This window comes from Agelaius phoeniceus, chromosome 5, assembly GCF_051311805.1.
Source record: "Agelaius phoeniceus isolate bAgePho1 chromosome 5, bAgePho1.hap1, whole genome shotgun sequence".
NCBI classification, from domain to species: Eukaryota; Metazoa; Chordata; class Aves; order Passeriformes; family Icteridae; genus Agelaius; species Agelaius phoeniceus.
The window spans coordinates 31,497,018-31,641,196 of NC_135269.1; the positions used below are offsets into that span (position 1 = coordinate 31,497,018).

The following is a 144,179-nucleotide window of genomic DNA, read 5'->3' on the forward strand; positions in this document are numbered from 1 at the left end:
GACTGTGATTATTTCTTTCCCAACCTCAAATTTCTGGGGACAAACAAAAAGACTGAATTACAAGATTTTGAGGCTGTGATGTGTTTTTTTTACTTTTACATGCATTTATATATGGCAATAAGACCACAGATTCATAGCCTCTGAAATTATTATTCTGATACTTATACAAACAAAACCCAATCATCACAGTTTAGAAAACTCTAACAAAAATATTTTAAAGCCCTGCTAGACAGCCTTGTCTGATACCTGTGAGAAGTGTTTATTATAGTTTGTTAGGAACTAACAGCAGCATTGTTGTTCACAACAATCTTAATTCTGGCATGTGCTAAAAGGAGGGCACTCTCCCTGTGTCACAGTCATGTCATTTAGGAATTTTTATTATGTTCTCTTTTTTTATGGTGCCATTGCATTTGGCAGACTCAGGTTTTTCAACTCATTTACTTCCTTCTGTCTCTACCCTTGTAAAAATGACTGTTCCCTACAAAATGGAAGACGCAACAGGAGAAACTGAGTGGGTGCCTCTATGCAGCTGTATTAGCACAAGCTCCCTGCTCACACTTGAGTTCAATTTCTACCATTGTGCATATGTTTATGCATTGAATCAAACCATGTTAGCTGACCAGCTCAAGTACTTGGTGAAGTACTCACATTATTTGCAAACCTCCAGGTGAGTAAACAATGGAAAACTGAAAGCAGGCCCTATGAACTGCTGAGGTATTCCAGGGTGTCCAGAGTAGGGCAACAAAGCTAGTGAATGGGCTGGAACATAAATTCTATGAGGAGCAGTTGAGAGAGATGGACTTGTTGAGCCTGGAGAAAACAAGGCTAAGGGAAACCTTATCACTCTCTACAACTGCCCAAAAGGAAGTCCCACAACTACCTAAAAGAAAGATAGCAAGGTGGCGGCTGGCCTCTTCTCCCAGGAAACTAGTGATAGGACAAAGGGAAACAGCTGCACATTAGGAAAAAATTCTTTGCTGAAGAAGATCCAGGCTGCACATTAGGAAAAAATTCTTTGCTGAAACACTGGTTTAAGCATTGGAACAGGCTCTCTAGGGAAGTGGTGGAGTCACCATACCTGGAGGTAATAAAAAAATGAGTAGACATGGAATTTGTGATGTGGTTTAGTGGGCATGGTGGTACTCAGTCAAAGGTTAGACTTGATGATCTTCAGGGTCTTTTCCAACCTTAATGATTTTATGATAAGTCTGGCACTAGGACAGGTTGAAATGTACAGCTGCAATTGGGGGAGTGTAGCAGAGAGATGGGAATGATTGAGAACCTAGAAGTAGGAGAGTGACAACTCTCAAAGCAGTGGGGACAAGACAAGATATGGTGGGGATTAGGAAACTCATCTGAGGAGTTGAAGAAGGATTGATGAGGTAGAATGTGGAGTTGAGAGAAAGACTGTAAGCAGAAGACAGTTGAAAGGAAGAGATATGTAGATTGGAAGAAACCCAGAAAGAAGTTGAGTTTTCTGTGCCAGAAAAATGTGACTGGGAAGAGAATCAAGTGTGGGAAATAGATAGGAATGGTTCTGGCTTCAAGTAAGAGAACACACAAAAAAAAGAAAAGAGAACAGGCTTTGAATGAATGGGCAGAAACATATGTATTCACAAGACATATATTTTCTGAAAGCCTTCAGTGGAGCTGGCATGGCCTGAGTCTCACTCAGCTTAATCCTAGCAGTGTTTAGAATAATAATATTCAGGTTTAATCTTGCAAGTTTCCTTTAATCAGAATTTCTAAAAGTCAATAACAAATCAGATCTATAACTCTCTGTTTGTTATTAATAAATGACTGTATCATGAAGTTCTTTTAAAAAATCTATTTAATATGTTTAAACAGAAACTGTAAAAACAGAATGTTGCACAATCTGCTTTGCTATACTCTTGGCCAGAGTTAAATAAAATCTCATAATGAAATGGTTCAGTTCTAGCAACAGAACTATGGTGGCTACACAGTAAATGCTAGTATGCATCCTAAAGGTTTCCCTTAGTTTTGCTGCAAAATGCATGGCTCCATGTGAACAGCATGGTAACAGAGGTAAAAGTAAATATTGATTTAATCTCTCAGATGGCCAAAGAGTCATAACTGCTTTTACACTTTTCTGTCCCTGAAGTCATATCCAGGGTGGAACAGCCAAGGATGATTATATTATTCATTACACTTCTAATAGGAGTAACTTCCTTCTCCTCTCCTGTATAGAAAGGTTATATGTAATATTTTTGTCATTATTGTCTTAGGAGGAAGGAAATGAAGTAATTCCCTACACTGGCAACATCAGGAATCTTAATCTAGCCTTTCCAAAAGAAAGTTCAGGACAGAAGCTGCTAAAAATCACCTCTTATATCTGTGCATAAAAGACTGGTTTTGTTCCTATCTAATCATAAAGGTAGATTTGGGGTTTTAAAATTATGACTATGATCTTAAAAAATAAATTGATGAACTGGCATTGTGTTTTTGTTTTTTTTTTAGTGTTGTATCTGTTCAGTTTACAAATAATAAATGTTCTTGTAATTCTGCCAAACTTGCATACTCATTCTGAAATGTCACTCTGTGGGCTTTCTCATGTATGTATCAAAGACCTGGCACAAAATGACTCGAAGTTAGTAGGAATATATCCATTGAACAGGCTTAAGACTAGACTTAGAGGTTCCAGAGGCAAAATTTTAATCTAAATACCAGTATTTTCAGTGACTTATATCGGTTTTAACAATCCCAGAATTTCACAGTGTACATGAATTTACATTTTTGTCACAATAGACAAGATAAATATCAAATATGAGTGTGCCCATTTCCCTGATCCAATTAGATCTCAAGGAGCTGTTCAAGTGTCCAGAACACAGAAAAATGGTCTGACTTACAAAACAGATGACAGCGTGCTGGTGTGACACATGAGCTAGCTGTAAATGAGAATCAGAACATAGCCACAGCCACAAGATCCAGTGAAAGCCACTGTACTTTGTATGTCGGAGATTTAAGTCCCCTGAGCATCGTGCCAGAATGATGCTGTTATCCTCAGAGCTGCCTCACACTGCACTACAGCCTGGGGTGCCATCCAACCCAAAGCCCCCGTGTAGAAATCCTTGTAATTGTAGAAAAATTGCATGTGGAAGGCAGAGGAAATGACAAAATGTTAATATATGTGATTTTATCTTCAAATTTCCATCAGTGAATTCACAAACCAGATACTTAACTTGCACAGCAACACTTATTAATAACACATAAAAACCAGCTTTGACATTGAAATAAGCATTAGTTTCTAATATGTGGAAATCAGATGCAGAGAGTAAGTGTGCTGTTTTTACAGCCTAATTTTAATTACAAATCTCTCTAACACCATTTTCCAGGACTCTGTATTGCCAATGCAATTACCAAAATCCTAAAAATGGTTCGGTAAAACAACATAACTATTGTCAGCATAATCCTATGGTAACATTGGGGAATACAGAACTGAAATTTTAGAACAAGGTTTTATCCTTAATCAGAAAAAAAACCCCTCAGTGAACACTTTGAAGTGTTACATCTCATTAGTTAAATTTACAGCATCACTTTTTGTTAATTACATTTTCAATATTCTCCACCTCTCTCAGTCTGTGATGAAATCACAAGTAGAGATGGGTCTCCAGCTATATCATCAACCTAAAAACCAAACCCAGATCACTAGCAAGATTGCTCATACAATTAGCAGGGTGTAAAATTACTTTTCACAAGGACTAAGCCCTCCTCTTACAGCCCTTTTTCTCTCCCAACTATATCAGAAGTCCCACTTCCAATCTACAAAGCTCCTACCTCTCAGGTCTACCCCAGGCTCTATGCACTAGCACCCCAGTCCCCTTCCTCTCAAGCTGCTTCCTTAAAATCCCCATGCCACTTTCTTTCTTTCTTTTCAGAGGAACAAGGCAAATAAATTCCTTCTGAGGTTAGCAGGACTACTGCAACAACATCAGAAAAAAAAACCCCTTTTTTGACTGATTGAAATTTAAGAAAACTTATATTTTGTTACAATTTAGAATTCATGGGTATTTTTTTAAAAAATACTGTCTTCTATTGTCCATTTTGTTCTGCTTCCAAAAAAAATTTAATTGAATGCTGTTAAGATTTTTGAAGTATTTTAATGCTCATTAGTTTCCTTCTTTTAGCACCCTCTAACACCTTGCATTCCAGTCATAAAAGTACCAGGAAGATAGCTTATCTGAAAACTAAAATATTTTTCATTTCTGGCATTACATTGCAAACTAGCATTGTAGAAGATTACACTACCTTTGGGGTAAACGATCAAGCTAATTAAACTAAAATATTTGAAACCTTTCCCATTGACATCTTGATGGCAAACTGGTCTCTAACGTGAATCTCCAGTTCTAAAAACAAGAGGCTAAAGCAAGCTGTTTTATTATACAGAAAAAAAAAAAAAAAGGAAAATATCAGTAAATGTAAGATTTATATTCTCTCTTCACCACACAAGAAGATCCAATCCAAAATATTTGTGAGTGGAAGTGGCCAAAACCAAGCAGTCATCCAGATACACACACTATAAACAAGCAGGTAATGATCTTGTACACGGGTTTATCATTTAATGGTTCCACACATCAACCAGAGACACTGTACAGCCAACAGTGTTTTAAATGCAACCAGTTCATGCCTTCTTCTTCAATCACTGGAGTGTCATTCAGCTGAAGCCTCATTCATCAGGAAAGACAGAGGAATCATCCTTCAGGAGCAGGGGAACGTACCCTATAGCTCCTTCATGTGAGGGAAAAGTGGAAAGAAGAAATTTTTTTGCAAACTCTTCTCTCAAGCATGATTTGTTGTTGAAAAGTAGCTTCAGCAGCAATAGGCTCTGATCAAATGTGGTCCAGCCACTGAAACTGGGAACGTAAAAGAATTAACAATTTTTATTTTTAACATAAAAAGAGAAGGGACAGATTCAATAGGCAATAAATTGAAATAATACTCAGGGGATTGTCATGTGCAATTGCAAAGGTAATGCATGACAAGAAATAAGAGAGGTCTGATGTTTCAACTCTGAGCTTTCAATTTTAGTAAACAGTCTCCCTTTTCTGAAGTACACTGTGGGATAGTTTCTGTGGCAAATAGGGAGTTAGCCTCCTCTGTGACAAAAAGACTTTGGCAGCTAAATACATCACATCCCAGACAAAAATGTGAAGATTTCATAATCATCTGAATTGCACAACTTCTGGTGTGCAATTTTCTCATAGCTTACCCTTTCATTGAAAGAAAATGTTCTTATTTTTTCTTTCCTAAAAATACAACATGTAGTGTAAACGACGGTAGTGCCAATCCCTTCACCCAGATTTATTCTAAAATGCTTTCTGCCAACTGTAGATACAGGGAAAATAACTGTGGTGTCTCACTGAATATAGCAGTTTTCGGGGTTGTAAGAGAATGTAGAAATTGGCAAAATTTACAGTTTTATAAAGCAGGTAGGAAAAACTGTAACTGAGAGCAAGGTACTTTTGAAAACTCTTGTTTAGTCCTCTCATCTTCTTTTAAAAAAACAGTCTCTCTCCACACTTCAAATACAATTTTCTACCACACTCACTGCAACAAATCAGATCTTTTTTGTTTCAGGTTCTTTTCTTTTGTAGTGGCTGCCATTAAGTATAGATAGATGGGGCCTTGGAAGAAAGCAGTTAACAATCTCAAATGCTCTACTAATACCCATTGTCACAAAGATCTAGGTAACAATGAAGACAAAGTCTGTATATGTTGGATACATACCTGCAGAAACTTCTGCTTTTATTGTTTCCTCCTCTGAGCTCCCCATCAGTTCCCACTATTTTCTAACTCCATGGTGATCTGAAAGTCAGTCCAGCATAAAATTAATTCCTTTAAATAAAAAACCCCTATGCATTTCTTTGTTGTTGTTTTGTGGAATCAGATGACTGCCAATGCTGACAAGAAATGCAATAGAGAGCTGGAGTGGACAAATAGAATCCTGGCAATGCCAGTAGAGATTAGCTTAAAAATTATGTTACAGCCTTATGCTCCTGCTTGAAGTCCTCAGAATTAGATTTCTGATACATTTTAACTTAAATACTCTATCATTTGTTCATTCCTGGGGCTATAAAGGGTTATTTAAGCAAGGACTCCAACTGGGCTGAAGAATAAATGTTAAAAATACAATAATATATAGTACAGTTTGATCAGCTGAAGAAAAAACTTCTTAGACCAATAGTACTAGGAAAGCATTAACATGCCTATGTGGATTTTATTTGGAACAGAAAAGACAAAGCTGCGCAGTTTACTTTTTAAAGAAAAATAATAGGAGTTAATAATTCTGTAAGAAACAGCAAGAAAACAAGCTGGTGTACTCTGTACCATATGTTCAATGACCAGTGAATCTCATCCCATACTGATAAAATTAGTCAAGGGTGATCAGCACTACTTACACAACTGTTTTTTGGTTATTGGAAACAAAGGTGAAAATTGCTGTTCTGAGGCATACCACAGTGCTTACTAGAGTAAATTCAGCAGGTAATTTCAAGTCAGTTATGGAAGACAAGAGAAGGTAAATAAAGTGAGGGTAAAGGTAGATATGATCAATCCATTTGAAATACGTACACTCTTTTTATGTACTTTGAACATATCCTGTTAATTATATTTAAATTATATTAGTGAGATTGAATGCAGTGAAACAAAAGGGCTATAACTGTGTTTTAAAGAGTCTCATGAAGGTTAAATGAATCCCTAGGGTCCAAGCAGCCTGTTTTATTCTGCTATTCTGACATTTATTAGCATATGACTGTGCCAAGACATAGGCAGGATGCTTCTGCAACAGAGTCTAACCAGATATACTAAAACATTTTAAAAATAATTGCCTGTATGCTCCACTTACACTCTTAAACAGATGCTGATGCAATAGATTGCACTACACAGAATTGTTAGCCTGTCTCTAGCCTGGATCTTAAAGGGAAGTTTGAGTCCAAAATGAAGAATTCTAGGAAAACTTTTAGGAGAAATAATTGTACTTACGAAACTGGAAAAAAATTTTGGTTTTACCTTCTGGAGGTATGTTCTATTTCAATTCATCTAAGCTATATTCATCATGATTTACTGACAAAGAACTCCATGAAAGTGACCACAATATGCTATAAAAAGTTGGCAGCAACAACAAAACAAAACAAAACAAAGTAGAATAATAATGATTGCAGTCAACTTCAAAAAGAATTACCTAAGAGTAAGGAAGCCTATTAAAAATATGCTAAAGAGGGTAGCTAAAAGAAGATAAAAAGCTGACTAGAAGAGTTAAATCCCTGCCAGCAGAATGAGCACAATTTAGAGACTACACTGAAGGTAAAAAGGATATGCATACTTCCTGTCATGAAAGATTTGAGAAAGGCTAAAGGAAGCCAGCATGGCTAAACAACAGTACAAGAAAGATTAGCAAATGCAAGAAGGCAAGTTTGAAAATGCTGAAGTGGTGTCCAAATATGGAAACTAGAGAGGATGAAACATTGGCAGGTTAAATATAAAACCAGAGTAAGGCAAACCAGAAGACCACTGGGAAAAAAATTGCAAAAAAAACAGTAAATATTTTTTCAAATATTTTAGGGACAGGAAACCTATCAGAGAGTCCAAAGAGCCAGCAGATATTCAAAGAATAAAAAAAGTACTGAGGGAAGACAGGGCCATAAAAAAAAAAAACAAAATTGAACCTTATTTTTTTGTTTACTGTGGATGCACATGAAGAGACTTTCAGACCAGAAAACTTCTTTACTGAGAACTCATTGAAGAGTTGACTGAAATTTAAGTTCTAGCTATGGAAAGAATATGTAAAAAAGAATGATAACAGTCAGGACCGAGTGTCATTCACCAAGGAACTCAAGAATAAAATAGTTCAGCCAGTAAATGTAATGTACAACCTTTAAATTAGAAATGTCTGAAATGTTCCAGCCTGTAGACTGGAAAGGAGCAGATGTGATATCACTTTTTGAAATGGGTTCCACGACAGAACCAATGAACTAATGACTAGTATGCTTGCCATTTTCACTGAACGAATTGGACTAGTGCCTTCGACACACCTGAAGGATGGGATGCCATCCAGAGGGACCTTGACAAACTTGAGAAATGGGTCCATGGAAATCTCATGAGGTCTAACAAGACCAAGTGCAATGAGCTACACCTGGGTTGGGGCAACCCGTGGTACCAATCCAGACTGGGGAATGAATAGATGGACAGCAGCTCTGCTGAGAAGGACTTGGGGGTGCAGGTGGATGAGAGGCTGGACGTGACCCAGCAATGGCACTCACAGCCCAGAGAGCCAAAGGTGTCCTGGGCTGCATCCAAAGCAGTGTGGGCAGCAGAGGAGGGAGGGGATTCTGCCCCTCTTCTCCTGTATGGTGAGACCCCACCTGCAAGGTTCCAGTTCTAGGGTCCCAGCACAGGAAGTCCCATTGACTTGTTAGAGCAAGTTCAGAGAAGGCCACCAAGATGATGAGAGGGATGGAGCACCTCTCCTATGATGAAAGGTTAAGGCAATTGTGATTGCTCAGCCTGGAAAAGAGAAAGCTTCCAAGGTGACCTAATTGTAGCCTAACAATACCTGGAGGGAGCCTACAAGAAGGGTAGAGAGAAACTTTTTGCATGGGGATGTAGTGAGGGCAAGAAGGGAATAGCTTCAACCTGAGAAAGAGTAGGTTTAGATTAGATGATATGATGAAATTTTTTACTGAGTGTGGTGAGGCACTGGAACAGACTGTCCCGAGAAATTGTACATTCCCCATGGGTGGAAGTGTTCCAGTCCAGGTTGGATGGTGCTCTGAGTAACCTGTTCTAGTGGGAATTGCCTGTGCCCATGGCAGAGGAGTTGGAACTAGATGATCTTACTGAGCTCCTCATTTCGTGTGACTACTACATTATTGAAGGAGAGTGAAAACAAGCATTAGCAATGAAGTGTAGAAGGAAAGCAGGAGACATAATGACTGGATGTTAAAATGGCAGACAAAATTCAGCAAAGACAAGACAAGACAAAAAAATGCTGATGGACCCCACAGGAATGAATTCAAGGATGCAGATGTTTCTGTGCTCAGTACTCAGCAGCTGTCGGGAAAAACAAACAATGTTTAAAAGTATTAAGAAGAAAACAGAAAGCATCAGTATGCTACTGAATAGACTGTACCATCTTCCTTTGACAAAAAAGAATCATCAAATAAAACTTGTAATTGGCTGGGTGAAAATAGACAAGATAATGCAGCTGAGCTAAGAAGTTTTATGCAGAAATTTTCAAAGAGCTAATAAAAGACAAAATAATCAAGAGGAACTAAAATAAATATCATCCCTGACACAGCAATTTAGGCACTGAGCCACAAATTCTTGGAAGTTCAGAGAGTATTCCAGGGAAGTAATACTGTAAGCTTTCTTTACTGTATTTGTTGCCCCTGGAGAAAAGAAGACTTAGGATGGACTTAATAGCAGTCTTCCTTCCTTCCGGTACCTAAGAAGAGGCTACTGAGAAGACAGAGATTGAACTAGAGATCTTCTGATCTGCCTTTCAACCTGAATGATTCTGTATTTCTATGATGAATTAGGTTTCAGAACTGCTAGAAACATGCCACTGGCTTTAGTCCAATCCAGTGCACTAGTTTTCATCTTATACAAATGTATGCAGTAGAAATACTTAAAAACTCATGGTCAAATTCAAGCTCAGTAGGAACTCACCATCTCTGTGAGGTAAATGTGTCACTTATATTTCCGGCTTCAAGAAACAAGATTCACGTTCTGAGTTTTATCTTCATGTTTTCAAGAAGAAATAATATTGAAGTTCTCACAAATAATAAATATTCAAATATCCTATTTGAGTCCTTTAAGAGAGATTTTGAAAGCAGTTTTTCCCAGACTCTCCAGCAAGATACTGAAATATGCTCAAGCTCACTATTTTATCTGAAAGGTAGAGGGAATTATTAGGGGGCTACTGCCTTAGAGAAGAATAATAGGTAGTGGTTGAGAATATGAAAATGGAAAATAATTTGCATGCAACTGAACAGAAAATAGTGCAGTACCACTCTAAAAAGAACAAGAAAAGGATGGAGTAAAAGTAACAAAACAATGACAATAAATCAGTTGTTTTAAAATGTAACTCAGGCATGTGTGGGTTTGATCTCGTGCAAAGGCAGACAAAAGGAAAAGTAAAGCATAGAAGCAAGTACTTACTGAAAGAAACCTTATGAAACACACAATTAACCTGATACACAAAGAATAGAGGAGGAATGGCTTTTGCTTCATTAGGTGCAACTGAAGCAGAAACAAATCATATAAGAGGTGGAACACATCAAAATATACATCAGAAAGAATCAGTATAAAGGAACAGCAGAAGTGTATGAGGTAAATCAAGTGTTATTTTTAAGCCATTGAGAAGTAGCAGGTGAAGAGAGCTGGATAAGAACAGAAAGGATTTAGCAGGGTGCTAGAAGACAAAGCAACATGGTTTTAAATGGAAGCCAAAAGAGGAGTGTTGTTATCCCTTGTTCGTATCCCTTAACTCCCAATCCTACAGAAAACTGGTTGTGCAGAAGCTGGGATGGGAAATAATCAGGACCTGTATAGAAACTGCAGACATGAGCCATATTAAGGATATGCCATTTTTATACTATTTCAGGATTTGTGTCAGTTTGTGAAGAAAGTGAATCCAGTCAGACTTGAAAAAAAGCACAGTAAATGAAATAATCTGGCTCAGGTTCTCCTGAATAATTATCTGTTCCAAGTAGCTTGGGCTGGTGAGTAGCTAGAATATGTTCATTACAGAAATTACTGCACTCACTGATGAGCCTTTTGGGCCTTTACTGGCTGAAATCTGGTGTCCCCAGGAATGACAAAAGCATAGGTCGGGTGTACTGTGGGAGGGGTGATGATGTCATTTGCATTTATATCTTAAAGAACATTCATACTGTCACATCATAGCAGAAACAGACACTTCTGCACACATAAAGGTTTCTACAGGAATGCCACACAAGAGTTATGCAGCAGTACTGCATCCAGAGTAACTTCAGCCCAATACAGGAATGACTCAATCAAAATCCAACAGTCTTTTACTCTTTGTGTAGACTGATGAATCCATCCATGAATATGTTTCAGTAACATGTGGCTTACTTCATGGGTGTATAGAAGTCTTTCATTCACATTTGTTTTATGGAAGTTGAAGATTTTCTGAATACGTCTTTGATACACATGAAACTTGCTATTAAGATGTGTCAAAATGAAAAATGAAAACATATTTTAGAATGACCTTTAAGGTCTCACTCAAATATAAAATATGCAGTACTGTAAACTGCAGAATTGTGTAAGCTTGTTTAGGAAAAAAAGGCTACTGGTCTTGTTAGCATCAGGCAAACACAGGATATGTTTAATACATTTGTATAACAATAAATATAATTATTCCATACATAGGGATAGAAAAATAGCATTATTCATATAGGTATTGAGGAGTGAAGCACGAGAGACATTCAGGAACCGAGCAGAAGCCAATCAAAATTATGTCTTAGAATTTATTTTCTGTTATATTCTGTGACATGGATTTCGTCACTTTCATCGCTTTGAGCTCAGCCAGTAAACAAGATTCAAAGGTACATGGAGTCTTATGCCTCTGAGCTTTTTATATCCACTGGCAAGTTCAAGAACTGATCAAAGTTTAAGCTCCCAACGTGGAATGAAATAAGAGCATCTAAAAACAGAGCCTCTGTTTTGTGGAGTGCTTTTTGCTTCCCAGGAAATGAAGGCACAAAGTATGCATTCCCACCAAACAACTTTATAAAACATAAGCCTCTAGGTATTCCCATAGACATCATCTACCACAGACTATTTAGTTTTCCTCCTTTTAGCTCTGGGCTAGTTCCATAGAAAGTATGAAGAGCCCATAAATCTCTCTTCAGGCATCTAAGCCGACCTGTACATTAACATGTAGTTTATCAAACAGTACATTGGCAGACTGAAGCTACTGGTGTCCCCACATCCACATTATATGTGCTTCAGGGCTCATCCCTCAGATTAGACCTGCTCTGATGCCTTGAACCGAACATCTTCATTATGTGCATGATTCACAGCTGCTCCAAGGACTGGTCCTGGTTTGTTTGGACCCCCACTAGAGGGTAGAGCACATGTGAAAGTTTCTGCAGAAAAGCTTCTGGATGAATTGCACACAGATAAAAATTAGTACATGTGCACAAAAGCTGCTCTAAGCCAGGTCAATGTGCATCAAGTGAGGCTGACCAAGAGTTAGTTTCAAAACTACACTACTGCCCTGAATCAACAAGTTCAAGCACATACAGCCTATCTCCAACATGGGACTGTCAACAGTCTTCTGATTTGAACATAAAACACATAAAATTGCACATAAAATAAAATGCTGGTAAAAAAATTAGCTCAGAGTTTCCTCTGTGCAAGTGAAACCAAATTCTACCTTCATCTTCAGAGCAGCAAAATTTGCCTTCATATGAGAAATGGACATACTCCATTGACAATGCCTTTCTGGAGGGTGGGAGCAAAACCCTGCTGAAAGGGCTGGTGTGGCTGCAATGCAGACATCTGCAGGGGAAGAGAAGGAGGGAGGGCTGATGGCCAGGAAACACATTGTCTTCCATGCTTCATGTTCTTTATTCTCTTGCTGGAAGTCCTCACTACTTCCACAACCCAACCTTCCTACCCCAGCACAAGGAGGACAGGGTGAAAGTGAGTGATCAGAGAAGTGCAGAATCATCCGTGCAAGCAGCAGGGTTATGGCTGACTGTTACTGGAACAAGAAAAAACACTTGGTCCTGTCTAAGGATGACAATATCTGGAAAATCACCAAATGTTGCAAGCCATTATACTCCTGCTTCTCCTAGCTTCAGGCACCTAGCCCTAAAACTACTACAAGGGTGTTGCCTGTTCTCCTTAACTTACTGTGTGATGAAATTCTGTGCTTTTTGGACTTCAAAAGTTGCCCTGCTGTGACTCTGCTGTGAAAACAAGGCATAGGCAAAATGAACCTAAGGCACAGCTGATCTTGGCCAAGCAGTGTTGACCTGGAAACCAGGAGGAGAATTTAAATGCTGTACAAGATAATGAAATGAAAGCTCCAAATGTCCAACTCAGGCAACTCAATTTGTATTAACAGACAACAAAAATTGTCTGACACACATCACTGCCACTGTCAAGGAAGAATGGTGGATGCTAAAGGCCAGAGGTATAATAAAACAATTGTAACTGGAAGACTTGATGGAATGAAAGCTAAGGAAGAGAAAGACAGCATGGTTATTGAGAAATTTTGATTCTCAGGTTGAGAAGCAGCATTAGAAAAACTTACAATTTATCTGTGATTTTTTTTTTTGTCAACTGCTCTAATGTTTTATTGACTTACAGCCTTACTTAGTAACAAAGAAAACACTAAAATATCATTCTTGGTATATTACTTTCTCTTTTCCCCAGTGCAATTAGCTTAGCACTTACAGATCTAACCCTGGCTAAAATGAAAAAAAAAAAAGGGGAAAAAGTGAGAATGTTGTTAGCAAAGTGCTTAACACTGGCCTCAACTATTTTTATATTCCTTGTTTAAATTTTAAAGCAGTAAGGGATTAAGAACAAACACATGCATTTCTCCTCTTGTTTCGCTTGTGTGTAAGTAATTTTAAAGGTCAAGCATGACTTTTTTGGTCCCCGAAAAAGTTCTCTGCATTTTGAAAGTCAAAAAACATAGGCCAGATCATCAGCAAATATAAACTAGCAAAGTTTATCATAGTCAACACAGCAGGACAATTTACACTGGTTGAGATTCTGGCTGCTGTTTTGTAGCATTCCAGGAGGAAAACATTACAATGTTTTTTAAAGAAATATAACCTGAAAGAGGAGAGACAGATTTCCCTGTTTGAGTCTCTGCCAGAGGGAATGAACTCATAAGGAACATAAATCAAGAGAATGAAAACAGGCAGTTGAAGTCTAGTTCTGGTGATGACAGGTATATTATTTTTTAGGTTTCCAGTAGAAAGCCAGGCTCTGCTCTCTACCGAGGCACAAAGAGCACCATAGCTTGAGGATTCCATTAATTCCAGTAAGTATATTGATTTAGTCATTAGAAAAGAATCACATATGCCTCTGACACAAAAGTTTTCTTAAAATATTTTACAAGGCCTCTGGGTGTTCCCTGGACAGAAGAAACAAGTCAGCAGCCCAAAAATTCCAAGAATTAAATCAGGAGTCTCCCAAAGCTGACTTTAGAATATGGCACTAAATATACTGTTTTCTTAATAATGTTTGCCAAGTGTTTCATCTGGGACATCAGAGAGGAGCTTTGCAAATTTTATTTTTTTTTTAACTATAATTCACTTCTCAGGTGTCTTTTTGCTGATTCCTGCCATGATGATGAAAAAAATGCAGAGTGATATCCCAGGTCTCTCCTTCCAAATATGCCGCTAGTGCAGATCCAAAGGATGCTTAGGACCTGATTCAAAAGGCAATCAAATCAATTATATACCTAATTAATAGAAAAAAACAAAACCAATACTATTGGCCTCATCCTGTTTCCACGGAAGTCAAGGAAGTAAATTTTCAATGGCAACAACATCAAAAAGTACTATTAAGTTTAAAATTCCTCATGAATAAAACACAGAATCTCAAAATCACACAATCATAGAATGTTAGAATGGCTTGAATTGGAAGGGACCTTGAAGATCATCAAGTTCCAACCCCGTGCTGTGGGCAGGGACATCTTCCACTTGACTAGGTTTCTCAAAGCTCCTAGCAGCTTGAAAGACTCTATGAATAAAAGTAGTAGCTCCCTATTAAAATTTTTTGCTATTAAAATCAGGCTTTTATTTTCTTTCCCAGTGTCTCACAAGGAGACATTTGATGCTCTAGGAGAAGGATTTTTGAACCTGCCTTTTTTTCTCTGTTCCCATGCTGTAATCACTGCAGAATTTAAAGAGCATATTCATGTGAGCATATTCACTTTATTTCCTAATTAGGAACAATTGGTATGTTCAGGTGATTATTTTTCTGAGTGTCTGAGAAGATATGATCCTTCTCAGACAGTCTGGTATCATGGGCTTAGGTTAAAACAAATATTTTCTTTCACCGTTTCTTTCCCATTTCAGTGCATGTAAATAATAGCTAGGCTACAGCCAGTTCTTAACTTATTTTTATAACAGACCAGTAATCCCAATTCAGCAATCTAATACAATAAACACTTCTGTGACTACTGTTAACAGAAGGTGAATAGCAATAGAGTAGTTACATAAGGATTAATCCCAATTAATAGGTGTTGAAAAGTTTAGGGACAAATACCAATCCTTCCTTCCTGGCTGATTAAGAGATTTCTAATCCCAAATATAAGAGCAAGCATGGCCAAACATTAAGCTGCTGTACACTCCACATATAAGGACTCTTTCCTACAACAAGCATGAGCAGGGTACTGGGATTTAGGCCACATGAATGTAAACCCTCAATAGAATTCTTTAAAGCATCAGTTTTCAGTATTTTGCATTTTAAAAGTTCAAAGAATTTCTACACCAGGATCAAAGTATGGGATTCAACCTCAAATATATGAATATCAACACACAAGCAAGGTTTAGAACACATCAATTGAATGAGCTTTTGCAATAGAGCACTCTTTCTGTGCTCAGGAGGCATTTCAGATTTCATGAAGACATGCAAAGCAATTAATTTCTTTTGGTGCATTTATCTTACCATATTCTGCTCTTTGACACCTGGTGTGGCAAAAATTCTTCCTCTGTGAAAATTTGTAAAATTATGGGGTTTAGCTTTGATTCCTGGGGATACTTGTTCTAAGGTGACAATTTTCCTATTCTCTGTTTTAACGCTGTTCAAAATCACTAATATATCTATGTAATAATTACTATACTTTAAACTTTTTGTTTGTAGTGAGTGATATATAATACTCTGACTGTATTAAAATGTTATATATACATACACAGGCAGGAGAACTTTGTTCTGAGTGAAGCATCTTTGTTCTATCTACTCCCTCAAGAAACATTAATACAAAGTGTCAGTATATAAGGAACATCCAGAATCACAAAGCTTGAGTTATCTCTTTAAACCATATGCAGAGATTACAGCTGTTCTGGGATGCATTTTCCAGCCTATGAAATACTAAACCCAAAGCCATCCTGCTTTTATTAAAATATTTTTAGAATGCAAAAGGACTAAGAATCTGAGGAAATGCCAAATCAATATTTAGTTTTGAATTTGTTAGTGAGGACATTTTACCTCTTTATGCATCTGGTACATGGTAAATGAAAAAGAGAAGCAGTAGATGGACATATAATTAGACATTCAGTACAATTAATTCATCAAAGACACAGAAGTGTGGTTTCAACAGACACAGTATATGTACCATTTATTAAATTTTGGAACTTTGATACAATACAGGGTAATGGTCACATTTGCTGTAGGGAATTTTCTATCTTTAATTTAAAAGGAGACGGTGAAGAATTTTCTGATTTGCAAATTAAGCAACATGACCAGGGAAAACCCCTAAACTCAATTCTTCAGCATACAAGCAGACCTGAACTTAAGATGCCAGTCTAATTTGAATAGCTAGCAGCCAAGGCCAGTTTCTACTACACATCAGAAAATGTGCTAGTGACTGCCACTGCCACCACCATTCCTGAAAGCCAAGTCCATCCTGTTTCCTTTTCTGTCCCATAATTAGAATTCTGTACTGGAGGCTGAAAATCAGAGACAATAAACCCATCTTTCTCCTTCACCTTCCACTTCCATTATCAAGGCTCTGAAAGCTTTAGGGCAGTTGCAGCTCTGCATGCACCCCTACAGAGCAGAACAGGTTCATTTCCAGGTTGCTCATGTTCAGCTAGCATTTTACCAGATTGTTAAAGTTTTCCAGGGGAATAACAATCCCAGAAAAGGAACTGCATTTGTTGCAGCTTCTAATTTAGACAAACTTAGAGAGAGTTTCATGAGACAAAGGAACATTTTTTCTAGGCTTAATTGTTGATTTGCAGCATCCCTAGAGAAGATATTAAAATGTTTAACACGAGTACAAGGAAAATGTACAATGAAAATGGGACATAGTAGGCAACCAGGCTGCTTTCATCTCCCTGCATAATTATTATAAATGTGCTTCCACACATCCTGTAGAAGTTCTGTGTGTCTGGCGACAGAGTGGAGCCTCCTTCCAGTATGCTAGTTCCCCTTGTATATAATTCCTTTTCTGCCAAGTAAGAAACCAAAAGACCTAAAGTGGTTACTGCATGCTCATGTGTGCATGGAATTCCAGAACTGAATACTGCCATTTGTCTCTTCCTAATTATCATGAATTCTTCCTTTATATATTCAATGGAGATTGGATTAACACAGCTATTCTGTTTAAAAATCAAACCTCAGCGTCGTCACTAGCAGTGCTCTAGTAGCTAAATTTATCGTATCTTATCTGGCTGAGGAATCTTTGCTGTGGTCCAGGATCATTAGTTAATGTCACAGCAGCCATTGAAATGGCAGAAGTTCATTATATTGTTATTGTTCATACCGCATAACACGATTCTAAACAGAAGGTCAAATTCTGATCATGTGACTATGTATATAAATAAAGAATATTTCCACTGAGTAAGATGAAATTGTTGGAATAGCTGGCCAAAGATCTAATTTATAATTGTGGCATTCACAGAAATAGCAATTAGAAATAAACACATGGACACACATACAGTGACAAGAATATATAACACTATCTTGCTATAAAATTCGATTTCTCTTAAAAAGCAAATGGGAAAAGATAAAGACTATGACAGCATTTTGCAATAGTTTACAAGAAAATCCAATATCAAGCCTAAATTTCTTGAAATAAAAACTTCATTTGACAGAAGGAACTTTCCAATAGGATGAATATATTTTACTGTAAGCCATTTAGTTTAGTTTTGCAGTTTTTTCACTACTCCCTTAATCCAAGAGAACTGGTAATTATGATTTAGAATTGAGCACAGTCCTTTTTAATCCTGCACTTTGGCCAATGATTATTGAAGGCTTTTCTAAAAATGAACAGAGGTGATACCCATTTCTAAATCTGCCCATAACATTTTACCCTGGATAAGAGATAGGATCAGCTTCCAGCATCTTCTTAGTTCTTCAGTTTCTAGTACCCTTCCACCCTCTCAGAACATTGAAATAGGCAGGACTGCTTGGGGATACCTGAACATGTCTGAAACATCCAAAGCCTGGCAGATGTCATGCCTCCCCAGACAAAGGACAAAGGGAAAGCACAGAGAGAAGGGGTTTAGAAGGCTGAAGATCTAGTTTATGTCACAGCACCAGCAAAGGATAAGCCTCCCTTAATATGAAATATGGACACATTCTTACATGTTTTGAAAGATTACTTCTTGTTGGCATTACTGTCTAGTAAAAGACAAGCTTAAGATATTCCCAGCTCTTTCCAACACAATTTATTTCATTTCTAGCTTACCTTTCCTGTATGATTAGGTATTTATCCTGATTCACTGCATAGCAACATATAACATGAAGAACTTAGAACACATACTGATCCTTACAGCAGCCAAGAGATGTGCCACTACCTTCTGCAGGCTAGGGAGAACACTCAGACTTTATTTCCTTTGTATCACTCGCTACATCCCACATCAAATCACATCAGGTGGTTTTATGGTAGAAAGAGCAACCAGAGGATTATAAAGGACATTGATGACAATGTTTGAGACAGAAATGCTTCTCATTGTAGAGGTGCATTACACAGCACTCTATAGAGGCTGTGTAAACTGGCTATTAGTAAAAACCAGATAGTAAAGAATTTCATGCACTAATATTCACCAGAAAGTTATGATTATTACCCTTCTGGCAGGAGAGCAAGAGATGGCATTCTTCTCCAGCTCTTGTCACCTATTATTCTTTCCTACCAGCACAACATATCATCCCCTCCATAGAATCATAGAAGCATTTAGGTTGGAAAAGAACTCTAAGATCATACCATTACTCCAGCACCACCATGTTCACCACTTAGCCATCACCCTGTGTCATATCCACATTTCTTTTAAGTACTTTCAGGGATGCTGACTCAATCCCTTCCCCAAACAGCCTTCTCCAGTGCTTGTTTTCTGCTTTGGTGCAGAAATATTTCTCATATCCAATCTAACCCTCCCCTGGCACAGCTTAAGGATATTTACTCTTGCTCTATCACTTGCTACCTGGGAGAAAAGATCAACATCCCCCTGGCTGTACCCTCCTTTCAGGGAACAATGGAGTCTCATCTGAGCCTCCTTTCCTCCAGGCTAAACACCCCCAGATCACTCAAATGCTCCAGACTTTAACATCTCTGCCCTTCTCTGAACTTGCTCCAGCACCTCAATGTCTTTATTTCTCCAAAACAAACCTTCTCTACAGGTGTTCAAAATTAATAAACTTTTCTTAAGACAGTATTAATAGAATTTTTCACCCATTATTAAAGGTGAGAACTCAGGAGAGCCTCACACCTTGGCACTTCTGTATTGCTGCAGGGTGTGTGTGTGGGGGGGGGAACAATTACCTTATCTACATTTTCCACAGCTACAAATATTTAAAAGCTTGGATGATCCTACTTTATTTCCTTTACTAAGTTTTTTGTCCACTGAAAAATTTTATTCCAAATGCTGAAAAAAACCCTGCTTTCCCTATTTGTGATTTTTGTCTTTTAGGATTGGACTTAGTATTTCATTTTATGAAGAAAAGAAATGTGTTGGGAAAGTAAATGTCTTAGAGAAGTTGAAGCTGGCAGCTCAAAGCTGTCTATTTGTCACTAGCTGCAGTATACAGCTGTAGAGCTACAGGATCACACACTGCCAAGGGAACAGCAACCAATTTCAGTGCCAGGGCTGGGAGGCAAGAAGTTGGCAAGGATACCCTCCTCCTTCTATACAAATGGATATACAGGGAAGCAGGGACAGCTAGGTCTAAGTCTGAGAAGAAGGAAGAGGAAAGGCCATTCAAGCACAGAGGGCCAAAGCTCCTGAGGAAAGGCTGACATTAGGAGCAGCAGAATTTGTTGAAAGAAATTTTTAGCTGCTGGCTCCCATCAGATTTAACCTTATCATTTCCAGTACCAGCCTGAAGTATGCTGTCTGCATCACTACATGAACTCCTTTCCTGTCTGACAGACAAAGCATGCCGTCATTCAGCCTCTTTTTAAGAGGGTAAGCTATGATAAAAGGTAGAAAATGGAATTTATTTAAGTCGTGGTGTGATTTTCCTGTAAAAAGGCACTAAAAATGTTACATTATTAGTCTAGAGAAAATATAAATGGATATATGTTAGATGTGTAACGAACAATTAAGCACCAAAAGCATACTAAGTGCACCTCTGTAAATTCTACAATAGTTAAAGAACACAAAGTAACTAAATTATATTGAAAGGCAGTTGGATTAAAATAGAAAGGTATATATTTTACAAGATGAATATTCAGCTTGTGAAATTGATAGCAATACAATAATTGAAGAATAACTTCACAAAATTTTAAGATGAAAATGAAGTGGATAACAAAAATAGTTTCATTGCATTTCCTCTCTTTTTCACTCATGCTTTCCTAATGCTTTCTGAAATAACCCTTTACTAAATCTATGACTACAGAAGAAAATATGGAAAGCTACCTTTCTGAAAACAGTTTTCAGAGAGCATTGCATGATGAGAGAAAAAGAAAGAAAGTCATTTAACACAGTCATCCAGAGCTGTAAACTCTGGGGAAAGGGTTGCGACATGATTTTTTCCTTATAACAATAATACTTAGAATTCATATTACTTCATAAATGAAAACAGACTGAACTACATTTACTTTTTTTTTAACCACTTTTTAAAATGAGCGAATTACTTATTAAAGGTATTAAATGAGTACATGTCACAGATCGAATGTGTTAAATGAGAGCTACCACTCTAACACAAAATCTTAAGAAAGATGAACAGGAAAATACATCATCCTTTCAACATACAGGTGGCATGTTTTCTATAAAATATGGTCATTAACCCCACATGAAATCCATCTGAGAAATGACTCAGGCTAATTCGTGTATCACAGCTCTACATTTTGCATTATTTTCAAACTGAAAGGTGGGAGAAAAATGTCATCTTCACATTTCTTGATGACGTATCCTGTCAGATCTCAGGGCTTTGCATGGATTAGCACTGCCAACTTAATGAAAATGAAAGTCAAACTAAAAGAGTTTAGTTCTGTATTTCCTTCTGCTGTAAGCTGAACCATCAGTTTGGGTGATTTAAACTATTGGACAAAAAATTAATTTCAAACATTTCTTATCACTCTTACCAGACCTCTGTTTTGAACAGTGTCTCTCTAGAGCAGCACTGAAAACACCTGAGTGACAATGACTCTTTGTAAATGTAAAAAATCCTTAACATTCTACCTTTCCTCTCTCTTTATCCTGCAAAGGATGTAGATTCACTGACTGGTCTCCCCATCCTACCTTCTTCAGCACTTTAGAAGCTTTAGCCAAGTGTTTCCTTGCAGTAATACAGGATGATGACCATTCCTCAGTCCACCATAACACCTTGTTGGTACAGCAAGACCTCATTCCTTCAGTGAGCTCCAAGAGCAGAGTACCTTAGTATGGGAGAAAATACTTCAGCATAAGGTAATTTCTGCATTCTTCCCTTTCTTCTTGTTAATAGAATGCTTTGATTGAATTTCCAAACCTCAAAACAGAGGAAATTCCAGAATTAAGGTTGGCTTTTACAGCACAGGTGCTGTGGTTGGGTATTTCCTGAACATCTGTTTTATCACCCTTTTTTTTTTTCTCAGTATAATTTGAAAATACTATTTATAGTGTTTGCACTAGAAGAGAAAGTCCAAACCACAGCTTTAGGCCTGGACACATTCTCTGGCCCCAGGGTAAGTGGCAGAGGATGGTTTGCATCTACACAGCAAAACTTTCTTCCTTCCCCAGAAACTGCCTGCTTGAAACAGGCCCTGGCTTGTACTCTTCCTCTGAGCTCAGGCCTGGAGATCACAATGCTGGCTGGACTGAACACATGCCAAAATGAGTGCTAAAAGTTAAGCTGCAGAGACCATTGCATGCCAGTACTTGAGCTCAGGCTTGGTCTCTGTTTCATTTATTAGTGACATATTGTCAGTAGGCTGAGGAGGAGGATCAAAAAGCAGTAGAGAAAGGAAAAAGCTATTTACGGTAAAGCATAGCTTCAGCCCAAGAACAAACAGGTATAAATTAACAATGAATATATTAGGCTTCAAATTAAAAGATGGTTTCCAACCATGAGATGAGTCAAATTCTAAAGCAACATTCCCATATATGAACAAGAGCAAGAAGGTTAACTCATTTTATGCTGGAAATGGATAAATGTTCAAATCAAAGACTGAATGATGCAGCTCTTCTTGATGGCATGAATCTCAGCCTAGGAAGTCCTTCTACTACTGCCTATGTTTTAATCCTTGCTACAGACCTAACACAACCAGAATTTACAAAATTAAGGAAAAGGGATGATCACAGACATGATATGGCTGTGAGGTCACTCTACATGATACTGTACCTCCCCCTTCCTCCAGACTAAATGCATTTTAAGGAAAAAAGATGTCAATATTTCATTGAAGAGGAAAGTCTCAGCTTTTTTCTGTAAACAGTGAATATTTACATCCAATACCACTTACACAGCATTTGTTTCCAAATGAACCCATTTTATTGTGAAACTCCCTAGGGCTGTAATTACTGTGACTAATATGATACAGACCAATGCAAATCAAGAGATGTAGGCAACAAATCTAGGAACAGAGATATTTATGTCTCATACATTTATCACTTCCAAATTACTGGAATCAAAATGTGAATATAACAAGGAGCTACATAATTATGGTACAAATTATAAACTGTTATTTTCTTTGAAAAAAGAATTGTACAAGCAAAGTAGCACCTTTTTTTGAGCTTGTATAGCCATAACACATTAGGCGTGATCTCATGAGAGGCAGAAAACATGAATTTTAGATGTAATAAGCAGAGGTTGTCCTGTCCTGTAATAAACATCTAGTTGCACCGAGGTTGTTCAAAGGGATATATCAGTTTGAACCTGCCTACCTCCAATGTTGCCTGGCTTGGTGATTGTAGTGCATAATTATCTTATTTTTCTCACAAATTGGAAAATGAAGGAAATGACAAGAAAGTGAAAAATCATGTGAATGTTGGGGAAATAATGGTTATTTAATACAGTAACTATAAGTCCTTGTGATTGCTGTAAGGCAGTGTGTTTTACACTCTCCTTGGATATGCTCCTTGGACGCTGTGGGCACATTAACTACAGCGCTCTGAAGAAATTGCTATCTGTAGAATACAATAACTGCTCTATTTTCATTCAACATCTCTGGGGACACCCCTCAGCAGATGACTGGTAAACTTCAGCTAGAGAATATTCTTCAGAGTTAGGGCTAATAACTGTGTCTGCTGATCAGAGATTTGAGCACTACTCTCCAAAACTCTAACCAAACCCAACACAAAAAACTCTGCAAGGAAGAGAAAATTGTCCTTGTGGGCTCAGTATACCATCATTTTAGAAAGAGAAAAATGGTGTTGATTGTACTCTGGTAAACTGAGCCATGCTGAACACTATTGAACATAACCACTAGCAACTACCACAGCATGGTGTACACAGCCCGAGGCTTGGAAAACAGCTGATCTGTCCATCCTCATGTATACTCCAGTCTCTTTTTAAATGCCAGGAATCAGAGTTGGATGGACAGCATTTATCCCTGTTACCTCCCCCCCAACAGAAGGAAACAGAGGCATGCCCTGATCTTTCAGTAGTGCACACATAAGTAATTCTTCAAAAGACTAGTGTTTTTTAGTGCAATCCCAGATTCCGATCCCTCTTGGCACACACGTGAAGAAAACTCTGAGAGTTCAGACCAAAAAATCTTTGAAATGCTGCTGTCCTCTGATCTTGGAACTTCAGTGGCTGCAAAATTTTACGTGAGTTTCAAGGAGCTTCACAGTTCTGCTAACATCTGTGAACATCGTGAGGGTCACTAGAAGCCAAAAGGGGATTGCCAAGGATCAGAAAACTTCAGCAGCATCAGCTTTTCCCAGGCTTTGTTCTTCAAGTTTCTTTTCTTAGCTGAGAATCTACCCATAACAGTGAGATCTTCAGAGGCTAAAACTGTAGCATACTGAAAGAATAGTAGAAATAAGATTTCATGTAAGTCAGATAATGGTTACTTTTTACTATCTACAACTATATTTTTACAGGCTCTGATTGAGTTTTAACAGCATCAGTGCAACTTCCTATTTTGGGCTTGTCTTCCTTGCCAAAAAATTTCTCTTAGTAAAACAGAGTATCCCTTGCATGCTAATTAAACTGTCATTTTACTGGAAAGTAAACCAGTAAAGACACCAATAGACAGAAGCACTTTTAAACTTCCAATAAAAGTCCATCATTCCTTTACTCCATCAGTATTTCAGACCAGGATCATACTCAAATAAACAAAGCCCACCTTCCTTCTACTGACAACAAAGACTATACTCTAGCTTTTTCTACCTGCTTGTCTCCAAATCTGCTTCTGGGCAAATAAATCTCACACACAATCATGGAACTCCAGCCTCCTTCACTGGCACTTCTTGAACAGATTTCTGATAGTTTGAAGCTCCCTGGCTCCACTCCAATGATGTACTGCTTGTTTCTCCTTTTTCCATTTAGATGGGTTTTGGAGAAGCATCGTAATGAGATACTGAGCTACAAATTCTGTCATTATAATAAATAATTGAATTTCAATCAATTTTTTTTCCTTTTGAGATATCTCTGTTCATCCAGAATATTGCATTTTCCCTCAGCTGGTGTTAAGATCTGACCGGTGAGAGATGTCCCTGCCTGAATTAAGGTACAAACATGCCAAAGTCATTAACACAGATTTGATTTATCAATGAACGTAAATTAGAGAGATAGAAAGAAACAGAAAAGAGGCATGGGGTGGGAGAAGAGAGAGACAGTTCAAGCAGAAAACAGTCACCACCCATGGATCCAATGAGTGTTTCTGTTTGTCCTTCTTCACCCTGGGCTTCTCTGTGGAGGGAGTTCTGAGGTCATTCAAAACTTCACTATTTGTATGTTTTAACAAACAAAGGAATACTCATTGGCTACAAAATTCTCTCATTCTATTGGTTAAATTATTTCCTCACTTCTACAGTTGTTTAGTCCTGTGCTCAGTCTTTTTTTCTGAGTAAGTGGGTTTCTTGGGTTGATGGGCTGTGAGTCAGTGATTGCTACCTCCCCCTGCCAAAATTAACTTTTACCCAGTCTGAGCTGATTTCAGCACGGCTGCTGAGTTGGCTTTCCTTGTGGTCTGTAAGTTCCGCATTCTTTACGACCATTATCAGTGATAGATTCTTCTCCCCCAGCCTGTTAAGCTCCCCCTAGGTCTGAGATAAACTCATCTTTTTCTTATCTCTAGTTTCCTGTGGTGGCTTAATTTACAGTCTAAATTCCAAGCATCCACAAAGGCATATTCAGGGGGGTTTCAGTGGCTGTTGGTGGTCAGAGATGCCATCTGTCCCATAACTTGGGGTGATCTTTGTTTGGCCAGTGATATGTGTATGAGAAGTTGCCTCTTTACACAGTTTTCCACAGAGGGAATTTTTGTCCGGATGCATTAACCAGGATCTCATCTCCACCAGGCCTGGAGTCAGTGCCATCCTGTTGTTTCGCTCTGTGCTTATCTCATGGCAAAGTCCTCCTGTGGCCCTAACAGTGTTTGAGACAGGCAACTGTGCTCTTTAAGACCTTACAGCTATCTACCAACCACTCTGCCAAATGAACTATGATTTTACCATATAATAACTTAATTATCCTTAAAATCTGAGTCTGCATTAATATATTATGAAGAATCAGTTGCATGGAAACCACTTCTTGTTAATCAATCTTTAGAGGCAGGTCATGTGAGTGAAAAAAATACACCTGAATCCTGTGCTCTTATGGTGCTCAATGAGATAAAAAGTGGCTCTGTGGTGGTGTGCACGTCCCTGTGGAGTGAGTATTGATTGAGTCATTTGTTCACTTACTGACCAGTGATATTAAATAGCAGCAGAAGTTCCCTGCCACTTGTATAGAGCACAAAAGATGTATGATGCTTAGAATAAACTAACAGTCCCTTTGGTAAAGTTGAACATAAGGCTCAATTAAAAATTCAAAATATGTGCTTTGACAGAATATTAAATATTGGTTTTGGTTGTGCTCTGAAATTAGAATGTACAAGTTCACAATCACAGAATAACACCTAGAACATTTTGTGGTATCAAAGATAAAAGACTGCTTAGGGAGATAGTTATCCCAATGTATTTCCTCAGTGTCAAAGAAATTAATGTAACTTTCTGTAAATCTTGCAAGGTTTGTCTTTTCTGTAGAAAGTCATTCCACTACAATCACATACTCCTGTAAATAAAACCTAAAGAAGTTTGAGGCCATCTTTTGAGTTTCTTGGCTCTACATACCTCAATTTTAAATATAATTTTTTCAATTCTGTGTGTCTGAAGTAGGTTAGGAATGTGTGTACTTAGTACTCTGTCCTTAAAATTAAGACTGGTGAGAGGGGATTTAACTGAGCTGATGCTACAGGCCAGGTCTTTGTGACAGCAAAGCGCCCACATGCTCAGTCTGTAACCGATTAGACGGGATTAGTGTGCTGTCTTTCTAATACTCACACACTGGTGTTTGCCTCCACAGCTTAAATGGTTTCATAGGAGAAATTTTTTCAATTTTCCAAGTTGACACAGAACACTTTTTAATCCAGCAATCTCAGCGGCCGAGGCTGGATGTCATCCTGCATATTCCCAAATTCCAGCTGTTCCAGCCAGCAGCCAAGCTAGCAACAGAATGAGTGCAGAGCTGAAGCTATGGAAAGCACAGCAGATATTCCATAAAATTACAAAATAAAAAAACATTTTAAGAGCCATTTAACAGCCATTTCTCAGCTGGTAAAGATGGTGAGGTTTTTCCATTCATGTTAGACTGGAAAGGCTTAATTTTCAGTTGCTGGTATTTCCATACAGGTCGAACAGTGTTCCTGGTGAGGACAATCCTGCTGAATGGGTGGAACTAAATCCTGTGAAGAGCTGGGATAACTAGCACTGTTTTCCATATCTTCCCTGTGAAGGAACAGGTTTGCACAAAACTATGACAGGGCCTGTGTGCACCCCCAAGCATTAAGAAATGCAAATAAGGTAGGCCATAGAAGACTAAATGTGGTTTGCAGTTGGCTTTGGAAAGCTACCAGTCAATGTACTAACCAGTCTACGGCTAATCACTTCTCACCCCTGGGAAATCAAAAGTTGGTACTATGTTGGAAACGGGCAAGACTAATAAAAACATGCTTACCTATGGGATACAGACACAAGATATTAATGAGTTTAAACTATTAAATTCTGAACTTCATAGAAAAGTCTTCCCAAACCAAACTGAGAACAGACAGTGTTAGCAGTAATACACTTGAAAATTGCAAACACAAAAGAAAGAGATGAAAAGGGCACTACTTCACTATAGTTGGGATTAAACACAAGGGCAGGTTCAAATAGTCAGATTGGGAAAGGAGAGAAAAGGTGTATGATGCCAGGGTGGTAAAGAAACTTAATTATGCCCAAGAGTGTTATTCACTCTGCACAGTTACCAATAATGCAACTGGATACAGGGCATCCACAAAATTTTTCCTGTCATGACTAATGGTGAACTGTGATAGAGTTCAACACAGAGAAAGACCAGAAGCGTTTTCCATAAGGCTGGTAACTGCTGCGAGAGACTGCTCTTTCACACTTTCCAGGCCTTCTCTGCAGGAGACTAAACTGGTCATCTGTTCTAAGGAGAAAATATGCCATAAAATTTTAATTTCCTGGCCCTATTTAGTTAAATGTGTAGACAGTGAAAGTGATTTGGTTGATCACTGCTAGATGATACACAAACCGCCCTTTCAGTGACTGAGGTCCTTGATTTCTTTTGTTGTTACAGGCTTCCTCCCTTTCACTGCTTACCTATTGCTTTAAAGGAAGAGACTATTTCTATATGCATATACAAGTCTGACAAATTCAGCTCAGTAACAATCATGAAATGCAAAAAAAAACTGACAAAAAGGGAATGAATCCATCAGTATTGTCATGCTGTAAAAGAAAATTATTGACCCATTTTCCTGTATTTGATGCAGAAGCAAAATGATATTAGATTTTTATCTGCAAAATTATATTAGATGTTTATCCAAATATATAGCAAAGTTGGGGATGAGTTCAAAACCTTTCTGTACCTGAACAGAAATCAAGACTTTACAAAAACTTATCATTAATTCCAGGCAAATATTAGACCGACTTTCTAATGAAATCTCTTATTGTACACTCTGATCATGCCTAATCTCCTTTAGGAAATGACCATTGACTGGGTCAGACTATTCTTCCTTCACTTTAATGTTCTTTAAATTTCCACCTGGTATGGCTGTTTCAGGAGATACTAGTTCCATAAACCGCTCTGCATTCCATTTAATTCACACCCAAAATTTAATTCGTATTAACCTTGGGAGCTGCGTTCTCTAAAGAGGACTAAAATTCTGTGGCTACTGCTGTGATGGATTGGCCAGAAGACTCCAAGCAGTAAGTCAAGTCGCTTTTCCACACCCAACACTAATGCATTATTTACACGGGATGATGCAAATTGTAACAGCATGTAAAAAGACCCGCAGGATCACCTTTGAAGAAGCGTTAGGAGGCACTGCTCAACAATTTTTTCTGTGTCTGGAGCAGGTTACAGGAGTTTCTAAGCTCCAGCTGAAATGCTTATCCCAGTGCTTAACTTGCATTCACCGAGTATGGGAAAGCAGCCCCGGAATGGCAATGACAAGCCCAGGGCTGCCACCTCGGCCGTGCGCGCCGCAGCAGCGGCTGCTCCGCTGGGAGCACCGGGCACCGGCTGGGAGCCCCGCCAGCCTCCGAGCCCGCTGCCCTCCCCGCCGCGGGCCGAGCCGGCGCCCGGCGGCGGGTTCAGCCGGGGGGCACCCCCCTTTTCCCCAGCGAGGGTGGGGGGACCCAACCCAAGGACTGGGCTCGGCGCCCGCAGCCCGGCTGACCTCAAATGCCGCGGCGGCGTGCAGCTTCCCTGCACGCTGCCAGAGCCCACTCGGGCAGGGCCGGCGACCCCCGCCCCGCTCCCCGCGGTCGGCTGGGATCGCCTGTCCGGGCACCGCGGACGCCCCGGCACCGGCCGGGAGGAGCCCTCTGCACCCAGCCCCGGGGCCGGTACCCAGCGCCCCCCGCCCCGCATGCCCACACCCCCTCCGCATCCCCGCCCGCCCGCGGCCCCGCTCCCCTCCGGCGCTGGCGAGGGGCAGGCTCGGCTTGTTCCTGCCTCCAACTTGCCCCGAGTTAACTCGGGTTTCCCCCGCCCCGCAGGGTCTGCCTGGGCTCCCGGTCCTCCGGGAGGGCGGGAGGGAGGGGAAAGGCGTGTCCTGCCTGGGCTGCCGCCGCCGCCGCGGTTGGAGGCAGATCGGAGATATAAAAGACCTGGCCGGGGGCCGGCGGTGGCTTCAGTGAGCGCGGACGCTCAGGCCGTGGGGAGGGGGCGCAGCGGGGCGCGCGGAGCGGCGGCGGGACGGGCGGAGGCAGCGCGGGGCTCGCCGTGGGCAACCCCAATGCGTGGACTATCGGCTGCTGCATTATGCTGGAGCTACAGTTCCGCTGAAGGGAGTTTGCACACGGCCGGCTGGGCTGGACTGCAGCGCTGCCGTTCCTTATGAAGAAGGCACAAGTGAGTGCGGCCCGGCGGCGGCGGGGGCACCCACCTGCCCGCGGGCGGGGCTGCCCCGCGGCTCCCGGCGGCGCGGGGCCGGGACCGGGGCTGGGGCGGCGGGCGCGGAGGGGGCGCGGGCCGGGGCAGCCGCCGGGCGGGCAGTGCGCGTCCGCGGGGGCGGCGGCTCCCAGGCTGTCCGAGAGGCGGCGGGGGGGGACCCGCCGGGGGATGGGAGCCGCTGCCGCCGGGGAACGGGTTGGGGGAGCGAGGTGAGGGGGAGAGAAAAAAAAAATACCGCCCGGTCTTGCCCTCGGCGTTCCGCAGCCCGTGGAAAAGTTGCAGCAAACGGCCGGACTAGCGGCCGAGCCTTGGGAGATCTCGGAAGGCACTGGGAAAAATTGCCGTAGTAAATCAGTTGTCTGTGTTTCCCTGACGAGTGCGAGAACATGAAATAATCGGGGGCAGCAGTGCAGTGGCTGCGTTCCCGGTGTCTCCCCGCACGCCGCTCCCGCGTGCGGCGCCGGGCGGGTGCTGTGGGAACCCCGGCATTTCGCCCTTCGTCCTCCCGCATCCCTCCGGGAAGTGCCGCTCAGTGCCGCTGCGGGGGCCCGTGCCATTATCTCTGCAGGTTCTGTAGAGATTTCAGACACTATGCTGTGCGTTTTTTAGAAGGAAGCAAGGGACAGACATGAGTGGAAAATTGTAACAAGAAGTGGCTCAAGGAAACTCTAACGGGAGAAAGTTAAAGGCTGGACTTCGCAAGGTGCCGATAGCCTCAATCCGGGCAGACCCCAGCGAGAGCCAGGACTGCTCCGGGAGAGAACAATGCGTGAACACGCACACCGCTGCCTCTGCGCTGGGGGCTTTTCCCTCCTCCTACATTGCTGCGTTAGAAGCGAGATACTTTATGCCCTCGTCTATTTCTTGGCAATTGCTGGGTCACCTACACACCAGTGAAGACACTTGAGAAGTCACTGGAAAAGATATAAAACATATTTTAAAAAAAGATCTTACCAAAGCATTTTGGGTAGTTAAATAATTTTTCAAGAGACGAGAGGAATTAGAAATACTCACATTCTGAAATATTTAAATCTCACCTGATCGAAGCACTGGAGAATGTACCCATGTTTAAGAACTTAAAACTTGGAGACTTAATTTTTGTGATTCTGAAGTACACTGGGGTTTTATCTTATCAGCTCTGAATTTTAGCAATGTGTATCCATTGCTGTTTTTCACATTAGATTACTATAGATGCCTTGAACAAAGATGTTTGAGACCCTGTATACACAATTCTTTAAATGTACTGAATAGATTATTAATTGTGAAGGGTCTCAAAGTCTGAGAGCCGTGTTTATGTGTTTACGAATGAAGATTTATGAGTGGAAGCAGTGAAGCATTTATTACATTTGAACTGTAAACTTATAAAAATCAACAGACTACTTTTGCAAATTCAGAGCAAAGCAGGAACAATCCATCTCTCCCAGTAAACTGGGAAAGACAGGCAGTCTTGGCATTCAGGACCATATGGCTTGACTCAGGGGCTCACAAGCTGTAGCCTGTGGAACAGCTTCTTGTCATGGTGGTGAAGCATCTGTCAGCCTTCAAGCAGTTATGCTTTCTGCTTTTTGGAGGCACTGACAGACTCCTAGTTCTCCAAAGGGTTGTTTCCTGTATTTTAAGGAGTAGCAAACAAATGTGATACCAAACCATTAATCATTCCAAGGGGATCAGAGCAGGACATACTTCAAGAAGACTTGCCATTAATACCATGAAGGCCCTGGGCAAAGAGAGCGAGCAAGTGAAGTGGGTACAAGGAAGAGAACTTAAGCACATGAGGGCACTTGACACATTACAAAGTAAATCTTAATCTATATGCTCTCTATGGCTACTTCAGTCATTGTCTAGACTGGTAACTGTTGTAATGGAAAGAACAAGATCAGAAAACTGGGAAAAAGGTTAATATTTCTTACAATAAAATATTCTGCAATAGACATAGTACAGAAAGCAAGAACCACACACTCGCTGAGCCTTGCAAACACTTGGTTATGCCCGGATATTGTTTAAAATAAATCAGGGATTTTGATCTTTGAGATGATGTTGCACAGTGATAATATATAAGTAGTGCAGCTGAAGGAGTAGCTGAGTCATACGTCAGTACAACGAAAGTGCTGAAAGAAGAGTCCTGTTGAGTGCTAGACTCAATGTGAGCAAGTTGGTGTGTTTATTTAAATCAATCTTAACCTGAGAAACCACAGGAACTGCAGGAGCACATTCCCCAACAGTGTCAGTCCTAGAAGTGATGTTTATGAAACTCCGTGCTTTGATGGACACATAACCCCCCCTGTTTTAAACATACCAACACCTGGATTTTTCTTTGTAAGTCATGATTTCCTTAAAGAAGTGATTAAGCATTTAGGGTTCAGTCATACAAATCCTTTTTCAATGAGGCTATTTTCATGAATTAATCTTATTGAAGGATTACTTGGATGAGAGGATTTGTAGGCTTAACTACTTAGTAATTAAAACTATTATCAGAAGTGAGTTTATGTCCTTTTGCATGCTAATATGACAACAAATAAAATATCACTGATGTCTGGACAGCCTTTTACAATTTGAATAAAACAGGGTTAGTGATGCCAGTGTGATATGATCTTGCAAATACATGTAGCAGTTTTCTGATTTGCTTGCTCTTTGTGTGATTTGAAGACAACCTAAATAGGATTAAGTTACTAAGAAATATGTTGCAAAGAGGGGTCACCTGTAGGGTAGCTCGGAAGGCTGATAAGGTATCACAGATACATGGTTCAGGCACTTGATCTCCTGCAGTAAGTTAGATGCACATCCTCTTAGAAACCTCAGTATTGAAAGTGTCTTAGATTTCAGCAGAGCTTTCTACCTCTGATCGTGTGCATTATTGTTGGCAGTTAAATTACTATCTTAGGTTGTCCTATCTGTATGTTTGGGTCACTAAAGTGGAAGCCTCTGTAGAAATTATTGTGGATCGGTACCTGGAAAAAGAATTAGTACTTAAATTGGCACTTCTACTCTCCTATCAGCAGGCTAAATCAGAGATGCAAATCAGATACCTGATACCTTGGTGTGAGCTTGATTTTAGGTGAAATAGTGACTTCTGTTCAGTCTTTCTTGCTCATTCTGCAAAAAAATTAGCACTAGGAACTGGAAGATATTTGGAGCTCATGGCAGGTATAGATCTGATGCTCATTAAATAGAAAAAGAGAATTTTCTGTAGCCAGAAAGATGCTGTGCTATTCATATTAGGCAATGGACTAAGGTCTCTGTTCCCCTGGTTTTGACTCTGCTCACGGGGAGCCAGTTTGTAAGTACTGCAGCTGGAAAGAACATCCTGGAATAAAGAGTGGTATGGAGAATAAACAACAGATGACCTTGAAAAATTTAGAGGTGGGGGAGCATTTTCTAAGGACTGTTTAGTGATACTTTTATTGATTTCTTTGCTTTTATTATGCGCCTGCAAGTTTTTATCTCTGTGAACTATTTAGCACGTGGCTTTGTCGTTTAAAGTGAGGCCAGTAACCCAGTCTTCTCCTGACCCAGTTTTGCCATTGCACTGAGATCTGTTTTTTCCCTTTATGCACTGCATGTCAGTCCTTCAGGTACGGCTCTGCAAGCTGACAGTGCTATTCTCCAAGTTTTGTTATGTGATTTAATGGTATGCTGGCTCATGTAATCACCATATTGTATGAAAGTTAAGAGTTGGCAAGATGCAGCCCTTGGCTTCGGATGGGCAATGCTCAGTATGCAGCATGTAAACACAACACCCATTTATTAGAAGCAAAGGAGGGAAAAATCTCCTTACACAATTCCATTTGAGTGTTGTGGGAGCTGACATGAAAACGAAAGTGTTTGTTCTCGCCCTGGTCTTTGGTGTGCCAAACCTGAGATTAGTCAGCCTTTTAAACACACTGTAAAACCACTTGTTTTTTGTTGGTTGTGTTTTTCTCCATGTGTTTGTGGGTAAAGGAGATGGATGAATGTGAGTGGCAAGGGGTAGCGCTTCTCTTTTAGTTGTGTTGTTGGGCCCATGTTTGTATTGCCAACCCAGTCATATGTAAACCTGCAAAACTGACTTTTCGTAAATATTACCGATGCTGAAATAACTGGCTGCAGGGGGCACATGAAACACAGACTTCTTTGCTGGATGGTTTTACTAATTGACAAATGTAAATAGTATCAGACATCTATTAGTATGTGAATGAAAGTATGAGAAAACAAAAATGGTGTTAAGTATTTTATTTTATTAAAGCTGGTAGCATGTGCAGTATCAGACGTCATTGATAGTATGATAATGAAGACATTAATTCTACTGTATGTCTGAATAAAAGCCAGTTTTGGAGGTCAGATTTATGAACACTTTGGATCATATTAGTGTAGAAGATAATTGTCATCTGATTTCCTACACTTATCTAATAACCTCTGGGTGAATGATTGGTTGCTGTTTCTGTTTAAATGAGGTTCAAATTATACAAGGTAGATGAATACAGTAATGATTTTAAATCTCATTAGGAATTTTCTGCTCTATATGTGTTTTTCCATTATTGTTGCTGTGTGGAGCAGAGCTAATTTTTTGTGCAAGGTGAAAATAGCATCAGGTCTAGCATCAGCAAGATACCACTGCAGGTATTGCCTGAAGAAGTCACTTATGGTTCTCACTGCTGTGCAGCCATACTGTGGAGCACACTGTTTTGCAAAGTGGGGAGGTAAATGCTGATTTTCGAGCTATTTCATCACCACTTGAAGCAACAGTAAAGTGAGACCATGTGGTGCAGGCTTGGGGGACTGAGTGCAGGCTCCTCTGTTGCAGGGCCAATTGCCAACTGCTGCTTCACGGTGATCAGTGCTCCTGGAAGGATCTCTCAAGCAGCTCTTCTGAAAGGTCACCTTTCACTTACCTCCCAGCCCTAAACTTTCATTGCTGCTAAAGAACACTTGGTTATTTTTCTTTTTCTTCACTTTTGCTGCAAAACCTACTCAATGGAGAAAATTGAGTTTAGGACCCTCAAGATCATTTTTAGCCCTAGCCACAAGAGCCACCCTTCCTCCCACCTGTATGACAGTCATTCACATGTACTTGTTAATGTCCCAGTGAAGAACTTCTAGGAGTCCAGTTAGGTATTTCAGTCCTCTTCTACCTTCACTGGCTTCTCACTGGTTTTAGGCAGCAGAGCTGGGAAGTCAGAGAGAGGTGTTGTGTCCTGGCAGCCTTGGAGCTGGGCCAGGCAGTGGGCTACACTCTTCAGCTTAGACTGATGCTCTGCAAAGTATGCAGGTTTAGTCTGGGCTGTCACAAAAGGAAGCATGCGTGGTCTACAGCAATTAGCTCTGAGTTTGTGAACAACTTTGATTCAATCCAGACTGAAAAGCTAATCTAGAAAAATTTACGTGAGCATACGCACTAGAGTGAGAGAGACACACGTTCACATATTTTCTTGGGTAGCATCCTAAGTCTCTGGGAAGCTTCTGACTATCTAGTTTATCTTGTTGAAGCTGTTCTGTTGAAGGTTTATTTGTTCAATCTTGAGGGTGGCTTACATATGAGCTAAGAATGTGGGGGAGACTGTATTTCAGACCTCAACTCCTAATTCACAGATTGTGAATCATGCCACCCTCTGAACCTCCATTCAGAAAGATTTAAGCATTTTCAAGTCAGAGTCTGAAAATACCAGTCTGTCTGTCATATCTGTTCTTGTAGCTTGGCCAATCCCACGTGACTGAACCTGGCTTCAATCACCTTAAATGTCTTAGTAACAATAAACCCTTATCCAGTGTCTTATTTAGCAGGCCTTCTGCCTTTCATTTGTTCTGCTGCCATGACCTCCAGGAACATCAGTTTACTGACAATTAAAGCCAAGAATAAATTTAGTCCAATTAGCTCTGTCATCTCTTCTTTAGATATACTTTGAGAAGTTTTTAGAAGCACCCTAAATACAGCTTTAGAGATATGTGAAGAGTATGCAGTGTATTTCCTGTGGACCTAAATTCTGCATTTGCTATGGCTGGAATCTCTGTACTTGATGTAGTCAGGATGACTTGTAGTGATGACCTTCCAGTGTCTTTCCTCCTAAATGAATTACACTGTTTTGTAACTTTTCTCATGAGCTTATGCTTGCTTTGTAGCAGCAGACCAAGGTATGTCTTCCTTTTATGTTTGCAGCATGATACATCATTACTGGATAGATTCTTTGGTCTGTTTAGTAACACATGATCTCTTAATTACTTTTGGAAAAAAGTTATTCTGGCAGTATAAGTCAGACTGTAAAACCAAGTTGTGCATGTCCTGGCAATCTATCTCTGTTTAGAACACAAAATGAACTCTGTGCAAAGCATACAGCAGCTCTTTTTGTAAGACTTGTTCCAGGACAAAAGAATGAGCTTGATGATGTGTATATAACAACATTCTGAAAATGTGGTGTAATACACTGATATAAAAATTTCATTTAAAAGAAATTAATATAATATATTTAAACTTTAATATTATATTAGTGTACAATACTGATATAAAATACTATATAATGTTTGATATTATAAAGTGTCTGTAATGTGGAGGGTTTAAATTGTGTAGGAAAGTTTCTTCCACCATTTCATGTTGGTCCAAAAAAATTCCTGTCTCTTTAGAGAGATTTCATAATTCTATAAAATGGGAGTATGATACCAGGGTGCTGGCTTTTGTGGTCTAACTGAAGTAAGACATTAAGGAGTCAGGCATGATAAATTTAAATTAATAATATGCTGTATATATGCAAAATAATTCACTAAATGAAAAGAAGTGCTTAGAAATTTAGGGAGGTTGAAATTTAAACACGCTAATAGTCTGTTGTAAAAAAGTCCTCAGTTCCAGCCCTCTAATTTCCACCCTTCATTTACTCATTATTAAGTGAACTCAGCAAAATTTGTCTTTTGCATTAAATAGCAAGCAGACAATATTATGCATTATGTCTTTAAGCTGATACAGATCTGAATGTCAGTTCTTCCTGAGATTTGTTTTTCTTTTACTACTTTGAAGCATGCAGGAATAGGAGCATTAGTCAGCCAAATGAATTTAGGAAGCTTGTATAACAGTGCTTGGCACCCTCTTTCGTTTGGATTCAAAAACATGTTCCTGAATAAACAGAGCTTTTCGGTGGTTATTTTAAAAAGGAGGGAAAAAATGTATCTCCAGTATTCATAATTGGTGTCTTTTTCAAGTTACTGTGCTTCAGCAATGTGTGCATTGCATTTCTGTTCTAACAGCAAAAACTACCAGTGCTGTATTTGACACCAGTTTAAATGATTCTGATGGATGTTGCTTTATTTTCTAGGAAATGCAAATTTTTCTTATAAACTGTAAATTTAATTACTGTCACTGAAGGTGCTTTGATCTTCTGTTTTATAATCCCTGACAAAGAATGTGCCCTAGGTTTGCTATGCACTCTCTAAAAATTCTGGCCATAATTGTAGTATGTTCCAAACTGTTTAGATGTATTTCTTCAGTGTTTGTACCATTAATAGTGCAATACTAGCCAGTGTTTCAGGCTACTAAAATCAATGAAAAACTTGCTATTTTTAAAAATTGACTCCAATCTCAAGTCGGATGGTGTTCACAGTACTCCATCCATTTTCTTCTGGATTTTTTTTTCTTATCCTCATAGCTCAAGGCCACATCTGAAAATGTCAGCAAGTTTATCACCTCTTCCCCTCAAGACAGAAAATACCTTCATTTCTTTGTGCGGCTTTCCCACCATCTGCTGTGTTTAAGTTGGTGTCCTCACCTCTGCCAACAGCACTTCTGCACTTCCAGTATCCACAGTACTGAAGGTGTGTCTATCAGCACCTTGTTTGCTCACATACACCTTAAGCTTCATCTCCAGTGTATGTTCTCTATATTTTTTCTGGCATTTTTATTTCCCATTACCTTTTGGGGCCCGCTTCAAATATTAGTCCTCTGAATAACCTGTTGTCACTGTATTTTGTATCATCTGTGGAAACAAAGTGTCTCTTTGGACAGGATTAGAATGAATCCATTGTTCTGTGGAATATATTGGTTTTTTTGTTTTACAACGCTTGCAAGCTATTATTACAGTTAGGAAGAGTCCTCTGAAATACTGCTCTGCCATTTCTAGAAGTGACAATACTTTTTTTCTCTGTAAAGTCAGTAATTTTCTTAATACATTAAGAAATTCTTGCTTTTTTTTGTTTGTTTTCTTTTAATGGTCAGATACTTATTGAGACCAAATGAAATCCTTTTAGAAGTATTTGGTATTGCCTTCCCCTGTGTGTCTCAGCTCTGTTACCTAACCAAGCGAGAAATACCTGATCTGGTGCTTTCATTTTCCTTTTAAAAAGTTCTGGTCTAATAAGCTCTTTAAATAATTGAAGTGAACTTCTATCTTCTCATTCAGTGCATTAAAAAAAAATAAATCTCTTCTCACATGCAGGTTTTAGAGATCAAGTAAACATTTGCCAGTAATGGTCAGATTCTCTACAGTACTGTTGGTCATTTCCCACTGTAACAGAATGTTGTTGACATTTGCAAATGGCCTGAGACATATGTGAAGTTAATCTGCTTTTAGCCTAGTAAAATCTGGTTCATTTCTATTGAAACAAGTCAATTCCATCCAAGAATACTATTTCAGTTACTGTTGAATTAGTACCTGTTCAAAGTGCTATTTGTCAAACGATTATGTTCTTTTTGGATTTATTCACTATGAAGGAGCCATCTTCTTAACATACACATTCCATTACTTATTTCAAAGTAAATAGTGCAATTCCTGTAAAACTGGGAAGATTTTTTTCTCCTGTAAAAATTGATAAGTGTCACTCAAGTAAACTTGCTAAAAATTGTATCCATTATGAAAATGCATAACTAGTCACTGGAACTTTAGAGTACAGACATTGAAAAGTAAATGCTCTGAGGATATTTACACTAATCTTCTCAAAAATGGGTTATATTTTCTGTGAGATTAATTATGGAAGCCAAAGAAATTTCATAATAGGCTAGGCAAATTATGGGTCTTCTTTAATAAGAATGATCCTAGGAAGCATTTGAGAACTAGGTGTAAAAATCATCCAAGAAACCATATTATATTGTGTCAATATTTGTATGAATTTTCTATCAGCACATCTGTAACAAAGATTCTATTGAACCTGTACCAGAATAATTTCACTACTGACAGTTGCCATTCTTTCTAATTCACATGAATACTTTTGAACAAATGTAAAGCTCTGTATCACACTATATGTGATTTACAATTCCATTTTTAATGAGTAACCCCTGTGAAAGTTACCAGTAAAAGTAAGGTAAAATAGCTGTTTTTTCAAAGTATTGTGTTTTGTTGTATTGTTGCAGATGCTGTGAGAATAGCTAATATTTAATCTCAGTTATTTAACTAAATTGATAATACTTTGTTACTGGTGTAAGAGTCACGTTTCATGGGCATTTGTACCTAATAGGCATTTATATTTCTTCAAAATTGTACAGACTTAGGGAGCTTTTTTTCTTAGATTTTTTTTCTGTCCAGTTATGTGTGTATTTCCATAGTGTAAGCTGAATGATTTAACTTCTTTTTGGAATGCTTACCCCACAATTTCTGTGAGTTTTTTGTAAGGAAAGCCACAAGTAGAGCTTCAGGTTTAAGATTAGATATTTACAGTTCTCTCTAGTTAGCATAACTCAAACAAAAACATCAAGATACCATGTAAATGACATTCATATTAATTCTGTAGTCACAACTCTGTGATGATGAAGTTAGCTGGGATTTATCCTGTGTCTCTTAATTGTAAGCTGAGAGCACTTGCATCTTGGTATATATCATAGTAATGTGCTTGTTCTTCCTGGACATATAGCAGAATTGTGGGGAAACACTGGAATACCAGAAACACTTTGATGGAGTTTGTCATTGTTAGTCTATACAAATCCCAATCAAAACCAAAAACAAACAAGACAAGAAGAAAAAAAACAACAAACAAACAAAAAAAAACCCTCTAAACCCACACACAAACCACCAGGATATTAAAAATATAGTTGTGTGAACAGATGTAAAGATAAGGGCAGGATATAAATTGTAAGTTGGGTTAATTTTAACGTAAAGACAAGGTGATTATAACTTCATAGATATAGGTGAACATAGTGGTTTTTAATTTTCTTAAATATATAGTACCTCTTAACACATTAAATCTTAATTCTTGTCTTTAGAATTAATGAATATGTCCAGAGTTAAAAAGAATTTTTCTTACCAGTTTGCCTCTATTGTTGCATTGCTAGCAGATCTTGCTGTATTTAATTTGCTTGGTAGAAGGCAGATGGGAACTCTGTATTAATAGCGTTCAATGAAAGGAATAGAAAAGCCCAGTTCCTGTAAAAGAAATGCATTCAATGCATGAAATATATTTGTGTTTCAAAATGGATGAACAAGGGGAAAGAATGGAAATTACTTATTTAGATTCTTAAAACATAAAGGCCTAATAAAAAACTTACGTAGCCCCACAGTGTATCTCTTTTATCTTAACAGTTTAAGGGGAAAAAAATTAATTAGGACAGAAAGCAAAGTGTAGGAACAAGTCATTAATTTGTAACATGGCGATAACCTAAAAGGTAATGTTCTCTAATTGTCAGTAACCTCATATAGTTCAATCTTGTAATAGGGTTCACAGATTCATGACAACATGTGCAAGCTACATAAATTACTCAGGTTAATTGAAACTAAAAGAGATTCTGAGGAACTTTGTAAAGGTTTAGAGGAGATGGGAGAACAGATGGTGTGATGGCAAGTGGAGTTTGTTGTGTTGAAGAGCAAGGGGGATGCATTTTGGAAGGAATGTTTTGAACTAATTGTAACTGAATTAATAAAGGCCATTTCAATTACTTCTGAAAGCTACTTACAAGCTCTTATTTATGTTCTTGTAGCAATGCTTGGTCAGGAAAATTAATGAAAAATCCCTATATTGTGCCCATAGTAGAACAAATCAGACAGCATGTTGGGATGCAGTAGGAGCAGAAAGAGAAATTTGAAAGTGGAGTGCTTTTATGATAGTGTTCATCAGCCATCCCAAAAAAAGTTCTAGTTTTTCCCATTGAAAAAAAGAGCATAACAGAAATAGGGATCTTAAAATAGGCAAAAGCATTATAAGGGAGCAATTTGCATATGGTGAGAGACTGAAAGTTGATTGCAAGAAACTACTAAATGATATGCAGAAAGTAGTAGAGAGAATGATTGCTGGATGTTACTGATCCTTTCTTGGTATAAGAATAAATAAATATTTAACAGAAGAGGCTAAAACTGGCAATGCTGCCTTAACACCAAATTACCACTCTGGAAAGGTTTTGGACACTAGATATAATATGGCTTGAAATGCAGCTTGATATATGTTAGAACAAGCCCAAGAGGTCACATCCAGAAAGGGGTAGCCCTAGTCTTCTCATCCTTGCACATCTCATCTCCTCCTCCGCTCATTCCTCAGGGATTACTTTTTGTCTCTCAGCTGAATTGGCTAGTCACTGACTTTGAATTTACTGGCTTGCTTAGGGGTCGGGTGAATGTCAGAGGGAGGGAAGCGGCAGAGAAGGAGCCCTCTCTCAGCAGCAGGGAGCTGTTAGATGGCTTCAGACCATCTCATTAGCCTCAACTGAAAAAAAAGGGATTATACACTTAAGTAAGTAAAACGCCGTGGTTATTTCAGTTTACACTCTGTGCATGAAATTTTTCTTATCTTCTAATTCATGCAATTCAGGAGAAATTTTTATATAGGCAATGCATTCTGTAAATCTGAATTATCAGGTTTCTTCAGTTTTCCGTGGGCACCAGACTAATCATGTACTGATCTGACACTTCTTATTTTTCAAATCTTCATTGCCTTAATTGTACAAGTCAGGTTTGGCCTAATTATAAACTCAGTTTCATATACAACCATCTGCCAAAACTACCATCTGTAACAATTCAGCCTTTAGCTTGGAGGAAAGGAAAACACTTTTAAGATATATTGTAGCTGAACTTCAACTACATGGGAAAGTAATGACAGCTGAGATGTTTATACTGAAAGATTGTTCTTTTACCATGTGACTATCAATGGTGAGAAGTCAAAATTTTAAACTTGTTGCACGGCTCTAGCCATTGAAAACCAGTGGAGTTTCCATGCATCATCCCTGAAAGATACTCTTGTACAGCACTTCCGTGTTAGCAGGAAAAAACACTTAAAAGTGTGCCCACTTTTAGAGGTGCATAGGAATTAAAAATATGCTTGAGTTTCTGATGCAGTAATGCAGTTGCTGGATTTTTGTGTTAAAGGAAGCATTTTGATCAGTCTCACCCCATTTTTGCTACCTTAAACTTACATTTTCCTGGAAAAATGTTACACATGAGTTGAAATTCTTAAAATGGCCATTCTGACAATTTGCTTTCTTAAAAAAACCCAGCAACATATGCCCCAGGAAATAATTTCAGACAGAATTTATAGAATTAACAATGGCATGATGCATTTTAGTACATCTTGAAAAAGGAATTTATGCTTGTTTTCTACTGTAAAAATATGCAGTTAGAATAATAATAACAACTTTTTTCATATGCCAATATTTTTGGCATACAAAAATGCTTTTGGTTTAGATCAAAAACCTGAAAAAAATATTGTTGGTTTTTCTTACTAATATACTAATGTAATTACTTTAAGACAAGGCATAATGTGTTTGTAATTCCAGCTTGCTGAGGTAAATGGCTTATTGGCTGCCTAGTGCTTACGTTGTCTTGCAAGCATACTTAAATGTTTTGAAGATTAGTTTCTAATTTGATGTGTCTCTTACCTGATTTGTCTGCAGTCTCACAGGCTTCAAGGCATTTGAGAATAATCTCATACATTGGTCTATTGCTTTGGATAAATATTCTTTTCACAAAAAAACATAGATCCATTATTAATGCACTTATATTCTAATAACAGTGTAAAATGTAATGTATCCTTTTACAGATCATTACCTTAAAGCTAAATTGTTCACTTTGGTTTTGTATATGTATAGGAAGACATGCAATTCAAATTATGTAGGAAATAAAATGCTTTCTGACATATGAGAGAACTGAGTTGAAATCAGGATCTGGAAAAAGTTATGGCATTTTGTGAGGCTGTTTTCCCTGGTAGAAAGTGTTTTAAACCTGATTTTGTCTTACTCTGTGTTATTTGGAAACAGCTAAGATAAACTTGTATGAATCTCACAGACCTTTCTTGGAGCACTACTAGTATGTGCAGCTCAGTTTCTCAGGTAAACTGATAAGAAGTACATATTCAAGATCTAGTGAAACTTCAGAAATGTATAGTTTTAGGGGAAGTGGAAGTCTAGCAGTGTTTTTGGGATCAGCTTAATGAAACTTTGTTTGGTTATTGACAAATATGGAATCATGGGCTCTTAAGTTTTTGAATGGTAAGGTTTAAACTTACACATTTCCCAGGGAAATACCTTGACAGACATTATGCTGGCTAATGGTCAGGTAACTACTGTACCAAGAAATGCTCTGTACAAAGAACAGAATTTTTGTTGGGACAAAGATGTTCAACATGTTGAGAGTCCTCAGGGGTTTTCTTGTATCTCTTGATGAAGGAAGATGAAAACTTAAAACCAAGGACAGGAGATGCAGGTTTCATTTTTCACTTTTTTGGTTTTTTAGTATGCTGACTCTTAAGCAGCTTGCCTGTAAATACTTTTAATCTTTTCCCCTACCAAAGTATCTTACCAAAACCTTTGGCAGTTTTTGTAAAAATTAACTATGGATAGTTGCTAAAGTGTCCATAGGGCCTGTTTATGGGACCAGAAGCTGACTTGATTGCCTAACAACATTTTGTTTGAAACCGACAAAACATAATATGGAAAGGATTATGTATTTTATTTAAATCTCAAACTGTTTCTGGCAAACAAGACACTGTTTTGTTGAATTTTCCTCATTCATCTTCTTATGGCACAGTGTACAAGGTGCTTGTAAAACATAGCATTTAATCTGTAAAGTCATGTTTCTAAATCATGAATGGCTCATCATTAATAGACATTATGTGGTATAAAGTAAATTTTGTGATGAAAAATAGTGAGAAGGAGCAGAAACGCAGGCTTCACTATGGAAGACCATAACCTTGCCCCATTTCTGCAGCTGAGTTGTGTAATGGCACTCCCTCATGCTACAGGAGATCAATATGTTCAAAATACTTTTCATCCTTTATACATGCCCCAAGGTAATAATTTAGGTTTAAAATAATGCTTATAAAAGCATCTTTTGAATTCTGAAAGAATAAATAACAGTTTTTATTACTTATGTTTAAAATGTTAGGTATCGCTACTGATGATAGGAGGAAACCTAAAATATCTGTTATTTATTTCCCAAGAGATCCAAGATTTAATACAGCTGTAGATAAGAATGACCTTCTTTCATCAGTGTTGTAGCTGGTGTTGAAAACTTTCACCACGGGCCTGGCGAACTATCTGATTGGTTGGTTGTTTTATTTTTTTAAATCTCTTTGTCCTGGTTTGAGCAGGGATGGAGGTAATTTTCTTCCTAATAACTGATATAGCGTTGTGTTTTGGATTTAGTGTGAGAATAATGTTGATGACATGCTGAGGTTTTTAGTTGTTGCTAAGTAGAGTTTGCCCTAAGTCAAAGACTTCTCAGCTTCTCATGCCCTGCCAGTGAGAAGGCTGGAGGGGCACAAGAATCTGGAGGGGACACGGCCAGGGCAGGTGACCCAAACTGGCCAGAGGGACATTCCATGGCATGTGGCATCATGCTCACCATGTACATGGGGGAAAGCTGGCTGAGGGCCACTGCTGCTTGGGAACTGGCAGGTCAGCAGGTGGGGAATGCTTGAATTGTGCATTACTAGTTTTGTATATTCTAATTATTTCGTTACTATTGTTACCATTAGTATTTTCTTCTTTTTATCTCCCCTTAAACTGTCTTGATCTCAGCCTATGGGTTTTCTCAATTTTATTCTTCAATTTTCTCCCAGATCCCACTGGGGAGGAAGAGTGAATGAGCAGCTGTATAGTGCTTAAGTTGCCTTCTGGGGTTAAACCACAACACTCTTCAAAATACAAAATCACTTTCCTCGCCAGCATACATGTTACATCATAATTTGGAAAGTTCTCAACTGGGGCTTTTGGGGGATCAAAGTGAAAACTTTTTATTTCCTGTTTCAAACCTTTTTAAGTTGATGCAGGTGCTGCTGTCTGGAATATATCCAAAGAAGCCAGCTTTTGTGAAAAGTAGATTGGGTATACTTTTTATGTCAACAGTTACTTATCAATGGGAGAAACTTCTCTGACTAATGAGGAGAGATCCCATTTAAAGGTTGCATGACTTAGTGTAGGTTTGTTTGTCTTCACTTCAGAAGCAACCACCTGGTTGGATGCTGCACCCATTGAGACAGTTGTAACAATACTCAGTAAGAGTTAGGGCAATCCTATATTTTCACTTTCTGGAGAGGAGAGTCTGTGAAACTAAGATACTGTAGAAAGCAAATAAATAAAATTTGTAATCTGAGAAGAGCTAAGAGAGAAAATTTTGTTTATTTCCGTGAGATCTGGGGGGAGTTTATGTTGCTTTTTTGTCATGAAGCAATGAAAGTCAAATGGACTTTTTTATTATGCATAGCAAAGACTCAAATAGTAGGGTTGATTTTTATAAGTACGTAAAGACGACACACCAGAAAGATGGGACTGTGAATGCACAAACAAAGGAGCAGCGTTTCCATGATATAAACCCTGTCACTTACACTGGACTGTACCAGGCTTTTACCATCAGAACAGAAGATCTGGGATAATTTCCCAAGATTCACTTAAGATCCTCTGTTCAGTTCTGAACACCTCACTACAAGGAAGACACTGAGGTGCTGGAGCATGTCCAGAGAAAGGCAGCAGAGCTGATGAAGGCTCTGGAGCACAAGTCTTAAGAGAAATAGCTGAGGGAGCTGGGCAGCTGTTTTGCCTGGAGAAAAGGGAGCTCAGGAGAGTGATCAGCTCTCTACAGTGACCTGAAAGGAGTTTGTAGCCAGGTGAGAATTGATCTCTTCTCCCAAGTAGAGCAACAGAACAAGAGGAAATGGCCTCAAGTTGTGCCATGGGGAGTTTAGATTAGACATTAGGAAAAATTTATTCACCAAAATAATGGCCAACCAGTGGCACAGGCTGCCCAGGGAAGTGGTTGAGTTATCAGGCCTGGAGGTATTTTAAAGATGTATAGATGTGATGCTTTGTGACATGATTTAGTGGTGGCAATGCTCAGTTAACAGTTGGACTTGATCTTAGAGGTATTTTCCAACCTGAATGATTCTGTGAATATCCCTCCAATCCCTCTTCACTCCACTCTTTCTATTTCGTTTTATCCAGTTCTGTTAAAAATATAAGCTATCTAATCAAAGGAGTGGGATACAAAAAATGTAATCTAGACCCTATGTATCCCAGGGGTTACCTGAAGCCCACAGTGTCTTTGAAAACTGATACCTGCTGTGGTATGGGGCAGATAAAGTTACCGAAGAGATTTATGCTCCAAGAATACCAGTCTTCTGAATGTCTGTCAAAGAGGACTGTCTAGACCTATCCCTGTATGTTGGAATTCAGGTTAGTAATATCATTTGCCTTTAGTAAGATGATGACAAAGCCATTCTGAATGGACTGCAGAGGACCATATTTTGCACATGTTTGGCATGAGACCTTCTCAATGAGAGAGGGACTGAGGAAAGCTTCTGGGGCTGGATCCCATGATCTTTATCATGATAAAAACCATATAATTAAGACAAACTCTATTTCCTCAGCTTATTCTGAGTGTTCTTGTAGACCACTAATGTAGACAGCAACTATAAAAAGTCTGGAAATGAAAAGTCTTTCAATATATAGTACAATACTGCTGTGAAAAATTGTCATCCATCAGCACTGTCAAAGCTTATACTGGTGTTGGCATATCAAAGACCTCCAAACTGTTCTTTAATCACAGCTAAGCTTGTAATTATATAAATGTAATACAGTTAAGGTAGGAGCTTGAAACACTGTCTCGACTATACTGGCATGTAGTTTCAGTCTGTGTTCAGCAATTACCCTTTTGTAACGAGGTCTCAATATCAAGCAGGTCAGAGAAATTAGTTCTGGATTTATATCCTTATAAACATACAGCCTAGCAGGGATGTTATAAAAAAAATTCTGACTCGAGAAACAGAACAGTGTCTTTCTGAGAATGTCTTTGGTTTAAAACCAAGTTGACAATTCTGTGATTTAAATTTCGAACATCATCCCCTGCTTATATAAAAAAGTATAAAAGAATTCGAAAGAAAGAAATAAAAAGTGCCTAAATTCCGTTTGATTTTGTGTAAGTATTTTTTCCCTGATGTTTGCTTTTCACAGGCTTGAGCATGAACTGAAAATTCTTCAGATTAATAATGCAGTTTATTATCTAGCAAAGTTTCTGTGCATGAAAGACTAAGAATCCACTTATGATTTTTTGCTTCATACTAAGAATGATATAGGAGGACATTTTCATTATGTACATGAGTTCTGGTGTATGCCAAGTATCAAAATAGCTGTTTTCACTTTTCTACATGATTTTATTTATTTTAATTTATTTTGCAAGTGTAATAATTCTTCCAACCCAAACAACATATAATTTGTAGCAGATGGTAAGGATTAAAGATCCAGTACAGAATTTCTATAACAAGTCTTATTTCCTTTCCTTTACTGGTGCTTAAAAGTCTAAGATTAGAGAAGATTGCTTGGTATATATTTTCATTATAATTCAAAAGAATATTTCATATAGTGGAATTTTTTTTTTTGTATGAATTTGGCAAACAAGCAAGACCTCTGAAATAGATCTTTAGAAAAAAATGTTTAATTAAGTATTTTATCCAAGAGACTGTCTTTTCATTCCCTGAGGATGACAGATCATCCACCTCCATATAGTGTGAGGAGCTTTTCCTCCCTGCAAAGATAATTTTATCTTATGTTGTCTTCCCTTTTAAATTACTTAAAAATGCCATTGGGTCTATGCTAGAATTCCGTAAGTTCCCAGTAGGGAAAAAAAAAAGACAACTTCCTTTTTGAAGTTTGTGGGAGGTTTTGTTGAGTCAACTGAAGTCTGGTTGTCTGCTAATTTCTGTTTTGATTGTGCATGTATTTGGATCCCAGTGCTTTTTTTCACAGGACAAGAAATTATTGGCCTTTATCACTCTATAGAGAGAAAGATGAAAAATTTCAGTATCAATCCTGGATGTTTGCTATGGAATTTTACAAGAAGTGGAAAAGGAAATCTCTTGCCAGTACACATGTCCTAAAAAGACTGCTAAGTGCAGGACCTCTGGAGATCCTGATAATCTCTGATTCTGATTTTATAGGAAGATTTCTTTCAAAATATAGAAGTTTTTAAATTCTTATCCTTTCTTCCAGCTGAAACACTTCTGTCCTTTAAATCTCCTGGCTCTTTTACTGAACTAGAATGCCACCTGATGGATTATTATCAGTAAATATTTATTCAGACGCTTTTAACACGAGTTCCAGAGGCAACATTCATATATAATTACCTGTCTCTTGGTAACTTCACTTCCCAGTACTTGGGAACTAAACAAACTGGCTGTCATCCAGGACAAGTTTAAGATGCATGGAAACTGCCTGAATCCCTGATTGTCAAGTGAGATTAAAGAGTGGACAAAATTTATTATGGATCAGATAACATTTTTAAAGAACCAGAGCTTATATTTTTAGAACAGCCAAATATTTTGCAATGGTATCATTATAGAGATTGAAAATAAATATGTTAATTTACACATTGATTTACAAAAAAGTCTTTTTTGTAGTTTACTGAATGTAATTGCAAAATACCTGAATTGCATTGATTTGCAAGGCAAACTCTCTATCACTTTACAGTTCTTGCTTATCACATCCATCTTGGTTTCAACTGAAACACACAAACCAAACTCAGCAGGAGTTTGGGTGCTCCTTACCAAGTGTGCAGCTGCACATTGGCTGGAGCAGCCAGCTACTTCTGTCAAGAAGAGCTACAAGGGGTAGAGGATAATAGCAGTTGGCCTGAGGTCATATGAAATGAAGTTGGCATATAGTCTTAAGCAGCTTCCCGGTTTTCCCAAGGTCTGGATGGTGGGAAAGAATGGTGTGACTCATCATTTTCTCAGCACGGTTAAGACTATATATCTTAAATTTGTCTGATTCAGGAAATAGATGTGAATAACTTGGCAGAGCTAGAGAATGGTTTCTCCTTCCAGCTGAAAAAGAAAAATATTGGAGAAAAAGTAGTTCTGCATTAGCACTTAACAGGTTTGGGACTGCCTTTTATCCATTGACCTGAATAAAATTATTTCCAGTTCATTAAGAGTGTACCTTAGGAAGGGAACTGGCCTATAAGCATCTGAATACAGCAATAGGCTTTGCAAAAGCAATTGGCTTTGCTTCTGCACATATGGCTGGTGGAGTCTAGCAAGTGCCACTTTAACATTTTGCCACCAAATGAACAGTTAGATGAAAACTCCCATTCTTGACATTCTAGAGGAGTCCCCTGTGGTCACACAAGTGAGTGCAAAGGCATTCTAGGAGTCCTCTGTGAATATACACCTGAGTGTAAAGGTGTGGGGGAAGAGCTTCTAGGGTTGGGAAAGCTACAGAAAAGCAAATACAGTATTGCCACAAAAAGATCAAACAGCTATGAAAGCAGCTTACCTGTTGAACTCATTTGAATGTAGGTAGCAATGGCGCCTCTCCCTGCTTATATTTGTGGCATGAACTTGCTAATTTCCTTCCCCTTAACCCCTTGAAATACCCTCATGTTATGTATTTTAGATATTATATGCAGAACTGAGTAGAAAATATACTGTGTTTTGTAAACAACCAAATATATGTTCAAATATTTTGTGTCCAAAACATTCTAAAACTTACTTTGAAAAAGAGTTGTTATTAGTATTTTTATAGTCTGTGTTTAAATGAAAATGCAGAAAAATATCTCTGACACTCTGTGTTGCTTACTTTTACCATCATACTCCTTATTACACATCGTTGTTAAAGAAATAAAGAGTGGTATCAGTCACTAGAAAAGTATGTATCTGGATTTTGTAATCATAACTAAGCATGGAGGGTGTGATCCAGAGATTTTTAGGTGTCTCACCACCGCAGAGTGACTCACTGAGCTGGAGTTATGCATTTTGTTCATTGGACTGCCAAAAGGTTGTTCAGGAAAACTCACAAGTTGACTGGGGAGCTTCACAGAAGTTAGGGTGCCCAGATGGAAGAGCATGTGTGAGACAAGGATACACACAGACATGGTGATGTCTCTTCAGTGAATATGTCTATTTTTCTACATATTGGCTTGACAATGTAAAATGCATAAATGTTGTGAAAAATAAGGGTCAAGAGTACCCAGTATACCCCTCATTTGCCCCTTTTAGCCAGGAAGCCATAATAGACAGGAAATCAGCTCCAGTGTAGATGTGTAGATGTGGCACTTGGGGACGTGGTTTGCTGGTGGATTTGGCAGTGCTGGGTTTATGGTTGGACTTGATGATCTTAGAGGTCTTTTCCAACCTAAATGAATCTATGACTCCATGGTAATTACAAGGTAGATATATCAGAGAATCCCAGCTCACCTCCCATGAGTTGGAATGACCTTGGTTGCAGGCAATGTAACCCAGGTCTGTCACTCAGAGAGAACTCCAGTTGATAGGCTATTGTATTTGCTGAGACTAGGGCCAGTTTTGGTGGTCAGGGGGTCTTCACTAGACTTAATCCTTAACTATGCTTTATTCTGCAGTGCTTCTTTCAGCTACTCTGAAGTAATTTCCTGGGTACTTGAGAATGTGCAGGGGACATTGCCAGTTCCAAATGTGCTTGCCAAGTACTTCATTGTTCCAGAACTAGGTGGTCTTAAGTGGGTGACTTCTTTTTCCACACTTAACTCACTTTTTCAGGGGCTTGAGAAACGTTTAGTACTCTAAGCACTATTTAGGTATGGCCATGTTGGGTATTTAAGTTAGCACTGCCATTTGCAGTGTGAAGGTGTCACTGAATACCATGGAAATTGTAATTGGATTACATTCTGTATAAATGCTCTTCTTTCATTTAAAGATTTTTCTATTCTGGCAGTTAATTTCTTAATTGGTTTAAGACAGTTCTTCCATGACTTTAATTATTTAATCTCTATCACAGCTAGATAACTAAATAGACCTAAGAAAAATTACTGTGCTTCTATGCATCTGGATGTTTTGTGCTTTAAAAAAATAGCAAAGAAATATATTTTCTTGCTCTTTACATTTTCTCTATATCTTCTTAAAAAAGGTATTTCAAGGCAGAAGTATGAACATTGAGTTACCTGTCCATGATTGACCAGCCAGGGTTGCCTGTGGCAGAAGTTCACAAGCTGTGTCTCAGCAAAGCAGCATGTGAACTGTCTGAGGGGGCCAATATTGAAAGATGTTCCTACTCCAATGTTAACAGAAGTGGAAAATAAATTTGGGAAGCCTAGCCCAGGGTGAACATTGTTTCACATTGTCAGCTAACCTTCTTCAGCTATGGCTTGGTTGTGGTGATTTGCTCAGGAAACTGGGCTGAAAAATTCCATGGCTAATATGATTTGAATATAAGAAATTTTAACCTGGAGAACCCGTTCATCTGTGTAGTTACTACCTCTCCCTGTGCTTAATGTGGGTTTTTTTTTTTTTTTTTTTTTTGTGGTTTTTTATTTGCTTTTTTTAATATCTTCAACCTTCTTGTGATTAGAAGTGTTATCTGGACAAACTAGATATTTGGGAATGTCCAGACTTTCCAAAGTATGGTTTATTTAGCAGTGTGGTATTCCCCTTGCTGCTTTCCTCTTAAGGAATTAGCTGAACATTAACGTGATTGAATATCTTTCATAGCATATTGTGAAAGAGATGCTAAACCACTCACTCAGCAGCCTTTGTCAACACTTGAGATTGTAAATGAAGTGAATGAATGAAAAGGATGTTGATTTACAGCTGAAAGGGTGGTCTTCAACACATTGGATCACTAGCTGAGTTTCTAAAATGCTGTTTGCTGAAATTCTAGATTGTGGCTTACAAGCAATAGTGCAAATCATTTGCAGAATAAACAAATGTGTGTACTTGAAATCCTTAGTTTTATTTATCCTTTTGAATCTCATCATTATTTTTTTCCCCTTGCACAAACATAAATATTTAGTATTTAAGAGATTTTAGAATCTAAAGACAATTGAATAATTTTTGAGCCAAAAATAGGAAGAGGCACTTTGGTATGCAGGTCTGCCTCCAGTCTGCTATATATCTTCAAATTAATGCTAATAAATGATGTGTGATTAAATTCTGAGGCCAGCTTTGAAAAATCCCATGTTAACTTAGGGGTAATTAGATATGGAAATCTGTTATGAGCGCTGTGTAGGTAACTTTTATTTGTGCTTAGTAAAGTATAAAATGGGCACCTCTGTCTATAAAGCTATTGTTTAAGGTTCCCATTTGTTCTGTCCTTGATTTAATTCAGTCTATTCAAGTTTTGCTCAAACAGCAGGTTTGGTCATTAGTAAATAACACGAAAATAGCTCAACCCTTTCATCTGTACAGTCTTTACATATAATGTGCCTGAAGGCATGCGTAATGTAAATATTTTGTAAGTGCAAATAATTAAAAGATTTTGTATAATAGACATGTTGAAACTAGCAGTATTTTGAAGATTTTTTTAGTTCCTGTTGGATGACACAGGGAGAAAATAAGCAAGAAAAACCTCAAATAATCTCAAAATTTACAAATTATTTGGTTTTAATAGCAGTTATAAAATTATTATGCTTTTAAATCCCATCCCTTTTACATAGGAGAAAAAGTATTATTATTTATTTACATAATTATATAATGAAGTACAAAAATTGACAAGGTGCATCAAAGTTCTGGTTTTATTTGGAGTGTGCTAATGTGTTTATTAATATTATTTAGCTGATCTGCTGAAAAAGCATTTCTAGTTAAAGAATTTTGTTACTTTTTTGATTATTAGACTGTTGCGCTTAACATCATCCTATGACCAGGACACAGTTCAGTAAAAAATTCCATCTTTACATACTGATCAGTACTAAGGAATCCAATCAAGAAATTGTCAGTTCCTGGTGTGAACTCCATCTCCAACGAAGACGTCAGGGAAAAGTCCCTGCCAGTGTAACTGCTAATGCACTGGTCTACTCCAAAGGTTGAACTACTCAGTTTTTGTTCTTGAAAGCAGTTGTAGTTATCATTATAGTTATAGTATAGTTGCCGTATATAGGTGTCATTAACTTCTTGCCTTTTTTACCGCAATTTATTTCCAAAAATTGTGAATGAGGAGGTAGCCTGTTAACTTGAGGTCACCTTTTGTATCCTCTGTGATTCTGGAGCTTATGAAAGAAAGGGAGACATTTCTCTTGATCACTTGAAATCAGTTATTAAACAGCTTTGAGCTCTTATACACTGCAAGGAGCTCTCAAAGGTCCTTTCTAAAACTAGCAGCATCTTTGCATTTCCCCAGAGCTCAAATTGTTCATATATATATAACTGCAAAGCTTTCTGTGGCTTAAAACACAGACATTTTGTAAGATGGACTATTAATTATTCTCAATCCTTCACCTTGGTAATTATTCTCAGTAATTATTTGTACAAATATTAAAATGAAATTATTTCTAAATGCTAGTTTTGTTGAAGCAAGAGACATTCTCAAAAGACATGCATATTGTAAATGCACTTTGCTCAGAATACTTTTGATTTCTTTCTCTGTGGTGTCTGAGAGTACAGTTTAGGGGAAGGCAAGTGCAGGCTCCACTGAAATCAGCAGTCCTGGCTTGCCTCATCTTTGACAGAGTATTTCAGCTGTGTCAGTTACGTGGATCAGAAAGCTGAAAAATACTACAGGAAAACAAAAATGGAAGTTGTCTGCCTGGTACAACTGACTAAAACCATCTCTGCCAGTGCAAGAGGTAGGGAGAGGAAGCTGGATTGTCTTTTCTACCAGCAACCCACACTGGTTTTACCTAAATATGTCAGGAAGCTGTATTCTAAGAAAGCAAACGATCAGTTTTACTTGTAGGATAGATACAAGATTTAAGAGATAAAAGATACAAGAAAGAGATTACTCTTGTCATTTAACAGCTCTTTTAGCTAAAGTGCCTGGCACTGTTCTGTCAAGTTTATGAAATTCCTGAGCAATCTTTATTATCATTTTTTCTTAGGCCTTTTAGATTAATATAATGATACATTGTTTTAATCTGTGATTTTTCTCGTGCTTTCCTAGAGAACTGTGTTGCTGTTGTTTCATTTGCTTTGCTCTTAAATTGAAAGGTTGGAGAGCGCATGAAGGCGAGGGTGGAGGCTGGAGTTCTCTACCTGTCACACAGAACAGACGGGGCTGAGCTGTGTCTTAGTTTGTGCAAAAGCAAATCCTGATCTCAGTCCAGCCCTTATGGAGGCTGAGGAGCCTGCACAGGCAAATTCCATACTTGCCGTAAATGTACACCATCATCGGCTTTTGCTGACAGCTTCAGTCAGCTGGCAGAAGCGGCTTCACAACCCGAGGCAACTTTTGATTATCCATAACTTAAATGCTTTAACATTCTGGAACTAGGGATCTGCAGCTTAAACTTGGCACAGGGCTCTGTGGGAAACCAGTGAAGCACAAGGAACAACAGAAGGCAAGGAAGTTCAGGCAGTGTAGCCAAGGAGACACCCAGGTGCATTGCAGCTAGTTATCTGGTGCTTTTCTGTGTGAGTCTCACAAGCCTGTGTCAGTACATTGCATTGCTGTTTCCAGCAGGATTTAGGAGGGGAATGTAGTGCCAAAGCCAAGCTGGCACATCTGAGAGGCCAGAGCACGTCACTTGGAGAAGATGTACTGTATTGCTGCTTGAGATGTCAGTACTTGGGCAGAGTCCAGTAGTGGGTTTGCTTGCAGTTTAAGTACTCAAATGAAATGGCTGTGATTATGAACTTTCTCCTTTTGTCTTGATCTACTCTGGTATAATTTTGTTCCTTATCATTTATCACATTAGAGCCACAGATCTATCAAGTGAATGACAAGTATACAATCAATTGTATTTTCATGATAAAGAGTATTGCAAGATTTGTATCTTTCTCTTCATTGCAAACTTTGCAAAAACCCAGTTAAGAATGATCCTGTGGAAGTAACCTAATGGCTCAACACTAGGTTTTCCATTAACACTCTAAAGATATTTGCTTCCAGAAAAGATCAATTAAGTGCATTTTCATGGATTCCTGCCATGAAGGTGATGCTGTAATGGTGGTAGACGTATGCCTTCATGAAGGATAAAGAGTATTGTTACCTCTAGACAGCACATATGAAAAACATTACTGCAATCTCTTGTTGCTTCATATTTGGCAATTGCTTACTTGGGGTTTCTTGTTTCTTCTTTACTAAATAGACTTGGATTATCACTTGCTTTTGTCTTCAACTCCTCCTACTTAATCCCCTTGTCAAAGCCCAGAGTTCCTGCGGGAATCCAGTCACAGATGATGTGAATGACATTGCAAAATTGGTAAGTACCTTTTATTTTACATTATTCATGTTAAAAAATTGTCAGTGTCTAAGGGCACTTACATTTCTAAGCAAAGTTAGTAAATCTGGATTGAAACTAGGGGAATATTAAAAGAAAATCTATCAACATCTGTCACTTGAACAAAATCTTTTTTTGCAGTGAAAGCAATTCCAGTGTTAATTGAAGAGATTACCTTGACCAAAATGGAGTGTATGTACATATGTAGTTTCCTGACTCCAAACTTCAGTAACAATTGCCAAAAATCTTTATTTCCTCAAACATTCTTTCAGAGCAGATTGTTCCCCATGAAGATGAAAGATTATTGTCTTTGTATTACTGACTTGCATGGAGCAGACTGGCAGCAAACAGAGCTGAACTGAAGCAGAAGTCTTTACTTCGGGTATATGAAAGACAAGTGGCGCACATAAAAATAGAGTGGTATTACACATCATTGTAGCAGTCAAAGCAATAACAATTGAACAGGTTTTGCAGTCTTTGGGTGTGAGTGGGTTACACACATTATATGTTTCTCTGCTTGCTGTACACAGAAGTTTAAGTCTGAAAGACTCACAGCTTCATATAAAAACTAAATTCATTTAAGGAAGTTTTAACTGTTACTTAATTTACCACTGCATTAACCTGAAAAACAGCTTGTGAAGTCAATTGGTGTTTCGCTCCACTGAAGTTAATAATTATGCTGTTTTGCAGTAGTGCAGGATATAACACCAAGGTTTCTAAGAAATAATATATACTGAACACTTGGCAAGCATATCTTCATCTGCATATTGAATCTAGCTGAAAATTGTGGCTTCATTGTGGGAAAAAAGTTGCAACATCTGTGTTATTATTGTCAAACACTTATATTAATACTCCTAGCATTTGCTGCCTGTGCAGTGTTCTTAACTTGTTTTCTTTGGTCCTTTTTATACACATTGGCACATAGTGTGAATCTCTAGGTGTGCTCTATAGTCCTACTTAAAAGTTTAGTGCTTCAAATTAGTCCCTTTAGGCAGAATTTTGAAGTATTGGCATATTTATTCCAGTTAATATTTAATCTCTTGGAAAAGTATTAAGCTTTGATGTAAACCTGTTGACAGCATGCAAGAACAACAGAATTCCTGTGAGGGCTGGTGAAATTGTGCAGTGCAGGGATAGTAATAACTTTTTGTCAATTATGTGTCCTGAAAACAAATGCTTTAACTTTCCCTGTAGTATAATTTAAATTTCAAAATCATACAAATACAGATTACAAAAAATGTGCAAGCAGCTTGAATAATCACACTGTCCAGGTTACCCTGTTCTTCTGCTACTGACATGCTTGAGTAGAGTGGGGTTGGGCTGAGCTACTTGGGACACTCCTTCATGAGGATGCTGTGTGGTCATTCTCCTGACTTAGACCTGTGTCTTTCAGATCACCCTACAAATGCAAAATTGAGGTCAAGTTTCCAAACAAGTTCAAAGATACTTTGGGTTGGAGAAATAACAGACAGATGCAGACAGATGCAAAACATAGATTCTCTCTGTTTTGAGTTGCATGAGTTGTTTTGAGGAAAGCCTGTCTTCCTGTTTTGTCTGTGTTAATATTTGCAGATATAACTACAATGAAGTCACTTGAGAATTAGAAGGATAAGGTGAAAATAAGTTTAGTACTATCAATTTAGTATAAGAACTCTTTGTTTCAATTAATGTGACTAAATTGCATGTTGATCATTCTCTTTTGAAATTCTACAACATGGCAACTAGACATTGAGAACAAAAATATAAAAATACATAATGAGGTTTAAAGTACTTTTAAAACAAAACTTTGTTAGCTGACAGTGTGAATATGAGGAGGGAGAAGCCTAAAGAGAATACTGACTGATCATACTCCTTTTAGCAAGTACAGGGTTTTTTATGCTCTATGAGCTATATCCTTAGTACCTATAAAAAGGACTCCAACCTGATATTACTTAAAAATATGGTTCAGGTGACCCTATAACTCTTTCAAATTGAAGTAAAAATTTTGTACCATTTCTGCTTTTTGAAACACCATATACTCATTGAATTAAGGAGTGATATTCTGATGATGTGTATCTTCAAAATTCAACCCAATCCCTCAGCCACTCCTCGTATGACTCACTCTCTCAACCCCTCCCCAGCTTTGCTGCCCTTCTCTGTTGTTCTGCTTGCAGTGAATGGCCCAGAACTGGACAAAGGACTTGAGCTCTGGCTTCACCAGTGGCAAGTACAGGGAGACAATCACTGCCCTGGTCCTGCTGGCCACAGTATTGCTGATGCAGAACAGGATACCAATGGCCTTCTTGGCCACCTGGGCACATGTTGGATCATATTCAGCCAACCCTCAACCAGCACCCCCAGGTGCTTTTCTTCCAGGCAGCCACTGTTCCCCTAGCCTGTAGCACAGGGTAGAGTTGTTGTGATGAGTGCAGGACCTGCACTTGGCTTTACTGGACCTCAGACAACTGGTCCCAGTTGACTGATGGATCCTGTCCAGCTCCCCCTGCAGAGCCTTCTTACTTTCCAGCAGATCAACTCTGCCACCCAACTTAGTGACTGAGAGTGCTCTTGGTCTCCTTGTCCAGATCATCAATAAAGAAAATGAATAAACTGATACTGGCTGACCCCAATAATGAGCCCTGGGGAACACTAATCACACTTTGTTGTGGCACCATTCATCATCAGTCTCTGGCCCCAGCCATCCAGGCAGTTTTTACCCAGTGAAAGGTGTACTTGTCCAAAGCATGAGCTGCCAGCTTCTCCAGGAATATGCTGTGGGAGACAGTATCAAGGGTTTTACTGAAATTGAGGTAGACAACGTCCACAGTCTTCCCTTTTGTCTGGAGATTCTATGGGCCTCTACGTAAGAGTTTTATTTCCTCACTCATCCAAATAATCTGTGCCTGTAAACATAGGGTCTTTAATAAATATCCTTTTCTTTCACACTGAGGACAAATTGTAGCCCGGAGGATTTCACAGAAGTGTTATGTGTACAGTTATTGCTCATAGTTATTATGATGTTATCCACAAACTCTGTCACATTTGGACACAGTGATGTAAGCTTTATTCTCAGTCAGACTGTCATGTTCTTTAACCCTTTTTGTCCACTTTTGTGAGTATAGCCCCATCTCTGTGTGCAACAAACTATCTGAACTATCTGTTCAGCGGTAGTGCACAGATCCCATCACTTAAGGATATTGGACTCTCCTCCTGTCTCATCACAAATTATCAAGCATAACTAGTCTAGAGCCTAGCTTCAGTTTGGCATGAGTCCTCCTCAGAGGCAGAGTATGATCTCTTTCATCTCCCCAAAATGTTAGTCTGTCCTGGGGCATTTCTCCTCACTGTAAAGTTACATCACCATCTCTCCCCAGCCATTCAGGTTCTTCAACAAAGGTGTCTGATTTGGCTCTTGATGTTTCACAGACCCTTCAAAGTTCACTTTTAAAACATTAATTGTTTTTCTTGTCATAATAGTAGAAATATTTTTTGTAGTTCTCTGGACAAACAAGTACATTTTTCTTCCAAATTATTGGTGTATAAAAATCCAGTCTATGAAAAATCTTTTTCTAGCTTCAGCTTCTGTAATTTTGCTCTTCTGTCTGTACACATGCTGCTCTGACCCTTTCTCCTCTACTTATTTCTTTCAAGCTGTTCCTCCTTTTTTTTCCACTATCAATGGCAAGCTTCTTGGGTTTATCTTCAAAGGTACTATTAACACTGCCTGTGTTGTCATAACACATGCTGAGTTTGCCCTCAGCTTCTCCTCATTATTTCCATGGTATCTGTTACACTGTTTGTGGTTGCCGGAAAAATGCTCCTTGATGAACTCCAGGCAGATGCCCATCCTCTTCCTATCTCATGCTAAAATTCTTTGCAGTATGAATCCATGTCCCTCATTTGGCTTTTTCTCCAGTATGCTTTCCCCCACCCCACACACACGCTTCTACTGCGGTGCACCCTACAGCTTGCTAAACAGTGCCACAATTCCCTATCCAATCTTTGTTTATTTGGTACTGGGCTTGCTGTAAACTGGTACTGTAAACCCTCTACATCACTTGTAGAAAACTCCTGAGCATGACTGTGGCTGTGTTCTGCTCAACTTTATTGTACTATAGGGATATGAGAACATGCCTCAGTCAAGACCCTGAGTGAATATAGACATTAGATGTCTACTAAGCCTAAGCTATTGGAGAATTAGTAAGGCATGCTGTGCAGTGCCTGAAAATGTGGGTCATTTGCCTAATCAACTTTGTTTTGAGTAATAAATTGAGGACAGATGTTTGCTGTAACTTGTTTTCAGTGCACTTAATCTGGATTTTCACTAGCACCATGCTACACTCACACCAGAATAAAGAATTGGAAAGAAAGAAATTCAATAACTATAAGGTTTCTGACCATTAGTCAATGTAAGATCAAACCAGACTGGTATCTCTTCGTAGAAAAAATGACTTGTATACTTTGTAGGATTAAATTTATTCACATCTAGGTAATATAATTTTGTCATATGAAGAATATATCCTAAGCAAAATGATCTTAAGAAGCAAAGAACAATTGAACAATCATTTTTGGTTTTTTAATGGTGAGAAGTTAAAAAGAGCATAGTTTCATACCGATAGAGAATGAAAGTATTTAGAAAACATTAATTCTGCACTACTCACCACGTGACCTCCTGCTTCTTTTGTAATGAACATGTCTGGAGGGAAGTACATTCCTTGATGAGCAAATGTTCCATATTATGAAACTGTAATTGCAGCACCTGTCAATAAAGTCTGTCCCCATTGTTCTTTTCAGCACAGTAAGTCAGCAGAAAACTGCATCTCTGTATTTGTGCATTTGATTTTGCGTAAGAATTAAAAATCAGTTGTTTATATATGTTTGTTAAATATGAACATCAAAACCTACATATAAATAGAATTTTCACTGGGCTGAGCAGTATGTACAGAATATACCTACATATTTTTGTTTTGTTCATTAACAAAATCTAAAATACCTCTTCTTCCATGAACTACTTCTCTAAAGCAATTTTCTTCTTTGTAATTTTCTTCTTTTAACGTAGGAAACCCAAACAATAATCAGGATTTACTGGAGACATGCTGTCAAATACTTTGCTTTCACATTACATCTTTGCTGTAAATATGTACACTCTCTGCCACGTTTGATTTTTATTTTTAAATGGATTTAACTCTCCTTAGTGAAGGGGTTATAAAAAATGATCCAGAGTTGTTATGTTGCAAATAATCTGCCACTATGACTGTAAAAAGTGTGAACGGAAATCGTTAGCATGTTGTCTTAAGCCAAATGATGAGGATATTATTAACTGCTTCATTAGCAGATGAAATAGAGTGGATTGCAGAGATGAAGGATAGACAGTGGAATCTCCTGAAGGAAAAGAAGCCAGTGAGAAAGAGCTAGAGAGGGACTTTTGACATGGGGCATGTAGTGCTAGGACAGTGGGAATGGCTTTGAACTGAAAGAGGAGAAATTTAGATTAGATGTAAGCAAGAAATTCTTTACTGTGAGGGTGGTGAGGCACTGGAGCAGGTTGCCCAGAGAAGTGGTGGGTGCCTCTTTCCTGGAAAAGTGTCAGGACAAAGTTGAATGGGGCTCTGAGCAACCCAGTGTAGTGGAAGATGACCCTGTCCATGGTAGAGAGTTGGAACCAGACTGTCTGTAAGGTCCCTTCCAACTTAAACCATTCTATTATTCTGTGAAAAGAACAGGAAAAGGGGAATAAATAGAGAGAAATTCAAGGTAGAAATGATATCCAAAAGGAAAGTATGTTTTTTCCCATCATATGCTTCAGAGTAAATAAGAAAACACTGACTATGGAAAATGGTAATTTTATTTTATTAACATACTTTATCTTTTATATGTGTATAAAAATTATATCTGTGTTTGTCTCCTTATAATTTTCATTAAAATCACAATAAAAGAAATTTTCAAGAGCAGTAGGCCTCATTTCAAAGGATGTGACTGCAGATAGGTCATCTCTCATGTCTGCTGTTGCAATGAAAGAGTAGTTTATGGAACCCAAATTACTTTTATATCCTTTTTTCATCTCCACATCTATGTGACCATGAACATTTTTTAAAACATGTTTGGGCTATGCAACGTTAACAGTGCTGTATTAAATATTCAGACCTCTCTATGTCAAAAGTAATCTTACATTCCCCAGTTTAAGATTTTGTTACAACTGGGAATATAGCACTTACTGTTGGTTTTATATGGATTTAAAGATTCTTTAAAGAGCTAGATTCCCTGCTCTTTAACTCTTCTCAGCCTGTTAGGCTATCTGCAATCACAAACAGCCACTAAATCAGAGAAAAATTTAATGACATTTTAATACCAGTTCAATGCTTTTGGTTCTATACATTGCTTTGCAAGATTATCAGTTGACATTCTATGTAATAATCAAAACTGTTACTTCTGTTTAAACCAACTGTTACTTCTATAATTATCAAAACTGTTACTTCTGTTTAAACCAAGGTAAGTTGTGCAGGCAGGTGTTTTGTGGCCCCCCAGATTTATCACTGTACTCATGGAGCTGAGATGGGGAACTAATAAAAAAGCCATTCCAGGACTCAGGTGGCTTCAAGGAACAGCTCTTTTCCAACCATCTTTGCTCAGGCAGGTCAGAGTCACCTTGTCATCTGCTCCTTGCTGGAAGGCACAGCAGTCAGGCACCCTTCAGTGAGTGGGTGTGCAGAGTCCATTCATTCCTTTCAGGATCATTTCAGCAGATGAAAATCTAGTGGCTGCGTTTGGATCAGAGTCTTGGTGGTTAGTGTTCAACAAAATTTCAAGATTCATTTCAGCAAAGCAAGCGTGTACAAAATGCAGACCTAGTACAGACATATCTTTCACTCTTACATCAGGGGTTTTACCCTATTTTCTGTGTGAGAGTTGGGAAGTCCAAGTGCAATACAAATGTAAGTCCCTCACTTTGACTGAGATCCATCGTTTACCAGCACAGCATCTGACATGTGGACTTCAGTCAACAAAACTTTAACAGGTTTTGTCTTGAGGCAGTGCATATATTTTGTATTTGACACCCTCCTCCCAGTGATCTTCATTTTTAGTAGTAAATTCAAAAATATCTTATCTGATTCACAGTCTGTCAAGGAGAGATATATCTGCGGCTGAGCTGCTTGCTCCAGCTCTGATTGAGAAGGTGTAAGGGCTCTTGGGCACTTAAATTTTTTTAACTGTGCGTGAAAAGTGCTTGAGAGGCTCTGATGCCAGGAAAGTAGATTCTATACATAATGCATGTCAATTCTTGTAGTGTTCATTTATATGGAACAAATTTAATCTTCCAGTGACCTTTCTTAAAGAACAGTGGTTTTGCTGGCATTGCTAAGTGTGGAATCCCTCTAGAGTGAGTATGGGAAACTTTGCATCTTCACCATCTGTACTCCTTAAAGTGCTGCTAATCCTACCTCTCTAGGCATGCAAAGGAAGCTAGAAAAAAAATTGAATACGTATTCATATGCTGTGATGCCGTGATGTTTTAAAGGAAGGAATAATAGATAAAAAATTTGGATGAGGATTTAGAATAAATCTGATGCTCTAAAGAAAGAACAAATGTGTTGAAATATTTTTCAGTATTTATAGCATCTTGAATCAACTCACCAAAATGCCAGGTAAATAGAAATGAATACAGAGAATTTTAGTGGTGCTTCTGCTTTGGGAATGTGTAGGTATAAAAATAAAACAAGAATAAAAGAAGAAAAAAAACTGGTTTATGGGAGGAAATTTTTAAGGGTCATTTCTACAGAAACTGTTCTAAAGCTGCAGGAGAATAGTAGATGTCATTGAACTGAAAAATTGTATCTTAATCCACATAAATCAAAATATGTCTGGAATTCACTTGTGTTTGGCTGTGTATAAGCATTGCCCTTGATCATTTCTAGAACCATAATGTTTTTAAGTAGCTGGTTTAATTTTTAATTGAAACAAACTTTTAATTAAGAAATAAAACATTATGTTTTGCCAAACAAAATACTACCTAAAAACTGCTCAGGAGGAAAAGAAATCCCTGGGCTGGTTGCTATAGCAGCAGAATCAAAAGCAGCCATAACAAAATGATCTTTAACCTGAAGTAGAAATGTTTTTGCACCAAAGGAGCTACATCTGTGCATATTGTTTTTGACTATGTGGATTTCAAACCAGGATAAGTATCAATTGACACTTTCATTGATAGAAGATAGGTTTATTGTATTATTAAGCGTCATATTATGATGCTTTTGAAAAAATATTTAAAAAAACTGTGGATTTGTGGCAGTCCAGTGACTGTTGGACTGTTCATCTCCCAACGTAGCACAGATGTTCAACTATGTCTCACGGTAGTGTTGGAACCCATCTGTGGCAGATTGTATAGGATAATTCAGTGGGAACCCTTCTTCCACTCCTTGTCTTTGCTGCAGCACACTTCGTGCTCACCCCCTTCCGCAAAGCTGCATCTTACGTGTGTGGAAGCTCACCTTTGCCCCAAGACATTGCTATGATATAATGATATTACTCATCATTACTAAGAAGCACAACTGCAAAGTTAATGTTTTACTCAAGTGTTTTTCTGACCTGGTACATAACTAAGCACAAGGCAGGCAAGTATTTAGGTTCAGATGGATGTTGAAGTTGGATGTTATTTGAAGGAAAAAGGACAAGATACTTCTGGGTCCTCTACTGTCTATAGTAGAAGCTGTCATGTAAACACTTCAAGGCATTGAAAGATGGAAGGGCAGTGGAGTTTCTGCAGTAAGGAAAAACATCAGATCACTTCTTCTCAACCCGTTGTTGACTTTAACTTTACTGGGAAGCAGTAGCACTGACCATGATCAGATCAGATCTGGGCATATTGCAGAGCCGTGGAAAGGTAGTTCACTTGTGAATAAATCAGTGTCAGTAGCAGTTCCACAGGAAAGTAAGCATGTAAGTAAACACCTTTGCCTGCACCTGGTAATTTACTGAAAGTTTGTGTTGATATTTGGTAGATTTTGTTGAATGCAGTAATGGAAATAAAGTCTTACTTTGTGTAGTAAGTAATAACATTTTTATTATCTGTTTTTATTATTTAGGTTGGAAATCTCCCAAATGATTATATGATAACCCTTAAATATGTCCCGAAGATGGATAGTCTGGTATGTACAACCACTTCAGGTTATTCCCAATAAAGCAGCCACTGGAACCAGTAATGGCTGTAACATTCTGTACCTAGTCCTATGTCTTAGCAAGTTACAGTTAAATAATGTTTATTTCACTTTTCATATGGTTCCCAAGTACTTATTTAATAGAAATGTCGAGTGATTCCCAGTCCCTTAAAACTTTTATAATTACAGGGATTCTAGGAAAGTCTTTTTCTTCATATTAAACTTTTTAACTTATTTTTTTGTGAAAAGCCAAATTTTCATTGTGTTACTATTTTGTCAATATTATTTCATGGTGTCAATTGAAAAAATATTGCTTTCTTAAAGAAATAGGTTCTCAGTAATTGTACTTTGGAACATACTCTAGAAGTCCTTCTTGTTTCAGCCAGTGGAAATGCCACTAGAGCACAAAAAATACTAAGTAGCCAGTAAAGAGAGCCCCAAGCTCAGCAAATGGTGGTGTCAGTAACTAAACAAACCAGTAGAATTTCAAACATACATTGTGTTATTCTTTCTTTATAATCCCATATTTAATACATAGTGGTACTTTCAAAAAAGCATTATCTATACATCTTAAAATTGTATAACATTTTTATTTTTAAATTGTATTATTTTATTGATCAATCTATTACATATTTTTTGTTTTTCCTCAGTTTAGCAAAACCATTTTGAAGTTTTGTATTGAAAACTTGGTTGTTGCATACATTGCAATAAAAAGGAGGAAAGGAAACAAGTTGAAAGTACAAATTATGTTGAATGCTATATTGTTTTAAGGCAAGGAGAAAAGTAAGAAACTTATGATTTTGTCAGTTAAACTGAACAACACTGTGCCTGTCTTAAGAATTAATCATTGTACAAATACATCAGTAGCTGAAAAATATCTACTGGATGTAAGAAGCTGGTTTTGTGTCTGTACAAAGTTTTCACTGTAAAAATCCAATTTGTATGTGATAAACCTATGGAAATGTGTCCTACCCTACAACAATGTAGCAAATCTAGCAATATTCCCTATTGTTATTGGAAAATTATGCCAGAAGCAACATTCAATCCTGAATAACAAGAAGATGGGAGGAGGAAAAGGAGGGTGCAGGATAGTGAAGGGCACTGAGTTGTGAGGTTATAAAGAGTTATGTCAGATGTAGAAGTGTTTTTAAGAGTTTTGCTGGAAGCTTGAGGCTTTCACTAAAACTTAGAGTACTTCAGAAAACCCAGTTTAAAGTTGGTTCTTTAGACAGGAAAACTGCAGAATAAATGCTGTGAAGTCAGGTACTAGGTCCAATATAAATAAAACTAATAGAAAATTTTCCATTTCTTAGAATATCCAATATTTAGAGAAAAAGGAAGCAAGATTGGCTGCCACCATCCTCTGACTGCTGGGCTTTTTGAAATTCACTGATCTTGGTGTCTGATGTGAAGACATTCACATCTGTGGAGGACAGCTGTAGTGCCCTTTCCCCAGCTTCCAGCCCATTAGCTGTTGGGCTGGATTGAGGCTGTTCCCTCCACTGCACTTCTGGGGGTGTTGGCAGATGAAGAAGGCCAGGGAACCTGCTTGAGCAATGAGTCCTGGTTGTTCTCACTCTTGCCTCTCTCCATGGTTCAGTTTTGACTGCCAGTATGCAAATTCTTTTCCATTCTTTTCAGTACTATGTCATCTTGAGGTATCATATCCAGAAATTTAGATCCAGTTTACATTTACAGCAAGCAGCCAAGAAATTAAAAGGAAGAAGTTCAGAGCTGAGACTTCCATGTTCCCTTTGCACAGCACTTTCAGTCATGGTAATGGCAGGTGCAGCTCTTGGCCACATGCCTTCACAGGAGAAAGTACTCAGCAGTATTCAGTTTGCCAAATTCTTCTCTGGGAATTTCAGGTTGTGTTATGCATACCACAGCAAGGGATAAGTAGGCTTTACTCTGGTCCATGCAAGCTGGGAAACCCATGACTATGCCTAAAGTAAATGCCTTTTGCTCAGCTCTGAAGAAATGGTGCTATGCAATTTTTTTTTCAATAGATTTTAATCTTCAGTGCGTGCATAAAGTGGGAAGTGTTCTCAAGGTAGCAAGTCCCAAATGTAGATGACTAAAGGTAGGAAGGCAAGGTGAACACAAAGCAGATGGGAAGCCAGTGTAGTGCATGTAACAGGAACAGACTGACCCATCCATTAAACAAAAGGGTTGTTGCATTATGCACTAGCTCAAGGCAACTGAGTGGCTTTAAAAGTAGTCTTGTATAGAATAAACTGTGTAGTCGAACCTGAAGGTTAAAAGGCAGAGATGACAGCAAAGGGCTGAATTCAGAAGAGGAGATAACTTTTAAACTTCTACATAGATGTAGAAAGTAAAAGCCAAATGAGAGCAACCCTGAAGTACAAGGGAAATCACATTTGCAATTGCCCTAAAATGTAAATCTTGGTCAAAGTTTACACAAAATATCAGAGTCAAGCCTCCATTTCTCTTTGCAAATAATGTCATCTTTTTCAATTAGAGCAGTTTTAACCACGTTTTTGGTAGGTATTGACATAGGAAGTGATTGCACAGCTTGACATTACTGAAAAGAAAACTTAGAGCTTTTGTGAAATACAGCTTTGTAGGTCAGAACAGTTCAGTTAGAGGAGACTCCCACACACATGCTAAACCACAGGAGCAGCAAAATAGGCTCCCTGCTGGAATTGCCAAATGCTCACTAGAAGAAGCAGCAAGCTCATGCTAGTCCCTGCCAGAGGATAATGCTCACCCACAAAACCTCAAAGGTAAAGGTTTTCAAGGTTTCCAGTTCAGGGAAGCACAGTAGTTAGTTCTGTGTCAGTGTTCCCACCCCAAAGCAGAAGAAAGAAAATGCATTGCCTGTCTCGTGGGGGCAGTGGGACATGGCACAACATATGCTGCTTGAACAGAATATGTTTCAACAAACTTTCTCTGATTTATTTGCTTCTGCCTCCCCCTTCACCTTACTGTCCTCGAAGGAAAAAGGGGAAGCAGACTTGAGTCAAATACTATCATTTTGCTTTTTGTTTCTTTCTTTTTTAAGTCATTGTTGAGATAATTGCAAAAGGTGATATCACTTACTTGCCACAGGTTTTCATTGTGTGAAAGAATTGTACGCAGAAGTGGAAATTCAAGTGGAGCTGAACAATGTATTTACATTTGGTTCTCTAAGCCTGGAAGCCTAATAGTCTGATTAGTCTTCAGAAATGTGAAGTGTATTTTTTCTTGTGAGAAACATTTACACATCAAAGAACAACACCTGTGGATTTGTTGGGTTTTTTTTTTAAATAATCTGTATGCAGGTTTATTGAAGAAATTGAATAAATGAGATTAGGCCTAGAAGTGTGTACATTGCCAAACATTTGCTGTGTGTTGCTGAAGGTGGATTCAGTGGGTGCTGCCTATCCACTGCACAGCAATTGGAAACTGGTTTAGTGATACTTAGAGTACTTTGGGTTTGTTGGGCCAAGATCTTTGTATCTGGAAGTCTTTAAGGAGACATTTTCAATATTGGAAAAATAATGTTATATATGGAATAAATTCTCATAACATTTGCTATTAAAAAATTAGCTTTTATTGGGAAGGTATTTACAGGTACAAATTGCAGTTCTGACTTATGCATTACCTGTATTTTTGCTGATCATGCCATGTTAGGAATTTTCCTGGGCTGGGTGACTTTTTCCTCTATTTGACTACTGTTACATATGTTATATATATCTAACTAAAAGAAGTTAATGACTTCCTCTAAGACAGCAAGGAATTATCAGGTTTCAGTCATGTGAACAGATGTACAAACTTTGTCTGCAAATTAATTGCACAGGTGTTAGTGTATACAGGGACAGGCTGTGCAAAACACTTTTGTTATCAAAGATTCAGGAAGAAGAAAGGCTTTTAGATCTAGAAACTGCTCCCAGTAATGGCATTTAGTGAAAAAGCTGAAGAGAAAGAATTAACTCAGCTAAAAAGTTTAAAGGTGGATAAAAGCACACAGGGATTTCATGCAAATTTTTTATGGAAACCCTCCTGAAAAGAAATTTAAATCAGGGATCTTTGGGGTCAACTGAGTCATGTAAGGTAACGGCAATAAATGAATACTGATATTTAAAGAATTGTTAAGGCAGTAGGAATTGAAAAGAAAACAAATAGGTTAATGAAAGCATGGACTAGGGTTCATAGTAACATGTTCCAAGGCTCAAATGCTCAACACACTGACACTTGGCATTGCATTCAATGATAATTTAATGAAGGGATGGCATTCAACAAACAACCATAAACATGTCAGTATCAGTCAGAATAGAAATATTACGAAAAGGAACGAAGAGAAAATGGGTCACATTAAAGAAGAAGAATTGTAATTTGTACTTTTGAGATAGTTTAAATTGGAAAGAACAGTCTAATTTACTTTTACACATTGAGATGTTTAACCAGTTTTTACAAATGTCTGATATTTAATTTACATCTGTTTCTCTTTTTATCCCCTGACAGCCTAGTCACTGTTGGTTGCATTTGATGGTGCCTGAATTTTCAATAAGTCTACATAATCTTCTCCAGAAATTTTCAGATATTCCAGATATGTCGGATGTTTTAAGCAACTATTCAATCATCAATAATCTCACAAGGATAATTAATGATCTTATGGCATGCCTTGCTTTTGACAAAAACAAGGTAATTTTATGCAGAGTTTCAGCTTTTGTACTGGATACTTATTTTTTACTTTCTGTTGCACAATATTCAGTAATTGTTTAGGAATTTCCAAGGCTTTATTAGATTTGCTTTCATTTCTATTCCTGTGCTTCTGAAATCCTACTTTGTTTAGAAATGCACTGAGTACATTGTGCTAACATTGGTTAATTTTTATCTCCTGTTTCAAAGAAAAATTTTTTCAAGGAATTACAGTAAATACAATGACCTGTATGCAGTTATTTAAAGTCAGAAATGCAGTGATCTTCCTTAAGATAATTAATCCATTCCGATCTTTTTGAAACTAGCAGAAATCTTCCTTGTGTATCCAGCTTAAATTATATATTTTGCTAGTGATCTTAATGTAAATGTAAAGATGATTTGGTTAAAGTTATTTATATACTCTTAGTATGTATCACAGTGTGTGAAGCTCTAAAAGCTTTTCCATGGTTTAATTAACTTTTTTATATAAAGGCACAGCAAAGACCAGAGGACATTGGTCCCTTTCCATGTGTTTCTGGATTCTGACAGCAGCTGGAAGGATTCTTGTTCAAGAGATGTCTGATTTTCTGTGCAGGCAGGGAAGTGGGGAAGAAATTAATTTTCTAGTCTGTTATCTAGATCTGACCAGACTATCACTAATTAAAAATAATTCTGTAGTTGAAGGTTTTGTCCCACTGAATAAAACTGGTAAAATACACCATGTCCTTTAGAGCAAGTATTTTATCTTTCATATACAGTTGTTTTTGTCAGATAAGTCCTTAGTTTTTGTAATTGCAGCTTTTCAACACCCAAAATGAATCAAATAAGTAAAACACTCAGGTGCCTTCAGAGTGGAATAACCTTGTAAGCTTGCTATGTATTTGCATTGCACTGCTGTGAGTATTTAGATATTCCCTACTTTTCCAGTTCAAACTGAATTATCTCCAGTCTTCAGTGTATATATCTTTTTCTTTTCTATTTTTGTCCTGATGATTCAAAGCACTCAGCTGGGATGTGGTTGAGAAAGAGGAATTTCATTCTGTAGAATGGAAAAGTAAATATCCTGTAATTCAGCAAAACAACTAGCTATTGATTTCCTTAGAGAATAATGATCTTAAGTCTAGCACTTTCAGCATCAAACATAAAATAACTTTGGAGCCAAAACCAGGAGGTTTTCTTTAGGACATACTTAGACCATGTTCTTACCACTGTCCTCCTTCTTAAGAGTACAGAGTAACCCCAGGCCAAACTTGACTTGCTGACATTAAAAAAAAAATAAATAAGAAAACCGTTAATAATCATCATGGATCTCAATCATGTTGTTTAGTCTGGCATCACAAACATGTCTGTTAGACCTCAGAGTGACTGGGCTTCCTTGTGCTTCCTTGTTTATAGTTGCTCTTATTTTTAGGTCTGTTATCAGGGATCTTAGCCTGTTTCTGAGCAGTGGTGTACCCCAGCTATTGTATTTTGTTCCCCATCATCTTGATGACAATACCAATGATTGTTGTGTTCATGTGTTGAGATTAAAAGACTCATGTGAAACTTTGCAAAGTAATGTGAAATCAAGGGGTTTTTTTAATGAGGGGAATTTTAAAAAGTCTCTTGGTTTTCAGTATAGGATGGGAGACTGTCTTTCATTCCTTAGCAATTTTGCAACACTGTATTAATAATTCATTTCTATTTGCAAAGCTAATTAGAAATCCTCAGATCAGAAGGTTTCTCTGTTTTATGAGATTGTATACAGCTAATCTGGTTGTCTGCAGGTTAAAAATATAAATAATTTGGTATAATCTTTGGGTATTTTTATCATTTGTTGAGGTGTTGAAATGTGCATCTCCCTTGACCTTCTTTCAAGCTGAATTCTATATTTTACTCTAGGATTTTGTAAAAGAAAATGGTCACCTTTATGAAGAAGGTCACTTCATTCCTGAGGATTTTTTTAGGCACTTTAATAGTACCATTGAGGTCTACAAAGAGTTTGCAGACAGATTGGATAAGAATGACTGCATTCTGCCTTCAACAGTAGGAACACCGGAGAATGGTAAGAGGGGTCTCCTTTCGGGGAGCAGAATCTCGGCAGATAAGAGTGTGTGATTTTCCTTGGATTTCAGAGATGCTAAAGATCTGATACCATGCCTCCATGTCACCTTTTTACTGCAAGTTAAAATAACTACTGACACTGAAGGTTGTGTTTCTGTTCGAAGTCGAGTTCTAGTGCCATCACTCCTAGAAACATCATTTCTCAGTATAATCAAAATAACCTTGCATTATGCTGCTCTGTTTCTATTCCTCCAAAATATATCCTGAGTTGTCTTTTTTACATTGTCCTTCTTATCTTCTCTTAATGCTCTATTTAGTTTTATAAGGCGGTAAAAGAGCCTAAGATTGCACAACTGAAAGGAGAGGAAGTTAGGACAAACTGTAAATTGCAGCAGCCTCAAGTCACCTTCAATTTCATCCCACTTTTCCTGAACAGGGAAATGTTTATTCATTTGAACATTTTAACAAGCTCAGGTCAAGCTCCTGCAGCTCTTTCTTATCCTTCCAGTAAATGGAGGGTTTGTATTACCTTTTCTTTTACTCTCTCCAGTGACAGATACTAGCTTTTTAATTAGGTCAGTGTGTCCAGTCGTACAGTTACATCAGTAGTAACTAGAAGCAGATCAGTGCCATAACTTAAGAACTTGTAAGCAGTAACTGCTTTTCCAGATTAGCTATTCAGCAGCAGCTCAGCATATAGACACTTCTGCATCTTAATAAAACTACCTTTTTTGGCTTAATCCACTTTATGAAGAGTCCTACAGCCAGCTTTTAAAACAGCCCTATAGCCCCATTAGAGTAGTCCTGTAGCCCATCGTCTTATATAGAGGGAACTGTATTTTAAGTTTCATAATTCTGACACATTCATTTTCTATTTAGATTCCAGAGTCGCTGTCACAAAAACATTTTTGTTTCCTCCTGTTGCTGCCAGCTCTCTTAGGAATGACAGCATTGGCAGTAGCACTAGCAGTAACAGTAAGTACAAGTGATTGAATATATGTCTCCATCTTGTTCTGGTAGCTGGTTGTGAGAGCTCAGAGGAAATGTCATTAATTGTGCAAATTAATGGGAAGTTACATGTTCCTGATGGTGTACCATGTGTTTCTCAGCTGTCATACTGAAATGCAATGAACTTATCTAATCAAAATGTAGAGATGCTATCGAGTTACAATTATGTGACAGCAATCTACAACTTGGAGAGGGCAGGCCTCTTCGTTTTGGCTGTCATGAGGTCTCACTAGTCATATGGCCTCAGAAAATTTGGCCAGACACTTCATTTTAACTCTCAGAAAAGGAAGTTGCTCCAAATGAACAGAATAGCTACCCTAAATCAGATGAGGGTACTCACATGAACAAAGAGGATACCTGTACATTGCATTTTGAGAGTACTGTCAATCCCAACCAAGCTTTACACCAGCCCTGAGGCCAGTCCCCATGTTTGTTTGGTGTAGTTGCAGTAGGGCCACCTCCACAAGTCAGCATGCTTTCACTTGGGGTTAATGACAAAGTCACTACCTTTCTGGCAGGCTGCAATCTTCTCTCTGGCATACTCATGTCACCTTTCTTATCTGTCTTGCTCACTTATTGCATGACAGCTCCCTGATAAGAGTCCAGAATGGTTGCTGTAAGAGCCTCAACATTACCTATCACGAGGTCAGAAAGGGTGTAGGCATCTGAGGTGAAAGGAAACAGTGAAGTTTCAGGGGCTTTTAGTGACATCATGTACAACAAGGTGAACACTATCTGGAGCTTCCCACGTGAACAAGAAGGGATTTTCCTTAGAGGTTCCTGAAATGGTGATCAAAGTTTAACCTTGTTGTTTCCTTGTTCTCGTTTCCCAGACACGTCAAGATGACAACGTGTATCTGGCTCTCTTTACATTTCCCCTTTTCACTCCACAAAGATCTATCTTATCTGAGTGTGTGATGATGAAGTATGTGACTGGTACTCCATGTGCTTGAGGAAATATGTGCAGAGGGGCAGCCTGATGTAATCTAGTGGGCACAATGGTAGCTTCTGTTGGTGACACAGTCGATACTAGGCCTGAGTTTTTTCTCATGATCCTTCTCTTTGGAATGTGTAATCTAGTTACCCTCTGGGCTTTTAGCACCATGCATGCTACCTTGTAGTTGGCTCACAGCTGCTATCAGATTTGAAGCCCTTCTTGATTGCTTTCTAATTAAGAGTAGGTCTTAAGTCATCACAGCCCAGAACCCTCAGAGTAGAAGGAATTAAAAAACCCCCTCCACTCCTGGCTGCCAGCCTGAGTCTTTGGAAAAGAGAAGACTCACTGCCGTAGATTCCTTGCCAGGAGGTCATAGAGCTGTCTGCAAATAACCTGATGAGCCCAGGGCCAACTCTGAGGCACTAGGAAGGGGTAAAAGTATTCATACCTGTCTCTCTCTCACGTCTGAACGTGTGATAATTTTTGCTGTCATTGCTAGAGGAAAGATATTCAGCCATAGCCTGAAGCAATGGGAATAGATCAAGAAGACAGACAGATTACCGGAGAAGTTCAGATGTAAGGAGTTTGACCCAGTACAGTGACAGGAGGAGGAATGCCAGGCAGTGCAGTGGAGTGTGGCACCTGTGTTTGTACTGTGGAGGAGAGTGCAGAAGCAGGATTATTAATCTTGTTTTATAATTGGAACTGATAATCAAGTAGGAAAAAAGCCTAATTAAAATAATGTAGTTAATTGCTTGGCTGCCATATGCTCTACAGGTGTGTTTTAACTGATTATCATTCTCTTAAGCAATTTATTAGAAAATTGGATATCAGTTAACAGCCTTATGTAGAAATGACATGAGGACTGCATGTCTGGCTGGATCAGGGGACAGTTTGAACTCATAATCAGATTAAATTATATTAATTTGGATGTTGACTGGTTACACTGTAGTTACTCATTTGGAGGTTTTTTGCAGGGAGATGCTGTGGAATCTTTATTGACATCACTGGTTTATTTCCTGAAATGGCCTTTAATGCCAATCGTAGTTTGGTCTTGACTTTATTGCTGAGAAAATTTTGGTTTTAGTTAATCCTTACCTTCTTGGAATGAACAACAGTGAATAAACCTTAATACTTCCCCTGTGAAGCTTCCCCAGCATAACAGTCCCCTGGCTTCAGTATTGTTCTCAGAAAAGCACCACTAAATTCAAATTTCAAAAAGGAAAACATTGAGAAGAGGGGAAGCCTGAAAAAAACATCTTCAGACACAAGCTACAGTAATTTTTTTAAATTAACCCTTTAATTCTAAACAGTTTTAAGCTGAGTTGTTCTTCAGTTTAATAGTTTCTAGAGCATTTAGAAGTGTTCAGTGTTTGCAAAAGAACCCCTCCAGATTAATATATTTTGAGTCTATTAAAACAGTCTATGTAATCAGATGACTTTGAACTGTACATTCAACTTAAACAAACCTGAAGTGCATCATCCAATAAAATAATTAGTGAAATATCATAGAAATTCTATATAAATTAGCTAAGGTATGGATTTTTATTTTTGCTATTTTTGTTGAGTCATATTTCATTACTCCATTGTTCTTATACAACAATAAAATTAAACTACAATAATAGAGTAGCATCTCAACTAAATATACACAAAAAGTCTCAGCCCAGACAAATGAAAAATAGAACAATTATGCTATTCTAATTGTTTTTTGAATGGTAATAGTGGTTTATTCATTCTTGTATATTGAATGTAGACTTGTAACATGTTTCCACTTCATCTTTTCTCAGAAGCAGAAAGATCTTTTCTTATTTCTCATAAAATTCTCAAAAGACTAGCACCACCATCCCAAATTCATTTAGGCTGCTTTGTTCTTTCCTCTTTGTGTTACCTGTAATCCATTGAAGTTCCAATTAGCTGGTAAAGTTCCAGTCTTGCTCATATTTCTCTGCATGATTATACCACACATTGCCTAGAGAATGTAGATGAGATGGTTCCTATGTAAAGAAGAAGGTTCAGGATAAGAAGTCTTGAGTCCTAATCTCTTCTTTTCAGTGGTTGAAGCCATCAGATGAATTTCATGTTGCTCTGATCAAAGCTTGAACTTACTAGCTGTGACTAAAACTTCTCCTTTAATTGAATGCCATAACATTCTTAATAATTTCATGAAGAGTTCAGTAATTTCCTCACAATAATTTAGCCCTATTATTTAGTCCTGAGTACCTCAAAGAACATGTAAACACAGAGATCTGTGTAACTGCTTTTAGGAAGAAGATCTCCTTTTTTAATTAAGCAAAAAATACCATAGTTTAATTCAGTAATTGCACAACAATTTTAAAATGTTCACCCATGGCTTAATGCAATTGGTCCTGCCTTCCGTGCCTTTGTTCCGTTGTTCCAACTTAATAGTTAATGGAAAACCCTAATGAACAGGTGAGAGCTGCTCTGCATTTTTACAGATAAGATCTTGTGGTAATTGTGCTGGAACTGAGCAGAGGTAAACTGGAAATTCCTTTGAGACATATATGGCAAAAAAAAAAAAAAGAAGCCAGTGCTTTCAATCATAATCACACATGGCTCAAGGTAGGAAGCAGGTCAATAACTTCATTGTGTAACTGAGTGGCTTTTAATGTAAAGATATTTTGTTTACAGCTTAACATCTCAATGTCCATGAAGACTATACATAAATCAGCATCAAATGAGATCACTTCCTTAGGGCATCTTCCACAAGATACAGACTGAGAGCTCTGAGAGATGCTGGCCTGCATCCACTCCCTTTTTTCACTCTGCTGGATAGAGTGAGCAGTTCCTCTGGCATTGCCCAAAGTGCTCATAAAGTTATTGGTACACCTGGTTTTTGCTATTCCTTCTCCTGCTCTGCCTTTACAACTGATGGGAATCAGAATCTTTCTGTGTAGAGCTCCAAAGTTTCTAACAGAGGAAAAGGTCCCTGTGGTAGCCACCTTTCTTTCCTTCTCTCCATATTCATCATTAAGACAAGTCCCTGAGAGGTTCTCCAGACTGAAAATTCTTCAGCCTGTTCTGTTTTAAATTTTAATATGCATAAAAGGCACATGAAGAAACCTGCCATGACTCATTTCATTCTCCCCAGATCTTTCAAGAGAATTTTTTCTGGACTTGAAAGTGAAATTAAATATTCTGGTTTTGCTTGCTTTTTAAGGTAGTTATGGATTGCTTAACTTTCAAATTAATTCATACACTGTCATGTTGTGGAAAAGAAAATCTGTTGTCATTTTTAAAAGGTAGGCTAAGGAGAGTGTCATAATGGTACTGTATTTAGGCTCGATCCTGGATTGCATGTCCCCACATGGAAAGCTAATTATAAATTCCTTTCAGTTTGCCATAGATGATGAAGAAATTACCTGCCTTGGAGATAACTTTTCAGAAATCAGATTTTTCCAGTTTTAGATACCTCATTGTAAAGGGGTCTCTTCTGTTGTCTTAAATTGCATTAAATTTTTGAAAAATACTGTTAAAAACAAAGGTACAAAATTATCACTGATTATCCTGCATGCAGAACATTTCTCTAGAAGTTCATGTAAAAAAGAGCATGCTTGCTATGACATGCTGCCCAGCACTGTAGGTAAGCAGAGCGTTTTTGAGGTTATACACTCTACCGTAACATGTTATCAAACACATTACGCTCTACATGACCTGAAGAGTCTTTCGTTTAAATTTTGTTTCACTTTTTAATTTTTTCCTGAAGTTTGCGGGGTGGAATCCAGAAAACATAGCCATCCCCATATGATTTACATAATTTAGCTGTAAAACTCAGCAGTCTCTCACTGAGAAGAATGGCATTAGGGAAATGAGGATTGCTTTTTACTTGCTTAGAGCACAAGAGCAATATCAGAATTTTCTTCTGAGAATACAGTTTAGATAAATGACAACAGGAGAGCATTTCTAGGGTTGTTCAGGCTGGCTACACCCATTTGATTTTTCCCAGTTTTCTTGCAGATCAGTTCTGCAAGTAAACATCCTCTGTGCCTAATCTGAGACAGAAAGTTAGAAAGGTTATGTCTCCCCAGTTAATGTCTGCTCTTGGCTTTAATGTCTGAGAAGAGAGAGGCAGACTAATCGATAGCCTCTCTTTTTCAGCTGTTGTTCACCTCTGTAGACCTTTGTCTGCTCTCTTTCCCTTCTGTAGACAGATTTCTTTCACGGTAAGCTGGCATCGGTTCTGCTTGACTGATGTTCCCTTTTAGTGTGCCGAATCTACCAGATATAGGTGAAACTCAAGCCCCTGCAGTCAGAACCTAGACTTTGTAAATAGTGTATGAGACACAGAGATATATGTAGTATAATGAATATATAAGGTATAGATTTTATGTTGTCTTGTTATTTCTAACAACGTTGAGCCTAGAAAACACAGCTGAATTTCAGAGATAAAAAGAATATTTGTCTAAAACTTGAAAAATGTCAACAAGAAAATCTGAGAGTTGAAAATGAATTGCTAGTTAATTATAAGAACACTTCTTTCTAAACTAACGTATTTTCTTGAAAGCTGTTTAATAATTTACTAAACACATGTTGTTTGACCCAGAATATCATACTGTGTGTGCTTAGACATTTGCTGTTTGCATGAGTCACGCAAATTTTGAGTGCTGTCAGTTCATTTTCATTTCTATGTATCCAATCACCTACACTTTTCCAGTGCTTACAGTTTGGTTCTTTTCCTGTAATCTGTCAATACACCCACCATTCGAGCTGCAGACACTCAGTTTGAAATGAACCAAACCTGGGTGGACAAAATACCAGTCTCCTGAGGTTCACTTTGCACTTCAGAAGGAGGGTCCCCAGGTGATTCTGTTGGACTTTCCACATCCTGCCCTTGAAGGGAATGAAGGGACTGACTGAATGATTGAAGGGATGAATTTTAGTCTCAGCTTGCAGACAGCTCCCAGTGAGGGGAATGGAATTGTTTGTGTACGTAAAAGAATAGGATTGGTGCTCTTCTACACAAAATGTTAAAAGCTATCAAGAAATGGTTATAACCAAATAACACACTGTTAAACCTCAAGGTACAAGGGTTTGATCTTGCTGAAGTCAGTGGTACCTTTCCAGGAAGCTTTAGATGTGATCGAGTTTATTCTGTTAAATTAACTTACCCTGAGAGCTCTCATGTTGGTCATTGGTTAGTGGCAAGGCAAAGTGCCTGCAGTCAGTGGGAGCCGTCTGATGGAACTAATGCAAATGCATGAATTGATATATATTCTTTTTCAAATAATTGCTCTGTCTTTCAAAGTAAGACCTTTAAAAATAAAGAAATCCAAAACTTTGAAGTGTAGGAAAGAGATGATTCTCAACAAATGGCAAAAAGAGAATTGTGTTGGTACTTTTCAACATTGTTGTTTCAGAGGTGGGTAGAGCATCCTTGTGGTCAAAAATTTGCTGTAAGATTTTTATGAAGTGCATCTCATGTACATTGCACTTTGAAGTATCTGTTCTGCTATTTAACATGCTGTTATGTAGGTGGTGCATGAAAGTGCTCTTGCTAATAGTGTTGCCCTGAAGACAGTTTTCTGCTATAAATCTGTCTTCACTAATGAGAGTATCTTTAATTACAGAAGAAGCACTTGGCTTCATTAGCAGCTCCAGCCTGCAAGGGATCAGCATAGCACTGACATCATTGCTGTCTCTCCTTATTGGCTTTATTTTGGGAGCCCTATACTGGAAGGTAAGAGATACTACATATTGTTTACATAGTGATGTTACATTTCTTAGCTATGGGGAGGTGGGAATAAGAGAACCATTCTGTATTTGAAAGCAAGTGATACCTCTTTTATCTCCACTTAACTGTGACTTGCAGATGTAAATCCGTGTGTCAAATTCTTGAATTCTACCATCAAAGTTCAAATCCTGTCTTATCAGCATGATCGCTCTCTAATTGGAAACAAAAATTGTGTGATTCACCCAATTTTCCATTTCTCCTATTGTATATTGAGAAATGATTCTTTTTTTTTGCTTTTGCCCCTTATTCCCCTGCCTACAATACAAAAACTTCAATAGTAAAATTTATATCAGTAGTAGATGTATGTCAGAGGACAAGGTTTGGCCTACATTTTGCAAGATGACTTTGATTTTGAACATCTGAAGCAAATTAAGCAAATTGAAACATACAATTGTTTAGTTACTAAAGAAAACTTTAGAATATTTATAGCTTTAGAATATTTATATTTAGTGCATTTTTTTCCTAGAAAATACATCCCAAATCCAGACCAGAAAGTGATGAAACTACACAGTGTCATGACTATCAAGAGGAAAATGAGATAAGGTATATTGTTTCACTTAAAATTTCTACTTACAGATGTAATTTTATCTCTGAGAACTACTTTGTGTTTAGCTGTGTGACAAACACAAAAAAACCCCAAACACAAGGTCTTGCTGCAGAGGTAAAATATGTGCTTATAGTGTGCCATTTAAAGGACTTTCTGGTTTCAGCACAGAAGTTGATATGGAGGATAGTTCTGCATACAGTGTTTTATTATGAGGATATTATTTTGTCTGTCTTTATTCCCACTGTGAGAAAGGATTGCTGAGACCTATAGGAAAACCAATAAAATAAAGTAAATGTTGTTATTTGCTGTGTGTTGTAAAGCTAGGTTGAAGTTATATAAATAAATAGAAAGCAATGTCTTTCTGGTTGTGCTCCTAAATCCTTTTAAATACCTTTTACAATAACATTTTTTATGTTCTTTCACTTTTTTAATTTCCCCAGGGTACTATGTTTTCTGGTTGTTTTTTTTTAAATATTTGTGGAAAGTTAATGAGAACTCAATCAAATGCTAATAACTTCTTAAGGTCATCCTGAAATGATTTATGGCTTTCTTCCTACTTATACACTATTTTATCTGATTTTTAAAGAGAGAAAGTTCTGAGAGAATCAAAAATATCTTAGAAATAACAGTTCAAGTCTTTGAAGTTCCTTGGACATGACATTTTAAGTAAGAATAAGTCTATGCTAAAGCATTTTGAGAGTATTGTTTAGCTTCATATTTAATGATGTTTGGTCAGATTTTAACTATGAATGATTTAGGGAAAGATCTGATGCAGGTGGCAGAAGGACATGTCCTGTAGTGTTCTCACACTGTGTGAAATGTCTGGTGCTGCCCATTGGTGAACGGACAAATAGGCAAGGTTCTGATCTAGCAGTTTGGTCACAGGAGCTGAAATTTCCTATGTTTAAGCTTGCTAAAGTAATATATTCTTAAAACAAATGTTCTTCTTTTACAGTATATAGAATGGAAGGCTGTGTATTCATTTCACCAGTTATATTAGTTCCTACAAATAACTCATTCTGCACATCGTCCTCATAGGTGTTAAAACCTGTGAAATGGAACATACATTTTCCTTTTAATTTCACAGAAAATACAAAACATTTTATATGAAGAAAAGGTGACAGAGTTAAATGCAGGAGAGGACCTTTGCAGGAACTTGAAACAGATTGCATTGTCTATCAGATGTCTTCGTAAATATATGGCATGTGTTTTGGCATACATGGCATAGATGACTATTACAATTTTCTGCTCCCTGAGAAATTAGGAATATTCATGTATAAGTAGGAAGAAGTAATATCAAACATAAATTATAATTCTTTGGGTTTCCTTCTTTAAATTTTAACTTTTAAATTACAAACCCTTCTATTCAATTTCCTTGGAAGGCTATTACTGTAGTAATAAAGTACCTTTTTTTTATTCCAGTATGTTGCAGCAAAAAGAAAAGGAACATCTACAAGTGTAGCTGTTGCTTTTTCTCCCTCAACACTGTTACTGTTTCGTGTACTGGTAAGTTGGTTATGGTGAGAGTTTTACCACAGACTGAACTACTTTCAGCTGCTTCAATATAAAGTGATTCAGAGTCCATTCTCAGGAAAAAAAAAGAAATCTTGCTATCAGTAGGTAGCATTTAGCAGTGTATAAGATCTTCAGCAGCTAATTTAATTAATCCTGTTTCATTAATGTAGACCTTTGATTTTTAACTTGAATGCTTCAAAATGAAATTTACAAGAATTCCAGCATAAAGCACAGCTACTGCTTCTCCCTTTCGGTGTTACAGCTGATACAGAGAAGCCTTCAGCTGTTACACTACAGCTGTTTCAAAGGAATGTGAACTAAAAAACACAATCTGGTAAATTAGCAGGTGAGTGTAGGAGAACAGGCCAAGTAGAGTTGAGCTTTCATATAATTGTAGCTTAGTCAGCACATTTCTGTAGTGTCTGTAGCTTTATCAGATGCATCAGTCTTGCTTTAGTATGTAAGAGTGAGCAGCAAAGGTGAGTGAGGTTTCTCAGTCCCAGCTGTCCTCTGCAGAGCAGCACTTCTCTGGCAAGAAGCTGCTTACCACAGAAACTGTGCTGTATTTAACCCATGGCATCTATGTAAGAGTCTGGAAAATTCAGACAGCACTGGGCTGTTTATTTTTTTATCATGAGTGGAAAGAGCAGTGTTAGGGTATAACAGACAATCTCAGTCTGCAGTTCATCCTTTAGCAGTTACTCTCAGATGTTCAAATGATTGAATTATCTACAACTTGAGAGATTTTTCATTATCCTTAACTGCTTTGTTCTACCATATGCTCATTGAGACGCAAAGTTGTCACTGCATTGGACAAGTTGTTCCATTTTTCCAAAGATGTAAACTCAGTTCGGTTTGTCCAGATGACTTCAAAGGGAAGTTTGCTGCCAGAGATTGCCAATACCAAAATGCCCAAACAGTTCTGTAAAACATGAGAGTGGTTCCCTTACCTTAGATGACATCAATGAGCTTTTGCAGGCAAGTGTGTTCTTGCATCAGGAAAGTACATCTTAGAACATTTTTCCTTCTGAGTAAAGAAATCCCTATGCAAGTGTCATTACATTTATTTCCAAAATTATAAGAAAAAAATGTCTATGTTGTATGTCTGATAAAAGATCTATTTTTTAGTAATACAGAAAGGAAAACTAATCAGCAAAATCAAAATTTCTGTTTTTCTCTTCAGGCAGGTAACAGTTCCATGTTCGCTTCATAAATGAAGCAGCTTTAAGCACATTCGTATTCCTTCTGGAGTGACAGACTGAGTCTGCATCTGTTGTTGCTGCCCATGACTCCATAGACATGATACAGAAATGAGGACAATTTGTGTTTGTTACTGTGAAACCAACACTGAATTGAACAATGACAAGAAGAGTGTGCACTTAGCAGGACTGTATCTTATGTGAATATCTACCTTGTGTGATATTTGAGGTTTTTTAATTGCATTAATACTTTCAGCTTACTCTGGCAAACAAAATATGACCTGAACAAAAAAAGTATCTTTCAAATGCCTCCAACAGTGTGTAATCATTGCAAGTCATAAATACCTTTGCATCCTTAATTTAAATTCTGTGTCCTCTACCTTGATGTCTTCAGATGAAGGTCTCTGAACTGACAGAAAACGCAGAAACGGATACAGATAACATACTCTTCAACATTGTATATAAAACTTGAAAGCAAAGTCATGCCCTGAGCTTGTGCTCTAGACTTAGACTTATAAGGAGCTGTGTTTATGCCTGTCAAAGGCAGTGAGTACAGCAACACGTGGTCTCTATCGGGTGCCAGGTGGCTGGTTGCCCACCACAGAAAGCCTCAAGAATTCATCAGCGTTGGTGGTCTCTGTTCAGGAGAACCAAATACTGGATGAAGACAAAGTAAACAGGAGGTGAATGTACCTCATGGAGTTTGAAGAATTAAGTGTAACTGCTGAGTATGTGAACACTGGTGAAATTTCCAGTCATGCTAAGGCAAAGTAAAGAGTCTGAATTGCGTTCAAACATCACAATAAAGACAAGCCCATGAAATGCATTTTAAATTCTGAAGATGCATGCCATTTATACCTTATCTGTAAATGTATAGCATAGAAAATCTGAAAGATCCTGAGAGTGTATTTAGCTTTTACTTACATCAGCTGTAATTAATGTTTGCATTGTGTTTTAAGTGATTAGTAAGCTTTAATATCCTGGCATTCTCCACTCTTGAAAGTTAATTCTTTTGAAACAAAAGAGAAAGGCTTTGTTCCCCACCTGTCTTCTGCATCTATTACTGTTACAGTATCCATGGAATATGAACAGGACTGATGTACAGATGTGCATTTTCAAGTAAATCCTAAAAATGCCATGGTAAAAGTTACAAGTGTAGTTGTGCATCTTTTCATCTTATCTCTTCCCAGATAATGAGTATGAATTATTTACCTGTATTAGGGGTTGAAATTCAGAAGGGTAAAGGTAAAGGCTCACATGAGGTGACAAACTATCATCTGTCATGATATTGACCACATGATATTGACCAGCTCAGCAAGAGTTTTAGTTTAAATAACTTGAAAACCTAAAAAAAAAAAAAAAAAACCAACCAAAAAACACCACCAAATCTTTTAAATCTTTTAAAGTTTTGCATAAATTTGGAGTTCTCCTTAAAATGTATAGTTATTAAATTTTTTAAGAGTCCTTGTGGAAGTTTTAATCTTCTGCTCAATTTTCTGAGAACGATGCATAAAAAGAATCATCTAATATATACGTGTGTGTGTGTGTGTGTGTGTGTGTGTGTGTGTGTGTGTGTGTATTATTGGTAAAACTGTCTTTCAGACTTGTAAAGAGAAAAAAAATCTCAGAACCTTACCATACTTGATGATGTAGCATGTAGCTACACTGCGTGGAATTTTGACCCTATTGTAATAAGGTTGAAATTTCTCACAAATTTGCTGATGGAAAGATTTGATCATGCGGGATTTTTATTTATACTCAGGCCTTTTTTGCACTATCTGTTTGTCAAAAAAAGGTCTTCAAGTCCTCCTCAGCTGGTATAAATTAGCATAGTTCTATTAAGAATAACAGAACTTTGCAGTTTGCATCACCTGAAGAACTTCTCTTAGACTAGATCAAAAGAAGCTTAGTGTCAGAATTAGACCTTCACGTTTATTCTGAAGATGCTGGAGCACTCACCAATTAATTACCAGGGTTGCTCATCACTTCTAAAAAGCAAGTGCATTCCTCAAAAAATGGAATTCCCAATATAAAGCTGAGTCTTCTTTGAATCTCTGTAGTTCTTGACTCACAAGGCCCTCAGACTTTGAGTTTCAAACTTTTTTAAGAGGTACTCTAAAAGAAATGTCAGCATGACCTAACTGATGGAAATTTGCACCTTATTGGTAATGCAGAGAATAACTGTGTATTGGTTTTGACTGAATGGAAAAGTATCCACAGTAATGGAAGCAATTATCCTTACACATTGTATGAAAACCTTAAATACTTCATAAAACGTGCTCTTGTGGCTAGCTCATGCATTTGACGGTTTGGGTTTTTTCCTTAGCTTCAGTAAAACAAAAATCTTATATTTATTAATGTTCTTTGTTGATAAAAAATATTCATTTTTCTAAGTGCATTCTTTCCAGAAAATCAAATATTCAATAACACTTAATTTGGGTCACATTGGTGTGCCCCAGATTATACTTGGATATTCAAAAGCAGCCTATTCAAATTTTAGGCTTCTTGATCTTCAATACTATTGAAAATATCAGTTATGAATTGAAACAGAAATAAAAATTGACTATGGCAAAATGTTCACTTTCCAGTCACTTTCAAATAATGTCAGACACTTTAATCTCTTCCATGGAGCAAGGTAAATTTTGAATTCTATGGGAACAGAAAGAAAGCTCATGTATACTTTTGACCTTCACATCACAAACACTGTTCTTTGAATGTGTTCAAAAGTCGTGTGACACCTGGAGTAGCAGAACTGTTGTTGGACCACATGGTTTTCCCATTCTTTGCCCTCATTTTGAGAGATCTGAACACAAGAGAGATCTGATTGAGTATTCTCAATCCTTTTGCAACCCAGAAGGAGACTTCTGGACATTCATGGATACACTAGGTGGCATGGCACTTTGAAGTGGCATCGTGAATTTACTGGAAACTTTCTGTGTCCACTGAGGAGATCTTTACTTTGGACATAGTGAGGTTCTGAAAGACTACTGACTTGTGAGACATCTTTGAAATCAATGGAAATAGAGTAATGTACTCTTCAGTTGGAGATGGGGTGGCAGAAATAGACCTTTAATTGCTTCTCAACTTCTAAAGAAATTTAACTACTAAAGAGTGATCAGTTTTTCAGTCTTCTTTTTGGGTAGACAGAGCCCATACATTAATATAGTTGGAAAATCAACACACTCCCTCTTAGAATAAAACTGGGGGGAAAAGGGGTGTTTTATTTTTTCTTATAAAAGTCAACCAAATTTGGCTTTTGGATATCTGTGGTTTGGTGAGAAATGTAACATTTTTAGGTTTCCTTTGAAATAGTTGAACTTTGCATGCAATTACTAGTGGCCTTGTGAGAATAAAAAAGCAGATAGTCTTATACTGAGTAACTGTTCTACTTTAGATGTGTATTTACTTGAATGAATTAATGGTACTTATTTCATCACGAGGTCATTTTATAAGCATATAAAATGTGCTTTACTATGGAGTATGTGTACAACCTGCACATGTTTTAGATTCTCATCTGCAGCAGCTCTGTTTTCTCTGTTGCTCTACATAATATGCTGAAAGTGTTCAGTACACAAAACAGAATTATTAATTTGAAATTTTAACAGTACACATAAAATACTGATATTTTGAGTTTGATTTACGTTTAAGAATTATCCAACATTTTGCAATTCATAAATTTGATTCAGCTGTCTTAAATGCAGATCTACAGTAATCGTGGCATGTTGTTATTTTTTTATCAAATTAATAGAACGTGGAAACTTCAGACTCTTTAGTGATAGAGACACAGATGTTTGCTGGTTGCATTATGGGCAAATTCATTTATTTCAATGTAAATGTCAGCACAGTTTTGCATAGTTACATTCTGACTGAAGATAATCAACAAAGTTTATAAAATGTGATGTGTATGTACATATGTGTCCTCTTAAAGATAGATGTTTTCCCAGATCCCTTTTTATACCAGTTCAGATTTGGAATTTACATTATATACATATGCTTTATTGTTCTAAATAAAGATATTATGCACTGTCAAATAATTAGTATATTGCATTGTGTTAGCCCCAATTAAGACATTTTTATGTCCTGTCATCATCTGAAAGAATTCTCTGTCAGAACATATGCTGCTTGATGCGGACTCCTTCACTTGATGCGGACATTTCATGATAATGCACTTCTTTTGCTCCTCCTGGTAAGGATGACATCCTTCCTTTAAGTTTTCAGCAGTTTACTGTGGCTTTTCTGTAAGAAGTCTGGGATGGGATGAGTTTGGGAGGAAAAAACAGAGCTGCTCAGGGAGATCTGGCACCTCTCCCTTCCTGAGAGAGAATGAAAATATGCCAGCTAAAGACAAAGAGGTAAACCTGCTGAGACTTTCAGCCTGCCTCAGAGAGCATTAATGAGCCTTGGAAGACAGAGGGGATGTTGCAGTAGGCAGATACAGAGGGATTTGTAAATAAGGATAAAGTAGAGACAGGAGTGATGAGGAAGAGTAGAGCAGGGTTAATGGACTGGGACACAGGGGAACAGAATTTGGAGATGCCAGAATCTGGGGTATGGCTATGAATGAAAGCTGTGGCTGCTGATCTGGACACAGCCAGAAGTGCAGAGTTGATGGCTTGAAGAAGGCCATGAAACAGCCCTCACTGCTGGTGTAGCAGGAGTCATGCCCTGAGGAGCAGCGCTGGTGGCTCAGGTGGGTCGGCAGTAGGATGGCACTTGATTCAGCTGAGGCTCCATGAGCACCATGTAGCTGCAGAGTTGGAAACGAGTGTACTTCATGAGCCAAACTGCATTAGCGCAACAAAAACTCCAAGTTGACCTGGAATTTCAGGAAGGCAGAAGTAACTGTAGGGTACCTAGAAATGAGATTTGAGCACTCTTAGCTAACAAAACAACTCTTACTGAAATCAGGAGCTGGTAATTCATAATCAGGTCCAATGTCCGGATGGAAATTGGCAGTGAGGGGTGTCCTTCAAAGGTCTTTATTGAGAAGAGTAGTGTTTAGTATCTTCATCAATGCCACAGACAATGAGATCTAGTGCTCCCTCACCATGTTTACAGACAGCATCGAGCTGAGTGGTCCCAAATGTATCTCAAGCTGCATAAACAGGAAGCATGGCCAGCAAGTTGAGGGAAGTGACTCTGGCCCTCTGCTCTGCTCCATTCTGGTGACATTCCACCTGAAGTATTGCATCCAGCTGTGGGGCCCCAGCACACAAGAGGAATGGAACTGTGGAGAGGGTCCAGAAGAGGGACACAAAAAATGGTTAGGCGATGAAATATGTTCCTGTGAAGAAAGGTGAGAGAGTTGGGACTATGTAACTTGGAGAAGAGAAGGCTCTGAGGAGACCTTATGGCAGCCTTCTAGTACTTAGAGAGCGCTTAGAAGAAATATGGTGACTTTTTAGTAAGAACCATTGCAATAGGACAAAGGGCAATGGTTTTAAACCAAAAGAGGACAGATTCAGATGAGATATAGAGAAGGAATTTTCTACAGTAAGATAGGTGAAATACTGGAACAGGTTGTCCAGAGAGGTTCCCTGGAAACATTAAAGGTCAGGTTGAATAGAGCTCAGAGCAAACTGATCTAGTTGAAGGTGTCCCTGCTTATTTCAGGGGGGCTGTTCTAGATTGTCTTTAAAGGACTTCTCCAAGCCAAACTAATGTATGATTCTATGAATTGCAGCATATGCATATGGAGTAAAGGGCAAGAGAGAAGGCCTGGGAAAATGTGCAGCTCTTCAGCCAAAGTGACACCACCATATTTTTGGTAGTCTGTTTTACAATGTTTGGTGCCTTACATAATGCTGACTAACTGCATACCAGCATCGCTGCTTAATCTGAACCCTGCAGATTTAAATGTGCTAAAGGATTGAGAGAAATATTTACCTTCAGTTTTCCAATTTTAGTTTCTCCAAAACAATGAATATAAATACCTCGTTCAGTAGATGGAAACAAAGGCTATCTTTGTCCAAATCATGGACAGCATTAATAATGACATTTTCCTACTTCTGTCATGCAGAAAAACAATGCTTATTATAATAAACAACTGTTTCTTGATAGCAATATGTTTTAACAGCTTAACACTTCCATGAAATGACTGTATTTTAGATGAGCTGGATATATGCCCGCTCCACATACACTCCATGCTACACTCCAGTGTAATTTTATTCCATGTTAACAAATGTGTGTTACTAAACATATTTTTGCCCAAAGCTTCTGAATGATGATAAATAATATGTTTTCATCTTAACAAGATGGGTTGTTTCAAGATTTCACACTACATTAACAGCTTATAGAACCACTTCCTTACTACTCTTCATGTAGCTGTTTATGACAATTTTTCTCCCAAAGTTCAAACGTTTTTTAAATGGATTAAGTTTCCTAATAGCTACAAAGAAGCATGTGCTAACACAATCAAATTTTATGTCATTACATACTTAAAAGGTATTATTATGTGATGGTGCATAGTGGAAAATATGGTTAAATTAAAGCAAACTGCCAAAATCGCAGAGAGTGCAGAAGAGAAGTTTAGCCCTCTTTTTCCCATGCCGTATCCCAAGGTAAGTTATTTCATGTAACAGGAAAAATCCCAAATGCAATTATAGTTCCTCTGACTTGTAGCCCCTTCTGCAAAATTCCATCATAAGCAAGCAGGAACTAAAAATACAGATGAGACTTTTTCCAGACAGACATGAGCCTTAGGCTTCTGGCCAGTCACAAAATGCAGGACCATTTTCATTCTCTTTTGGCAAGTTATTTTCTTGAGCTCATGGAAGAATATTCAGCTGAGATCACAAAAGCCTCTTTGTTTGTCACCAGTTCTGCTCTGCAGGATAATAGCATGATAGCAAAATTGGCCCAATTAGAGTAAAGAAGCTGCAGAGCAGAATGTATAGCTTTTGTCATTTTAAGTGACTACCACAAGTGACAAAATGTCATCTTAGAAATTTCCCCTTGTCATCTCCTACATTGTGAATGATGATTATTAGGACCCCCCAGGTTATTTAATCTGTCATGTTCTTAAAGTCAAATATTTTAGACCTTCCTTTTTCTCAGCAGTGCTGTCATCATTAACAAAACACAGAACAGCCTTCACCTTTAGAAATGACAAAAATGGGGATGTGTCTCAAAACCAATTAATAGCAACAGTGAAGGCAGAGGCATAGCATCTAAATCTTTTGAATATCATCCCCAAGAATAAAGCAATGAGTTCTTAGAAGTAATTACTCCTTTGCCAGAAGTTGAGAAGAAAGTATCTCATTGACGTGGTGGTACCACTTGGCAATTTTTTCTTAAGTCTTGTTTTATATTTTTTCAGAGGAATCCAGTTGCCTCAGTTACTAAGCACTGTGTTTTCTTGATGATATTTTAAATGTTCCAACCTTTGGATCAAACAAAGAGTTGTGGGAATGAAGAATGCTATTAAGCGCTATAATTGGGTACTCACTGCATTTCAAATAGAAATTTGTGCTACAATCAGTGCTACATAGCAAAGTTTAAGTGGGCATCCTAATGTACATATAATGTAGTGTGCACGTGTGTGGGTTGAGGGGTGCTGGTGCGGGTGGAGGAGGTGCTTCAATGCAGCAAATTTTTTTAGCAAATCAGGTAACTGCCATGAACTTCAATCATATACCCTGAAGGAATGGCTGCATATCACAGAATATCTTCATAAATCCAACCCTTGGCGAGAGTGAGCCTTAGGATTGCCAACTTCCATGCACTGATCAAAAGGTTCACTGGGCATCCCACACTGTGCTGTGATCCCCAGCCTTTGGCAGCTCAGCACCATCGCCCTTCCTGCTCCATGACTGTCTGTGCCAGAACCACACACACCTACCATGTTCCCTGGGGGTTCAGGTAATGAACCCATCTATATTTCCATACAGGCCACCAACGTTATTTCATTGAGAGCCAAAAATCTGGCTCAGGGTTGCATAACTGGTCTTCTATATTTCAGCTTGGACTATAACTGGAAACTCAGCAAAGCCCCAGGTTTTCTCTCTTGCATATACACACCTTTGTGTCCTGTAATTATCCAGTCCCTCCTTCAGCCCCCACCCAGACTTCCAGTGCTCTCCTGTTGAGTCATACTCTGCAATTAAAGCATCATGTATCCTGGTTGCAGTTAGCAGCCCTACCATTAACAGTTTTTATGAAGACAGTAAACAACTGGGTTAGTATTTAGGAAGAAAACACTTCAAAATGTTTAGCAAAAGATTGATCTTCTGGGGTCAGCTGTAACCAGGGTACTGCTAGTCTGACTGCAAACTGCACTGCACAGCAGTATGTGTGCCAGCTGTGAGCATGAAAATTCCCACAGTTTTCCTCAGAGGAACAAACAATTTATGCTGAATAAATATGTCAACCCTGTTTTCCTCTAAAAATATTTGCCCATCAGATTTTTAAGATAGCAAGAGTTAGTCAATTTAATGAGATGCTTCTTCGTGCAGTCCTCTCTCAGAGGGTTCCTGCTGATAAAACTTTCTGAGCAGACTGACTGAAGTCTGACCTCTCCTTCTGGTGACCCTCGTGTTGATGTTACTCAGACTGACTGTAGCCTGGAGCCATTTTGCCAGGTTTCATCTTGCTGCATCCCCACCACCTCCTGCAGCCCTTGCCTATCCAACCATGGGTCAACTCAAGCTCTGCGCTCTTCCTACCCAAAACTCTGTGTCCATTACCAAACCTTGCTGTGTTGACCAAGGCTGAGGAGCAGCACGTATTTCCAGACCAAAGACCCATTCCAACACCTTCTGCACCTTCTTATGACCATCCAGGCCAGGCTTGCATATTCTGACCAGTCAGACACAAAGGCATATGTCCTTGGAAGCAAACACTGCCCACTGCCTCCTGACACCACAAGAGCAGGGCTGCTCCACAGGCTGTGGGAAGCCATGCCTTTGGCTTCCATCTACCCTGGTCTCAGGAGTACTGCACTACATTTTGCACAGCAGCTCAGATTCAAAGGGAGAGAGAAGCATGACCATGTACCCAGCTTGGTGAGCAGGGGATTGAGAACCCCTTCATTTCATTTTGCCTCTTTCATAGACTAATGCTTTAAGAATTTAGCTTTAAGAATTTAGCTATTGTGTAATAGGAGGAATATATTCTCCTTGTGTGCAATGATGGGGCTGGGATGGGATGGGGAGCAGGTCCCTCGTGCCCAATATTAAAAATGAAAGCAGCAAAATAAAAGCACCATTTCTAAAGAAAATGTAAAGATAAGCAATAATGCAGGAAGCCAGTGTGACTGAATGCAGTCCAAGATTGTTGAATTCCTTGATGGTTTTGTAAATATCATATTTAAATGTCATGACAGTGGCTTAAAAATAAACTTTGACTTTTCTACATTATGAAAAACGAAATATCTTTGAGAAATTGTACATCAGCAAAAAAATTAAGTAGCCCTTTCAAAACTGGTAATTTTTAAATTCCACTAAGTCTGTGTAGCTCTGTAAGTAGTGAAAGAAAGCAACCCAAAAACTTAAAAAAACAACATCCAATAAACAAGTCATATAGAGCAGCTATGCACTCAAGCGGTCAAGTTTTGGAGGTGTGAATGTAATTTATTTTTTAGACAAAATTACTTCCAGGTTCTGGAATTCTCAGACTTCTTTGGAGGGCAGAATAAACATAAAAGAAGAGGAGATCGTAGGAAATTATTAATTCATATCTACCAGTTAGTTATATGAAACACTTGCATATAAACCATGGAATTTCATGCAGGGATTCCTGAATTTAATTTGTCAATTTATAATGGACATTTTACATTGCAAATAAACATTTAATCTGAATTGAAAGTTATACGTGAGTAATTTACTATGCAGAAAAGTATTAACTGTCATTATGTAAAAAAATTTACATAATTTCCACTTCAAACTTTTCTGTGTGGTTCTATAAAGAGGTAACACTGCTCTGGTAAGGGGAAAGTTCAACTGCAGGACGCAGAGGCAAGCATCATTTGATTTTGGCAATTAAATAAAGCATTTGGAATATCAGAACATGCCATCTACTTGATAAGATGTTACTTTTCATGGAAATGTAAAAATCTGAGGAAGAAGCAGCAAAAGAACACAAGCAGTTTTTCTTTGAAGACTGCAAGATATCTTTTCTGTTGACAACCATTTTATGACCTTAAATACTTCTCTGCTCTACCAGTAAGGTCAGCAACTTGCCTTCACAGCCACCAAACACATTTCTGAGCTGAACTCCACTGCAACTGTTTCTTTATGTATTGTTTCCAGTCTCATTACAAGATTCTTTCTGTTTCAACATGTTTTGGATCTAAGCTCTTTGGAAATCAACCAAAGCTACGGTTCTAGTGAAAACTTATCTGCAGAGAAGTCTCTAGTTGCTGTATGTTACAGTTTCCCACTGTTTACCACAGCTCCTCTGCCTGAGGTTACTGCTCTCAGAGCAAAGCTGGCAGAACAGCTCAGGTAAGCCTTTCTCACTGTTTCAATACCAAATCAACCAGGAAAACTTGAAACACTTTAAAAACTGCTGCTATATTTAATGAATGAAGCTGAGGTAGGTGATAGAGCACTACAAGGACTGAGGACTTCTCTCATCATACATTCTGCCAGTTCTGGAAGGAGAGGCAACATCCAGCAAAGGACTGATAATGGACACCTGAAAATGTGAAGAAATCACACCACAGCCAATAGTAATTGTCTGTCTGCAGTCTGCTACTAAAAATAAACACACAAACATGCTGACAGAGCTGGCTGGCAAATCAGCCATCCTGAGAACAAACTGAGTGTAGCAGCACAAAAACTGATATTTGGTCATACTACAAGATCTTAAGAAACATCAGAGGATGAGCTCCAGTTTTGAAATAATTCCCTAGAAACTAGACTTACAATTATCAAGAAAATTAAACTCTCCCTTCTTGCCTAGTTTCCTGTTAGTTGAAGCACACTTTTGCTGGAAAGTGAAGCATACTTTCCAGAGAGTTTCTCAATGACAGCCTGGACTTCAGAGCACCAGTGGGGCAAAAATAATCAAATCTACTGGCTTTTGCAGCTGGAAAGAGATACGGAATGGAAATAAATTTTCAAGTGCTTTTCCTAAAACATTACATCTCTGGGTTCAAGAAAAGCTTTTGAGTCACTTGGGTTGTTTGCTGCAAGCACTGATGTGCAGATTTTGCTTCCTGTGGTAACCTTGAGGACAAAGACTCAGTTTTTGCCCTAGAAAATAACATCAGTTATGTTTTATCCATCTACTGGGAATATTTACTTTACCATGTCCAAAATTGATTACTGTCTACAAAAATGTTGCATTTAGAATTCAGCCAAGGATAGTATCTGCATTGTTTATTCCAAGGACTAGCTTACTTTTCTTTTTCCTTTTTTTTTTCCTTCTACACAATAGTTTGAAATCTTTTTCTCTTAAATCTAACCCACTTTGGTTGTGTTTGTCTTCATATCTTGTTTGACCTTGTCTGCCTATCTCTAGGAATGAAAAACTAGAACATTTCATCAAGTGAAAGTCGTAAAAAATATTAAAGCATTTTCAGTTAAAAAAATCATCCATTTTTTGGAAGGCATTTCATGTGACATTATGTGGATCTAACTCAGGTAAGGTGGGTCTAGATAAACCTCATTATATTAAGTAGGTAGAATAACCAAGATACAAATATTAATAAGCATCAAAGTAATAAAAGACAGATATTTCAGGTTTTGACATACCACCTTCTTTTCTTCCCCCTGCTTATAACTACCTCTAAGTTCTCTTCTCCCACATGTCTAGAAATATAAAAAGAAATTTTCTATCAAAAGTTCCTACTATGTTGTAAAGCTTTAAAATTGCTCAGTTTCTTACTTTAGTATTTTAGGAAAACAGGCTAGAAGAATAATCCATCCTTTCTCCAGTATAGAATCAGTGTTATCTCATCAGTTCTGAAATAAGTAATTTTTACTTGCCAGTGCTAAAGAGCTCATCATCTGTCTGGGTCTACTCAAATAACAGCAACCTTTATTCTTAAAATAATGTCCTTTAGTGTCTCACTTGCTGCATAGTCTTACTTGCTTTCCTAAAGCATGGAGAACAGACTATTACCTTTCTCTCTTCAGAAGCCTTCTATACATTTAAAATCTATTAAATTGGGTTAATAAGTCTTTGGGCGTTTTTGTTTTAATTTAAACTGTGCTTTGATAACAATTATTTTTGCAGCAAATTCACCATTGCAAGCACGTTTCTGGTGCAATGAAAATTCCAAAAATGGAAAGTATCAAAATCCTTTGATAGTGTACAACACTTTGATCAATGTGTTGTACAAAGCTGGAAAACACACATTAGCCTGGGAACTAATTATTCAACCAAGATATAATAATACATGTGATTATTACAGGAATTTTTCAAAATATTGTTTGTTTTTTGTTTTTTGTTTTTTTTTACTGCCTTCAGAAAGCACACATTATATAAGTTATATAGCAATTATGTCTCCAAATATCTGTTCAATTAAGTCAAAATGCTTTGAACAATTGGGCTTCAATCTTTACAGTCATCCTAAATCATCAGCTTTTATGTTTTTGGGCAGATTAATCAAAACAATGAAGAGCTCTCTGAGTCACACTGGAATGAGATCAGCTGGCTCTGAAATTTCAGCAGCAAACTGCAGTAAAACTTGTTTTTGGACATGGGCTTTACATTCAGTTTTTCTCTTGCTTAGATGAACTCACTATCAAGTTGAAAAGTGCAGCACCACTATAGCACCCTTTGGAGTTCTAACTTTTTCAAAGTATACTAGAATTGTCTGTAACTGACTTGTATTATCAATGGACATACATATGATAAAGTTTGATTCTCAGATAAAACATCTGTATCCGTAGCCAATTCTGCGCCACAGGCCAAAAGCACAAAAGAAGCTTCTTTTGAGCAGAATTTAAATCACACCAAAGTGTATTTGTATGAATTTGTATGAATGCATTTGAATGGTCTCTTTTTCTCTGGGAAGAAATTTAAGTTCAGGGGAGGGGTTTAATGTTTCAGACTGATTTGTATTTGCTTATCCACCACAGGAACCTGAAGCCGATTCAAAACACGGGTGGGAGCAGTGTGGCAACACCAGACTTGGCAGACAGCCTGGTGACCTCTCTAGCTGTATGAAGACCTTCACTGCTGGTCATGGGGGTTAAACACCATGCCTGTCCTCCAGAAACTATGGAAAAGTGCTACAGACACTGAGCAGGTCTATAACTTCTTTCCTATGTCTTCTCCTCAAGAATCTTGCTATTATCCTTTTTTGGGGTTTTTTTTTTAATCTCCACAGATTCACCCATTTTTGCCAGGAAAGGCTGAGAAACAAGTACACACATAAGATGAAATTCAGGGAAGCACAGACTACCTTTGCTCATCCTCTTCACCTATTGGTGAGGGTCTCTTGTAAGGGGCATTCCTGGTGGTGATATATTTGACCTTGCTGGGGACATTACAGGAGGAATATTCCATCCTTCCTAGCAACACATTAAACCCAGCTTTCTCTGAATTCATTTGCAGCTTGGTCTATCTAGCATTTTCATCTCACCTAGCAAGGAGCAGCTTGTGGCTGCTAGCAGTGACATGAGAACAATACTTTATGTAAATAACTAGCAAGTGGAAGTAGTCATTAATGCAGACAGTTCTGAAGGCAAGTGAAATAGCTTTGGCAGAAAGCAACATTAATGAGACTGTTGCTTAGTATTGTAGTCTGATTCTGAACAAGACTTTCTGACTTCCCTATTTTTCACTGTATTTCCAGGAATACAGCTCCCCAAATGGACTTTCTGCTGTTGCAGAACAGATTATTGGGGAAGCTGCTCATCTCCTCTTGACTGGGTAGGACAGACACACGAGTGCAGCAGAACACACTGGAGTGTACATATTTCATCTGAACATGCACAGCCTCATGAAACATTCTTGTGCCTATGCCAGCTTCCAATAGCTGGACACAGCAGACCGGTCTGAACCGAAGGCAAGCAAAGGCAGGGCTAACTGTCTCATGGAAACGGTTTTAGGGGAGGGTGAAAGGACAAGTTCTCCATTGTTAGCAGAAATACTGAGAGCACTTGGGGAAGTGAATTGTTTTCGTCTTGACTTTTTTCCTGTAGCACATTAAGAAAGCTCAAAGATTAGCAGGGAAGCAAGCGAATATCTGTTTTTTCAGGCATGTGCACACATAAAAAACCCTAGAGCCAGTAATAGACCCATAAAAGGGACAGTTCAGTCCCCAAAGTAGAAGAATTGACAGGTACAAGTCTATTTGTCTATGCTTAAATCACAGTATCTGACCAAAACTACAGGATGACAATGTAGGTTGGAAGGGCTGCATGGAGATTGTCTGGTCCAAAGCTTGCCAGCATTTAGTGTACTTTTAGAAGGGTACCCACACTGAGTGGGTTTTTAGGACCTGTTGCTCTCTGCCTCATACTTTGTGTCCCTGTCTCCTTCATTTTATGTAATGAAGTACACTCAGTGATTACATTCCTCCTGTTTAATAGAACATTTGTTGGAATACAAAGCACTACATAAATACTTTCACTTCACCCTTCAGAGAAAGAACTGCAAGACTCAGACCCATTGCACAATCTGCTTTACACTCAAATAAGATTTCTATTTTTTCTATTTCTCTTGAGGGTTGTTTTTTTGTTTTTGCATAAGCACCAAGACATAAAATAATTTTATTCATTAGCTAGGGAGACTGAGAAGAGAAAGAGCTTTCAACCTTTTAAAAGAGTGAGTTTACATTGCACTGTTGTAAGGTGTTGTGCTGTGTGTATGACAAGTGAATGAATCAGAAACCTGAGCCTGGATACTCTGTAGTTGTTTACAGTTACTGCCTCTATTTTCCCAAGGAGAAAGCAATCCTTTCTGGCCTGTGACAGTGTAAAAAGCATAGAAAAGTTTAACTCTCTATTCTTTCAGCAAAAATCTATGTTCTGCCTCACTTCAAAACTATTCATATATTAAGCTTTCAAAGACTTTAATCTCAGTGAAACTCAATTCCTACTCCTTATTAGTTACTGGAAAGTAAAAAAAAAACCAAACCAAAACTACAAACCACAAACCCACATGACAATTGTAAACAAATGCTATGCTAGGTGATGTGAAATAAGAAGGAGGAAGAGCTAAGTGAAATTATTTACTGATTTCACCTAGAAAGAAAGAATAAAATTGTCTGGGCTGAGTGATCCCCAATGAAGAAAAAAAGAGAAAATATGTAGCATATGAGATGTGAATTTTTCATAGAACCATCACTAAAAAATTATCTTTTCTATATCAGCTATTCCATATATTTCATATACAAGTGAATGTTCTGCTTCTTCAGTGGAAAATACTGGAGTTACCAATATACAAAGAGAGAGTTTCTATAAAGGTTTTTTTATTAAAAACACTCTAAGACAACTGCCATAGAAGAGCTCTTACTAAAGTTTATATCCTGATAAATTTTATTATTTTACCAAGATTCAGAGTGGTATTTCTATGTTTCCTTACAACATCTTGTTTTGCAGAAGGGGGCAAACAGCTGCAATTTGACTCAGGCTCTTGAACCAAAAGGAACAACTCATACAGCCAGTGACTTTCCCAGCCACACATCATCAGGCTCAACAAAAGAACAATTAATCTCTTTTGAATATTAAAACAACTACTAATTTGGAAGGAAATGCCAGAGTACTGAGATGTTAGATACTAACACTCAATGAGGATTTTCATAAGTCTCCATTTAGTTTGGTATTCCATCATGTCTGCACAACAAGCCCAGAACAAAATAAGATGCAAATGAAAAGAGTTACTGTTCAAGGACTTCATCATGATTTTTTTCCAAATCTAATCTAGGATACAGTGTAGGATTGGCAGTATCAACACCAACTGTGGCTTTCTGAGAGGGCAAAGGGAGATAGACTTAAAACATGACACCAGGAAGAAGGAAAGAAGGCAAAGCTTCTTCAGCAAAAATCTTACTAAGGTGTCATACCTGTCATACCTGAATATTTCTGAGCAAGAAAAATGTCTTCTTGGCAGTTTTGGTTTGTTGGTAATTTTATTTCTCTAGTCATGCAAGCAAAACACTGTGATTATATTGTGAATAAAAATTTTACTAAAACCATAGCTGTTTCATATAATAAAGGTTTTAACCTAATGAAAAAAAAAGTAGCAGAATTCTATTTTGGCCTCTAATAATGTCAATATACTTTGAAAAAACTTAAACTCTTAGTATCAAAATGTCAGCAAAATTTTCTGGTGCAATATTATTTCACAAAAGTTGTAATTATCTTATTTTATTTTGTGCTGAAGTGAAATAGGAGTACATTTATAGATATGGTTTATTTGTAGATACACCAGAAATTACAATATCTGGGCTAAAAAGTGTTTGCCAGAAATTAACTGCCAAACTTGATCACTAGACCCATTCTTTAGATACTCAGAACCTCACTTAGCTGCTGAGCATCAAATACAATCATTGAAAACTGTAGGTAGATTTCTTTTCCATAACTTCTGAAAAGCAGACCCTGACATAAAGCCCAGGTTAGACATTTGGAGCCGCTCCCTCTATTCATATTTTAATGTATTTATAACCATGTAAATAAATTGTCACTTTAAGTTTGAAACTTCTCACATAAAAAGTTGCTTTTAGATTGAAATAAAAAATATGTAATGATCACCTATTGCTAGAAGTCACAACAAACACTGGGGCAGGGCATACTCCAAACCAGCAGTACATTTATGGGTGAGATAGGTTGTAGACAAGGGAATCTACAAATTGGCAATCTACTTAGTGAGGTAACATCCAAGTATCAAGAGAAAATCAAGACCTTTCTATAATCCTGCCTTGTCTTTTGCCTTCACTAAGCTTACAGGATCAAAAGTACATTTCAGGGCAGCTTAGCAGTTAGCAGACTTCAAACAGAAAGACATATCCATTCAGCTAATGTTGAGGCTTTCCCTTATCTCAGTGAAAGCTGGGGGAAACGAAAGCTTTGCACAGCCAGGGTGGAAGGGAGCCAGCACAGCTCTCAGCTCGGGGGGACTCCTGGCAGCATCGCAGTTTGCCCCAAGCTCCCAGCATTGCTCCTTCCACAAGCAATACCAGAAGAGTCTCAGAGTTTCTGGCTGGCCCTCCCTGACCATCCTCTCTCCTGTCCTCAATGATGGTGTGCCCAACCCTCATTCTATTCTCCTACTGCCCTTAATCATACACATCCTGCACACGTCAAAATCTCCCTTTGACCTCTCCTCCTTCGCTCATCCCCACCAAACACACCACGTCTCTCTTATGTGCTTCCACTTAACTCCTTCTGGCTCCCAGAAAGCTTTGCCTCCTCTCATAAAGGAGCAGCTGGGTCAGTAGGTGGAAGGGTGTGAGGTTCCAGCCCAAGGGCCCTTTCCAGGCAGGACTGGGTGAGAGGAGTTGGGAATGAACAGGAGGAACTGGCGAGGCAGGAGCTGACTCCCATCTGCTCTGGCAGGCTGCAAGATCAACTCAGATGCTTGCAGGCATGCAGCTTCAGCCTAGGGGGATGCAAATAAAAAACCTGGGTGCAGGATTCTGCAATACTTTCTATGGATTGCAAGAGGTATGTGACAGAAACAGGTCAGAGAGGAAAAACATGAAGAATTATGACTGGCTAGGTGAAAAAGGAATGCCCAGAGACACTAACTGAGACCATACACATAGCTTTCTGTTCAAAATAAAACCAAACTCACTTACAATGGAATTCAAATTTAATTCAGATATGACATTAATGCAAAAATGACAGTTGTCTGTAGGAGACTGTTTATATACATATTGAATTACTTCTCTATTTACAAACTCCACACGTAAATGTTAAATCTATATAATTTCATTGGAGAAATACTACAAAATAAAATTTAAAAACACCCTAAAAACATGACAAAGGCAAAAAGACCTCAAACACATACAATAGTATTTATTCTTCAAAAATCTTAGTTTCAAAGACTGATTTCACATTTTTTTCATTTTTCTGATTCTAGTATCTCAGACTGACAGAATTTCTGTCATTTCTCTTTCCTCTCCACCATCCCTTCCTAGGAAACTTACTTTTTCTCTTGGCAGACTTGTCAAAACTGAGGGACCAAATGCTTCTAATTATGACAGAAGATTCTCTGTCTTTTTTCATCCTCTTATTTTTTGATTCCCTCTTGAGGAACTTTATCAAATCTGCTTCCTTCCATATGGAATATTTCTGAAATACTGTGAGGAACAGCCAACAGTAGCCACTTAGATATGTTTAGCTTGTTAACTCCTTTCTCCCTTGCTGAACTCAAGGATTGGGTATGCCAACACAATAAAAGTATTTATACATATAAAGCTGCAATTTTTGCCAGTTTTCATAATCGGATCATTTTTAAATGAACAATATTGTTATCCGAATCCATAATGTGCTAAGCTGGAGGAATCACTACAGATAGAGAACATAAATATCTCAGTCAGAAAGCCTGCAAATAACTAGGGAATCACTACTACACTGCTCCCACCCTTCCTTTCCCATCCCCCCTCAGAAAAATCTATAAAAACTCTTGTGTGAATGAAGCTGCATAAACTTAAATTCAAGTGAAGGCATGCTAAAAATAACTCGACCTCAAATAGAAGCAGCTTTTTCTTTTTATTCAGGCATTGCCTGCTAACGAGCTAGATCAGATCATTTTCATCAGAAAGAGTATACTTTGCAGGGTCTTACCTGAATACTAAAAAAATCACATCACACTAATCAAAACTGACATAATCTTTCACTACATGAAACAGCATTTAAATATACAGAAGCACCATGAACACAGCCTATGAAGTAAGCAGCATTTCAGTCATTGCTTGAGCAATTCTGCATTTCAAAAGCAAAATGTACTTCGTGTTAAAATATGTTGACTATTACTTTAAGGATGCAAGATGGAAATAATTGCCTCATAATCTTGTGAAAACTCTGAACTCTCATCAAGTATTCACATACATATTGAGCTAAATCTAAGAAGTAGATATCCCTAGAAGTTTTCTATGATTAAATGTCATATCAGTGGTACTGAAAATGAGGGAACAGGCTGGCCCAAATCCATTTCATTAATGCTTGGGAAGGAAGTATCAAATGTATCTATTCACCTTAGTTTACATGATGTTTTTCACTGAATAAAATTGTCTCTCTTATGCCTTCATTTAACGCCAACATATATCAATCGGATCTCCGAAGTTGCCCATGAAACAGCACCCAGCTTTTTAAGAAGTAGTTTTCACTGAAAGCACATATTACTGGATTCTAGCTTCATCTACACTGCCAATAATAGTGATAATGTCTCCTGGGAGCATTCCCTGGAGCCCAGGCCAAGTTGCTGAGCAAGGGTCACATTCTGACTGCAGATGGTGATGCTCTTTGAAGCACACAAGCTGTTTGCATGGTCAGTAGAGTGAGTATGCATGCTGAGGCAGTATCCAGCTGAAAGCTGTATAATTTTGTTGTGATTGTGCCCTTGAAAGCACCAAATTGAGATTGCTGAAGAGCCCAACAGGATGGTGGGATGCTCATGGTACAGTTCCATACACTGAAGTATGGAGTAAAGATGAGGAGAGTTAGCTGAGGACTCTGAACCTGCTGGGGCACTGTTCAAGAGAGAATGGAACAGAGAGACTCAGACCTTGTCCAAAGAAATTTTGAGAAATCATTACTGGACCAAAGCACTTCCTGGGCTCCATCACAGAGGGAGAACTGACAAGTTTGTTCTAAACAAGAATTTAGGAAAGAATTATCAAGTTTATTATGTGCTAAACAAGATCAGGCCTGAGGAAAAAGCAGAGTGAAGTCACTGGCAGTTTGTCCTCCCGAATAGCTGTCTGCTTGCTCAGAGCTGGGGACACAGCTGTCTTTTTCAAATTCCAAAGAGGATCTTTGAACCTGTCACTCACCTACCAAAACCTTGCATTGCAGAACACAGCCTGCATCATCTGTCACAGTTCCTGTTTATGATTCTATTTTTAGGGTTATATTTTTATATCAAAAACAAACTTTGCAGACAGGTTTCTGCTGTCTGCTGTTTTCTTTGCTTGAGGGAACTTTTCATAAAGAGTAGTCCCCTGAGATTGCCCAAAAAAACTACAAAAAATAGTTTTTCCTTTAAATAGAAAAATTCTTTTCAATGAATAATTATTGGGTAGGCTTAGTGTTGTCTTATTTAGCAATGGCTTTTATTACCTAGTAAGGGAGCAAAAGCTACCCAAGAGAATTTGGTCCAAAAGGGTATGATACCACATCTTGGCTCAGTACCTCCAGAAGGTTTCTGTGGGTGAGCCAAGCGCTTCCAAGCCTGCTGGTTTTCAGGAAAGCCTGGGCTTTGTTTATGGCTTGGGCCTCTAAATCATATTCTTGGAATAGATTTCTTTCTCAATTCTTGCATGGCTTGGGCCTCTAAATCATATTCTTGGAATAGACTTCTTTCTCGATTCTTGCATGGATGCTGCACCCAGGTGCCTGAAATCCTCTAAATATCTTGTTCTGTGCTTTCTCCCCAGGAATGGCGTTTGGACTGAGGGGATCATCCTTGCCTCTCTTTGAGCCATGTTTTTTTGTTGTTGTCTTCCCTAACATAGACTATGGCTTTAATGCCTTTTGGAAATTCTCCCCATGCAGGCAAACTTTCTCAAGAAGCAGCTTTAAGTGTTTCTAGGTTTTGTAGCCCTATGGGCTCTTTTGGTGCTTTTATACAATAGTGTGAAAATATAAATAAAAGAAGATATAACAAATATGGTCTGTGGAGAAAAAAAACAGTGGTTTTTTTTCTTCTTTGTGATTTTCTAGTAAATGAGATAATATGCCATTAGTTTTGAATAATGTGCTGTTAAGTGGTCATCTTGAATTTGAGCTGCTTTACTAAAGAAAAGTGATAGTAAAAGTACTAGAAGGCTACTTAAAAAGATTTTTAATTGTATTAAGATTGTTGACCTTTTCACAATGAATTGGGAGAGTGTTATGTTATTTCTTTTCTGAGAGACCAGTCTTATTTTTGGTGATCCTGCAACTGTCTGCAATAAGATTTGAATGATTTTTATTAATGTACATTGCTCATAATACATGGAGATTAAAAAAAAAGAATTGCAATGATACATGTTTCTTTAAAAAGAAAGGAAGACATGTATTTGTTTATTTTTGTCTGCTGGACAATACAATGGTGGGAGGCAGTTTATCACAACTTTTCCCACAGGCTTGCCCTTGGGAATAGCTCTTTATAAAGTCCTGTTCTTGTGGCTCTACAGAAATAGAACATAGTGCCTTTTTTAAATTCAAAATTACTACACCAGGCACTCTATAAAGCAAATGAGCTAGAACAAAGCTGTGTCCTGTAGTGTGATATGCATTTCTCTGAATATGTACATATGCCTTCTTAACACAATATTTAAAGAAAGTGGCATAGCCACAAAGCATATAAACAAAGAATAAGTAGATGTGGCATTCTTAGCATTTTTCTGGTGTCCTTAATGGAAGTGAATTTTAAAATGTAAGGAGTCATTTTAACTTGACCTTTCTGATAAGGTCTGTCACAATCACCCTAGCTGAGACATGAAATACCTACTCTCCACCTGTAATGTTTAATATAACACAAAAAGAAGAAAATATTTATATAGCATCACGAAACACCCATTAACACACTGGCATGAAGTGTATACAATCCCCAGAGCAGTCTACAAGGAACACAAAGCCTAGCCAAACCCCAGAGATGCTAATGTAGATTCCTTGGTATTCTGTAGACTGTCTCCTGAAGCTGCAGAAATCCTGGTGGCTTTAGATACTATAAGGAGCTTGCCAGAATTTAGCAGGAGAACGGGAGAGGGAAAGACTTTTTCACACAAGAAGGTTACATGATATATTCAAAGTGACTTTTATCAGGGTAAGGTTTTTACAGCCTCCTAAGACGTTCTGAGTAATCCCCTCAGATCAGAGATTTTCTCAGCTTTTAACTAAGAGAGATAATCGAATTGCCACTCTCTTGCTCTCCAGCATCATTCTGTTTGCACTTGTGTATGCAAATTGCTTTCTTCCTGAAGTTCTGCACAATCTACTTGGCCCTTGTAAGGAAGGGGGAAAGACACAAAATAGAAGAAAAGCAGATGGAAAAGTAGATGCGAGTTTTGCATAGGTTGCCACTTCTCATTTCTGTGGAACATATTTATGCAAAAGCTGCTAAACTCAGGGTTGTAGCCAAGTATTGAGACACTCTGTGATGAATGTGGAGATCAATTGTTTGTGAAGGCAGAAAGGGTTCTAACCCAAGCTGATACTTTTAAGTTAAACAAATTATGTTAACTTTTTTTGCTTAACCAGAACGTTTACAAATATTACCTGCCTGTATGATACAACCATAGTAGGCATAGTAGGCATAGTCTAAACTAGGCTAATGCTGTTTGCTGTGAAAATCTAGGGGTGTAATCACCATACTTTATTTGCAACAATGTTGTTGCAATGTTGTGAAAATGCTATTTCTAGAAAATAGTAGGGACAATTTTAAGGGATACCATTCATTGATTTAGGAAATAGGAAATGCTTTTACCCTACAATGAATGACTTAGATACTTGCTCAGCTCACCTTGAAAATAATCTTTCATTTGCTCTATGGAAAAATAAAGTTACCCTTGGATCATACCCAAGAAACATTAACTTTTCCAGGTTAGATTAAGCAGACACTTCTCTGGTGGCAGCAAAGTTGAAACTTTGCCCAAAATTCCTGTGTCTTACAGAGTGAACTTTAATTCTGTTAAACCTCATCAGGAGGATTATGGTATTTGAGAAGTAGGAACAGCAAATCCAGGATTTTCTTCCACATATGTAGTCAGACTAAGTTAGGTTGTTTGCAAAATAGACTTCAGACATGAAGGCTGTGAAGCATCTTTCAGCTTCCTAGATGACCTCTGAAAGGTGAAATGGCCCTTAAAAGCTAAAATGCTATATGTTACTTCCTTTTAGTTCTGAATATTTGAGAAACAGTGTCATGTATTTACATTTGGTAAATAAATACTTCTTTTGTTTGTTCTTACATAGCCCAGTTTGAGATAAAGGCTGATTTAAGTGTGTTGCCTGACCCCAGAGCATTCCATTCTTACTTACATGAAGAGCTTAAAAGCAGGTCCTGGTCCAGGCTGACAACATGCAGTTCCCCAGTGCATTTCACGAAAGGATCGAAGAGCAGTAGTAAGAGCATGCTGCCTTGTAAGCTGAACAAGCTGTTTTTAAGGGTGTTAATGCAGATGTCTGAGGAAAAAAGAGACTTTTCTGGTTAGGTGCTAATATAATTTGATTTCTACTGAAAAATAATTTCTTTCATTAATTACACCTCAGTTATTTTAGTGATGAACATGAATGTTATGGAATGCAGCATTAGTGTAGCAATGCAAGTTAGTCAGTCAATGCAATACAGTAAAGGTGCCACTAATGATACTTGCACTGTACTTAATTCCAATTTCCCTTTCTCATTGCATACTTTCCTATACCATATTTTTTTCTATAAATAGACTTAATAAAATAAACTCCATACATTTTGCTTCCATTACGCATGGCTGAAGAAAGCTCCAATTGTTGTTACTGAAATCATCATAATCATTAATAACTTACTGCCTCTCATTTTCCTGATAGATGTTCAAGATAATATAATAATTTCAGGAAGTTGCTTTTTGAGCCACCTCAAAAATGCTGGGAATGCTCTTCAGTGAAAATAGGCCTAGTTATCATCTCTGCTGCCCAGTAAACATAATGCACTTTGATTCTGAGTTAAAAACAGCACTTTCAAAATCTATCTAAAGAGGTCATACATGATTTTTAAATTTGGTTTTGATCAAACAGGAGAAACTAGCAGAGACTGGCACAGTCCAGTAACAAAATAATCATACCCCAAAGACCTCCACCCTTAATCTGAAGAAGTTTGTCCCAAACATAAATTTTAAAAAATATTTGCAAACTATCATGGCTGAAAAAACAGATGCCACAAGTGTCACAAAAGTAAAATACTTATTTTTAGATAAATGAAATTAATACATTTAACTAAATTGTGCTTTAAAAATAACATCTTCTAATTTTAAACTTGGTTACTAAATTTAACTTAAAATTTTTATACTATCCTTGCTATTAATATCACACAATATAAAAAGATCCTAGATACAGATAACGCTGACACACCCTCCTTCATTTTAATGTTCATGAGACATATTTAGTTACGTTTGCTGGAGCATCCAAAAGTATACCAAGAAAAAGAAATCTGAAATAAGGTTTTGCAGTTAACTTACAGTGCAAAATTACATGTCCAACATATCCACAGCTGAGCTGCTGTGTTTGACCACCATCCTCTACTGCTGCTCCTTCCTTGCAATTTAGCAGACTTGCAAGCTCCCTCCAGCCTTTGATGGACTTTTCACGCCATGCTCTTCTTGGGGCTTCCATAGTATGGTACCATCCAACACTAATCCTAGAGCTCCTGGCTCACATGTGCACCATGCACACCCCATAACCCTCCATACTCCTCAAGACAACTCTGATTTCTCATTCTGGCACAGGTTTTCCTTTCCCTTCTCTGTCTCATTTGCCTATGGAGGCTTTCCACCTGTTGCCATTAAAAATGTTTTAAGAGGGCTCAGCCCATGCAGGTCTGCCCTGTTTTCTTCCATTAAAAAAAAATCTCTTGTTTGTGAGTAAGTGACTAAAATATAACCACCTTATATATATACTTTCCTCCAAGTTTCCTCCAAACCCAACCCTGTAGGGGCTGTCTTGCCTACTGTCCCAGGGTGCTGGCTGCCCAGCCTCACATTATCTCTACCCTGTATTTATTCTCCTAAGTACATGACTTGATGGTCATATTAAATGCTCCTCCAGCTGGAGCAGAGATCCTCCTTGCCTAGATCAAGGTTCAGGCCAGTGACTTTTGCACTCCACCAAAACTGGGGAGCAGAGATGGAAGGCAGACAGCTAAAAGATTTCCCTAGAAGTCAAGAGAACAGACACACTGTTTTGAAGTGAAGAAATATTTTACTGTCAAATATGAAAATATTTTCCTTTTGGCAGATACAAAATGTGTTGTCCCTGAAAACCAGTCCATGCTTGACTTTAACTTCAATCACTGACTGTCCTCTTGGAAAACTAATAGAAAACAACAGAGAATATTTACATCTTGGCCAGCCTTCCTACTGTCCAGCACACATTAGGCACAGTGCAATGAGAATACATCAGTGAAAACTACCCTTTCCTACCAGGGCCATCTGGACTCTCTCAAAACCTTTGAGATTTATGTTTCCAGAGGCCCTCTTCAGGCTATGGTGTAGGGAGATTCCTCAGAGGAAGTCATGGAATACACATAAAGGCAATGCTACTGCTTGGCCTTTCAAAGCAGTTAAGGAATAAAGACTCACCTACAGTAGCAACTCAGGGCCAAAGAGCAGTTAATAAAAATAAGAGTTGTTTCCTCTCTGCTGGAATTGGAATGTCTATGACAGCCATCCATAAAAATTGTCCATGGGAGAGGACAGAAAAAACTGTTGGGCCTTTACTGTCCTATGGATGCATGGATGCATCCTGCCAGGCACAGTTCCCAAACACTCCCTTGTCTCTTCCTGCCTGTCACAAAAGCTATTTCTTTAGGTCAGGAAGCCTCTGGCAGCATAGCTACTGTTCTGACTGAATGCCAAGACCAACATGGCCATGGATATCTATGGAGTTCCCCTTTAGGGAAACTGTAAAAATGCCTCCTATGTTATGAGTAGGGAAAAGAACTTCTCTGGTCTGGCTGGATTGACAAATATTTGGAACCTGTGGAGTCATAAACCCCTCTAACTCTCTCTTTTGCCCTTTGAAAATGTGAGACAAGACTGTCACTTTTTCACCATGTCTGTGGCATGTTTTTATCCCACCCTGGTCATAAGAAATGCTGTTGCCATAAGAAAATGCCAAGTTATACATCTTTGGAAAGAGGCATCTTGGTATTATCAGATGATAATGGTCCTGTTTAGGCTGGTGGGAGTTCCAATCGGTTTGGTGTCACAATAATATGAGGCCAATGCATCTTTGGAGGCCACAATAGCTAAGTGGTGCTAATATCTAACCCTTAGTGATATTTTAGCCCTTTGCATATTACAAAAGGCATTCCAAGAGCTGGGAAGTGGAAATGGTCAATGAGTTTATATGTTAGCATCACCATGCTGCCGTGGTACAAATCAGAGTAGCACAAGCCACTTGTGTCTGGCTGATTTTGTGAAATGGGATATATAAATATGATGTCAATGGCAAGAATTAAGAAGTCTGCTGCCTTCCTACTTATGTGCTACTAATTAATCTGACAAGCTTCATGCTGTGGCAGCAATCTCAGTCTGGTATTGTGTCTCTCTCTCTCACATTCACAGCTACTCTGCCATTTACATGAGTCAGACAGCTGGATCTGCTGGTCTGGATACCCAGGAGAAGTTAAGGCCTTGCACTTCAGCTGAGGAGCCTATCACATAGTTAATTCTGAGTTTAAAACAGCTCCACTAGAAGAGACCTGAGCAAAGCTAGTTGCCAGATGCTTTCTTCACTACATAAACTAACCCAGCATATACTCCTGATCACAGAGTGGAGAAGTGGCAGCTCCCTATTTATGTTGCAACAGCAGCTGGTACTGCAATATATACTGTAGCTAACAGCAGACTTCTTGAATAATACATTACAAAAAGCTGCAGACAAATTCTGTATGCAATCCAGTGTTTTATGTCTAACGTATTGAAGTCAAGGGAGGCAAAAAGAATTACTGTGTTGTTTTAATTTGAAGGTTATATAAATTATTTATAGATCAGGTCAATCCATATACTTTCAATAGGGTAAGACACTGTGAAAAGAGGACAAAAGACCTACATCATGATGCTTATTTTTAAACAGGAGCACTGTTTACACTGAAGGGCTATGTCTGTGTTGTTATTAGATGCATAGAAGCCAGGATTTAAAAGATTGACTTAGTAATAAGCTTAGCTCCAAATGAATATGGCTAATCTTCTAAAACACATTAAAGTATGTTCTTTGACAAAATGTGTTAGAGAAAAAAAATCACCTACTTTGCTTCTGTATGGAGAATCTGAGTCATTAAAATATCATATAGTATTTCATTCCCCAATTGACTGGATATGCAAAAAATCTTATGGACAACTGACAGCTGGAGTTTCTTAGATCATATGGAGAACAATACATAATGCAACTATCAGATGTTCTCTTGAGAAAGACTGGTTATAATGTAGCAGTTGTGCAACTAATATTTACAAAAACTATCCAAAATAACAGAATAACAAAATATGAAAAATGTCATATTTTGAGGCTTTACAGTGCCTGATTAGCTGAGCTAGAAGACAAAGGATCCTATATTTCCTAACAGTGATGTTAAGAACCAACCAAAGAGTTATCAATTGTAATTAGGGAGCACGTACCAGCCTACATATGAAATTCACAGTAATTAGACAGTTCAGAGGAGTTAAAAATAATTTCCAGTGAATCATATCAAAACTGAAGTAAAAAGTGAGGGGAATTTTGGGTCAAAGATGGGTCAAACTGAGAATGATAATGCTGTTACTTCATTTTTTTAATGGGTTTCTTAGAGTAAAGAAGATAACAGTAGGACTTTTAATCTGATTAGAGTGAATATCTGGTTAATAATCTTGTCTAATTGCTCTGTAGTTAGTTAGAAATGTAAGAGTTAAAACTCTGACTAGAAATATTGATAATATTATCTCCTTCTAGTTTATACTATTCATCTACAAAGAAAACTCTTTGAGGAAGACCATAAATATTTATTTAAATTCTCTGGCAAACATGTTTTCTTTTTAACCACAGACCTGTGACTGCTCACAGAGTGGAGGAAAATTATTTATCTGAAAACAGAGAGAACAATTTCTCCCAAGTAGGAAAAATAATTAAATTTTGACTTCTCACTTCCTCTCTAAGTATTTTAATCACATTAGAAGCAAATTCTTTTGTACCATGATATAACTGGGGGAGTGGTGAGAGGTGAGGGGTGAACACTGATTTGATGCCATTAGCATCAAATCAGTTTGAGAAGAATCAAATTTTAACAAAGCACAAGCATTAGCAACTCTACTAGGTAATCCCTCTCTGTATTCCTTCTAAACTACTTCTGAAAACCCATACTGGGAGTTATCCACTCAGTTGACTTGATAAAGACAATGCGATATGTTCACAAAACAGTTCATTAAATATACCCAGAGAAATGTTAAGTAAAAATGGGAGCGAGATGATCTATTTAGCTACTTTCATATTTGGGTCATTGCTGAGTATTTCAGATAGTAATTTAAGATTTGGACACCTATGGCCTTTAGCAAATCAGCCTCATGATTTTGTTACATCTTGAAATAAAACTGTTCTGAAATGGTGTGTCAATACACTGGCTAATTTTAAAATATAATAGTAAAGGTACACATTTTACAACGTGGGAAAGAAACTTGATGGGACAGGGATGAATGTGAGATGCAGTAGGAAGGAGGAACACATCTTTAGCTGTGAGAAAGGAGCCAAACAGCCTTATACTTGGACATTCCTTTGGCACACTCTTAACAAGACTATGAACCACACCAGTAATAGACAAGATAAGTGGTTATATTTCTGTAAAAGCTGGAAGAATCAAAAGGTACTTGTTTTTAACAAATTATTTTCATGAAGGAATTTACAAAGGGATGGACCTCATCCTTTCTAGGTATTACTTTGCAGAGTTCCATTGATTTTTAAGGCATGTATCTGTTTTACACCAGGTGAGAGTGTGGCCCAATGAACAATGCCACAACTGTAAGAACACTTTAACTAAACAGCCTGGAGTCTACACCTAAAAAAATCATTATCCCCATTACTTCTCTGAAATATCTACACTCAGGACTTCCATAATACATTGAAAGACATCAGAATGCCTGAAGGTTTCCTGCTCTTTGGAGTGCTGATTAGGGTAGTTGCCAAGAGTTCACTGCGCTGTTTTAAGACCAGCAGGAAATTAAACACCAAGTAAGCCACTCCCCTTCCCTCGCCCCTTTGGTAAGGGAGGGACAAAAAAGGAGAGACTATGGGTGAGATGGCAATTTACTACAAGCACAAAGCAGTGGAATAAGACAGGCACAATAACAACAGCAACATTAATAGCAGAAATACACAAAAAAAGATAAGGTATTTTACTGACAAAAAGACATTCACTTCCAGGAACAAAAATAAGATGCCAGACACTCCCTGCAGTAGGATCCACATTGTTTCCCCACAGAAGGGTGCTATGGTGACTTTTCCCATGTGCCACACCACATGGTATTTGGGAACAAAGGCAATATGCTGGGGAAGCTCACAGAGCCAATGTTTCCTGGCCCCAGCCTGAAATAATGGAAACCATCATAAACGACATCCCCTGCAGCAGTGTCAGCCGAGCAGGGGTCAGCTGAGCCCAGTTCTGCACAGGTGCTGGCACTGCCACTTGTAGCTCTCCACAGGGCTGGGGGCTGCTCTGCGGGCATCAGTGCTGCTGCCTTTGCAGGTGGCAGGGTGCTGCTGGGCTTCCATCTCAAGCACCTGGATGAGATTTGTCTGCTGGGTGGTATTCTGTAGGAATGCCATTTAGTCTTCTCAGACTGTGCTGCGTAGGCCCTCCAGGCTTCCAAAGGAGCATTCTTCCTGATCTGAGAGGGGGAGGTAACAGCAGGGTATCAATGATACCCTTTGTCCCCACAACGTGACAAAAGAGAGATGCTGCGTTTTGTGATGCTATGAGGATGTTGCATTTCCATTAGCACTGTTTTTTTGGATAAATCTAAGTTTCCTTTTTCTGGGTCAATGGTGAAAATATTGAACCTGTGTTTTCACTTCACCAGCCATGAGCACAACCCAGAACGAAAACTGTTGCCAGAGAAAGACATTTGTCTTCCAGCTTCCCACAGCCACCCACTAGCTTCTGGTCAGCTGTCCCTACCAAACTCAACAGAGAGGCTGAAAAAGTGTGCATGGTTCCCACAGTGGATTTTATAGCAGGTTAAGAATGCACTTGCAGTTTTGGCAATCTGTAAGCAAAACTGATAATATTTTGGAAGAGCCGTATAGTTTGAAGAAGAGTCTAATATTTGTGTAAAATTGTTTGGGTTTTTTTTTTTTTTTTTTTTTTTTGCCTAGAAATTAAATATAAAACAAACCCCATCCTTTTCCTATAGAAACTTGGATCACTTTGAATGCGTGATGGGTTCCAGAAGTCAGAGACACTGTGTACAAATGTATGCATTACTGCTTTGCACAGCAGTGCTGAGTGACTGTACACAGAGGTTAGTTCCAGAGAAGTCATGCTACATTCTTTCTCTAGTTAATGGAAAGAGATGAGCTATTCCAGAGGAGCAATTCAGAACATCTGAGAGTTTCTGAATTGTCATCTGAAATGCCTTCTTCCTATTAACCTCTTTCTATCCCTCTTTCTAGAATCCTCCTGTTTTGCTGTAGGGAGAATGCATAAAAAATAAAATTAATCTTTGGCCCTGTCCTCTTTCTCCCTTGAAAAAAAACCCCTTCCTTCCTCCTTCCCTCCCTCCCACCTTTTCTCCCTTCCTTTTTTGTCTTGGCCTGTCATGTAGCTTTGTCCAAACTTGCATGCACATCCTGTAATTTATTATCCTACAGATAATCAGGGCAGAATTCAAATTTACCAGACATTCTGACTTCTTTCACTTAGTCAACAAAACAAGTATCACACCTTTGCAGACTTAACCTGTCATAATTAAAATTGATCCAGGAATTTTCCTGTGAAATAACATTTGTTGAAAGATGCTGATTGACTGAAGCCAAAATTTTTATGAAGTTACTCAGTTCTGGGATGAGATAGCTGATGACAACTAGTCCAGCTAGAATGGATCATGCCTGTAACATTTCTATAGGGACTGCAGCAGCTCAGCACATAGCTGTGAAAGCTTTTGGACTCTAGCAGCTCCTACATTTAGTAATTTTTTCTAGCTGCATTTTCTACAAGCTAAAACTGATAATTGGATTCTCCACTTTCCATGACTTGTTTCAGAACCACAAAATAAAAAGTTTCATTAACTAGTGGCAAGGCCACTCCTTCAGACTGTGGGAGACCCAGCTTCAAGTTCTACCTCTAAATTAGAGAGGCCATAACATAGTTTATATGAATGGTTTGCTTATTCAGTGGTTTCTCTTCTTGTGGAGGTGTGAGAAATTTCAGAAACATCAGTTTCAGTTATAGAGAGTACAACCAAATTCTCTTAAGCCACATTTAAACATGAGAGAGCCTGACTATCAACAAGCAACTTAAAATTGTAGGTTCTGATGTTCCAAACCTCTACTGGTTTTTTTTTATGCAAACCAGGGATCAGATATGCTTCAGTTCTTTACTGGCCCTTTTCCCACTGGTGGTGAGAGGCAGGCCTAGAAGGAAAAAGAGATTTGAGCAAATTATTTCACATTATTCTGTTTCTAATTTGTTATAAGTGAAAATTGTTGCCAACAGGATCTCAAGTTGATGAGAAATTTTTGTATCATTTTAACTTTATGACAGAAGCATTTTGAGGAGGAAAAAAAGGAATTTTTTAATGGAGTAGTGATGTCTCTCTTATCAAAGCTATGCAAAATATTATGGTTGTTAATGATATTCAGTATGATCAGCACATGTCAGAACACAACTATGTCAGAGCAAATGAAACGTCCCTTTTCAGTATAACAACGTTTCTGAAATATTTTCAAGTTTCAGAATTTTCTACCATGTAAATATATTAGCAAAATATTTCCATGACAAGCCAGACAAGTTTCTATTTTTCATCAGTTTTTTGCCTTAAAAATGATTTAATTAAATTCCACTTACTAAAATAACTCATGAGCAGGCTATTTCAAAGCAGTTGACATTTGGTAATCTTCTTGAACATATTTCACAGGCATACAGATAGAGATGTTGGCTCTCATTAACTGAAACAAAGGAAAACACATTGTAGTGTAGCCCCAAGACCATATCCATAAAAGATGTAAATGGCAAAATATAGAAGTAAACACCCTGTTCAAAACCCTCTAAATCACTTTTCAGTTATTGCCCAATTCCTAAGGCATTAAAATACTATGGACACTTAGATTTTGCAGATAGGAAACTTAAATTCAGCCTCTGGATATGACCAGGATTGGTGTATCTTGCCTTGTGCTAGATATCTGTCTCATGTATAAACTAGTCAGGATTCAGACAGGACATAGGTCTTCTCCCTTGTGATTCCTATTCTTCACCCAAATGGATCCAAGGGCAGAGAGTACACCAAGGAACTCAGGATGGTGTGGGATGGAAGATAAAGATCTCCTCCTTCTACTGTTAAATGTCACTGGGGGAACTGTCACTACATCACAGAGGGACCTCCAAACGAGCAATTCTCAAGCCTTTTGTAGTCAAAAATCACATTAAAAAACTGGTGCTCTATGTTCCATCTACAATCATCTCAGAGTGGCTATCTCTGCTTTTTGCTTTCCTGTACCCTGATCAGGGCTGCTTCCTACTCCTTTCCATCACTGCTCTGTAGATTTAGCCAGTAAAATTTGCATTCTCATCTTCCACACTTTCAAAAGTTTGGGTTGTACCTACCATGTTGGGTGAAAAACATGGTTATTTTATGTTCAGGAATCAGGTTTCTCATTTAAGCTGCTCCCCTTTAGATAGTAGAATCAAACATTAATGAAACAAGAAAATGTAAGAAAGCATGAGATCCTGAGGGAATTCAGCAAGGAAGGAGAAGAACTGGACTCCAAAGTCTGCTTGAATTAATATTTAAATTCTTTTTCTTCATTTTTCTCTGGTTCAGTGAATACTTCACTGCAAAGCCAAACAGCTCTCTTGTGAAAACCACAGCCAAATCACACAGAGTACTTCTCAGAAAAGACTCCGCCAATGTTTGTCATGTCATTTCTTATGTAGTAAATGAAGAGTTGATTCTGAGTATCTACAACTAAAGATGTTGTGGAGTCTCCCTTACTGGAGATATTCAAGAACCATCTAGAAACAATCCCGTGCCATGCACTCCAGATGGCCCAGCTCGAGCAGGGAGGTTGGAGCACATCACCCACCGTGGTCCCTTCCAACCATTCTGTGATTCTGTGTTTCTCTGACTCTGCAGCCCTGCCCCTGTTCCCCTCTGTGGCTGTCACTGCCCATGCTACATGAGGCCAAAACCCATGCAACAGTTAAGGGGACTGTACATAACTCCAGGTGATGAGGGATTAGACAGCAGGCGACAAGAATTTGTGCCTTACTTTTGGTTTCTGAGTTGTCCTCATTGAAGGATATTGTGGTTTACAGCAACACTGTCAAATTAAATCCCAAAGTAGTTGTATTTTCAAGAAACATAATATAGGGATTAATCAAAGACATTTGTATGACAAACAAGGTGAAGAGATTGAAGACAATAGAAATGTGTGAGATATTATAAAGCTGTTAGTGTTGGTCATTTTGGCTACTGTCAGTGAAGCAGGTCAGGGAATCTTTGCTTCCCAATCAGTGACTGTAGTCTCATGCCAAAGCCACTCCTACTCTTCCTAACTTCTGCTGAAAACTGAATTATTTAAAAATTTTATCAGACATGGGAATATTACTAAGGCACAAGACTCATCACCACAAAGAATAATTTACTTTCTGATGGAAACAAAAGGGTAATTGTCTCTATTGAGAATCCAGTATGATGAACACCTAATAATATATTATTATTTAACAGTCCCATGTGTGCTTTTAAGTAGAAAAATAGTACATAGATTATTTCATATGCAGTGTTCTTTTATTGCTTTCCTGCTGTTACAAGAAGCTGTTCTATAAAATTTGTGCTAAGTATCACTTTCTCAGCTCCTATTGCACCCTAGAGAAGTTAGTTTAATCATTAGTACATGAGGGAATTTTTAGAATGAAACTGAATCTTTTTAAGGAAAGATGAGATCAAAAGATATTCACTAGAGACATGTATGATGCAATTAGAAATAAGGAAGATACTTATGCCCTATTGGCTTAATTAATGACATTCTCCAGTAAAATATCTTTTTAAAAATAAATAGTAATAACAAATTGATAGATTGTGAAGGGCTTCAAAGTGAGATTATAAAATATGAAACTTGTTGGAATATGAGTCACTGTTGAGCAGAAAACATTTTCTGTAATAAAGGGATTTATTAGAATAGCTAAAACTCATAAATGGAAGACAGTAAAACCAGGCCTGAATGTATGTCAAATAACAATAAAACTCTGATTCTCCTTATGATGTTAAAAAACTTGTTTTCCAAAATCTTTTTCATATATGTTGATTAGTTTTTCCCTGTAAAGCTGTTATACCTTTTTAGTTGCTAGATATTTTATGTTCAGTTTAAAGGACATGAGATTTTGAATCAAATCCAAAATATTTGCATTTTTCTGGTTGACCAGTTGCAGCTGACTTATCAGTTAAAGTTGGCTTATCAGTTAACTACTTAAAAATTTAATAAACTGCACATAATTTATGTTATGGGCAATTTGAATTATAACAGCCAAGAAATGTTGATATTAAAAAGATAAATTGAAGTAAATAATATAAAATTGCCTGCTTGTTCAACATCAAATTTTCTAGAGTATTTAGCTGGAGTCCAATAATCTTTTATGGGACTGATTTCCGATTTAGTCCGTGTTCATTTTGAAATGTCCTTTAAGTGTTCAAATCAGAGTTCTGAGAGCAAGACTCTACTATCACAAATTTGCAATTAGAGATTACAGTCTATGTGTGTATAAACCCTTACAAATAGTAGGTGTTAGTCTGCACTTAGTGAGCTGCCTCTCCTTTCAATCTTCAAATTAAGTTTGTGTACCACTTGCAGTACTTGTGTACTGCAAGTCTTCTTCCACAGATAAAAAAAAGCTCTGCCAAACATTTGTCCAATATTTCTGTAATACCTTGCAGCCATGGAAAAGGAACAACCTGAGGTGAACTTTCCTGCACCTCACTCTATTTTTATTATTTGAGACAATTTTTGATGTCTATACTTGTTGTAGTTTATATAAAAAACAAACAAACAAACATCTTTTGATTTTATTAATTTTTTACTGCTTCCTTCTTATTATTTTCCTCTGGAGTAAATATACCATTTTCTTTCAAGAATTCAATCCAGACCTTTTTTATAAAATTTGATCACACAGCACCAGATAGCACAGACCTACTTCATTCATTTAACAGTAAACATTTTGATTTATTTCTAATATGTGGGTTTTGTCTTTTTTAATAACAATATGAGAGATTTACATCATTTTCAGTGTCTGATTTACTATAACTGTATGTTCTGCTCTAAAGTATTTGTGGATTCCTGCCCAAGCTATATTTGCACAGACAAACATTTCTCTGTAAAGATAGATTTTTCACTTATCTATTGAATTGCAGCATGTTTTTATCAGACCAATTCTCTGATTTGTCAAGATGATCTTGAATTCTGAATTTTCCTTAAAAATGCATGCAGCCATTCCTCCAAGTTACAAACAGAAGTGCTGAACACTCATAGGTCTGGGAGAAATTCCCACAGAAACCTCCTTTATTTAGCTGCCTGTCTGACACTGGAACATGAATGACTGTCCCTCTAGTACCTATCATATAGAATAGCATTATTTTTTAATCATATTTGGAGAAGTCTATCTTGATTGCTACTTAACTTCTTCTTATTATCTATTTACTTAGAAAATATTTGTCTTTTTTGTTTCATCATATTGTTTGTTTGTTTTGGAGATGAAGTTAAATGGACCAGCCTAGCAATGACTAGTTCCTTGCTTTTATTAGATATATTTGGATGATTCTGTTAGATCTTCAAAATATTTGCAACTTATGCAGCTATTTTGTAATCCATTCTTCTCTTACTGAAACAGTGTAAACCCATTTTTATCTCTGCTGCTCCACCTGTACCAATTGGCTGACTACTACTGAGATTTTAAGTAAGAAAAAAAAAAAAGAAAAAAAAAAAGAGAACATAAAACACATGATCAAATCAAGATAATAGTTCTCTGTCCTGCCTCAGGAACAAAGCTTCTTCTCTGAGTTAGAACTAACCCTTATGTCTCTTGCTCATTTTGCACCTTGGCCTTTTTGACTGGGTTTCTTTATGTCTGTGCAAACATTTTCTATTAATCTTTAGCAATATCAGTTAGAATCGACTTTTCATGTTCTCCCTTCTTATTTTCAGGCTGACTGAAACAAGATCGCACCATGAGAATCTTCCAGTCTGTGTGTGACAACTGACATAACCCTGTGTCACATAAATGCAAATTGTGTATTTTGTAACAAGATTGTGGCTGAGCAGCTGAGAGAAAGGCTGCCAGAGCTGGCTGGGATTGTACTTTTTAGTGCCACCTCTTCTGGGAAGGAACAGGGAAGTGGAGCTTGTTCTTCTCCTGAGGTGGGCTGAGCATAGCATAAGTGCAGAGAAGGCCTTGAGGAGCAGCCAAAGACAGAATGGGAGCATGAAGCATGAAGATAAACAGACATTTTGCTCCCAATAGGAGCAAGGGAGCTTTATGAAGGAAGATTTCCAAAGTTAAGACTGAGAAAAAAAGAAAGCAGGATACCCAGGAGGAACTGTGTGGAGTTTGTAGAAACCTGGATAGGTACTGTAAGTTGCTGAACAGAATAGCAAAGCTGAAGAAAATTGTATTCTTGCAAGACCCCAACTGACAGGGTTCTGGTTTGTTTTGAACTTCTAATTTCAGTCTTCTTTGACCAGGAGATGTGAGGTTTTCCTTTGTACATAACAACATTGTGGATGCTTCATATTTTGTATTATAGTCGTACTAAACTTCAGACATTGGTTTTATTTTTTTTTTCCCTTGAGTTAGGAAAAGGACTAGACAGCTGTCCCTCAAGGTTTTGATGAATTTAGGATTTTTCATAGCATATATGGTGACCAAATCCAAAAACACCCCCATGTAATTATTCATCATCTGAATTCTTGCAGGTTTCCTAGAGCTAAGTAAAGACACAATATAGTAAGTTTTTCTAAACAAGCAGCAAAGAGGGAAGAAAAGGGATGAATATCAAAATCTTGAGACATGTTTTGGTGTTCTTTTTGCACTAAAAGGAAACTGTGAAGCCTCCAGGTACAATTTAGCATTCAGAAAACCACAAAACACAACTGTAGTTGATGTGCTGCTGTCAGGTCCTTAGTTCCCACAGGTGATCTACAATCGTAAAAGTCTAAACCAATGAACTTGGAACAAAGAACTGCAGGAAAAAGAATTGGCTATCTAGAAAGTTCCTCCATTTGTTGTCTATGGATCTACACTTGGTGATGTACATAGATTTAATTTCTGGATTAAATTGCTTTGAAGGAAAATTAAATAATTTGTGTATTCTTTAGAGGTAGTTTGGTAGAAAAAATTACTGCATTCATATGATATCAGTAATGAGCAGGATATGTCAATGTGTATTTGAGATTATAATAATTATATTCTGCCCTCTAACTCCTGTAAGTCTGTCAGTGCACTTTCATGGAAAATATGTCTTTATCATGCATGCTACCACACCCTAAATAAAGAATATTTTTACATCTGTATGTTTTCTTACTGAGGTGCTGAGATACTCTCTCTAGCTTTAGTCTACTGTACTTTTTGTGAGTCATTAAAAAATATTAGAAAATATGGCATGACTTTCTGAAAAGTAAGTTTTATTGTACACTGGTATGGCTGAATAAAACAGAAATTCCTGCATTAAAAAGGGGATAGCTAACTAAAATTTTAGATAAATAATACATTTAAAAATATGTAAATAATATATAAAATTTCTTGACTTGCATATGACTTTTAGTTAGATTATGCTTTTCTCTCAAGTCAGTGAACTATAAAGAAATTACTTCCTGAAAGATATTATAGCTGAATATCTTCTCTGTGTTTTGTATGTTCTTACAGAAACATGAAAATAGATGATGATAATAGAAGAAAATACCCACTGGAAAATCTCTGCTGAAAGTTTGATTAACTTTGGAAGCAGTTGGGACTTCAGCTGCTGTTTACCCATCAAAGTAGGTGTCTTATAAACCAATGATTCATATAGTGTCATTTTAGCTACATAAATAAACTGAACTAAAGCATGAAAAATTGTGTTTCATTTCTGAATGGTTTTGCATCACTTCTAGACTCTTTTGTTCCACAGCATTTTACCAAGAAAGAAATTTAGAATGATATTAGTAAACTAAATTTATTTGTAGTGCACATATGTTTTTGCTCCTATGAAGAAGTTGCCATGTTAACGCATGTGAGGAATGCATGAAAAATCTTTTTGGTCTATGGCAGAAACTTGTTTTGATTATTTCACAGTGGTATTACTGTCTGTTTGCTGTCATTGATTGCAAGATTTGTAAATAGATAATTAATGACAAGTTTCTTTGTATACGCAAAACAAAAAATGTTGCAAATTGTATTATTTGTTTATGTTCTAAAATTTCAACAGTAAAAATTATCAGCTTCTTGGTATCTTGCAGGTATTTGTAGCTTGCTTAAACCATAAACTAACCTTTTAAGTACTGCTATCATCATATATTCTCCAGTATCTTATTTTCATTTTTTAACTTCTTAAAGAGTTACATTTTAACTTTCTCAACGGTTCTTTTAAATGAAAAGACGAACTTCTCATCTCTAGCCTAGATGCAACTTTGTTGTGCTGCAAAATGAAATCTTAAGTATTTATTAATATTTATAGGCATTAAAAGTGCTATTCAGTTTCTTAGTTTTTGTTATGAAGCATACACATGGATTTGTACTCAAATATGAATAGCCTTCATTTTTCAACTCTATCTTTGAATTCACCATACATCCACAAAATAAGCTCTTACGTGGTTTGCATCAATGTTTTATGTATTCAAAATATTTCTAGAACAGATTGAAGAACTCCTTCCTGCAAAACAAGAAACCATAAATAACTTTATTTAAAGATATAAACATATCTTTAGCATTTAAACCAGAAATATCTAGTCCTAATGGATGCATTTTAATCACTTTTTCTAGTATTTCTATAGACATACCAAAGTCAGAAGAAATCATAGTAAATTTCTGCACTCTAAATACACTGAATTGTAGTTTTTCTCACAAGCTGGAAATTATAGAGAAAAGGAAAAAAACAACAAAATCCCGGTTAGTATAAACAAGAAAATTAAAGTTACTGCCAGAACATTTTTCCTGTTTTAAATTTTCTCTCGTGCCTGTCATAATGCTAGAAGACATTTTTCAAAGAATTTGAAACAATGTTGAAAATAACTCAAACTGTAAGATGGTTTGACATACGCAATCGGAGAATCACTGAATAACTGAGATTGGAAAGGACTTCTGGAGAGCATCTTGTCCAGTCCCCCTGTTCAAGCAGGGGCAGCCAAAGCAGGTTTCCCAGGACCACTCCAGTTTTCTGTACCTCAGACGATGGAGGCTCCATAACCTTTCTGGACCACGGGATCCAGCGATTGACCACCTATAAAAAGAAACAAAAAGTGTTTCCTTGTCTTTGGATAGAATTTAATGTATTTTCATCTGTGCCAATTGTCCTTTTCAGAGAGCACAACTGAGAGAAGTTGGTGACTGTCTCTTCTTCATTCCCTCCTCCCAGGTTTGTACACATGGATAAGATGCCCCTGAACCTTCTCTTCCCCAGACTGACCACTCCCAGCAGTTTTGGCTGTCAGGTGCTGCAATTCCTTACTCATCTTCATGCAAGATGCACCAGATGGACTCTAGTGAAGTCCATATATTTCTTGTACTGGAAAACCCAGTGCTGGACCCACCTATTCATGGCCTTACCAGTGCTGAGTAGAGGGATCACCTCCCTTGACCTGATGACAACACCTGTTCTAATGCAGTTCAGTATCATTTTGACACTCTTTTCTGCGAGAGTGTACCGCTGGCTCTTGGATTGCTTCTTGCCCACAGTGACACAAATGTCTTCTCTGTAGAGCTGCCTTCTAGCTCATTGGCCCCAGTTTGTACTGGTGCCTGGGGTTATTCCTCCTTCGTCCAAGGTGTAGGATGTTTTACTTGCCCTTGTTGAATTTCATGGGAGTTCTGCTGTCCCATTTCTCCAGCCTGCCCAAGTCCACCTGGACAGCAGCATGATCCACTAGTGCAGAACCTACTGCTCCCAGGTTTCTGCCAGCTGCAGATCTGCCGACAGCTCACTCGTCCAGCATCCAGGTCACGAATGAAGGTGTTAAACACAATATGTGCCAGTTTTCATCCCGAAAGCATACCACTAGTGACTGTCTTCCACATGGACTTTGTGTTGTTGATACCAATTCTAAAATCCCAGAAGTTCAGTCAGTTTTCAGCCCGCATTACCAACCATTTTCCCTAGCCTGTATTTTATAAGGCTTTCTGTGAGCTTGTTAATGGACAGTGTCAAAAACCTTGCTAAATTTGAGATAAGCAACATTCAGTGCTCTCCCTTCATCTATCAAACCAGTCACCTCATCACAGAAGTCTATCATATTGGTCAGGCTAATTTGGTCATAATTTCTCCTTTGTGATTGTATGATGGTGTACTGGAATTTGGTTAAATTTGGCTATTTTTATCCATAATTCTACAAAATCACATTTCCATTCTGTTCAGTTTAACCAAAAGTTGAAATGACACAGTCTATATGAAACAAGTATTGACCAATTGTTGATTAAATGATATTTTTAAGCATTCCAGCTATTATTTTCAGCTACAAAGTGACATTAGGGAAAACTTAACTATCAGGGGAAAAAGCACTTAAATTTGGACTCTGTGGCAGCTAACAGTGATAAGTGAAGGTCTGCATTAAACTATTCTTCTGGGAGTTTTCCTTTTTGCTTCAAGGGTGTGTGAAATATGTGCTAAAATTTCATAACAGTATACAAGAAAAGATGTTAGCTAAAATTTACACAAGGACTTAAACCAAATTATTATCAACATTTTCATATTCAGTCTTCATTGTACTTTGTAGGGTTACATTTCTGCCAATATTCAAGCTCTGATGAAATGGAGATTATATAACAAAGAAATCTCTTTTTAATTAATCTGTCAAATGAGTCTCATTAACACGGAGTCTCATCATAGTAATTACTTAAGAACAAGGCATTAGAACATTTAGCATCTAAAAGAGCTCATTATATTCAAATGTTGTGAAAGTATCTTTGAATATAATTTTATCTCCTTATTTATTTTTTACAAGATAGAAATAGTAGGAAACGGTATATAGTAAAAAGAATAACAAGAAAACAATGGAAACACAAAATTAATAAATAAGATTTATAGCATTTTATGCAGCAGATTCTAATACCAAAAGTAAATCACCTAATTGCTAGGCTTTGTCCTTTTGAAATGCCTCAAGCAATGATAACTATGGGGATCAGACTGATGGATATCTCTTGCAATATCCCTGTGGTATTTGATAATATAATACCTTTGATTGTGTACTTGTCTTATGTATATACTTGTTGCAGTAGGTTCAGAAAAGTTGTGTCAGGAGTTTTCCACTGTCAACAAATGAAGGAAGCAAATAAACAATGAATAGAAAATATATCAAGGCAATTTTGCAGCCTACAGCTTCATTGATGCCAGACGAGTCTGCAAGTATCTGGAAGACTCTAAACTAAGTTTTGGGGTAAATCCTGACCCTTGCTGATCAGATTTAAAAGTGTACTTTCTAGTATCAAGAAAATTTAATGTAAATTCTCTCGGGAATAAAGCTTGTTAGTCCCAATACAGAAAACAGAACTGAATTGATTAGATGTGAGATTTATTACTTAAAGCTACCAGCAGTACTGACTCCTGTGATCAAGAGGTAGCATATATGAGTTCAAACCACTGCTCAGATGAGCTGCTGTATATTGTAAGGGTTTCTCAATAGCAATGCCCATCATTACTGCATTTATGCCATTAGTCACTCCTAACCTTAATAAAATTATAGGATAATGCTGAGTTTTCTTATACTCTTTTTCTAAAGTAAAGCTGGAGGTAATTAACAGGATGCACCCCAGTAACTGTTCTTCCTTCTTCAATGATTGTGGGAAGGTGGCTCTTTGAAAACACCAATCAAATGGAAACTCAAGTTTCTTTTTCCCTGTCTCAGTTTTTGAAATACCTGCCTAAATTCAACGGATTATCTCAAGGCACACAGAGCATATCTCTAGAGGAAAGGCAAAAAATTGCTTCAGCCTGTAAGACCTTGCTGCTGTCTGGGAAGTTAGCCAGTGAGAGATGGCTATTATGAATTTTGGTGGTTTTAGTGGGTGGATGATTTTACTTTTACTATATCTGAAAGATGTAGTGGTGTTAACATTCATAGTGAGGAATTATGGTCCAGTAAATGTTTTGAGGAAGGTGCCTCACATGACAGCCTATTTTCTTAGAAAGTCTTCTACAAACAACTAAGTAAAACTTAAAAAGCACTGACTTCTTTGAACAACAACAGGAGAGTTTGTTAGGAGGACAGGAAGACTAACTGACTAAGTTATGGAAAAGGGAAATTAGAATCCGAAGGGATGCTTCTAATAGTCAATGACAGAATTAAATATTTGATATACAAAATAAAATTTTTAGTATACAAAATCAATTGTGTACATGAAAGGGGAAATTAAGAATCCTGTTACAAAGGGCCTCGTGTCAAAGCCACTGGGATGTAAGCTCAGAGGTAGAAGTGGAAGTTTCTACTAAGAAGTCTCATACTAGGTATGAAGTACTGTTTTCAGGGTAGCTTGACTAGTGCATGCTTCAGTAGTATTTAGAAAAATGAGATATGGTAGTGCATTTTATCTTTCCTGTATTTTCATACAGAGAGAGAGAGAGAGGGGATATTCTTGTATGTGCTGTCTAAAGTGAGAAGATATATTTAAAATATTTTAAAACTCTCAGTTTCCTTTTACATTCATGTGCCTTTATAGTGTTAATCATGTGAAAGGATAGTTTACTTAAGAAGAGGTCTAGAAGAAGTGTGATTAAGCAAATACTGTCTTAGAGAGATCCCTTTTTGATGAGTATCAAAAGAGTATATCCAGAGATTTTAGTAGGAATGTTAGCAAAATTCCAAGGAATTCAGAGACATCAACTCAGAGGATACAGCTGGGTTAAGAATAACTTTTTAATCTTCTCAATGGCCTTTCGTTATGACAAACAGCTTGTGATGATCAAAAGGGAGGAAACAAAATGCTAATTCAAAGATAATTCCCTTAGACTGTTTCTCGGTTCTTTTTGCAACTCTGCATCCTTCCACCTTCTCCTTCTCTTTTTTCTCATGAGAAGTACCTACTTGCATGACTATATAAAAGCTTCCATCAAGACCATGACTGCCTTTACCTTTCCTCTTATTTTATCTCCTTTATTCTCAGAAGATCGGTTCTTACCGTCATTCATTCAGCACAGTAAGGCCAATCTGAGATCTCCATAACTACTCACAAAATTTCTTGTTTCCCTTTAAATTACTCTTTAAAACTCTCCTTTACATTTATGCCTACATCACCACTCATTTGTCAGTGCTGATCTCATATCTCTACTCTTCTGTTTATGGAGAACTGCCTTCAGAAGTTGCCAACATTTTTCTCTGTATCTATACAGTATTTAAACAGTCGGTACTGCTCTGCCAGTAGTGTTCATCTATGAACATATGTAATTAAAGCCACATGCTATTTAAAGTAATCAGTAATAACATTGTTAGTCTAGTTCTAGAGATTTGGAGACAGGATTTGAGCAGGTAGATGGTGTGCAGCTTAACATGATATGTTGTAATATCCAGTGAAAGGAACAGCAAATATGGTTAAAGGGTTGGTGACAATCAGAGATTGCTACAAGAATGCTATTTCCTTCTAGCCTTTTATTTCTGTAATTAATGAGTCTGATTATCTAAGATGGTAAGGGGCAGACCCTGTCAAGGTTTATACCCCAAAGTAAAGCTGCATACAATTAGTCCCATCAACATCAAATATCTTAGTTAATTACAGTTAAAATATATTAAAAAAGGAAAACAATTATGTTCATGCAATCAAAATATCCTTTTCATAAACACTCGGAATTGTTTTATTCTTCAATTATTAGAAAACAAAAGTAAATCAAAAGAAATTACAGCAACTGATTTACAGATTAATTTATGATTAATGACTTATGATTTATGACTAATGATTGGTGGCAGGATTCTTGTGTTTTTCTCCAGATCAATTTTGTCTTAAGGGCTCAGAACCTAAACACAGATAAGTACACTTAACAGAAAAAGTATTTAGCTGTGGCTGCATAAATAACCCACAGCATTTTCCATTCCAGGTAGTGAAATGTCATGGATCATATTCTCATAAAGCTCTTTACTATACCTTGTTCACTGCTTCTGACAACCAGTTTATTCTTTCTAATTCTTAATACAAGAATTAAAAACATGTGGCTTTGATAAAATACTGATTTTTTTTTTCTCACCACAGCAAATTAGCTTGGGCAGAACCCACACTGATGTGTCCAAGTTTTGAACTGCATCTCACTGCTGTGGAACATCTGTTTGCACTTGACCCTGTTAGGTTGCCAGAAACATGATCAAATTAACTGTGGAACCAGTTAGACACCAGGGTCAGACCCTCTAAGTTGCTGTAAGCAGCTATTTTTTTCTAGTTGTTAGGAAATGTAAAATACTTATGGTAAAAATAACCTAAGATTACATCTTTTGCTGTGATTCATATTTATTAGAGAAACTGAAAACAAGCACAGTTTAGTATCACTTTCATTTGGCTTTTCCTGTGGCTGAATTCTTTACCTGGGATAGGGCACCTTTGGATGAACAGACAGACTGGAGAATCAGAGGCTGGAGAGCAGAGCTGTGGAGAGGGACCTGGGGGTTGTGTTTGACAGCAAGCTGAACATGAGCCAGCAGTGCCCTGGCAGCCAGGAGGGCCAGCCTGGGGTGTCCTGGGGGCATCAGGCACAGCATCACCAGCCAGGCAAGGGAGGGGATTGTCCCCTCTGCACTGCACTGGGGCAGCCTCACCTCAAGTCCTGGGGGCAGTTTTGGGTGCCAAAATATAAAAAAAGATATTAAGCTATTAAAGAGCTTCCAAAGGAGGGACATGAGGGTAATGAAGGGTCTTGAGCAGAAGCCATATGAGCAATCACTGAGGTCACTTGGTCTGTATGGCCTGGAGAAGAGACTGATGGAGACCTCACTGCAGTCTGCAGCTTCCTTGTGAGAGGAAGAGGAGGGACAGACACTGATCTCTGCTCTGTGGTGCCCAGTGACAGGACCTGCAGGAGCAGCATGAAGTTGTGTCAGGGTTGGTTTAGGTTGGATAACAGGAAAAGGTTCTTACCCCAGACGGTGGTTGGGCACTGGAACAGGCTCCCCAGGGAAGAGGTCACAGCAGAATGCTGACAGAGTTCCAGAAGGTTTTAGACAACAGCCTCAGGCACATGGTGTGACTCTTGGGGTGTCCTGTGCAGGGACAGGAACTGGGTTTGATGATCCCTGTAGGTCCCTTCCAACTCAGGATATTCTATGATTCTATGATGTATTGTCCACTTCTGTCTCAGACAGAGCACGATCACATCCTGACAGAAGAACGATTTTAGGCAAGGAAAAAAGCCCAACTGTTCTTCCTAGAAGTAGGAGATACTTAAGTAGCATATTGGCTATTTACCATTTCACTTTTTATCATTTTTCTTAAAATGATTCCTTTTCATTTGTCAAATAATTAAATTCAACAATCTATCAGAATCTATTTATGCTTTTTTATAAAAAAATTCTACGTGACTAGCAGGTAATGAGATTATGTTCAAAACTAGGAACAATCATTTAAACTGGGTCTATCAGTACAGCAATTACTTTTGCTGTATTATAAAAATTTTCTGGCCAGAATATCTAAGCTGACAACTAACAGTAACTAAGCAATTAGGGACATCTGTTCTTCTGTGCTCCTGAAATCTGTTTTATAAATAGATTTGCAACACATTCTCTTTCTTTCAATAGAGTAGGGGTCCTGTAAATCTTTTTTCATATCAAATTCTGAAGAAGTAAATCCTGACAATATAAACTTTAAGTTTAACTGTTTTAATGCATTCTCACTTTTATAGGAACATCCCATATTTTAAAATGTTGGCTTTGCATATAAATACAGTTCTGCTTTGTTATATATGTCCCATTATATGCCCTGCATTGACATATACTTTCTGTTTACAAGAAAGCAGTTAGGTTTATCTTTTTGCATTTATAAATTTTGAGTACTATTTAAAAATGAAAATGTGAACTTAGAGGGAGAATCTACTGAGTAGCTCACTAGGGTAATTTACTGTTATATACATGATATTTTACCAAAAAAACCCATGAAGTATTATTTCTTAACTTCAATAAAGCCCTGTTATGGGCAGATCAGTGTTTTCATGTCTTAGAGATCTAGGACTTTACTGGGAGCATGGGATTTACTATTCAGTTTTCTGTGACCACTCTGCTTAATCTCATTCTCTAAACACAATAGCTTCCCTATATAAACACTAAAATGTGCACCTAATTTATGACTACTTGTAGCCTTGGAACTTATTGAATTTACGGCGTAGTAGAGTAAAGCCTGTTGTCATCTCTGTGGATCAAAGCATTTCTTTGTTAGTAGGATGAACTTAGCACTGCTGATGACAAAGTTGTACCTTCAGAGCAAACCCTCTGAAAATGTAAAGCTGAAGCAGTATTCAGAGGTAAGGGGAAAGGACATGTCAGAATCAAAACTAATAAGATGTTTTAACTTTCCATATGCAGATTACAATGAAGTAGAAGAAAATTTGTTTTCTTTCATAGCGGTCTTATACTGATAGCTGATACTGATAAAAGTAGTGATAGTACTTTTTTTCTTGTTTCCTAAATATACAGTCCATGTTGCCAAGGGTTCCCACATTTTCAAAGTGACAGGGTGAATTATGTATTCTACTTTTCAGAGGTATTATAGTACTGGTAGTACTAATGGTACTATTTCCAAAGAAATAACTGACAATCAGAAGAATATCAAGAAAAGTGTTCAGGCTTTTTCTCTTTATGAAATTGTTACTACAGTGTTTTCCCATATGTCTAACTCCACAAATGTCTATATTTTATAATACAGAGCCATTTTTAGTCAATATACCATCCCTGCCTTACTACACAAAGTACTTTGATACAGACTTGCATGAAGATTTAAGAAATCTATCTCCTGAATCATAAGGGTTAATATTTACATTCATAATCTTATTAGCTTTTGGGCTTTTGCAGGTTCTACAGCTAAAATATTGGATATCAGAAGATAACAGAAGTATGCAAAAAACAAAAATAATTTGTGAAGTTGTTTATTAGAGGATATGGTGAAATACTGCAAGACAGAACTAAAAGACAAAACTACATGAGGACATTTGGGTTAATTCTAAAAATACATTGTCACTAAGACAAAGTGGGATAGTCATTCTAATGTGTTATTCTGCCTTGGCTGTGGTGAGTAATTTCTCAGAAACCTAGTTTCTTTAGGTCTAATTCTGTAGAGATATGCACAGCTCTCTAGCACTGACTGAATGAGACAGCTTTGCAGTAGCCTGGTATCGCTGTGAGATTCCACTTTGCTGCATAGATTAACATATAAGGTGAATTTTGGAGATTTGGTTCACTGTTAGATGTTTCATGGAACATGATAATTGTTCTAACATAAATTAGTAAGGTCTTTAATCATGCAGCACTGAAAATGCAGAACTTGACAGCCCCAAGGTCACAAAGAGAAGGAGAATGCCAGAGCATTCTCAGAGTTGGTTTTATGACAACACAATCCTGAGTATATGATGAATATTAAATTTATATATGAGAAAGTAAATAGAAATTTGCAGGTGAATTTGAGAACCTCTAACATGTGATTAAGAGATAATATTAATATGGCGAGGTAAAAAGCTGAGCAAAAGGTTTATTTCCATTAATTGATCTAGCTACATTTTAACAGAGAAATTATGTGCTTACACAATTTGAAGGTGGGTAGCAAATACTAATCCTTACCAAATGGTTGATCTATCATAAATTTGTTTTACAGAAGAGGACTCCACCCTTTAAGGACTGCTGACTGGACTACTCAGGTTGAAAATTATCCTAGAATGACTACTAGGGTCAATTTTTACATAAGACTGGTAGCATGCTTTAAGAATCACTGAAGTTTTTTTCCTTAACTTATGTTATAGGAATAGAAAACCAGATAAAAGAAATAGTTTACACCAGTTTTTAAACCCCAAGTTTGTACAGAGATATGACATAGGTACATTTCCTCTTCGCAATGACTTAAAGGACTTAAAACCACACAAGTTGTGTAGAAGTCCTAAAGAGCTGCAAAAACTGAGGTGAGGATAAAGAGGATATCCCAAGAAAATCTAAGACTAGGGAAGAGTTCATTTATCCTATCTAACCAAGGTGCTAAAAGATAAAATGGGTTTTGAACTGGGACTGTGGTATGTGGGTGGGAGGGGAAGAGGTTATGTTTTGGGAAGTAGCTTTTTCTAATAGGTAACTTGAAAAATATAAAGTTCTGCTTTCTGTGATTTCCAAAAGGACAGTTTTGGGTGGGGGGCACAAAGAAAGGAAAAACATCCTCTTTTTAGTTCACTTTCTCTAATATCCTGATTGAGATGAGATTGTTCCAGCTGGCACATATTAGATCCTGCTTCATCCCTGTGGTAGTTGACCTTGGCTGACAACCAAGTGCCCACCAAGCCACTTTATCACTCCCCTTCTCAAGTGCATGGTGGGGAGAAAATAAGATGAATAAAAGAACTTGTGGGTCAAGGTGGAAGTAGTTAAAAAAAGAAACAACAAAGGTCATGCATGGAAGCAAAGGTAACCAAAGTGATTTTAATCACTACTTCCCATCAGCAGGCAATGACCAGCCACTTCCTGGCAAGTGGCTTTAGCACTCCAGAAGACAAATGCAGCTTTTATTGATGAACAGGTGCCATATGCTATGGAATATCCCTTTGCTAAGCTTGGATCAGCTGTTTTGGCTGTGCTCCTTCACAAACTCTTGCCCATGCCTCAGCCTACTTTCCTTTGAAGGGGGGACAGCTTGGAAAGACAGCTTTGGTGCTCAGCAGCAGCCAAACACTGGTGTGTTATCAACACTTATTCAGCACCAATACACACCATAGCAAAATGAGGGCTGCCATAGGGAAAGGTAACTCCATCCCAGCCTGAATCAGAACAGCCCTGCAGAATTTGAAGAGAATTCAAAATTTATTTCCAGAAGGCTATTTTAATCATAAATCATTAAAAATGAACGAAGCAACATGTCACTGGCTTCTATAGGAGGAGGCAGGATGGTCTGAGCTCTGAGAAATGTTAATTTGAATGTTGCTTGTCTGCATGTAAACAGAACTCTGGCACGGTTTAAATCTACTGCTTTTTTGCAAGAAATCTATGGTTTCTTTAAAGGACTGTTAAACTGCTTTCCATACCTGAGAACAAACACATCTGCAACCATGTTCAAATATAAAGAATGAAAAATTCAACACCTTAAGCAAAACACCAATTCCTTCTTCTCCAGATTAGGCAAAGTTGTAATTTCAGCGACTATTGCAGCAGAAATTTTTTTAAGGCTTAGAGATATCAACATTTTCTCAGATGCAAAATGGTTCAGCTGATGAAGGTGTGACAACTTCTATTGCCAAGTTAACATCCAGCCTTCAGGAGGATTTTATAATCCCCAAAATAAAAGTGTTTCCTTTAGTCCTGACAGCTGAAATCAGGGTCTGAAATATTCAGCCTATTGGAGGACTAGAGAACAGTGGATTAATCTCTTCCATAATTCTGAAAAGGGCTGAGCTAAAAGACATGTATCCTTTCTTGCTGGCAATCCCTGTAAAATAAAATCACACATGTTTCAAACTGTGGAGCCTATTTCTGTATAAAGCCCATGTAAGTGAATACATGCCATGTCTGTGGTGCTTAACTGCATGTAGACAAGCTTTTAAACAAGCATGAGTACATCCACCAAAGCTGATCATCCTGAAGTTGGACCAGTTACACAGGCAACAGGATAACTAATGTTACTTTTTCTAATATGATTTTAGGAAAGATCCATCTGCCTGAACAAAAACAAAAGGCAGATTTATGATGAATTTCTTAAGAGGTTAGTCAGACTTCAAGCTTCTGGAAGAGACACATAATTTGTCATAGAAAATAAATGAAAACACTGGTGAACACCCACCATCTCATTACAAAGCAATGTGAACATAAATATATATATTTATATAAACCAGAAGATAGTTACATTGCATTACTTTAACTGTCTAAAGTACCAAACATTTTGTGTTGTACTGCAAAAGAACTCTGGAATAGCATGCCAATTTATGGTAAATACAAGGAAACCTCATGCAGCAAACCTTGCTGCATTCTTATTAGGAGTAAAGGATGTGTCACAACATCCATCAACCATCATCAAACCACAACTACCACATGTTGTCTAACCTCTGGCATATTAGGTATTATTTCCTGCACATCTTCACTTCAAAATCTGCCCCATCTGACACACAAGTTTTGAAACTGAAGTTTTCTTTGTCTGCTCTGATTTAATTTGTCTTATCTCCTGCTATGGTAAAAGTGGAATATTTTCTTCTCATTAGTCCTACCTAATACAAGGATAACATGTAGTAGCCTTTCACAATATTTAAATGTGAAAATGATGGCTTCTTAAAAGCTCATTTTTTTCAATATGCAAATTTCAAAATCAAACATTTCACATCAATCTAAACTACACATTTTTTACATGATCCAGAAGTCTAACTGACTATTTCTATTTTTTTTTTTTTTGCTAAGATTGTTAGATTAAATTATTCTTCTATGTCATATTTTAACTGATTTGAATTCTCAGCTGTCTTTTGAGCTAGGACAGAAATTTCAAGAAAGTGCTACAATGTTTTAGATGTTTTAGATGTCAGAAACAACTTTTGCCATTGCATGGCTTTAGATGTAAATTGTTGCTTTACCTGCTATTCTTCATATTCTCCAGATATTGTTGCAATAACTCAAAGCATTCCATGCCTCAAAGTGTATATATATACATATTGCTTCTTGTGTCCATAGGTTAGAAATAAAAAGATATTTGGTCATACTAAGTGATTTTATCTAAGCCCTGTCTCTGCCTGGAAAAGTTTAATCATATTTAAGCCTTATATGATTTGGAGTAGTTCTTATATAAGGCATGAATAATAAATTCTTCTTTTTATAAACTTTTCTGGATACAATTGCTGTTTCATCAGCCAGAGGTTTTCTGCCTTGGATGAAAGCTTCAGAATAACATTCATAAAAATGTTTTACAAGGGTTTCAATCATGTGTTTATGCAGTAATTTTTACAGAGAATAAAACAACCGACAGGGAATATGGGTATGTATCCCATCTTTGAGGGTTTTTTTTCCAAACTTCTTAGTCACATATGAAACTTGTGAAATACCTGGCCAACTGCCCTTTCATTTTATTTTATTTGTATATTAGTCATTTAGATTTACTATTTAACTATGTCCTCACTGCATCTTCAGCTAGATCTTGTATAATTTCTTTATTTAAAAAATAAAAATAAGAATTGCTATTACTATGAGATTTCATCTTTCTTTATGGATAGCTGAAGGGGGCTCTGTACCATATTGTTTTATCCTTACTTTGATAGAATAAAAAGACCAAGTTTTCACAGATGTTCCTACAGGTTTTTTAAGGCTAAATGAATTGACAAAAATAAGTAGAGATTAGAAATGCTGATCTTTGCTGCAAGTAACATTTGTATTTGGATCAAACACACTAGTTTGTCCTTCAGTTGTAGATATTCCAAAATGTTGTATTTCAGAATGTGGGAAAACTCAGTCTTCAAGTTTCTGGTTTTGTGTTTCATTCTGGCTGCATAATGATTTAGGGAAGTTATATTCAATAGTTCTGCAAAATATCCTGTATTTGACATTATCTGTCCATATTGTTAAGTGGGAAAGAAATGTTTGTTTGAATGGCATAACAAATCTGTATCTCATATGAAAATTCCTCATTTTGCTCTGTGATAGCTCTCAAAAAGCAGAGATGTCCTTCAGCTCAAGCATTTTTCCCTGGGCTGATCTGTTAGCATATCAGTAGGGCATAATACAGCCTTTTCATCAGACAGAGGCTTAAAGGTCTGCTGCAGCTTTTTTCTAGTGACAGAAGAAGATCCCAGCAGGGAGGAGGCTGTAGTCAAATGTTTTACTTGGTTATAAATAAAGGATTGAAAAAGTAGTTCTCCATTCTTGACAGATCCATTGATTTCTTGAATTTTTGGCAGGTTTGTTATGGCAGATGTGCTCAGTAGAACTGTAGGGTATGCTCATAGCTCATTACAGATTTTTGGAAACTGCTGTTTCTGCTAAGTTATTCAGTTAAGAAGTGGAAATCCACATTTTATAATAAAACTTGATGACATCTGTCACAGCTTGATTACTTACATTGAGATAGTAACTTAAGTCCTTTCATACGAATAAATAACAGTGTGATAGTTTATGTCTAATGCTGACATCTATCCAAAGGCTCAAATCAGTTTTTGATCGAGTCTTGAAACAAGAAAAGGCTCCAAATAGGTATCAGACCAAACCTTTTTACCACGAGGACGGTCAAGCATTGGAACAGGTTTCTCAGAGAAGCCTGTGTAGTCTCATTCTTTGAGATTTTCAACCTAGACTGGTTAAAGCACTCAACAATATGGTTTGACTCTTCTTTAAGAAGGACCTCTTGAGTTGCCCTCCAACCTGATTTTGCCTATGATTTTGTAAAAACCATTTTGTTCCTGATTTAGGATCATCAGTGTATTATTATTGCTCTATAGAAGTGTTAAGTCAACTGCATATCATCTTAATCAGATATTGGCTAATAGGACACCTCCAATCAACAACTATATAATTGTAACTATTAAAGTTCTAGTTTTTAGATATAATATCAAAAGAAAATTTAAAAAACTTACACAAACTTGGGATGACTTTCCCCCTAATCTGTAATTCTTAAACTTAGGCAACAGAAATTAAACTGCTTGAGATATGATGAGGAAGTACACTGAAATACCAGACTTCTATTGATAGTCTGGTTTTGGTCTACAATTTTATACTTTTCAGTGCTAATCCAAAGGAAAAAAAAGATGAATATTCTTTTTCTCATATTTTCCCATTCAATACTCTAAGAACATGAATTAATTACAAAAAGAAAAAGTCAGAGTGTAAAAGCAGTCATGACTATCACAAAAAATGTTCACATGACTTGAGACGTCTCCAGAAACAAGACTGAATTCAAACACAGCAGAGTAACAGAGAAGGGAGAGGAAATTTTGTTTTTCTTGAAGAGCATTTTTAGTAGCAACAGTGGTAGAAAGGCACTACTGAAATTTCAAAATATATTGGGTTACTCTGTACACAAAAGGGAGGGGTATAAAATACTTTATGGTAGTTCTTCAGAAATAGAAACTGCAAAATGTATAGCATAATTTATAACAGTTCTGCTTTCATGTACCAGCTTTACCTGCAAATTGACCAAAGTTATCATCTACATGAGAAATAAACAGAGTATTTTACAGAACTGGCACTGAAAGACTAGAATATTGGGTGGATTCTGGGATGTTAAATGAGTTTGTGATGTCAAGGAATCAAACACTAGTTTATTATTCATCATGTGACCAAAACTTCTCTCTAGAGACTGAATTTCTCAAATAACAATGGAGCTCATTAAAATTTACTGAAATATGAAAAAAACAGACTGGGGCTTTAGGAGAAAACTACTTCAGTTCAGTGAAAAGTAAATTGGACTTATCCAAGATTTTTGCTTCTAATAAAGACAGAACAAAAGGGAAATATATACAAAGAATTCACAATGTTAATCTCTTTAATTTTTCACATTTTAACTATAAAATAAGGAGGAACAAGGCAGTTATCATTATACTTGACCAGCTTGAGGGTTCAATTACAATTACAATTGTAACCCTAAAATGGGGTAACTTCTGAGCATTCACGCAAAACTAATTTTGTTCTGCTGAGTTAAAAAAAATATTTTCTATGCCAGTAGTAATTTAGAATCTGTTTTGTGGAAATGTGTCCAATGTAGATAACTATTTATTAGATTTTATAGTAGTTCTCAGGCACATAATATTTATTGCAAACTCCATCTGTGGGTACCTTTTGTTGTGCTTGGCTGCGAACAGATGCATCTAACATTAGCATCTTATATTAGCATCTAACTCTCAGAAGTTCCTCCACACACCAAAAAAAGAAAAAAAAAAAAGGAAGAAACTGTCCAGTTTATATCAAATTGACCTCATTACTAGGAGTTTGGCAAATGCAATCATTTTTCTGGGCATGCCCACAGGTAGGCTACACAGAAGTACACTGGACTTCAGGATTTAAGTATAATACAACTAAATAAAAAGGCTAATTCTTGTCCTGAAAAGCAGTTAGATGAGATGGAGCTGGGAACAAGCACTAAATCTTTCAACAGCAAAAATCCCTACAAACTGCTTCATGCAGCAGATGTATTCTAAAAGTGGAGGTGTGAAAAGTGTATTTCTAGTATCCTTTAAAGGAAAGCAGACGGCCTAACACAAACACCCCATATAGGAATGATTCAGATCAGAAGTCTTCAGATCCTTCTCTCAGAGCCCATACTCATCTTTGGGGGGCAACAGCCCATAAGGAAAAGGATGCTATGACCATAATTATTTACAATCACATGGAGAAATTACAAGATGAGGCAAAGACACTGACTACAGCATCCAGGCAGACTGTTCCATTTGCACTTGGTTACCCAAACTGTGAAGGACAGGTGATATTTTAAACTATTCTGCTGTCTTACAGAATGCTATACACCAGCAAGGCAAAGAGTGATCTGTGGAGGTAGGTTATTTCCACAGAGTACAAAGAGTGTTCTCTGCCTGCAGGTTTGTGAAGGCTGCCTGCACTGTGGGCTGCTGTGCCTCATGGTGCACTCTGTGCTGATGAGGGGGGCTCCTCCTAATGACACTGGACTCTCACCCTGACAGGCACAGCAGAGGGAACTACAACTACCAGATACCCTCGTTATAGAGATGTTTATACATCTCTATATACTTGCCATGAGTTCAGCTGGTACCAAGGCATAAGGGAACTTGTTGGTCTGCAGCAAGAACAGAATAAGACAACATGTGATGGCACGACTGGTTAGAAAACAAACCAGCTTTCCAATAGCCAGAATTTATGAGGTTTTAGGAGAAGTGATGCCTGTCCCGTGGTTCTTCTCCTCACTATCCCCAGCAAGATGGTTTTCTCTTTCTGGCCTCTGTTATGCTCAAACAATCCAGAATGCTGAAGCTGCCGCACCTGGGACAATACCCACAGCCATGGGCCCAGAAGAGACCTGGGCCTGAGCTAGAGGAGTACTGGTGGGTGGTTTAGTGAAGTCACAGCTGGTGGCACAGGCTCAGTAAAACCAGGGAGTCCGTGGTCCATGTTGACCCAGCACCAACTTGCAGGCTGACTTCCTGGTTTTACTGAGCCTTGCCTCATCACTATGTGACCACCAGGTGTCTTCTGGACCCGATCCTGATCCACAGATTGAATTCCAGGCTTGACTTCAGACCTACTCCCTTACCACACTACTGATCTGGACTGGAGGTCAGTCCTGGCTGCCATTCATGTTCAGATATGCTCCCTGGATGCTCCCTGTAAACCCCCTACTGTTTCCACCCCTCATCCCAAAGGGAGCAGCTGGCCTAGCGGCCCAGGCAAATTTTATTTGCCAGTGTGAATTTACATATGCAGTGCCTGTGCTGCCAGGCTGTCAGCTCCCCAGCTCCAGTGATGGTGCTCAGAGCAGTTCCTCAAGGAAGCATCCTCCAAGGAGGGACCCTTGGGCAGTCCCTCTGTCAGTGCCATCAAACCAGTTAGGGACACCAGTGTGTTCCAGGTTCTGTGCTGGCAGTAATTTGGGAAAAGTTTCAAAGCTGGTTTCGGTTCTTGGGTTTGATTTGGGTTTGTTTGTTTGGGGGTTTTTTTGACACAGAGGTTTTGTGAGGACTTTTGTCAATCTGTTCTGATTTTAAAAAGGAGCTCATGACGTCTCTGATGGATCTGGCCAATGTCAAGGCTTGACATCCAGTCTTTCCCTAGCAGGCTGGGTTTGACTCTCAGTGCTGCAAGGGGCTGGTACACCTGCTGTAGTCTTGTAGTCACATTTAAGAAAATGCTTCCGTGACATAAGCAGAAGGAGGAGAGTGGGAAGAAACACTCTAGCATAGAGGCATCATCTAGAGCTTGCCATGCATATGAGCATATGTTCTCAGCCACTGCCACTATGTTTGACTAAAACTTTTCACAGGTGATTTTTATGCTCAATGTTTCTGTTGCAGGTCTGTAAGAAACATAAGTTTGTTTGCCTGAGAGCTGGGTAAAAAATAAACTTAAAATGCAAATGTTGGGATGAACAAGCAGTGCTAACTTATATAATCCTATCATGCATCATTTGCAGGTCTGCCCAGAGAAAGCTTTTTGTATAATAGGCATCTGCTTCAAGAATGGTCCATAACAAGCCCTCTGAGAATTCTTGGTAATTACAGAGGTTGCAGTATTAAACACATCCGGAAATACCAAGGAAGATTTTGTATCACTTAAGGTACTTTCTTCTATTAACTACTTTCGTCATTCAAAAGTGAATTGCTTCTTTGATAATTCATCAGTAAGTCTTCCATGTTATCAGCTATTTGCAAAGTGATTGATTTTATGGGAGATTGTAATTTGTGGATTTAAGCAGCCTAACGTTGTGTGATGAGTTATGAAAATTCTAAACTTAATATCTGGTGCCTGTAAGATGAAAAATTGTCTTTACAGGAAATGGGAAGATAAGAAAAAACCAGTTTATTACAACATAAATACTAGTTACAACGTTTCAAAGCATAGCTACCCTTGCACTGAGAGTTAAGTTTCTGGTGCCGTAAAAAAAAGAGCAAAAAACATTTAAACTTGAGTCTCATCCATGTGCCTCTTCCTCATCTTAGTCCCTCTCCCGTACACTCACATGCACGCACGCACGCACGTCTTTGCATCCTGTTTCCTCACTGTTGTGGCTGCCCAAGTCATTATTTCCACATGCAGCACATTGAGGAGGTGCTAGCAGCACTCAGCAGGAGGCAGCTCCCAAGGGAGCTCTGGTTCCTGAGAAAAAGAGACCACATTTCCCCACCACAGCGTGCTATGTGTTACATGACTCCACAGCTGAATCCTAGGAAATTGAACATGGCAGTCGCCCGAGCACAGCACTGCTTTGGGAAAATTACAGCTCGAGTACAGCGGAGACGCCAATACTTCCCTATGGCAAATACTCCTGAAAAATTGAGAGGCTGAAAACAGTCCTTGAAAGCATTTAACAGCTGCAGACAGACTCAGAGCATAATAGCTCTTTGATCTTGTGTATGATGGGAAGAGCACCACTGGGAGCTTAATGCCATCAATTTATGCAAATATCATGGAAGGAGACTCCATGTAGTTAAATTGTTCCGTCTCAAATGCAACATTTATGAAAGCCATTACTTCATTAACCTCCAGGTGGATTCAATAGATCATTATATAACAGAAATTAAATCTAAATGTTGTCTTTGAGTTTGAAGAACTAGAAGATGCTTTAATTAGAAAGAGAAGTGCCTGTGATATATATAAGCCTGTTTGCCAAGAGCTACTTTTGAGAAATGCTGACTGTAACTAATAATTCAAAGCCTATAATATCATAAGGAAAGCCCCATATAAAGTAGCAACTGAAAATGCATTAAGACAAGCCATGGTCATTGTAAGAAAAAGAAAAATCTGGGATACAATTTCTATTTACTTTATGCAATCTTATTGTGACTGAGATCAGCAGAGATTTTTTACAAAATCGGCTCTGCAAATAATTTTTTTTAAAAACAATTGTTATCAATGTTTACAGACAATGCCTTTATATTAAAGAATAGGATTTCTCTTACCTGATCTTGAAAATAAAATAAGAGCAGTAGAGCAGTACTGACTTCTGACCCTGCTCTAAATCTCTAAATTCAGCCTTTTTTTTTTTTTCCTAGAGACTTCAAGGGAATTTTTCTTTTATTTATCTAAATAAAAGTATGATTGCTTGGTCATAACTTTCTGGTCTGTCATGGGATGAGTGAGTTTTAAAATTCCATGGAAACAACAATGATCATCTGAAAAAACTGCATCTTTTAACTTGCAGCAAATATTTCTACAGTACAGACAGAAAACATTTTTACTGCACCAAAAAAAAAAAAGTTAAGATCAATAGGTAGAACCTCTAATGAAAATAATGCATCCAAAAATCACAGAAACAAGCAATGAATCTCTGTATTTATTCAAACAAATTTCAAGTCAGAAATAAAAATGGAAGTTAGCTAGAGAGAAAGATATATAAGGTAGAAAACACATAATGAGAAATTTAAAGATAAGAAATTTGCTCAAAAACACTTGTTAGTAAAAATAGATAAATAATTTAAATGAATTTCTGCATAAAACCCCTTGGTTAAAAACAGCTGAGTTCATAACATTTTTGTTCAGTCCTATACAGCCAAAAACAAAGCCAATTAAAATATAAAAGTTAAGGGTCAATTCTTATCCTAGACACAAAGTTGCTAGATTTTTTTCTCTTGCTGTTGTTACAAGGCACTGATTATGACTTAAATTGAAAAAAAGTAATATGGATATCATTGATATGTAAGATTTCTTCTTTAAGCATAAGGATTTGACAGCTATAGATGCTAACTCCCTGTTAGCTCCAGTGTGGATTGATCCTGCACTTTTTAATGACCAGCAGCCAAGCAAATACAGCAATTCAACAACTGGGATCCACACATTAAAGGAACAGCAGAGCTTTAGGTCACATTGCACTTAACTGGTATTACCACTCAGAAATACAGTGATAGATTGGTCATGCTGGTTCCAGTGGAAAAACTATGGGTTTTATTTATTTGCTCACTTATTTTTGTAGTAGCAGTAGTAGCAATTGCAGTAAATATTGTACTTTAGCAAGTATAGAGGCAAGTAGGAGACAAGGATTTGTAAACTGAACCCTGCTCCAGTGGGTTAATGACCTACAAAGCCTTATTGCTCTGATTTATGATACACATGTCAGTGCTGTCCCCAGCACTAGAAGTAGCCAGCTCTGCACATGAGCTATTCTGCAGGAGCCCCAACTCCTCCACTGTGTTTCCCTCTGAGCTTTGGATGATGGGATGTGACCACTGTCCATGCACATCCAATTCGACTGTTACTGTAAGAAGGGTGGTGTGCTGCACTGATTTATTTTTTCCTTGTGTGCCAGAGCATATCAGAGCACAGTAAAACCCTTCTTCGGCTCTCATTCAGAAACCTTTCCTAAAAAGGAAAGAAAAATAAATCTCTCCTCTGCCCAACTTCAATTTTTTTACAAAGCTTATACGGTCTGGTATAATTTTGATAGCTCTACTGCTCTGATAAATTTGGTTGCAATTACACAGTAAGTTCAAAAGCTATTGAGGAAGTATCAGCAAGAGACAAATATGCCATCTCCATCATGTAACTGAAATTATATCTGCCAAATGAAATGCACTGGGAAAAAAATAAGCTATATTAGGAAAAAAAAATTAAATCAGTTAAAAAAATTGTAGCAGAAAATATAATTGATTAATCAATTTTAGCAGGATTTAAATGAAGACATGAAAGATCAAGTAGGTTTCTCATAAAATAGGTAACAGACAGCACACCTTTTTCTATTTACTACCTATTATTGAAAATGTTTGTAAAAACATAGGGTTGCTTTTGCAAGAATATTCACTTAGGAAAATTTTTTAAAATTTTCTCAAATCAAAGGATTGATCTATTACAGAAAGACCTGAGATGATTCCCTTTTTACATAATGCTGACAAGCACAGTATGTTTGCTAAGGTAATGCCTAATAAAAATTCACTTGGAGAGCCAACCCTGGTATCACTGTCACACTGTTACAGCAGATGTTTCTTACTCTAACATAGCTGAAATGGCTCCTAACTATATCCTAGAAATGAAGAGTACAAGGGGGAAAATTTTACAAGAATATGGTATTGTGATTCATGAGAATTGGACATCATAGAAAGGCTCCTGAGAAAATGGAATTGTCTCCTTAGCTCAGGGAAGTCTTTTGTCATGGAATGACTTTGTTCCCATGCTCTTTGATGAGAAAACCTTTTCATAGTGTTTTTAGTAGTTTTCCCTGAATCTTCTTTTAAATACTTCATGTTATTTCACTAATCCAGATTGTACATTTCATATTCTGTTCTCAAAACCATACAACTTGGTACCATTTTTGGCCCTGAACCCTGCTGCAACAATGGGTTGAAATATTTTGTGAGACATAGATCAAGGTTCAGATTTGTCCTGGGAATAATCCTGCTATCCACAGATACACTATCACTTCTGGGACTTAAGCTAGTAGTGCTGCCTACTGCCTGCCATTTCAGGAGCACACACTCTACAGCTTTGAGCAACACTTAGGTCTGATCAGGAATCCCTGGCATCCTTGTCAGGGTACATGATGTCAGCTACTGCATTTTTATACTACTTAGCACAATGGAGATCTGTTCTTGGATGTCCCTGGGATGACACCCTGATAGAAATGATAATATCCTTTCCCGCTCTCTGACCATCTGAATTTCTCTGAGAAATTCTGAATACTGGTGGCATTATAGACAGAAAAGCCAAAACTTTCTTTGAGTTTTATTTCTAGACGTGCTTCTCAAAATTAAATTACTGCCTTAAATGTCATAGGCCATGTCTACAAGTCATGAATTATACTGATTTTCACTGGGTTTTTTTTAAGATCCACCGAGAAAGGAAGTATAGGGAAGATTCATTATAGCTTGCACTCTACTTTCAGTAAAGGGAGGAGCAAGTATATGAGTAACTGCTGGTAAATATTATCTTACCTTTCTCACATTAAAATATCTTTTAACCTGAACAAGAGGTATCAAATTACTGCATTATAACTAATCACTTTCCACTCATCACTCAAAGTGCTTCTTCCTCTATTAGTCATTTTCTTTCCTTATAAAATGTATAATTAACTCCTCAAAATGAAATACAGAGGCCATTCCAAGTTCTGAACAACAGCATGTTCTGAGCTTTATGTGAACTTAGTGTGCTGTCAAAACTCAGTAGGATTTTCTATTTTTCTTATTAGTTTTCCTAAACTGAAATGCAAACAGTTGTAATATTTAATAGTCAAAGAAAATGTTTGGGTTTTTTTATTTGCAGATGCTGTATGTCAATCCCTTGAAATCACTAGATTTTTACATGGGTTGCTGTCCCTTACAGAGCTGACTATAAGGTGTGGGCTCAAACCACCATTTAAAAATACATTTGAAGAGATAATTCTTTCTATGTTGGGTAAATACCACAGGAGAAACTGAAGTGTTCAAGTTTTTGCTGTGTTTTATGAGTATGCTGTAAGTTGATAATTCCTAACTTGAATAGAAATCCCTGTCATGTCTTCTTTTAAACAAAGGAACTGTAGAATAATAGGAATGTGACTGCTTTGGAATAAGGTATGGTTGGATGGGGTTGTGCTGATGTTTATCTACAAAGAAGAAGAAAAGAAGCAAGAAAGCACCACTGGGCTAAGACCTTTCAGATTACTAACTTAAAAAAAAAAAAAGAAAAAGAAGTACCTTGGGAAAGAAGAAGCATTTAAAAAAACATTAGAAAGTAGTTTTTGTTTCCTATAACTGCAGCAGAATTCCCAACCCTATTTATCCCCATGAATGAAGAATTCAGATTCCAGCATCTGGTTAAAAGGATTCATAATGCCCACCACCGTGGGACATCTCTAATTGCAAAAGCACCTGACAGGTAGAATTGCACTGGCAGAGATAAAGCTCAAGAGGTTTCAGGCAGAAAATAGCTTGGAAGTATGGCACTTGGATTCTTCAGCCCTGCCATATTCATCACACAGCTTCTGTTGATGCTCTCAGAGCACAGACACAGCCAAGTGCTACTGGTGGTTTGGGAGACAAGTCTCAGGGTCTTATCTTCCATTCCCATGAGGTCTGTTATTTTCCAGTGCTTTCTCATTGTATAAACTCACAGAGCTTTTCCATTGCTAAAGTATCATGCATGCATTCAAGTGCAACTGTGAACATTTACATCAACTATTTTTCATCTACATTTTTACAAATTTTTAATTTTTAACAAATATGTAGGCCTACGAGTATTTTATCTAAA

The 144,179-nt window shown here is 37.7% G+C and overlaps 1 protein-coding gene across 1 annotated transcript; it reads left to right on the plus strand.

Moving 5' to 3' along the window:
* The first annotated feature begins 29,250 nt into the window (after positions 1 to 29,250).
* On the plus strand, positions 29,251 to 86,045 carry KITLG (KIT ligand). Its single transcript, XM_054631968.2, has 10 exons — positions 29,251 to 29,721; positions 55,110 to 55,223; positions 64,298 to 64,360; positions 68,837 to 69,016; positions 70,895 to 71,057; positions 71,936 to 72,031; positions 78,587 to 78,696; positions 79,217 to 79,293; positions 80,720 to 80,803; positions 81,996 to 86,045. Exons 1-9 carry the CDS (start codon positions 29,707 to 29,709, stop codon positions 80,757 to 80,759), a joined length of 858 nt encoding a protein of 285 aa, XP_054487943.1. The 5' UTR covers positions 29,251 to 29,706; the 3' UTR covers positions 80,760 to 80,803; positions 81,996 to 86,045.
* Positions 86,046 to 144,179: the final 58,134 nt, after the last annotated feature.

Bases quoted from the DNA above. Each gene is read 5' to 3' on its own strand.
- KITLG (XM_054631968.2), top strand. The intron at 72,032-78,586 runs GTAAGTACAAGT...CTTTAATTACAG, and splicing joins CAGTAGCACTAGCAGTAACA to AAGAAGCACTTGGCTTCATT. The intron at 78,697-79,216 runs GTAAGAGATACT...TTTTTTTCCTAG, and splicing joins TGGGAGCCCTATACTGGAAG to AAAATACATCCCAAATCCAG.